The 144,179-nt window shown below is 33.8% G+C and overlaps 1 protein-coding gene and 1 long non-coding RNA gene across 2 annotated transcripts; one reads left to right on the forward strand and one right to left on the reverse strand.

Moving 5' to 3' along the window:
- The first annotated feature begins 37,428 nt into the window (after positions 1–37,428).
- LOC142976079 (uncharacterized) lies at positions 37,429–83,294 on the forward strand. Its single transcript, XR_012959639.1, has 3 exons — positions 37,429–37,503; positions 43,231–43,303; positions 80,247–83,294. It is a non-coding gene; the product is annotated as an uncharacterized LOC142976079 (long non-coding RNA).
- Positions 83,295–85,094: 1,800 nt separating this feature from the next.
- Positions 85,095–89,971, reverse strand: LOC142975941 (toll-like receptor Tollo). Its single transcript, XM_076119105.1, has one exon. It carries the CDS (start codon positions 89,782–89,784, stop codon positions 85,744–85,746), a length of 4,041 nt encoding a protein of 1,346 aa, XP_075975220.1. The 5' UTR covers positions 89,785–89,971; the 3' UTR covers positions 85,095–85,743.
- Between the last annotated feature and the right edge of the window lie 54,208 nt (positions 89,972–144,179).

Here is a 144,179-nt window from a genome sequence, read left to right on the forward strand (position 1 = left end):
AACCTTATCTCAACGTAGTAAAAGCTTTATGAGCTGAATTCAAAACTTTGTACTATTTTGAGGATTTTTGTCATAAACGTGACTAAATATTACGGATTAAGGCATGTGAAAAGATTTATGGTAGAATAATGAATTGGGTAATGTAAATAGGAGTGTGTGAATATTTTTTGCCAAAAATAGTGTTACGAATTTGTTGCCATAATAAGAATACGCAGGATTAAGTTACGAATAAACTATAGGTTTGATAGTCACACGTCTTCTACTGTGGTATTTCACTTTTTATTTAAATATGTTCCCTTACAGATTGTTCAAGTTCATTGTGACACCGGAATCCATGGTTAGAGCGAGAGATTTCTATTAAAAATGTCTGTGTAACAATCAAAACCTACGACATCCGGTGCAGGGACAGTAACATGGCAACCACCTGCGCGCTTCAAGCACCGTTGTCTAAAATAATAACAAATACATGATCATTTTGATTTCATTTAGAAAACAATGCTCCCGTTTTCCATCGTACTAGAAATTTACACAAAAATAACCCGACTGTTAAAATTTAAAAATACTTTTCCATGCGTTTACTGTAGTCCAATTCGCCTGAAACAGAATAATATATTCCTCCCCAAGTAATTGCAAGATTACGTTCGTATCAGTAAACACACGTATCATATCCAGACACATTACATCATTACATTTGTATGAAAGCCAATGACAATATCAAATTAAGTAATCCTCAAAGAACGAGAGGGTCCAATTAAAGCCTCGCCTTTTGATTTCGGTGCTTATTTATTTTTCGCAGCACGGCCTCTGATGTCCGGGACAGGGGTTCGCCCCACAAGACGGGAAGCACCATCCGTGGAGCAATTCGATTAGGGTGCACTGCTAGGGAGCAAGCTGACAGTGCAAGTAACCTGAACAATCATACCTTTGCACCCATCCAATAAGAATAAGCGCCCTTATTCCAATTGAATAAGGTTCTTGTTAGATTCGAGAATTCGTAGCTTCAGCGTGCAGTCGATATGTCATTTCATTTCATACACAACACTCACAAAATAGATCGGTGACGAGGGCCCGCACGTACCATTTCGGAAAAATAAAATTGCTATTAGGGCGAGATTGCGATGAGTATTTCCCTTTTTAAAAGGCCCTTTCTTCGTGATGTTACGACTCCTCAAAATAGTGGCTGACTAACATCGTGAGAACGGCCATTGTACTAAAAACAGAACTATGTCGCTTACACTAAAAACAAACGTTTTGATGGCGCCAAATGAACTATAATACGTACTTACATAGCTATTGTGATGATGGAAGAATAGAAAACAATTTCACTCTCCCAAACAATTTGTGTTTCTTTTATGTTATGTTTATTAATCGGTGTTTTGTGTTGTATTTCATTGGTAATTGCTGCTTTCGATTAAGGAAATTGCTAAGTTTGAACATCGAAGGTTAACGTAGATTTGGTGATAATATAAAGCGCTGGTTTTTACATTGCAACAGATATTTGTATGATGTATGATCGGATGGCAACACAAGATTAATTTCAGTACTTTTTAAAGCAACAAAATCAGATTGTCATTTTCAAAATCACGTACGCTGGTCTGCATTATACGAAACAACTGTTGGTCTCATTATTAAAATGCAATTTTATAAATCATCATAAACTGATTTATGACTTTGTCCAAGTCAAATCATCCAACACGTATAATTTAGAGGGGGATAAATCATTTCTTACGAATTAAGCTAATTTATCCTTTACATTGCTTGGAGTACAAAAGAAAGCAACACTGTAATATAATTGCCTGGTGATAAAGGAGATTAACAGAAACTGCAGGCCTACTATGTTTCTTTAATCCGAAGTCTCATAATAATTTTAATGATTGTTAAGTACCATATGTCAACCAATTTTTGGTTTCGTAGGAACTTGCGTGAGTTAAAGTAAGTTTAAACATTTAGCTATCAAATAAGAATCGTCCAAACGATGCCTGGAAATTAATAAAATCATGAAACATTGGAAATATTTTGCGAAATCGTTTCGTTTTCGTTAAATTATTGTAGGCCTCCAAGTTAATAGAGCCAATTTGTGGTTGCAATCTTGCAACCACGTGGGTGCTGGTCTTGGATTTGACAAACGGTCGTGAGATGGCGCCACGGATAACCCTGTGTGGGTCACGATTTTGATACCAAACGTGAACAAGTGTGTAATACTTACAAACTTACTAACCAACAGACACGATGTATTGTGGGCCGATTACGAACTTTCTTTATTTTCGTGTGTCATTTTATTTAAGGGCACAAAAGTTGATACGTAGTAGGCCTATTTGCACAGATTTTTTCATCCACTGATTGTTATTGTTCATAAAACATGTTAACAATTTTATGTTGCAGAATGTAATTTTTTAAGCCACGTTATATAATTAGGATGTAATACTTGATTGGGAATTTTCAATTTCCGAAAATCAAAGCCAAAAATTCGTGATCGGCAGTCATTACAGTTTTAATAGTCTAGACATTTTTGATTTATTTAAGCAGCTACAGCGGGGTACTGAGCATCTACGCATACAACTATTGAGTTTTCGGGGTGCATAAAATTAAATCAGAAATAAATATTGCATGTAAGCACGATTTCAATATTGAAACCCTTTTGAGACTAATTCATCAAAATTCTGAAACAAAGATTTTAAAGAATCTTTATTCACCGTGCCACAATTTCTTGTAAGTAACTATGTAAAGCAAGTACACAACTGTATCTTAATACATTACATAACATTATGTACGAACAATGGTTCATAAAATTCACATGCACCCACCTTCCTATCTAAACCCTACTATTATATCCATGAATAGAATTCACAATACACATCCCGCAGTCACAAACAACAGATTAACCTTTTATCGCAAAACTTCATCTCGTGCTACTAAAAAATGATTTCGTTTCGATTGAATCGAAATTAAATGAACGACCCCTAGAGAACCCCTAAAGATGGGAGCCCTTATCTAGATGTAGAAATAGAGAATTGTGGATTGTAATGAGGGGAAGGGTGATGTGAAAAGGATACGGTACGCACCGACTCACTTCAAAATAATTGAAGTTAAATTCGTTCATTTAAATTAGGCACGGCTTAATGATACAGGAAAGGGCAAATGTATATAGTAACAGATTGAAATGATACAATCTGTATATGAATAATGTTAGGTTTTATTGCGTTGTTTTGGGGTGAAATTGGGGTTGGGGTATATGAGAACATACCGCTATGAACTTGATATCAAAACTATTACTATTCGAATAAACTTTTACAATGTTATGTTTACCATTTATTTACGTCGATAGTTCGTCGTTTCGAAGTATAGACTTTATTTCTTGTCGTTTTCTTTAGGCTTCGAACTAACAAAGAATTCATGGCATAGCAGAGTTTTTCTCGAGGCTTATCTAATAACTGGCACAAAGTACAATTATGTAAATTTGACAATTTTGTCAAAAAATAAATAATAGATTCATTAATTTTCATTTCAAATTACGAAAGTCCACTTAAAACATTTGCGGTTAATAAATTGAGTTGTAACATTCTGATTGATTGATAATAACTTCACCGCAATCGACTAGTTTAAATTGTACCACACAAACTACACAATATAGGGGAGAGTTGAAATTTGCCAATTTCAGCTTCACGTGAGAACAATTTATAATGTACGCTAACACAGTATGTTCGATGCAATTGGATGACCATAATTGTCTGCATTGAGTGTTAACCCGCACTTAGTCAGTGTAACAATTGTATGGCACGTTTTGTCCCAAATTAATAGCAACCAGGGTTAGGGTTTAGAGGGTTAAGTACTTCGCTAATCACCTCTTCAGTAACGCTCGTTTGACCAATTAATTTCTGATTCAAGTGTATATCGTTAGTAGAAATTTTATGCAAATTAATGATGTGTAAATTACTGTTTTCGCCTACTTATGATATGTCGTTTTATATGTACGAAATTAGATCAAGCTTTTGTTGAACTAAATTTTATAACCAGAAAAAGTAACTTAGTCAGTGTGTATTGAACCCGAACCGGCGTAATCAATTGTAGCATAGTTTACGGCTGCACAAACAAGGCAGTCGTATTTATCAAAGGGGTTAAATGGCCGAATTAAACATTTAATTTTATGATAAACCTTAACGAAACTTTATAATCCTACGTGACCATTACAAAACATATCGACGCTTGAAAGGCAATCTTTACTAAGCGACATAAATCCGTAAAATGACTTAAATATACCATTCGAACCGCAAGATTTTTCTGCGTCGTTTAGTCTAGGCGTTATAGCTCTACGACGCTTTTTACTGTCGCTTCGATATGCCATGATTTTGTTGAAATCTACATTTTGCGTTTACTAAGCGACCAAAAAAAAGTCATTTTAAGAATATCCGTCAGTTACGACATTCGAACTATTAGGGATATGAATTTAGTTGATTTTCCATGTATTGATTATTACATTTATTTGTATTTACGTATTTTTACTTGTTATGATTTTTTCCTTTAAAACTACTTAGTAGATTTTACTTATAATAGTCAATTGTAATCTAAGCGGTAATGTATTTTCTCTTGTTAATATATTTTATGCCAGTGTCAGTTGTATCAATTCACCTGTAATAGAGTGGAAATATATTAGAGCTTATACATTTTTATTTAAAAACGTTTATTATTTATGTTGTCGATTAGATAGTATTACTTGATTTTTGTAATGGAAAAATATGTCGGTTATTGAGTATTACTTGTTTTGCATAATAGATAAAAATGGTGGTTAGATAGATTTACCTGTACGCAAAATTATATTTCTCGCCGCTAAGGAACTACATGAGTTTAAAAACCGTCGCGTAGGCATGCGCGATACTTGAAATGAGTCGCCTATACGGGCTCTCAGCCAGGCGCCGGCCGTCGCTAAGAGAGAACTTACACATTTTGGCGCGCATTTAGCGAAGTCGTGGTAAGTACCTATTCAACCAGTATACGCAAAGGTAGTAACTATTTTAAAACAATTATTTCGATCTTTGTGATTCTAAATTATTTTTACCAATGAAACATGATAGGTACATTACCTAGTTATTGTTTTGGTTCGCGGGAAGAGATACGATAATGACCGTTACCTATTGACTTGTTCAAAGTGCTAATTTTAAATCGGTTTTATGTTCATTTTAGTTACAATGAGTTGCGAGCGGAAACGACGTAGTTCATCCATAGTCGAGATGGCGTTGGTGAATGCAGGCATAACAAGAAAAGTTCCACAGTGTCGAAGACGATTGAGTTATGATCTAAACACACTTATTACCCATTTTTTATCTGGGGGCAAGGCAGTGCCCCCGCAAGTCGAGCAAAAAAAAACGGCACGGCCGAACCATCTTTTCTCGAAGCAATTCAGGCCATTTTCGACCCCCCTGTAATTTCGTTGTGGATAAAACAAGAAGCCAGAATTTTTAGCAACTTATCAGTCATTATATAGACACAGTATATTTAAAATTTCAGTCAATTTGAACCAGTAGTTTAAGAATGACAACTTGTTAAAGTTTTGAATTTTGTCACTTACTGACTCACCGATCATCAAAAGTCTAAGGTACTTCTATCAGACATAGAAGCCTCTAATTTAGAATACAAAAAGGGTTTTGTGTTTTAATCATGGGAAAACTTCAATATTTTCTAATTTCAGTCCAGTTTTCCAAATACATTAACTGCAGGAATAACTTTGTAATCCCATATAAATGTATAGGATTACAAGGTTACATTTGCAGTTAATGAATTAATAATTATGTATTGTATTGTAGTATAATAGAAAATAATAGGTGTATGTATATAGGTCCCTACTATAGGAGGCATAACTTAATAAGGGTGTTTAGCCCATGAAACTGAACAACATTCCCATTGGAAAATATGTTGAATTATGAAAAAAAAACGTCTTTCCATACTTATGTTCGCTTTACAAAAAGAAGTGAGATGCCATCAAAAACATCCTGTAAAAATCCTCAAGTCTCGCTGCCGTAAAAAGTTGTGAGATCTATGTAATACCAAGTCGATTAATCTATTTAGCATCTACTTAAAGGACTTTCTGTCTTAAGTTATTAAGTGATTATCATGCCAATATTAAAAATATTTGACGATTAAAACAAATAAATCGACTTGGTCATCTTTATTGGTTAATATTATTGTTTCTTTTTTAAGGATGTTAATTGATTTGTTGTCTATGAATAGTTTATAGGTACATAATTGCTATACTAACAATTGTGATTTTTGTGTTTTTATAAAGTGACTGATGAAGAATCAGATGGTGGTGCAATTTATAATTTAAAAAAAATTGATCTCAATATTGATCTCAGACTGAATGTTGTCATATTCAAGATTCTCTTTAGTTTTGTATGGTCGGCACTACGGAGCCTATTATTTTTTTTAATTTTCAATAAAGACTTTGATTCAATAATAATTAATTTCATTTATTTTCGTGCATAATACAATGCATAACTATACCTGTTTTTATTATTTTATGTCAGTTACGAAAAGAGGTTTGGGGTAATCTTAATAACTAAGATACAATTTCCATAATCACAAATGTAATTAAATAATGCTTAGGTAAATTTACTTGGTTTATTTTCAACTACCAGATCTGTTTAGATCAATTTTCTTGTTTCAAATATCTAAATCAATTAACTTTATCTATTTTTACAAGTTATAGATGTTCTTCAGTTATTATTTAGATAATTTTACTTGTTTTTTAAATCAGGTAAATTGTATCTAACCGACATAAACCGGTGTTTATAAAAGAGTCTGGTGTCTGATTTTGACATATGAAATAGCTATGAAAAAATGAATTCTTCGAGTGTTAACATCATTTTAATCGAATGAGTAAGAGAATTTTAATGAATTTTTTAAAAAAATAATTAACTTTATATCACTCTCCTGTAAAGTTTACTCAGTGTCGCTTAGTAAGGATTGCCTTACAAGCGTCGATATGTATGTTTATTTTCAGTAACCATAAATCATAAAGTTAAGTACTTCACGCTAGGCACCAAAGCGGATAATCTCTGTCAGGTTTCTAACTGTCTCTTGTAATTAACAATGTCTACAAAGTTTCTTCACATAAACATTTGTCTGGAACACCAGCAACGCTTAACAACAAAAGCCGTACTTGCTAAAACATAAACTTTCTCATTGTTTCTTTGATGACACCACAGATTGTCATAACCATTATTTATATTCCCACGAATGACAACTTAAGTGCACCCCCAACGTTATTATAGTAGAAAGTCTAACGAAGTCACGTTCAACCTTAGTTTGCATCTCATACTTTCCCACTATCTGGCTTCGTACATCTGTCGCAAGTTACCTGATACGGGCTTGTGCAAAACAAGTCATTAGGTCACCGAATTCCACCACAATGAATTCGTCTCACTACAATATTGGCTATTCATACATCAATTGTCAGATTCCGCCATTGTGTAAGGATTTTGCACACGTGTAGGCGTGTGACCTTGCAAAAAAATAACCCAAAAGAGCATTCAGTTGAACCCAGTTGCGTCACACTACAATACCCATTCAAATTTTAAAATTTCATATGAAATCGACATGAGTGAAAGTGTATTTATTTCAAAATACAAAGCATCGTACGAACTGCTTAAAACATTCTCATGTCAATCATTACCGTGGGAACTACCGAAGTTAGTCTATTAGCAACTTAATTCAACTTCTCACATAAAACTAATTGGGTTAACAGTGTCCTTGGCGGGTCTCACGCAATGTGTGCCACAGGTGACAATGCTCGGATTTTTATTCATCGACCAGATGATATGCAAAGGGCAGTAAAAACAAACATTCACCTGTTTCAAAAAATGGTGATACTCGATACAGCTACAGATGTGTTACGAAGTATTTGGACGTTGTTGGACGAGGTTGCTTTAACGTAATCTGTTGTTGTTATACAAACAATTCAAGTGTGATGTTCATATATTTTTTCAAAATACTGCAACAAAGTCAAATGAAATTTAGGTTATCATGACAGTTGAAATTCAGCGACATTTGTTCCAAAGCAATGTAACACAATATTGTATTTTTCAACAGTCAGTTTCAAAACAAGTAATGCTCTAACTTTCCAAGCCTACAACCATCGGGAACGAGTTGGTAAAACAATTCAAAAACGGAAGCGTAATATATTGTTCGGTGTTTGTTTTTTCATAGCAATAAAATGTAATAAAACGTTGAGGTGGCCATACATTTTCATTGAAAAGGTGCGTTAACTCGAATTTCCCTTCCTAATTTATGGACAGTGGAGATTTTTTTTAAATATGTTACAAACAAAATGACCCGAAGCGACAATCCCTTAATGGTTTTGCTCATACATAAATTTGTAGGCCGTGACCGAGCTAAAACAAACTGCGGGCCCGTAATAATTAATGATCATCTACATCTATTTTACGGTCGGTAACTAAAAAACGCGTTATTAACAAATCAGAAAAAAACTTTACTGTCCAGCGCACCTGCTTTGAAACCTTTTGTTAACTTTTTATTAAAAATATTTGATAAACTCATCTGTCATTTAAAAGTTACTCTGCTTGGAATTTGGAACTATAAAATTGAAAGTCCAATGTAAACGCTATAAAAACCAGTTGTTACTGATTAATCGAGTTCTCTCCGTATTATTCAATTAAAATACCTTTAATGCTCAGCAGACAACACTTATTTCAAATTGTCTAACTGGAACCCTTTCTATAAAGTCATTGTAGTAGGCGTGACGGCCTCCAATGATTTAAACAAAGCTCTTAGTTGCGATGACACGGCGTTCTTCGTGATAAATTCACTTCTGCGGTATATTTACTCAGGGCAAACATTCATTTTATAAACAATAAGCAGAAAATATTTTTCTTTTAAAAAAAGCATTTTCAGATATTTATTAATTCTTTCTTTGAGTCAAACTTTTCATTACAGTTGTTTGCAAAGTTCTTTTACTTAAAACTACCCATAAAAATTAAAGATTCTCTTATCGACCCTTCCCAGTAGAATGGGTTTTCGTAACTTTTCTTATCACAAACTGCTTTGAAACTAAATAAAAGTATGACTTTGACGTTATAAACTAAGGGAAAAGTAATTCTAGACCATTTAAGCTTTGTAGACTTTATTTGTTTACTTCAAAAGGCCTAACCTTCACTCTGTCTGGATGATACGACGAAAATGTGTTGACCTTTTCATAAGTCGTGTTAAATTGAATGATCGATGCGTACCAACACGATAAAACCATCCCTTAAGGAAACATGATATCCGTAAATATAATAATAATGAAGTGGATATGGGAATCGAGTAAAATTATGAACCCGAGCCTCCCTAGAAGATGAATGATGAGCTTGTTGCAATACCACTAGAATTGACCGATGGGTCTCTATGCAGTTTATTCGTATTGTACTTTTCTATTCTATTGGGAAATACGACAGCTAATCATATTATTAAAACAAGTTGATGAGTTGGGACTAAGGCTGACGGTTGATTTATTAGTCAACGTATATATGACCAAAATATGAGACGGTGCCTGTTAAAAATATTACTAATTTTTGTGAAAAAAAACTAAAATTTTAAAGATTTTTTTAATTTGATTTAGGTTAGGTTATATTTAGTTGTTAATTTGGTTGTAATAATAGACATTTGATGAAACATTACCCGGAATCTTAAGTATTTAAACACCAAAACTTTTTTAATCACGATAAGAGTAACGCGATTCCCATCCACTGAAAAATCAAAGCGAAAATCACTCAAAGATAACTTCGTAAGTTCAGTATCTACCTGTACTCTTCAATTACCGACCGCGCTATTAGCGTACTTATGAAAAGGACGCGCTCTTAAACTGCGCAGTCTTTTTAATTCAAATGTTTGATCTTCTCTGCTACTGATATCAAAGCAACCCCGAGGGCGATGTTAAGCTAATCTTGTAAAACCTGTGTATTTTTAAGATGCAATTTACAACCCCTGTTTTGAAGTCCTTTAAAATGTAAATTTTTAAGTATCCGCCCTTTATCTTTGTGAATTTATTTTTTGCTTCCATAAGCTTCTTCGTTATTATTATTTGGTTGTTGAGTATCTCTTAGTTTGAGTATTTCATAAATGTACAGTGAATTTTTGTGTCGCTTTATTCTGCGTGATATATTTTTTGAAAGCTGGTTTTTATTTTTGATTTAACGTAACGGTGATACAAATATTTGTGAGCACGAAAAGTTTATGCCACCAAAAACATTCTGTAAAAACCTCAAGTCTCGCAGCTCAGTCTTTCTGGCGTAAAAAGTGGTGAGATCTATATAATACCAAGTCGATTAATCTATTTCGTCTCTACTTAAAGGACCTTCTGTCTTAAGTTATTACATAAGTTATTATCATGCCAATATTAAAAATATTTTACGTTTAAAACAAATAGACCGACATGGCCATCGCATGATTTGTATGTATTACACTACAAAGCACGACGAGAAGTTAATGCTCCTGAAATTTTAATGGCGAATTTGTGTTTTCATGCGATGTCCAAGTCGATCTATTTGCTTTAAACGTAAAATATTTTTAATATTGGCATGATAATAACTTATGTAATAACTTAAGACAGAAGGTCCTTTAAGTAGAGACGAAATAGATTAATCGACTTGGTATTATATAGATCTCACCACTTTTTACGCCAGAAAGACTGAGCTGCGAGACTTGAGGTTTTTACAGAATGTTTTTGGTGGCATCTCACTTCTTTTTGTAGAACGAACATAAGTTCAATTTGTATGGAAAGACGTTTTTTGTTATAATTCAACATATTTTCCTATAGGAATGTTTTTCAGTTTCATGGGCTAAGCACCCTTACTCACCTTATATCCCCTCCCGTTATGCCTCATATAGTATGTACCTATCTACACCTATTATTTATTATTTTTACAGTAATAATGATTCTTAACTGCAAATGTAATCTTGTAATCTTATACATTTATATGGGATTACAAAGTTAATGTTGCAGTTAGTGTATTTAGAAAACTGGACCGAAATTAGAAAATATTGAATTTTTCCCATGATTAAGACACTAAACCCTATTTGTATTCTAAATTTTAAGCTTCTAAGTCTGCTAGAAGTACCTTATACTTTTGATGATCGGTGAGTCAGTGAGTCAGTGAGTCAGTGAATCAGTGAGTGACAAAATTCAAAACTTTAACAAGTTGTCATTTTTAAACTACTCGTTCAAATTGACTGAAATTTTAAATACACTGTGTTTATACAATGAATAATTAGTAGCTGAAAATTCAGGCTTCTTGTTTTATCCACAACGACATTATAGGGGGGTCGAAAATAGCCCGAATTGCTTCGAGAAAAGGATGGTACGGCTGTGCCGCTTTTTTTTGCTCGACTTGCGGGGGCACTTCCGTGCCCCCAGATTTGGCTACAAAATGTGTTTTGGTTTTAATATTTTGTTTTAACAATATTTTATGTAAGTTATAGTATTTTTCATACAGTTATCGTGTTATTTTTTTTAATTAAAAGCAAAACATAGCTTTATAGCCATTCCGCGCTATACTTACATTTTTGAAGTTAACCTAAAATAAATTGAATTATGATAAAATAATTTCTCTTACGAGTAATTCGTTGATTTTTAAGTTTTACTGCCTCTTTACTTCTATCTAGTAATTCCTATTTATTGAAATCTATTAAATCCCAAATGCACCACATCCGAGAGCTCCTATAGAATTTATTGACTTTTTAAAGTGTCGCTAATAAAATCATCCCGCGACTTTTATTGGTCGTATACGATGAAGTAACTTACGGTATTAAATGCTTACTTCTAATCCGAAATATTGAATGAGCTCTCATGGGCTTGGGTAATCTCTATAAATTATGGGACTCAAGTTAACCGACCATTTATTCGACAAAGTCGAGTAATTACTCACGGTAATCAATTTATAAAGAAATGTGTGAACGTTTTATCAAAAGAATCTCTCGCTTGTAAAAAGCTGTAATTTAGATCTATTGTAGTATAATAGAATGAAAAAACTATTTTAGAGGCTTTTTGTAGAACTATTGTGGACTGTGTCCAACTAGATTTTTAACGTAAAAGTTTTTTAGATGATGCTTTGTTAAACCTTGTTTGTGATTGCGAATTCACCGACTTTTTATTTTCAGGCTTGAGAAACGTTGCGTGAAAAGTTGGCTTTGAGAAAAACGCGACAATAAAAAAGAGGGTTGAAAAGTAAATAGAAGATTAAAATAACAATACCAACAAAGTCACTAGTAAATTAAATCAAACAATAACAAATGAATAATATTACCCAAATTGACAAATATAACCCCAAAAATGGGAAAACTAACACCGTCCCTTGATTACATAATACAGTATTAATGCTTAAACAAAATGAATGGGTCTCATGAGTCTTCTCCACCTATGACTATAATATGTACGGGCGCGATTTTATTACTATCCTATCTTGAAGGATAGGGCCTTACAGAGGTGTTGTAGGAAATTTATGAAAAGCCTTTTTGGGGAGCCGATAATATGTCCCCTTGTAAATATTACATACACTCTCATCTTCAGGATAAAGACGGCTTATAGAGGTTAGTTTAGTACTATAACGAATATTTGAGGTGGTAATTTTCAGTCTGTGCTTGAGTTTTCGATTTTATTACAGCGGGGTATCTAGGAGTCTGCACTTTTACTTAACACATAATTTTTTAAAGCATATTCTTTCTGTCTTTCATTCCTAATTTTCTTATGAATTCAATTATTAAATTAGTTATTAAACATTTTCTATATAGACATCGATGATTTACAAAGAGTTTACTAAACAAAATAGACAGTGCCAATAAATTTCACATGTGTGTGGTTTATGTAGTGTACTCAATTAAAATCTTTCATTGCAAAGTACATAGTCACAAAATCCTTTCTCTAAACCAACACATCACCAATATTTGATCCAATTTCGAAAAGCTATCATAATAGAATCGTCTACCCGCCTAAGTACACAAAAGTCTGTAAAGTGAAACATCTCGAGCGTATATTTGTAAGTCAAACTGCATAACGGTATAGGGAAGTGGTAAGTGGTATAACTAACAACATCAATACACTCTTAGTGCGATGCTGTGGGGTAATACCACCTAGCGCGTTCTGCCCTGCATGTAAAGATATAGCTAGGGACGATGAATTATTGAAGATTGTGATTTATTTTTTGTTGTGGTGGGATCTTGGACTATGAAGAGTTTTTAATGCACGTTGACAAACTGTTTCATATGTAAGTGCGTATGTTTAAGTAGGTAAAGAGACCATGGCCAAATTAATTATTTGTGGTGTTTTATGTGCAAAAGATAAAACAGGTAGGTTCGTTTTGCTGTAGGGTCTGGTCACGCCCTAGCAATTATAAATGAGAAGATTTAATAAAAGTTACGTGTCTTCTGAAGAATGTTAATTTGTATTCATCTTTTTACAGAAACATAACGTAGTTTTGCCTGTGAATAAGACAGGAAAATATTCTCACAAACCAAAAACAACTACGAATTAATTGTTGAACATGAATTATTTGCACCTTAGTCATTCATATATCGGTCATAATTACTTTGGAGTACGTCGGTCCCTTACATAACGGTCAAAATTCTATATCACATTAATTTTAAATAGGCTATACATTCACATACATGTTCCTACATATTTAGTCAACCACAAGCAAAAATTGCACATGTTTAAAACAAAATAGGTATCGCTAATACAAAACAGTTCCTAGTCTTTGTCAATTGTTTAATTTAAAATCGTATTGTTGTATTCTAATTGCGCATATTACCATAAGAATAGCCTTTGTGGAACGGATAATTTATAAACATTACTGTTCCAAACATGAAACTGACCTGTGGATAGCGATATTATGTACATTCTTGCGTTATAAGGTCTAAGGAATACATGAAGTTATGTGAGAAGGAAAGCGATTTCTATGCTGATATCGGGGTTCAAGAAAGACTACATAGATGGCTACGATTACATAGGCTGTTTCCTAGTAAGGAAGGCGAATTGTTCCATGAGCAAACTGGCAGTATTGGTTTATTCAACGAGCATTGCGTTAGAAACTAAAGTACTCAACCGTAAGGAAAAATTTCTTCTGTGCAATCGTTTAAAAATATCAGTGAGTCGAAACGACGCGTACAGCATTAATGTGGCCACTCCATTACTGCATTTATACCAGGTGTCGCGTCGATTCCAACATGGAATAAATTTTCTGTGATCCGCAGATTAATGTATTTTGTTGCACTTAGTGTCTGTCTCTGTGTCACAATAGAACATAAATGTATATTATAATAAGCAGAGGAATGGTGTCAACAGTTCTCTTTGAAACTATACAATAATCCTCATTTGCATTCGCGCTGTAAGTCCATTGCATGAAACTCATCATACTCAACATAAGATTGTCTGTTGTAAAACAGACTCTGTGAATAAGAATCACGACAAAAGTGATTTTGAAAATAGTCACCTCTTTACGACACTCCTTTAATATAACGGCAGTACTTGCAAATTTCACACGGGATTTCCTTCTTATGTAAATTCGAGTCAGTTCACGTAGAACGAAATTTTTGTCGAGTTAGCACTTTCGCACTTCGTTGTAGCGATCCAACTGCATTTGCAAACTTATTAAAAGTAACTCCACTTTGGTATACTTTAGACTCTTATTATAACCCGGCGAAATATTCTATTGGAGAACTTAAGTTTGTAAGTTTAGTTGACACCGTTCCTTACCGGGATATTTTCAATCGGTTTTCGATTTGCTTGCTGGCAATTCGAATTTATTTTATGCTGTGTTGCAAAGTCGATGTGACTGCTTATCGTGGTTTACTGAAAGAGCATATAAAGAGCATATTTTAGACGCCTAGAAAAGTGAATTCTCTGGGCACTTTGCATTATTAGGTGGCTTTTATGTATCATTGTAAAATGGATGCTATTGAATATCGATACCGTGTAATATTATTGTAATTGAGAAATATATATTTTCTTCTTTTATATCGTTGTAATCATTGGTCGAAGACATAACATTTAAAGAAGAAAGGATCTTAAAGTAAACTTTAATCTGTTGAGGCGCCCTCAGTTCAATACTTGTTTGGAGTTTTATTAAACACTATAAACGTGAATAGAAAACAAAGAAATCATTCGCATAGATTATCAACCATTTCTGAGGTTCCGTATCATTATATGTCATTTAGATGTTGACAACATTGTCTCTTTGATACGTAATACGACACCGATACCATTGAATTTCAAGAATTAATAGCGATAGCAATTGCATAGTCATGGCATCATGGCTGTATTCTTCAGGTACTGTAATACTGGAAGGGTTACTATTTATTGAGATAGTCCAGGACAAATACTCTATAATATAATAGTCGTTATTTCAAATGCAGTTTTTTCATCTCATAGCTGGATATACCTCCTGGAGCTTGCTCTGAATCCGATGATCTTCGGGTGTATTACAGATTTTCCAATTCTCTTTAAGATTCGTCTGTCTAGCGGAGAGTACGGTTATCGTTGAAGGGTTGCCATTCATCAATTTTACCTGTAAAATATAGAAAATCTGTTAAGCCACGTCTATTTTACTTTGTTAATTTTCTATACTATATTCATTGCATAGATCTGTTTGAGCGGTTGCATTTATTTATTTAGAGAAACAAATAAATTGTCAACCACAATCTCGAATTCAACTAAACCAACTTCATTTTATTTCGAAACTGACTAATCAAAGAAAACTTTCCCTCAATTTCTTGCAAAAGAAATCGAAATGTCTCTGTCGAATAAAACAAATGGTGTTCGCATCGATGGTTCTCATTTCTAATTCAGTTCGCAGGTTGTGTACGTGTGTCATTCAGTGCTAATATGAACCGGCAATATTACAGACCGAGAGCCGCCTGCGCCGGTCGTTGTCTTCATACAAATGAACGAAACACATTCTTAGCGTGAGGTGCAATTATGCAGCCGTGATGTCATCGCGCTGCAATATGGTTGCGGTATGTCCGACAATATGTGTGGTCACCCTCTAAATATAAATCTTATATTGTCGGTATAAAACTATTATTTTCTTAGTTTTTTTGTAGCAGAATAATGTCGTTAATGTTTTCAAAATGGGTTATCAGCTCGTTTGGTAAACTAACTAAGACTTAAGATGAAAGTACTTAACCGTTTATTTTTAATGTCGTAATCTTTTCTAAGTTTGAAGTTGAATGGACAATTATTACATAACTTATATGATGACATTGAAGATTTCAGATAAAATGCAACTTTCTACTTAAGCAAACAATTTTTTCTTCAATTAATTATAATGTATGAAGATTCGAGTGAATAAAGTAATAAAACACACGACACGTGTATAATGTGTTCTCAATAAAAAAGAGATTTTCTCTTTGTCAACATAAAGAATAAGTGATTCCATTGCGACTTGTAGCAGTCCATCCCTAGAGTGTTGACTGAAGCATTGACAGAAACTTTAAAGTCAACATTTGTTTAGGTTTCAACAATATACGATCCAATTTTAGGCTTGTGTAAACCTTTATTTAACCGCTATACAAAGAATAAATGTGATGAAAACTTTCCCTCCCGCTTGACCGCTCAAAAAGGATAGATTTTATGAAGAAAATTAAAAAAGTTAGTTCAAACAAGGGAGGATAATGTCCTGCAGATTCGCTTTGAGGTTTATTCGTTGGAAATTTTATGCATTATGCAAGAATTTTGAGTATACGCTATTCATTGCTGTTAAACTTAGGAGGAAAATAATGTTGCTGTAAACTAAGTGAGCAAGGGTATGTGAAATAATGTAACTATTTCCGTGGTGTGATATGGGACAATATTGACGCAGTGTCACCCCGCATACATTACTGGATGTAGATAAAATATAAAAAATGTTTTGGTGAACCATGATTGATAGATTGTTGGGAAACAGTTTTCATACATACATATACAACCGCGAATGGAGCAAACTTTGCCAAAGAGAATTGCTAATGTACTACACAACAGTGGCTGTTTCTGTGAAAAAAATCACATGGGAATTTGACTAGTATGACTGTATCACACTACTATGTTAGAAAACTATGACACATAGTACAAATTAGAGCATTTACTTTGTTCTTATCATTAGCAAGTATAAGTATAACTGAACGGTATATTTTCAGGTTTCACTTTGCAATATGATGTCGTAAATTGACACTGATGGGTGGTCAAACTCGAATTCTGTTTTTGTTTAGCGTTTTATTTGTAACAAATTGTTTTAAAAAGTGCAATATTCATCGCAGTTTTAGTTTGCTGTTTTAAGAGAAAGGTTTTAAGAAACGATAACTACGATGAATATTAAAAATATATTACATGATCAAGTAGGTAGTATTTATAAGTGTTTCCCCGATACAGGCTGCGCCTAGTGGGGTGGGTTATCGTAGTTATAAGCATAATTTTGTAAATCTGGGACTGGTAAAATTGTAATTATATATTACTATAAAGTTTTTCTTTCACACACTCCGCACGTTTATACATCTTTAATATCTTTATATTACTAGGACTTGTAACACGTTTCATAACAATACTTGCCTGACTAAACAAATTACCATACATTTCTTTACAATAATAACATGTGCACTGAGAATATTGTGCTTGATACCAGTTTCGCCCCTCCAAGCTATCCAGCTAGTTATTAGTTCCTCTCGCAAATAAATACTTAGCTACAAACAGCGGACTTGTAACTTACTTAGTGCAAGTTTGAGGATGTAATTAAACGATTTGATAGTGTTGGTGTTGATTATAGCTTGTTCTCTAGCCAATAAGTTTACAACTAATAGGTGTAAGATAGTTCGATTGGATTTTCGGTGGTTTGTGGAATTGAAACACTTGAGGTTGAGGTTGACATTGAGGTTGAGTCTCGGTTTTTTAAGTTCTGAATAAGTATCAGTTAAGTTATCAGGTGAATTTTAAGAGTTGTTTTCATATATTTTAATCTTCATTTCATTACGATAACAGCAAACACTTTATTATAGCATAGATATAAAGAGATTAGATGAGATTTTAGTGCAAATGTAGTTTAAGTAAGCATTGCTGCTATATTAAAATAAAATAATTTTATTTCCAAACACAGAATATAATCGTTTCCAATAGTATCGAATCACAAAAACAAATAACTACACAGTCGTTAGTTTAACCTCAAAGTAAACGTTAACACACATATCATAACTTTTAATAGAAATTACCTATTTAGATGCGTTATCGAAACATTTTGAAACTTAAATAAAACATGTAGTCACGCACCATAATGTTAATAAAATTCGAATTAATGACGTGCTCACAACTAGAGAAAACATTTTATTTTGACATTACACCATAAACTTAATAACAACACGATTGTTTCTTCACAACGAATTTAAGAGAGTAGAAAAAAACAATCGAATTTAAGACGTATATCTTTATAATAAGGGTGATCGTGATAGCAGAATCAAAATTATAAATTATGAGACTAAAATTGTTGAAATAGTCGAATAAGCATAGAGGGAGCAATAATATGTCATTATACTATTAACTTATCTTCTCACCCTTGACAACAACAAAGGCTGTTGAAATGTTTTGATATCGTTATTTTGGATGCTACAGATTTTACTGCCGTTAGACATGCAAAGGTCTAATTCAATTGTAGAGATAGGGTCAAAGGTATAAAGGAGTTACCGTTATTCGTTTCACGTGAGATAGATTATCCTCTCAAGCGCCCGGCCACCGTGTCACGGTTGAATGTGCTACCCCCGTCAAGCGCCCCGCCACCGTGGTACGGCAAAACGATCTTACATTTAAAAAACGTAAAAACGAAATGCTAAAACTATGTTTATCCCTTTTAAACATATTTGACATTGAAGCTGATGAAACGAGACGACGATCTAATGCACACACTTGAATAAGTGGTTGATATAGGCCAGAGAGCACCTTAAACAACATCTGACCCAACGATATGTTCCTTTATGACCAATATTGTAAATCCTTTTTCTAACTAATTTTAAAGATTTGAGTATATTTTACAGGTGGATTTTAATGTCATTATTCATTAACTACACGATAAGACCTTTCGTCATATTATTTTTTTTGCCTAAAAATATTTTTTAGACTTTCTTCAAACACATGCCTAAAGCACACAATATTCAGATTAAACCGACTATTGTACTACCACTATCAAATAGTATTTGTGGTTTATTTTTTTAATCTATAGCAAATTTTATGTAGATTTCAAATATATAAGGTATGACTAGGGTGTTAGTATTAAAATATGACGGAATCGGCGCTTAAACGCCAACCGCCAATTCAATTTCGCGCGCCATTTTTGGCCCGGACGCTTAACGGTATATTTGAATTTTGACGTTGGGCGCTCGAGAGGTTATCTTTAAAGATTAGTGTATGTTTTTATATTAGTCATTTCGCGAAGTATGCAATGTTGATGCATCTGATGTGAATTTTAGTGTCACGAGTTTCTTGTGTGATTCTTCATGTTCTGTTATTATGCTAATGGTAGATTTTTGGAATCGTGAGTGTTAGGAAAAGACAAGCAAGAAATTTATATACCAAGAATTTAGGACACGCAGAAAAAATACTGCATAGCGTATGAAATAGAGTCAATGCTTCATATACAGTTTTTTATTTATTAAACCCGTGCCTACCTTTAAAAATAAAACTGGAATGTACTTTTTCAATTTAAATCGCTTTCCTAAGCATTAATTGAAAGCTGCTGACAAGATACGTTGATAACCAAAAGCGTGCGTGTTTTTCTTGTAATACGGCCAATTTCGAAGACACGTAACCATATTCTTTCAGGCGCACCTTTAAACATTTGAAACTAAAAATTCTGTGAGAATTAAACAGTTTATTTGAAATAAATCGTATAAACCTTTTTTGGCTCAAAATGTTATTCGTATAAACTAATAACAAAGCAGAAATTCGCATACATTTACACAAAAATCGTTTAAGCTTTATACCACCAGCATTTCGAGCAGCGACAACTTATCCGTGCGGAAATTTAAAATATCGAATAACGAGCTTCGAATGCGGAAAGTATAATAAACGCACTCCGAGTGTAGTGGCCAGTTATGAAAAATTTAATACACTCACTTTGAAGAGTTTCAAAGTACGTTGCCAAATAAACCTCTTAGTGAATAGTCGGAGATATGGCGAGATTTGCATAAGAAGGCCGGACGGCCGACTCTAGGGGGCAGGGGATCGTGTCTTGCATCTAAATAACGTCTTATATTTGCAAATATTGACTCTTGCCCGCACCCTTCCAAAGGGTTTCGATACTTATTATCTTAAGACAGTTTAGTGAGTGCCAAGTTGGTTAATGCTGGTTGAAGAGGCTCTTTTTGGTAAACTTAGAGATAATGTTTTAAATGTCAACAATGCTGTTCAGTGGTTTGGCGATGAAGAGTAGTGAAGACTTTGGGTTCAAGTATCTTTGTAAGGGTTGTAATCTAACCAATAGCATGTGACTTAATAACGAGACATGGTTCGCAGAACTGTCTAATAGGTAGTTCATATATATTTATAGATACTTTTTGCATAAAAGCGAGTCATAACAACTTACCTAAAAATATATTACGCATACAACTCAAAATGTAAGTCAGGTACACGCGGTAGATTTTATCGGCAATATCGAGTTCATACGATGACTAAAACCTGCGCAACTGAATCATCATTGGCAATAAGCCTACTTGGTATGCAGACCCTGAAAGCGATAAAGCAAATCATGGCTAATGATTCACAACCACTGTGTTCCCAGCGGTTCATTTGTGAGCCACTCCTCTTCAGCGAAAAGGGTTTCAACGTGACGGCTCATAAGATATTATCGATGTAAGATTATCATTTCGCAAAATTACTTTAATACTACTTTTTGTTTGAGGAAAAGGCGGCAAGTAGGCTTAACAAATAAAAAATCTGTGACTAGCTCTTTTAATAATATTCCAAGTGAAACTACCGCACACAAAAGATTGATATTAAACCAGTCCATAATACGAATAAAAGAAAATTGAATTATTCAGTTACGAAGCGTATGACGTCAGTTAGCCAAAAAATGTGACATTTTCCGGTCCATTATATTCAGATCTAATGCGTTGTCATGGATGACATGATTGAAGCGATGAATCAAGGTCGAAAAAGGAAAACAAGGCAGCGAATAATGATAATACATTCTTAATAAAACCGCACAAATATCGTGGCTTTACATGACAGAGTATCTAACACGAATCGTGATCGCCTCACCTAACTTTCGCCCATTCATTCGTTCTAGTGCCGCGGAATATCTGTCATTTATATACTACAATGTAGCACAGTTTAAATTCATTTCAGAGCTGCAGTTCACACATATCATCGCGTGACAGTTATTGCACGAGTTTTTAAAAAACTTCTCACGTTCTAAGCGGTTTTATCACACTCGTTTACATCGCTATTACTTTTTAAGCACGATTTTCTTTGTTATTTCAACTAGTTATTATCACAACTAAGAATTAAGTAGCAAGATTAGATAATGTCCAAAATAATTGGCATTGATTTAAAGCTTGTTTTGGGACGGAAACATCAAATCATAATAATTAAAATTATGGTTAGGCGGAGGTAATAATACGTTATTGTTGTCATTCATGGAAGAATGACCAGCAGACATGTATGAGTGGACAGGGAGAAAAGGGAAAACATAGATGCGTTGTTTTGATTGTTAAAGAACAGAGGTAACATTGTGTGAGTCGTATAGTTCGTGGGTAAAGTGGTCACAAATGTAGGCGTCGGCTAGTTTATGACCGTGTATGGACACGTACTTTGGAGTGAATGATGAGTGACACACCCACTTCATATAAAACATTTTGAAGCTTGTTCGTAACTTGTTTGGACGTCTAAAACTGTTTGAAAATATTTCAATGACTGCATTGTTTGTTATGAACCTACACGCAACTTTCACGACGTATTCAAGGTGAATTTTATATTGTTTTGAAAACGTGTTAAGCACTTCACACGTGCATTTTTATACGCTTAAATCGTTGAAGAATGAACCAGTATAACTCGTACGGTAAAGCTAAAACCGTATCGTTATTTTGATAATGAATTTAACACTCACCAAAATGCCATAAAGGATGTAAACATTATCACAAATAGATAATGGTGACGAGCTCAAATCCGGTGTAAACCGCATCGAAGACAAAAAAACTTTGGGCCCGTCTATTGACACGCGTCTCTGTGGCCAAGACCGGACGAACGAGCGATTTGATAGCTAAAAAACATACGGAACTTATAACTGACGAATAGATTAGTAAGTGTCAATAACTATGAGGAAGTGAATAAAATTATAATAACAATATCATAACGATAATTGAATTAAATGGTTGTTACGAGACTTGATTGCTGTTACGATTCAAGCAAACGGAAATTGCACTTTTATAAAGTGCATTCCATTCCTTTTTAAATATCAATTTGTAAGAAAAACTACCACTATTGATGAAGTATTTATAGGTCTACAAAAATTTGCAAATTCCTGCGTGAGTAAATAAGTTCAAGGACCACAAGTAGTCAAGAACGAGTTGCCAATCACCTATAATTTCCTATATGGCTGTTACGTCCCACAAAAAGTTAGCATTTGTAACCATCTTTCGCCGTGGAGCCGGTGTACATTGTATACTTTTTGTCTTTAAGACTGGTTTATGAGTGCAGGTCTGTTATGGCAAGTGGTGGGTCTACAATATTCGCATCGCCATATGTTCTGTTCATAGCCTTTGCCTTATAAACAAATCTTGTTTTTATAGCTTCTTCGTTTAAAATAACTTTGTAGTTTGTGAATGTTGGCTTTTAAATATGCAGATTGGTTGCTCTGCATTATTTGCACACAAGAAACAGAGAAATAATTATTGTAGTTTTATCTGCAGTAGGTTTATAAATATAAACTACTCAAAGTTTCGAGTCAATAATATTTTTTTGTAGCGGGAACTTTTACTATAAAAGTATCCGAACCGGGCCGAAAAAAACTACTTATATGTGGTCTATGTGGACCATATAATCATATTTTTCGTAGGACTCGAATCCAGGATCGCCTAGTACAAGGCTCATGTCCTGTCGCGCCGTCTTTTAATTTTGCATAGTAGAGTTGCCATAGCCAAAAAGCAGTTAATATGAAAAATTTCATTTTTTACACATCATCTTCAATTTCAATCATTTTCCTTATAAAAACTGACCAATCACGTGACAAAATTGTCTTCGTTTCTCTGGACTAGCGGTTTTCGTTCCCCGTCATTGGCCATCCAGTTTGCGGTTAGAAAGACCACCGTGTTTGAAAAGCGGTTCAAAATTACTTTACCATCGATTTGTTGCATAGTTTAAGAGATATCGGTAAGTGTAAAATCTAACAGTTTATTCATTTCCAATAACTTTATGTCATTTTGATCTAAATTCGAGAATAAAGTACATTTATTGCTTTCAATATTTTCTATCCTCATGAATAACCAATAAGATATCAATGTCTTTATAAGTAGAGCTTATTATCCCTTGTATTAATAGGAGCGTGTTTATGCTCTGTGGTAGGTAATACAGATAACCAGAAGAACTACTCAATAAATCTGTATTTAAGACTATTGAGATAGAACATTAACACAATCTCGCTCTCTTAATCATTACACCATGAACGGTAATAATGAAACATGACCATCCTTATATTTGTTTGTCAAAATGATCTTTTAAGTTCTCACTCAAGTTCGACAAATATTTGTGTTTCATCTCTTTTCTTTCGAGTAAAAAAGACAAGGACGAACACAGGAACCCACGTTGTAATACATCAAACAAATTCAACGGAAGTTTGTTCACGAATCTCGTTGGACTGGTTGGTTCTAATTAACATAAAAACAAAGCGAGAAATTCATTGAACGATTTCTCTAAAACATTCCTTGGTGTCCAACCACCCATCTATTCGATATCTGTCTCATCTAGCCCTAATCCTATAAATGACATCAGATAAGATAGAGAATATGTTACCGCTGCGTATTTTATGTACTGAGTAAAATCGTGAATAAATGTATCGTGCGTTCGATTTAGATATAAAATTAACATCTGTTAATATTGATTCGATTATAGAGTCACCAGTTGGCTTTCATTTTTATAGGTATTTGTGGTCAGTTAAATAAAGATTTCGGAAAAGCTGTTTATTACATATTTAAATATTTTTTTTCTTTTATTACTATTTCCACTGTTAAGTCTAATTGATACATAGATTATTCTAAACTTCACTATCAAAAACTGATGTAGTTTAATACAAAATTAATTATCATAAATACACTTTTACGTAGTAGTTAGTTCGTGTATTAACTCAACCATTGCCCGTCGTGTTCTTATATAAATTGCATATTCTCTTACATAACACTCATTGTAATTCAATTATCTGAATCAATTGACCTTATCTTTGTGTTTGGTTATACAATTCGTCTGATATCTATAATTGGTTTTCAATTACTAACTTTAGTTTATTGTCTTCCGCTGAGATAGTGATAGTAATATTGTCTAGTTATTTAGGTTGATTAGTGCTATTGAATTTTATGGACGGTCTAGTATCAAAGCCATACTAATTATTATAATAATTTCCTGGTAGAGCTGGTTATAGTGTACAATTGGTTATTTTTGCAGCGCTGACGTATGTTATTACAAAAAGGGAATATATACTTTTTATTATTAAATATTATAATAGCATTTTTATTATTATAAATTTGGTCTTTGACTCGTACGTTGTTAATGACTAAAATTAAATAAATTAAACAGTTAGCACTTTCAAAAAGGCAATTCTTTCAAGCATTTTCCCAGCATTTTATGTATTCCTGTATCTGTAAACAGTAGTTTTAAAATTCTTATTACTTTCTATAAAACGTTAGTATTTTAGAACTTGAACTAAAATTAAAGCACCATTTTTTTCAACATTTAAATTAGTTATTTAAATTTGAAAGTTCAAAGAAGTATACAGAATGCAACTCGCTCTCCGCGTCTCTTACTAACAAAACAGTAACCCAACATTATCATACGCTATCGGAGTCATCTCGGGCGACAATATACGATCAGTGACATCGAACCAAATCTCCTTTAGAGATCGCTTTGACTCGCACCGAATGATGGCATTAGATGTTCTTATATTTATAGGCAAGGGTCCGGCCAGGTCGTATTAAAGGAATTTCTCTGTTACAACCGAGTACTTAGCGGCTTAGAGATGTTTTCTTAGGGATTGTGTTGTACTATGTAGATTTTTGAAATGCCTTTCGTGTGTTAGATGTTGTTAGGCTTGTTGATTAAGCTTAACTTTTGTATACTTTTTTGTATGTTAACGTAAGAATTTTTTTGGAAAATAAGCAGAGTTAGTGTTTCTTCAAGTATATATTATGGTTATTATTGCAGTGTTCAGTTTATCATATACAGTGGCTGCGTACGTAATTGTAAAAGCTATTACAGGTAAATAATAAACTAGTTTGAGGTTATTTTTTCATTTTAAAAATAATAGATACTATTCGATTAGATAAAAGTTCTCTTTTATCTTACAATTTCGAACTCCAATAACATAAAACATAATGGTAATCTATGATTATAAAGAATTCAAGTTATGAATATTACGAAAATATTCAGCCTATGCAACTGTTTTAATAAAATTACCATTTTTATACGACTTAGTTATCTGAATGATAAAAGCCTAAAGATTACTTCTAAAGTTAGGTGCCCATTGAAACTGGTTTGCGATATCATACTTATGATAACTATTGATTAGATAAGTATAACTGGCCACTTAATGTGTGCAAATAAAATATAAATATAATACAATGACGTGAACTGAATAAAATAAAAGTTATTTAGTGTCAATAATAAATGAAACTGTTGTAAAGCGAGAATAACGTATCCCCCTTTGGGGTCTCTTAAAGGAAAAAATAATAAGATAATCGTCATCTAGAATCGTCCAAAAGTCATAACTGGAATAAAAAGACTAGACTTCAAAAGTTCAAAACCTAACACAACATTATTGGAGATGTTTTCCGCATTGGGATTGCGTAGAATAAAATCTATTTTGATATTTTTCAAACAACCTATGTGAGCACATGTCGCAGAGAACTTCAATTTAAGTTTTCATTTCCTTTAAAACAAAATTACAGCACTAATCTAGTTTGCAAACAATTATTCATAATATCACTACTATTGAATGATAGAATAAATATTTCATATAAAGTGTAAACAATACGTGTTCTATTTTTTATAGTGTCAACCATTCCATTACAAAGTAACATAATAGCAAAACTGAGTTATTTTGTCTGAATCGATTATGACCTCCAGGAGGCGATCGGTGCCACAAAAACTTGTATCTGCAATACTTCATAGACGAAATACGCAATAAATCAGACGCGAAACATGTTAGAACGATCGTTAATCAATTTTGGATATTAGCTGCCCAAATAGTGTTTGTTGAAATAACTTTTTTGAACGAGATTCGACGGCGATATATCATTTTTATTGAGTTTTAAAGATTTCTCAGAGGTGTTGTAGACTTTTGAGTCTTTTTTACCTATAAAACTACTAATAGAATTTTGTGTTCATTTAATTGAATTCGTGAATAAGATATCTTGTTTTTAAGATATAACAAAATAGATTTGTGATTTAATTAATATACTTAGAGGAAATCGGCGTACAAAAATGGATCTTGGAGTCTATCTATGTATATCTACTAATAACGCTAAAGAATTTGTTGGAACATGCTAATCCATTATTAAGGAGGGATTTAGGTTTATACAACATGCTATGACTACTATGGGAAGAGCATCGACAAAAACGTTGTGAAAACTAAAGAAATGCGGACCAAGTCGCAAGCGGCAGCTATGTCTTACACATGTACATAGAAGTCTGACTTCGTACATACTTGGAAGCTTAGCGTCGAATAAATATTGCTCTTTTATTACTAAAGACATACAATCACGTACTAAAAGGCTGAAATGAAGCCGGAGCCTATAACGTATCTACAATATTTACGCAATTCTTCTTTGTCGGCTACCCTCGTCGGAACAGCTGGCGCCAGGCATCGGCAAATAAACTGTTTGCTCACAGATATTAAATTAGTTTTACGACAGCTTATTGTTACACTTTTTGTTAATTAATTGATATGTCATTGCTGATATTGTGTTGGCTTATTAATGTTGATGTAGGTCTAGACTAAATGCTTTATTAGAGATCATTAATCAATTAGGCTATAGGCCAATGTGTGGGCACTTTATACCAGATGACATCTTATCTCGTTTATACGAAATTAAAAAATATTGAGCAAAAATATGTATAGTCCGATGTTGTAAGTGCAGCGAAGTGGAGGAAAAAAAAACAAAACATTGTCGCCATTTATTAACCTATTTGTAAGTTTTATCACAAAATATCAGTCCAAAAACATACATTCTACGTGACATTAACGACATTTTTTTCCACTACAACCGAAAAATTCTTAAACAATTACACTACAAGTTCCGACCCAGTTTTCCTGGGAACATCCACACACACAGGGGTCACGCGTCCGCGTCCGTTAAACAGACGTCATTGTCTAAGTTGACGCGTTACTTAACCGCTCTATTTGCAAACCTTTTAGCGCCCTACGGCCTAAAAGAGTAAACATCCAACCCTATGTTGTATAGAAAACTGTTGTTCGCGAATTTTTGTATTGTTTTCGGATAAGTGAAGTAAGTTGCTGACTTGTTTTTGCTATTTTGATACACTGGCATTTGTAATATACCTAAGTATTTAAGAAATAACTTAGACGATGGGCTAAAAGAAACGCATCTTGATATGGAATATTCCATCAATTTGCCGCATTATGATAACCTCTTACGAAAAAATAAAATCCTATAATTTCTAAATGCTCATAGTTAGCCCACAATACATGATTATAAAATAGATAAATTAAAAATGAAGTCACAAAAAAAATATTCTCATTTGTATGAAATGTAACTGATCCTTATTCTTTTTCGCGTCTTATGCTGTTAAAAGTCAACCTTATAAATATTCAAACGAATGCACATAATCCATTACCATATTACAATATTTATTTTACACCAAGTGGCACTCGAATCGAAGTAATGCGATCACCCATTATTATCAAAGTCAACACAATCACGCGGTTTAACGCCAAATAGAACTTGACATACTTTTGTAAAGCTATCAGTGAAAGCAGAGGCTGATCAAATTGTACTTATCTTAGGTTAAGATCTCGTTTTAACTTGGCTGATAATTTGTAGCTAACTATAGGCCTACCACGCAAGTTACAACTGAATGTTCAAGTAATAAATAATTCGACATCAAAATTAAAGCACGCAGATCGAATTTGCGTTGACACATGCATTGCTACAAACTTCTATTAAAATGAAGGGGCTGGAATATATATCTCTCTGCACCCAAAAAAATGTAGAGATATAAATGAAAATTACTCTGTGGTAAGAACAAGAACAACACCATTTTTGCTAAGAAGTCTGTAAAAGTTAACTGCATTAGTTTAACAAAAAGACAGTATTTTCCTTGCAAACAGTAAGCTCATTAAGACTTGACCCTTAGATCCCAATACCTAAACTGTACACACAAGATACCGTTCAATCTTCACGTAAACAAACGACTGGCATTTCGAATACGACGACGTTTTTTTCTCGACGTGATAGGTCAAACATCAGTTAAGATTGGAGCAAACAGTTTAGGCAAACGTTGGCCATCTAGTTGCTAAGTTCTTTCGAAAGTTTATTGAACTGGTAATGGTAGTAGCTTGGACAAATGTTTGCATTACGAATGCTCAATAGCACCTGGACATTTAACACAAATATTTTCAAATTGCAGAGTAATTTTGCACCCGAAGTGAAATGAAAACCTCTACTAGACATTTTTTCTAAATGCGCGAGATATAATTGATTAGATTGAGAATCCTAGAGCAGTTCAAATTAAATGAGAGCTTACCTAATTAAAAAACGAATAGCATACGCTATTCTTTTTCATTTTCATGATATTGATCAGAAACACCATGTTTCTGCCAATGTGGTACTTTGCTTTATATTGTGGAGTAAATATTGTCGGCAAAAGTATGTTTTGCGAAGTGCTCTTTCATACTGCAATAAATAATAATAAAATACATCTACCCCTGCATTCCTGCACGCAACATAAGATAAATAAGCGTAAAAACATTTCATACACAATGATAATCGTGCCAAAACGAATAACAAATCATACTATTGTCTACGACGGAATAATAGACATGCTTGAAAAGAAAGTTCATTGAAACTCCACCCCTTTTTATAATAAAAAAATCTCTATACTTACATTAAATTTATAATAATTGACAATAATAGATGTAAAAAGTGTGACGAATGGACGTGAGAGTTATTTATGATCTGTCTATGGGCCCCTTATGATGACGCGACTTATTGATAAAAAATATTAAAAAATGCATATAGTACTATTATTGAAATAAAGTACCCACATGCTGTAAAGTTATGGTTAAAAGAGAGGTGTTATTGATGATATTGAATAAGTATCTAATAATATTCTATAAATTACCGTTTAAACTTTTATTAATCCTGTTCGTTAAACTGAAATATTTTATTGTTATGTTATTATATTTAGCCGTTAACGTTGGTTTTTACTATACTATTTCCAAAGAACTCCAGCCAATTTAACTAAGTACGGCAAATGTTTCCACAAGTGTGTTATCGCTTTATCTATCAGATATCAGATACTATTGAAAATGGCACTTGAGATCATACTCAACCAAATCTCAATGCAGCCTCGCGTGTACTTATTACAGTATAACTTCAAAATATAATTAATATTCAAATTATTTCATAAAGAGTATCTACTCGTATTTATTCTTCACATTTCTAAGCCGTTTATATAATCCTCAACATAAATCTTTATAAAGGTGAGACAGTGTCAAGTTCTCATGTCAAACGTCAATACAATTAAGTCGGTACGCTAATCCGATTCCCATCACTAGGCTTCCAGCCATTAGCGACTGCCCATCCCTATTCCAATCGTACAATCTAATTAATTAATACCGGTTTTTGTACCAACAACTCGTAAGTCGTAACTCCTGTCATTCGTAGATTGGCGTTCGTCTATCCGAATAGTCGCCCACGTACAATAATTAAACTTGAAGCGAGTTAAACCGAATATAAAGCAATCGTTTTCTCGATAAACAGCTGTTTGGATTTGCATTTTAAATCGATATACTGCACCCGTTCACGTGTTGAGGTAAACCTTGATTGACTTGACGTTTTTGTTTTTATCTTTGCTTTAAATAGTAGCTGGCCATTAATATTCTTCGTTATCTATGTCGTTCAGTTAATCTATGGATTGGTGAGCCCCTTTTTCAAGTCTCGTGTTGTTTGCCAACGTGACATATTATAGTGTGTGTGGTAAACAAATATCAATTTAATTATATATTAAGTATATTACTTAGAAATTATGAACACTTGCTCTAACGGTGAAGGAAAATATCGAGATGAAACTTGGCATGCCTAAAAAATGTTTAAACACATTTCTTGATGGCATAAAAAGTTCCCAACCCGCACTTGGTCAACGTGGTGAAACACGTAACATAATAATTACAAATAATTATATTATATAAATATTACTCTACAATGTTTTTATACTACGAAAATAAAATAAAACATAATTAGGGGATGAATTAATTACGTTTATTTGCAGTGTCCATTAGTGGCCATAATATTTTATGCGCAGTATCATTCAACCACTCTAATTGGACATTAGGTTATAATTAAACAAGAACCTTTAATCACAGAATTGGTTGTTATTTAAATAGCAATAAAGGTTTAACTAAAAACTATTTCTAGGAATATTTTAGAATTACAATGTCACAGTCAAATCGTGCCATCTTAATTACGAAGCATCATTTACATTCCCTAAAATTAAAGTATTGTTACTACAACCTAGTAATTTTCTAATTAACAAAAGCTTGTTTAGTAAATATTAATTATATTATATTAAAAATATTCTATTCTAGTAAATAAATAACAAAATCTTTTTTTATTGGAGTTCGATCACTAAATCCATTTTAACCCAAAAATAATCCTTTATAACGGTTCCAAAACTTAAAGAACAATATAACCATACGAAAGTGGTCAATCTATTTCAATTATGAATAAAAATCACACCATCATCCACACACGGCCGTATTCGGGTGCGATTAGTTCCGGAGCGTGGCGAATGCCGGCGTTCGTCGCAAGCGCTTGCGCAATGACGCTGCCTCATTAGGCCGGAACAAACTTATGGAGACTAGTGTGACTGTGGACTTTGGATAGAGTTTGATTTGTTGTTTGTCATATTTGTACACTTATATCTATTTATACCTATATTGGATTTATATATTTTTTTACGAGCACTAGAAGATTTACTTTCAATCTTTTTAAAACGGCTATTGCATTATTTTTGTGTTGGGAATTTTGCGATGATAAAATCAACGAATATAGTACAATATTGTCCTGAAATAAATATAACGTCATAGCATAAGTATTGTCAGCGCCATGAGTCACGAAAGCAATTGTAAAAACGAATTAGTTATAAAAATTTTAGGCAACACCAAAATCATTAACTTATGTGATACAAAACCATCAAAACAAAGTAAAATACTAAACTTTTAAGCTAAACGTCTATGAAAACTTTGGCTCAATCCCTATTCGTAATAGTCTCTAGTTTACGCAGTCACCCTATTTTTACTGCAATGACCCGATTCAGTATAGTCTGAGATAATGCAGCTCGCACTAACAGGATATGAGTGTGTCAGTATGAAATTTGTGAAAAAACGACAATGGAACTCTATTGTTCGCACATTTGACAGACGTGGGCCAGGAAGGAAGCGAGTCGTCGGTAATAATGTACGCCAATTTGTTTTATTCTAAAAGCCAATGCATGAGCAAAGAAAATTTGACATATAGGAGCTTTTACTGCTCTTAAGATTTGAGAGGACAATTTCGTACGACATAAGTGTAGTACTTTTCCAAATTTTGTACATTTTCTTAACTAAACGTCTTTGCTAAAGTATTTTTTGTTTTTACCAAAAGTGATCTTTCTTTTGTCTTTAAGTACTTTGATTGGTGCTAATATTCGTACAGTTGCTTCACAAAGTGATTTTAATAAATGGCCTCCACTCAATTTAAATGCAATTCAGCTTCATTGGTCTCGTAGTTGTTTGCGTAATGCGAGGCCTCCTTCGTTGATAAGTTTTAATCAATTGTGTCATCTGTGGGCTATTGGAATAGGTACGATGAAATACTACGCATAATTTTAGTTATAGCAACTATGTTCAGGACTTTGGTACACAACACACTATTATTTATATTTACTTTTAGCACCTACGGTTTCAGCACCTTATTTTCTAAAGATACACGTGCTAAATGCTGAGAAAATAAATAGGTGGTGAAAGAGGATTAATCCACGTTAATGAAATTATTTCATATTATTATTTTCTGGAATTGTGTTCTTAACATGAGTTGTTTTACATTTTTATAAATAAAAAGGGATCTAAAACAACATTGTTCTTATTTATTTACCAGATAATGAATAAATCTGAAGCAATTTTCTGCCCTTTGCAGTCCAAGAACATTTTTTTTGTTAAAGTCAGTTAGAGACGCCTTCTAATTGAATAGGACGGAACAAGAATCAAAGGGAATGATTGTGTTCCCCTAAAATTTCAAGGGGATGTATAGCAGAGGGTAGGATGCGATGCGTGGATAGATTCTTTTAGGGAGACACGCCAAGGAACTAAGAAAGGCTGGGAACATTTGGATTTGATACTGAAGAAAAATATACGCCATTAAATTATATTATTGTAGGAAAGTCAAACTTGCTTGATGATTGGTATCAAAATGAGTATCAAGGTGCCCAGTTTGACTTGATTTGTCTCTATGTACGTGTTTTACGATAGCAAAATATGTTGAAATAATTTAAAGTTTAGAACCTACACGATCCTCAGTGAGATCTTCATTAACATAGTTTCAAATAGTGCAATGGTTAATGAAAGATGTTTCATCATTAAACAAATATAAAGCTAATATTCTTACACTTTACATTGTTGCTCAAATATTTTATTAGAAATTACGTCAAGAATTTGGTTTCGGTTGAACTTTAGTTTGTTACAAGCCTATAAAATGTAGTGCTATTAAACATGTTGAAACTTGGCTTCGTTGCATAGTTTTACATTAGAACTAATATGTTTTGTTATGCTTAATTAGTCTACAGCTGAATACAATTTGAACATGAATGCTAATTGAGAATAATTTTACGATTAATGTTTAATATAGCTACTTAAAGTTGGTCAACTTTTATAAATTAATGTGTTTTCATAATTATTAGATGGCCATAAACAAGCTGCTTGCATGTACAGTTACGACCAAAAATATTTTCCCCTTTACTATGAATGATATTTTTATTATCAAAAAGTATTATTGAAAAAATCAGGTCAGATAGAAAATAATAAGGGTGTCCAAAAGTAAATCTTTCGTAGCTCCACAATAGTTTACATCCAAACATCGTGGGTGAGATTCCGTTGCAGTAATGTCATAGCTAAGATTGTGGCTAAAATTGCTTCATGTAATTTGTACTATGTGGGCAAGAGATCCATCTTCCGATGTCAGGGTGCAAGGTGCAGGGGCTGTTGCCGTTAATAAGTTAGGTCCTAAAGATGTACGAGGTAATTGGTTGGAACCCAGCAGTGTTTAGAGGTCACAAAATAAAAGTGGAATAAAAAGAATGTAAGGCTGGATACGTGGCAATAAGCTTGATTTTGTCGTAGTTGATGTAATGTTATCGTGGTAAAGGAGGGTTTTACTTTTAAAATAACCGTTTTAATATCGATCAGTTATTGTATAATTTTAAAACGTAGGCTAAGATTAGTTACGAGATATATTTGCGTTCTTGCAAGCAGAATCATAAATATTGAACTCTAAAAAAAGGACTTTATTTACATGCCTCGCTATTAGGCATAGCACATAATAATTAAAACTATCTCAAAGTTCACAGACAGTTGATTCTAAGTCATAACGATAAAATATTCGATTAAAATCTTAAAAGGGGAGTGTGTGTGAGTTACATTTCGTCTTTATCTCCCACATGTGTAGAAGGGTTGCTATGAACAGAAATGGAAGCCACTTCAAAAGCGCCGACCGACAGAGTAAACACTTATTTTATACATCGCCGTTTTTATGAGAACATGCCTTTGTGATCTTTGTGTAGTTTTACTACTGAAATGCCGATGGTCAGATGCGCGGATGTGTTTGGTTTAATATTTAAGATGTGGTCTGCCGAAAAGTACTATCTAATTAAAGGTGCTATTTCGAAATAGGTTCGTTTGTGTATATACTTAAGAGATTTTTGTTACCATTAAAAACTGAATAAATAAACTAACTTAACAGCTAACAAAAGTTTATTAAGCGAAACAATATGGCGACTGTAAATCTGTAATATTGTCGTTTCAATGAATTAATATAACAAACGATTTTTGCAATCGACAAAATATAAAGTCAAATAAGTTTCCGATCGAACATTTCACACCATAAAATCAAACACTATCAAATAAAAGTAAATACCGTTTTGGAAGGTCATAATACAGTGTCCATGAGAACCAGCTTTGTCCATAAAAAGAGACGTTAACACAAATAAAGACTTGTAAAGTCGTATACCAATAACTTGCAATATTAAAACCAGAATACAATACTATTATGTCGCGTATAAGATATTTAATAGACCAAAAGCACCCATAAAATAGTGTATCGAATGCTTCACTGGATTTTTTGCAGCAATCGACGGGCCCACGCGTGTATTAAACTCCCCTTAAATATTCTGACCCATTGTAACTCGCGTATGGACATTTCAACTTTTTATTCTGATGCCAAACAAAGCTTATTTTCGAGTGTTATAAGAAAACGGACGGTTTATTTAGCCATTGTTGGTGAACCATTTATCTCTTTAATTTATGGGGTAGCGTCGCGAATCGCGGACATATTTGTGTCGAGCTGCGGACGGCTCACGCAGTTGCATTGTCGTGCGTAGGTAGCTGTTTAACTTTGAACGAAAAAGGTTCTAACTCATATTCCTTTTTTACCTTTAAAAGCCTTTCAACCTGCTCGTGAAGCAGAAATTTAATACGGTCTTAATTAGTTTTGTTTTTTGATTAATTAGAATCTAAAGGTCATACTTGAAGTTTAATTGATATGCCTGCGTAATTTAAAATATGAATACCAAAGCAAAATTAATTAACATCACTGTGGATTTTAAACAAATTTCAGAAGCAGTAAAATAAAATTTTATTTCACAAATATTTATGTTGGTACAATAAAGCATGCGACTGATGTAGAATCTGCACGTGTAAATGATAAATGAATTTGCGAAGAAAGCAAAAAAATATTTCTCTTCAGTATTGATTCATAAAAGCTCTTTCATTTGCAAAATGATAGTCAGTAGTCGGACACCCAAAGTTGTAACTGAGTTCTGCGAAAATACGCATTTTTGTAGTTGCTACCTTGTACACAGTGGGCATCGTTTTGTAGATGTTTTATGCCAATACCAACGTCAGCCAACCTCCGGGATTCGTCACAGGGCGTAACGTTATTAACCATTGTTTGAGCTTCGTTATGCACAAAGTAATTTTCTCTGGTTGAATTGTTGCACTTGTGGTGCTCTGCAATAAAAACATTTATCAAGCTCATTCGTTAAGAGTAGGTGTTAACTTGTTGAACAAAGACCACACCGAACTGCTACTGTGTTGACAATTAACCGGACGTGAGTCACTCGAATCGTCTCATTTTCTTACTTGTGAGGTATTTTGAGATTCAACGGTAGACGTTATTGGACAAAGTTATACATTACGCCTACGTGAGCTAATTGAAATTGTACTTACGTAAAGGGCAAGTTTATATGGAACAAACAGTTCGGCTCAACGCCAGTTATACGAGACATTTAAATGGCTAAAAACGTTGTGTACCTATTGAGTTATTGGATAATTTTGGACTTAGATGCTTGTTTCGATGTTCATTTTTCATATTCAAACATGATATATCAAGTTTCCAGAAAGTAAAGTGTGTTATTGTTAATGTCTGTTTGACACTTTTGCCTTTATAACATCTTTAATCATAATTGCTAAGTGTGAACAAGCCGTTCCTGTCTGTGTGCTCTATTCCTGAATAATTTCTGTTAGTCTCCGTTAAAATTAGAATTTTAATAACCTGTCTGGCTTTTATGTTCTTCAGACGGTGTACTAATGTTGCAAAGTTTATTATTTTTCCTACTTCTTAAACAATTTATAGGATTTCCTCTTATGACTACATTGTTACAAACCGGACAGAATTACTTTATTTGCAATTCCTGACACATTTCTAGACTTTAGTGCTCCTATTTTATAATGCTTCAGCTAGTTCTATTTTACTATGCGAGAATGTGCTATCATAAATTAAGGGTACTTCATAATAGCTGGGACTATGTTAGCAGTAAAATGTAGAATATGCTTGTTTCGTGTTAAATCATTTTTAATTAAGGGCCATATTACTAAACAAGTTTTAACTTAGAAGCACGGATTTAGGAATCCATTTGACATAAAAACAGGTTCTAAAAACCGATTTTTCAGTTGATACCAAACTACAAGTACAAACCTCAAGATCGTTAAGTCTTTTAATAATTTAACTACCTTTTCATATTAATTTATTAATAAAATGTTAGCTTACGTTATCACACTAATTCACTTATATCTATACTAATTATACAAAATGTTTGAAGTCGGTTCATTCAGTCATAAGAAATATTTTAGACAAATAGTTTTGAACGTTCTAGCATTTGAATATTTAGGGCATGTCAGTTAATGCATCGGAGTATTTGCTTGATTTAGCGATATTGATGGTTATCTCAATAATTGGGCAAGTACGCATGAAGTCGAAACAGAATGATCATGTATTTTAAGTGTGTCTTTTTAAATACTATTAAATAAAATGTTTCTGTGGGGAGGCTTCACAATTCATTAAAAAAAACGAGTATCTTTTTTTTGAACGGATTTTTTCCGATAAAATTACTGTATTATCGTTTTGTCATGCATTGTACAAATCTAAGTACAAATTTTGAAATCCAATGAATGCAATGAACGCAATGCGGAATCGATTTTTTTTATTCGGATTTGATTAGGAGACAATATTCGACCACGAACACAATAACAAGAAAACTGTATCACATTCTTACACTAAAATCAAATGTTTATTTTCCTGTTTGCAATTATATAGCAACTTTATCGACCAGCGCAATAAAATCGCTTACTTTACATGCCTAAGCATGCCGTAGGGTCAATAAAACTTGAAGTACTAAACGTAACACAAATCTCGAAGTAATTACAGCGGTCATGCCTGTATAAGTTTTAATTAATCGGTGAATTACACTCGTACTTGAGTAGTACTTTATGTATCGGTCAGTTGACGTCCGAGCTTGTCGCGTACTGGTTTATAACTGTGAGTGTCCACTGTGATTTACGATACGATATCACCGGGAGCATAGCTGTGTGCGAACTTCAATATTCTTAAATTTGTGGTATTTCAGGACTGAAGCATAGATTATTACTTTTCTGTTATATTTTTATTGGCCTAGTAAGTCTTAGAATGCGTGCTCACCAAGATTAAAGATTCCGTATTTTCCAATAATTTGTAAATGTTAGACGTTACATTAAATGTGAAGCTTTGTTATCTAGAATCAAATCCTTGTATGTTTAGTTTTATGAGAAACGTTCCAGAACAAGAGTTAAAATATGTTTATACGTAACGTTTTCTTATTTGCGCCTGATAAAGGCTATATAAATTAAATGCAAATGTTTTATAGATTCGTCACGTATCCAACAGTGGAAACAGTACCCAATAACTTCCAGTGTGCAGTCCACAGTGTCGATAATAGTTACAGACGATGTCAATGACAGCTTCATTCAAACACAACTCTTATTTCCGCTTGTTTAACACGAATTTTAATGTGCCCGTACATTTAACCGGACTACACTTACGCAATAGATATGTGCATTGATAATGGATTTTTTATGTCTTTTTTACTCGAATTTGTATTGATACTACGATGCGATTGGAATGTCCTTTGTATTTTGTTGAAGCAAATGATTTGTTAAGTGTATTTCTATTGTAGGTTTGTCTGTTTTGAACGTTACACCCTGAAGTTTTGCGTTTGAGTTAAGCTTTAAATCGTATGAGCGCATTTCGCCTTTATGAAGATCCTATGAATGTGCTTACCAATGCTTGCTTTATTATCAAGTCATCAATCATGAACTTTTAAAACAAATAGCAGTCATGTAACTTGTGAATTTTAAATAAGGATATTTCTTTTTTTTTTATTAAAAAAAGAAAAAAAAGTTTATTTTGTCATTTATTATTGGTTGATTGTTCGATTTATCTTTACAGAAACCTAACTAGTCGTACTCTCGTTAGTAGACTTCAGAAAACAAAATCCTATATTTCGAACATCAGACCAATTTAGTTCCAAACTAATTCTATATAGTTCGAAGCCCAATCAAGAGAACTCAAAAGTACTGTTACAATTTTAGGATAGTTATTGTAAACCGTTATTGTAATTGATTCGTTCGGACCTATTACGTAGGAATGTCTATTATCAGTAATAACTGATGTTTTGGTTGGATTTAAGTAAAAGTAAAGATGATGATTTTGAGCTTGTTTACCTGTTTTATCAGTCTTGAGTGGATATTGAAAGAGTTCTATGGTATTTATGATCTAAGTCGGAGGAAAATAGTATGTTTGATTCGTAGAACCTGACAATAATGTTGACAGATCAACGTTTGTGACAGAAGTAGTGCGGTCAATGGGGAATGTTTTCCCTTTCTGAACGAAAGTCACTGATATATACTCGATAACAAAGTCACAGCGATCCATGACATGCCATATAATAGATAGCTACGTTATACCTACTTTTACAATACCAAAAGACTGGGCGATTATCGTTAGAGTACTTTATCACTCCATGTCATGCCATCCCAGTCTATGAGTGTGGGTGAAAACCCCATTATGTGTGTACGTGCCTACTGTATGAAAACTGTGAGTATACACGGACCTACAGCAAAGATAATTCTCAACAAAAATGTAAAAACGCCATGTCAAACCATAACGGGAATATAAAGTTAGATTAAGGTAATTCACATTCAGTATTTTGTGCTCCGATGCAAACCACAGTTCTATGACTGTTGTCAGTTGTGAGCGCGGTCATTATAATATTCAAATTTTATAATGTTTAACTTTTCTCAGTGCCAGTTTGTGGGCGTCAGTTTTACCAACTCGATGGCCAGAATACCCGAAGGAGAGACGAAGTTTATTGTTATGTGGTTAATGTTCGTTGGTGACGTAAATGTGGTCAAATGTCATTTAATTTAAAATCTCATAGCACTTTTAACTGTATGGATACATTGGAATTTAATCATATTAAAATCAATTGTATGTTAGATCGATTTTATAATCGTTACGTACACTTTATGACTTCTAAACAACATAAACTTAAGTTGAGGAGGTCCGTGATAGGTATGTAACCGCAGGCATCTATACTTTAAACACTTGGTTTAATCGCAATCTATCTTCTACAACTTTTATTGCCTCCGCTGCTGCACCGGGAAATATATGGTTAGAGAGATAAATAAACCAACGTTTTACTTATTAGGTTCTATACATATTTTAGTTATGCGGCCGAATATACTGACGTAGTGTATTCGTCTTCCGGCCACGGCACCATTCAGCCGGCAATTCATTTATTCCTAATGTAAATGTTATAGAAAATTTATGTAAATTTATATTATTACATTACGCCTGATAGCAATTTACTGACGGCATAAATATGAATACCGCATACCGAGTGGATATTTACGCGTCTAATATGAAGTAAACTCTTTTGTACAATGAAAGTTTTGTAATACACAAATGAATTTTGTATTTGTATGCCGTTTATCATTCGTAATTTGTTTCTTTTGTGATGTTTTATTGAGACCGGACTTTATAAATTTGTCATGCGCTGTGTTGGGATAATGTAAATGTACTTTGATTCTGATTCAAATCAGCTTTGCCTTCAGTCGAGTGGAATAAACGGGTTAATGTCGGGTATGACTACTGAGTAACAAGTTGCTGCTCTGTTATGAATGCCGGAGTTTGTCAAACTTCAATAAATGTTTAATGTAACTGTTGAGGTAAGTATAATGGGGTGAATTACGTCTCAGAGAGGATAATATGTGGCGCCTGTCGACTGCAAATGAGGTTAGGTGTTAATGGTAATAATATGCTGAAAATACCGTTGCAATCGCTTTTCTTGTGTTGCAAATTAGTTGACAGTGCGTTTCTAGCCTGTTTTTCTTTCATTCGTATCGTATTTTGAAGTCGAATTCATAACATCCCACAGCGTAATTAATGTGGATTCGTGTTAGAGATCTCTTCCTTCGGCGTCGAAGTCTGAAACATAATCGAAGATACAATTTATATACTTATACAGAAACATCACGTGTTCTTTACTGATTTGATCATACATATTTGTATTTATTGATAAATAATTTACACTTACACAATTCATATTTAAAGATCATTAGCAACTTGTTTGTTTATCTCATAGTTAAGTAGGACATAACAGATTATATTCATAGACTGTTTCTAAACAAGAGATAATACAGAGACTTTGTATTGACCTCGACAATTTAGTAAACAATCATAGATCACGTACAAGTGTATCACAATATTTGTTACCAGATAATTCATTAATAGAAACTTTGAGAATAAATTTTATTAGTTTTCCTTATAATGTCCTACTTGACGACACTCGGCTGCAGCGCGCAGCGGCCAGTTTTATTGAAATAACCTAGTAAAATATTAGGTCGGGGAAAAAGTCTTTTCGCATTATAGTATGTATGTAATTGTAATAAAATCTTTTCTACACAAAAAACCTCGATATTTGGGTACCTCACGAGCTCGCTAAAAGCAACCTAATGAACAGTGTGCTCATTTGTGATTCTTGAAGCCAAAGAGATTTTATTTCAAGTTCATACATACTGGAATGCGAAAAGACTTTTTCCCCGACCTAATATATTGTGTTCAAGTGTGTGCACAATAGGCAGGTACCTACAGTCTTTATTTTATCTATATAGGACGGATAACCGACACGTCCAGAAAGAAGTCAGGACCAGAGTTCTACGACGTAATTGTTTTGATTAGATACAATGTGTTCATACATGTAGAGATCATTGAATGCTACCTGTTATTTAAGAACCTAATTTGATTTGATCTTTGCATTTCTGATTACTTTCATTGAGGGAAAGACTTGAATCTTTAAAAAAATGCTACTGACATAATAAGTATAACAACAAAAAACTGAGTATAACAACAAACTTTTTTATAATGTTGAGTTTTATAGGATTAGGCTTAAATAAAGCTTAGTAAATAAAAAAATAATAACTTAGTTTTTTGTTCACTTGTTCAATACAATAGATCATGTTCAATCAACGTCAACACTCGTACGTCAATAAAAAAACATAAAAAATACTAGGCTGGACTAAGGAAAATGAAATTCCTACAGATTTTATTATTTTTTCCTATTAGCTGACAGAAACAATCTCTTTTTCTGGCGAATATCTGACATAATGTAGACGTAAACAGACTTGATTGATGATATTTTGATAAAGGTCATGACATCCTTTCAGGGCCAAGTTTTTATAACGCAAAGCTAACTTAGGAACTTGTAAATAGGTAATGATTTCTGCGAATCATGTTTTTCGGCAGTTTTATCTTGCAGACTTTGCTCTCGAGTATTTTTCTTTTACTAGTCTGTGGGTATTAAGTCGTCTTCTGGTCATGTCTATTTCAATTGGGCAAATACCGCGAACATTTAGAAACTTATATATACAGTCTTGAACATGTTTTAATCTCGACGTCATTACTTGTCTACTGGGTGGGTACATTCGACATGTAAGTAACGTTAAAAAGTTTCTTCTTCAGCTTCTTTTTCCACATCAATATTTTCATATAAATACTTATAATCACCAATATTTTAGGTACTGCCTTAGAACGAATCTATAAAAAACGAGAATTTTTATTTTGCTTTATTGTCCGAACATTAAAATTTGGTATTCCTAGGATAAATCGCCAATCCGCCAAAGTTATTTTATAAAATTAAGTGGCTACATTTTTCCGAATTATTATTTATATAATTACAACACGAATTCTGCCAACGTAATCTGAATTAAATCAACACGTCTCAACACACAATGGTCGAGAAACATTGCGTATTACTGCTTCGAGGAAAAATCGTGAGTGAGATAAAAATTACTGAGTGTAATAAACTGTCTACAACGCCCAATTTTTTAAAGCAAAAATTAATCTATATTGCACGGTTTCTTTATAAATATAATTCATAATTATAAATTCACTAAAAAAGTTATTCCATTCGAAATTGTTCATTTTGCGTATCAGATGGGCGCCTTCCTACTACCGTCGACCATCAATACCTATCGATAAGATTAGCACCTCAAACGTATTTGTCAAGTACATTATTTTTCTTTCAGTCATTTAAAATATCAAATTCGGTAGATACTCGATGATACCGACTGTAGAAAATCACACTACTGAAGTTGTCCGTACGTTTCAATATACGTCACACATATGTCACTCATAAAACTCAAACAATATTTATAGAAAGTTGGTAGAACTAGCAATAAGTGGAATAGTTACCTTAATTTTTCATGAACACCATTTCGATTTACTTCAAATGTAATCCTATAATAATCCAAAATATACCTAGCTATAGGTGGAATAAAACTTATTTATATCACTTACGTACTTTATACATTTAATTTTCTATAACTCCATTACTGATTTACATAAACGCTCTCCGTTCTCACATTATTTAGTGTGACTTCAAAACCCGCTGTGCATTCTTGTATCATCATAATAAGTAAATTAGTAAATATTAGAATACCTTATAAGAGTTTTCTCACGCTACCGTACTTATGAATAAGTGGAGCACCTGATGGGTACCAAAGGCGGCACGTTTGAAGCCATGTGTTGAATGGTTTAAATTAAAACGAAAACAATAACCTAGTTTGTTAAAGTTGAATGAAACAAAAAAGCAAAAGTACGCCTTGATTTGTGAATATGTTTGGTTTGGAATAATTGTATTTTTTACGTACTACTATCCGTTCTTTGCAGGATGACTGAGAGCCAGTTTCTGAAGAACTGATGCATCGTCCTCATCCTAGCTATTAACCTATCGCTGTGTCAGGTAAGCCACCTTTAAGGACAAGATAAGGTCCATAATTTCAGTAAGTCAAAAGTACTCAGAAAACAAAAATGAATGGTGCCTAGTGTTTAGTGTGTCTAACAAAACTTGGTTCAGCATTTCGAGTATACACCCAAAATATCCTATAATCTAAACCTTAACTTAAATAGACAAGGCTCAGCATATTTACATTGCTTAAGAAAACATCGTTGACTACTCTATATTTATACTTTCTTTCATTGATATAATGAAGCGTAAAGGTCACTCGATTTATACACGTGTAAGAACAAAGGTTTACATTACAAGTTCCTTTATTCTTAACGTCGTAATTGGCGTCGAACTTCTTTATTCAAACAGACCAATAAATATTTAAAAAGTTTAAAAAATAAATGAACTATCAGCTATGTTGTGACTAGGGAATGCAATCCCGACTCGAGATCGTCAACTCGAGATCCCTCGCGATCAGAAATATCAATCCCGCGGGATCCCGAGATTTTCGGGATCCCGTCTAGTTAGTAAAAATAATACAATTCGAACGGCTTGTTTAATGTAATATGTGTGTGATAGTGTGGTGAATGCAATAAATTATTATTTGAAAGAAAATAAAAGCCTTTATTTTTCAATATTACTAATAACGTAACATAATTAACAGGTGTAATAACATGAACATAATCAAAAAAGTAGGTGTAGCTCCAGGAGATTAAAATAAAAAGTAATCACATGGCATTTTGAAAGTAGCCTCTTAAAATACAAAGTGTATTAATAGTACGAGCTTTTAATCGGCATCTTAAGTCTATTGCAATGTAGCCAGCTGCTGAAAATGCCCTCTCCGACAATCCCGAACGGGATCTCGTCATATTATGCTTCGGGATTGATCCCGAAAAAATACACGGGATCTCGCGAGATCGGGATCCCGCGAGATCGGGATTGCATTCACTAGTTGTGACTCTATTTTATATATTTGGAAAATTACCCCATGAACGTTCCGGAGGCCAAGTTACACGGTACTAATTGATCAATCCACGTTGTCCAGTCAATTGCACCAAAATATAACTAAAATGCATTGAAAATCATGTTACAAAAATCTACTACAATACGAGTACAACAAATATTAACAAGCGCATCCCTAACAAAGCCAGCACACAGATAAAATATCTACACACAAAATATATTTACTCCAATTACGAAAAGGGCGTACCCTTTGTTCTATAATCTAATATAGAGCATAAGATTAAAATCAAGCAAATCAATTCTATTTGTTAAGTAAATGAGTAGCACCCGTATGACGTCGATACGCATCGTGTTAATTCCCCCATACTATTGTCTCGGGATAAAGCAATTTATTTAATTAAAACACCCACAAACTATGCCACGTACATTGAGATAAAGTACTGCGTTATTAAGTCATTACTGAAACTGTTTTGGAGTTTAAAGTTGTGTGTTCAATGAAGAAGAGATTAGAACATTTGATGAAGCCAAGTCTTGCTTAAGTATGGAAGAAAAACAACAACTATTTTGCCTCTATACAACAAGATAGTAAAATAACACAATAATAATCTTAATTAAAAATACGCAACGTTTTAATGTGTAAAAGAATATTCTGGAACTGAATAGCGTTACTTAAAGAATCATTGTGAAAATATTTACTTAGATCTTAATATGAATAAAAAAATAGCTAAATATGCATTGTTTATTAGATACTAGAGCAATTGACTTCGTCAGAATGTAATTTTTTACGTATCAATATCATTCATAAGCCTGAGTTATGCACATAAAAAAAAATCGAAGTAATTTCTGATTTCCAGGTATTAGAGCAAAATAAATAGATATCTATTTTGGTGGTTGTAAGTACTTATTTAATTTTACTTCTTATTTGAAGAAAAGGATTCATTATTAAAAACAATTCTGCGTCTATTGGAAAAGAAAACAAAATTGCCACTTGCAGCAGTTACGGGTAACGACCAAACCGATACCAATTAGTTACTTCTAAAGCCTTGGCATTCAATCAACCTTACAGTCTAATCACTGGGTACGCAATCACCCGTCTAATCAGAACCGTTCGTGAATTAACATTTCCGTTATACACTCAGCGGCAGAAAAAGTGGCCCAAGCTCTTATCGTGAATTCGTAAACAAATTAAGAAATATATGAAAGATATATTGTTGTAAATAGTTGCGAAGTGATCTGTTAAGTGTTATGAAGTGTTGAATTTCAGATTAATTTAAGTGACGGATGACTTTTTCTAACAATGTGTGTTAGAACTGAATTCAGTGTTGATTCGAGAGGTCAGTTGAATTCTGTATTTTGAAATATTGCTGCACGGAAACGATTTTTTTTATGATTTTTATTGATTATTGGTCTATTTAGATTTCAGAAAAGATTTGAAGATGCCACTTACTGCTGAACAAGTGGCTTAGGTGGTCTTGTTGTCCGATCAGGGCCATTACCATTGAGAGGTGGCTGCATTTTTCAATGTATCGCGTACCACTTTAAGGTCTGCGATTAGGAGGTATCGTGAGACTGTTCTCTACACGCGGCGACGAGGAAGTGGACGAACACGATGTACATCCGCAAGAGATGACCGATTTGTTAACCTCGAGGTGCTGAGAAACAGCTTTCCGACAGCGTTTGAGATTCACTAGAGGCTTCAAGCGGAACGCGGAGTCATTCTTAGTGAACGGAAGATAAGGCAAAGGATAAGAGAACGTAATTTACGGGCAGGAAGACCAGCCCGAGTACCAGAACTCGAGAGACACCATCAAGTTGCGCGATTACGATTTGCTCGTAAACATGTGAATTGGTCCATCGACCAATGGAGCAAGGTCTTGTTAACTGATGAGGGCTGAGTAGCATTAAGAGCACCAAATGGTCGTGAGAGAGTGTTCAGACGCATTTAAGAACGGTTTCTTTCCAACACAACACGTCAGACGGTGAGTTACAAAGGTGGGTCTGTTATGGTGTCGAGAGGTGTATGTTTGGAGGCACGCACGGAGCTTGTCATCGTAGATCAGCGCCTAACAGCAGCCGGGTACATTGAAAAAATCTTCCAAGACCATGTTGTACCACTTATGGATTCCATTGGTCAGGAGGATTAACTCTAGTGCAGTTTAATGCGCGCGCTCATAGCGCCCGCGTTGTGGAATCGCACCTTGCTGATATCGGGATTCAAAAACTCGTTTAGCCTGCTCGCAGTCCAGACATCAGCCCCGTAGAACATGTCTGGCACATGCTAAAAAACAGTGTACGTGCACTGCTCAACCCACCAGAATCACTTGGTGAGGTAAGAACCGCTCTAGTCAGAGTATGGGATAAAATTCTTTAAGAAGTAATTAAAACATCCTCCAAAGCATGCCAGAACGCATGCAGGTCACCATAAATGGTAGAGGAGTTAACACGCGGTATAAACTTGATTTTTTGTTTGGTGCAGAATTAGTTTTTTGCGAAAACTTACAATAAGCGATTTCGAAAAAAGCTGTATTTTTCCCATTTTTGATAAAAAAATACGACTATTTAGTGTCAAATGTAATTAAACTTGTGTATAAGCTGTTTAACTAATAGTTACAGCCAAAATAATAACCATGTATTGATATTATAAAAAGTTTCGTAGTAGTTTTACTTTGGGCCACTTTTTCTGCCGCTGAGTGTATTAACATTCTGAATCTATAATTGTTGTTTCTAGAGATGCAACCAACTGATTCAGGAATACAATCGATGTTGTTACTGCGGTATAACAACATTCGGTTGCTAATCAAATGAAGTCGAGAATGAATTACAATACATTTTAGAATGTTCTAGCAACTAAACTCTACTTTTAGCAGAATAAATTCGCAAATAGTAGTTCGAAACGTCAGGCGATAAAAAGGTATCGTAGCTTTTAAATTTCCATTGAAATTGAGACTAATTTACATTCCCGGATGATTTTATTTTAAACAGTATTTTTTATGAAGTATAAAATACTATGAAACTTTTATTATTATTGACAGATGTGTATATTATAATGATCCACCTGCTAAGCAAGCATATAATCACTTTTGTAATAATATACTGAGTAGACTATTACATTTTTAACAAGGCATATGGGACGATATGCATAAAGGCTGCAATTTGAGCAGGTTTCAAGTTTCATCTAAAAAAATATTGAAAATGTTGCTTTAAATGCGTATCTTAGTAAATAAACTGGTAATAATAGATTCTGCATTGAAAATTTAAATTCATTCAATTCTAAATGAATAGTTACGATAATACAAATATCTTTTCAAATAAAGTCGATATTTTGTTCGGCGTAAACGTGTTTTTGATATGCCAATTTCAATTGCATGATAACGAGGGGAACGAGGTTTGCGTGGATACCGCCGATTAGTGGTTTTCATTTTCGCTTTGTTTCTAACTTGAAAGTTTTATGTTGAATTTTAGTGGTTTGTCCGAATTTTCAACAAAAAATTCTATAATAAAGAAAGAAAATGGAATTTGGCATTTTTTACTGAAGCATTTAATGAATTGATTGACTTATTATACTTACTCGCTAATAAATTAAATAGTTTATTCGTTTTATCCCTTTAGAGAAGTCTAAGCAACGACTAGTTAAGGTTAAAAAGCAAGAGACTCTATTTACTCATGTTTGAATTATTGATTTCCAATTAAACCTAAAGCGACATTTTACTATAAATAATAATACCTACTGTATTTATAAAACGATTCGATATCAAAAACATCGTTTCACATCCCTAAACACCAAACCACCGGCGTCGATAATTATAGACTATAAGTAGTTAAACAAACACAGCACTAAACGAAATTTTAATAGACCGCTGTCTAACTTCTTAAATATACATTAAAATAAATTATATGTTTCAGAAATAAACCGCTAATATTTATCTGACCATTGATGTCATAACCGAATATGGTATTTTTGACTTTACGCTTTCATAGAAATACAGAAAGAAATTTAATGTTTAATGTTTTTTGTTTGTTTTAATTAATAAATATATTTTTTTAAATTTGGAATACATTTTTGTCAGCTTTTCTTTTGTTCTGTTGATTTAAAAAATGTCTGTGGTATATTATTGTTAGTCAATAATTTCATTATTTTATACATCAGAAAAAGTCAAACGCAAAAGTAAATTGAAGCGTAAAATCTTACGGTTCAGTGAAAATGTACTTATTAGTACAGATATAATGCTGTATATGAGTATATTCTCAAATACCTTGCAGTCGAGAGTTACCTACATCGTTTTCGAAAGAGTATCAACAGCTTGCCCTCATATAAAAAGGCTGGCCTTTAATAAAATAAATGCAAACACTTTCCTGCCGTTTCCTGTATTCGAATTGTTTAAATATTTCATTTTATTGCATAAAAAAATAAAACAAAATTTCTTTATACGCCGACTTTTTCACGATCCCGAGCAATCTTTCTCATAGTAACCGACTATGAGTCACTAATTTATTTTTTATTGTTTCAAGTTCGAGGAATAAACGCATACATTAGTGTAGCTAACAATTATGTGTCCGAATGTCAGACAGTATGTAATTTGTTGACCCAAAATAAAGAATGGAACTATGGAAGTCCTAAGATACTTTGCCGACGACTGGTTTATACGTTCTTAATGTAGAATTATCGAAATTAAATAATATTATAGGACAGATGACGCGTGATTTTCAAGTTTCTGCGAATCGAATTGCAATTTGGCAATGATGACAGTGTTGGATATTGATATCCGAAACAATAAAATTGTGGATGCAACATTTACCATTTGAGGCCAACAGAATTTTCTTTTTTTAATGGCGAGACTTGACAGACTCGAATCACAACAGAAGGGAAACAATACTACGTGGATCATACAAAACCTTGTTTCATGGAAAATTGTTTGGAAAACGCTTACAGGTACACTGAGCCGTATAGATTGGTTGCCACGTTATACCATATTATCTTTTAAATACCCGGAATTTGACTGAAACTGTTTCCCGTTAATAGAAATTCGATTTGTCCAAATTTTAGGGTGAGTATGCACGTTATTGGATTTCCTATACGCACCCTTTACGATGTGAGGTTTGAAAAATCAATGCCTTCAGCTGCCCTCCGCACTGGAGTTAGTCATCCGTAGACATGATTCAAATTCAAGAATCCACTTACGCATTGCTTAACCGAAGGATTTTAACCGTTTAGTCGCAAACTTTGAAGTCGAGTTCGCAGTTTAAAGTGTAAAATTACGTTTTACCCGCAATTTTGGGTTAAAGTGTGATGGTTGTCACTGATATTGGTGTTCCGAATAGGAATGGGAGTAATTGTGTTTTTATTGTTCGTTTGTTAGTCCTGGTAGTTCGATAGTAAAGGTATTAGGGTTAGTTAACACGAGATATTGGGCGCTAGTGATAGCCTAAGCGTTCACGAATTGTATTTGAAACTAAAAACTGATTTTACAGTACTTTTTTACTCAAACTTAAATTTTATATTCAAGCCGGAGTTTTTAACGTTAGCCGATGCAAACAAGTTTGAGGACTTGGCTGAAGTACGGTACTAAAAAAGTAGGCAGAAAAGTACGATTTTACGCCTCTGCCTAAATCTATAGGGAAATACATGCGTGTTATATTACACCTGACTAATCCCTTGAGCAAATTCCCAATTTTAACATGATTGATACATAGAAACATGATTGAGTAACAAAAAGAAATAATATTTCATCGAAATACTTCAGGGAGCTCTTGGCTCTGAAAAAAGTAGCCTGCGTTTTTGTGACGTAAACGACTATTGAAACGTTTCTCATAGTCCACAGAGGCGTCTACTAAGAGCTATTTAATCATAGATCTCTCTAACTAGAACATTTTTTGTTTAATGTAGCGTGTAATTTTAAAGTATAAAATATAATCACTACATCCTTTTTTGTAACTGTACTGTATGAGAAGATAACACAATTTATTTTTTTACTTTAATCATTGATCTCCTTTCTTAAGCCAAAGTACCCATTGTTAGTCTTCCATACTTGATTACAGACATCAAAATATTATCTAAAGATTAAATTAAACATCGCGATATCATGAACTCGAAACAAAAACCAATAAACGTTGCGATAAAAAACGGTTCCGTTACTTTTTATGCAAACACTTTGTTTTATACAATGTTCAAATGGGTGCTTTAGAGGCGGCTTTTTAAAGGTTCTGATACATTTGTTCAGTTTCCAATGGCCAGAACGAATTTAATCACATCATAATTTTGACAATTACTGTTTTTTTTGTGCATTTGGTGTACCCACTTACAAATACTTAGGTGACTTGTGATTAGTTCTCCATATTTTGTATTAATTTTATCTTTTTGTATTTGTTTGGATGTCATTCTGTTTAGATGATAATCACTGGATCAGTATAATTATTTTTAGTGTCCTAAGTACCAATAAAGATAATAAGTTCGGCCGTTGGGGCAGAAAGGTTCTGGAGTGGCGACCACGAACCGGGAAACGTAGTGTTGGTAGGCCCCCCACAAGATGGACCGACGACCTGGTAAGGGTTGCCGGAGTCCGATGGATGAGGGCTGCCCAGGACCGGTCCTATTGGCGCTCGATGGGGGAGGCCTTTGTCCAGCAGTGGACGATTCCCGGCTGAGATGATGAAGTACTAATAATAAAACATTCCTCTAAATTATTTATTTTGTTATAAATAAACTAAAACTAAACATTAAATTAATACTAATAATTAATTTGTCTATATAAATAAATAGACAAGGTTACCCTTCGTAAAACTTCGAGTTCATTTACACAATTCATGAATATTTACTAAAACGTTCGTCTTAACATTACAGCCGATCAAACTCCAATCAATGTGTCGAAGCCTTAAGCCTCAATGATGCCTTATTTGTATGTTAACGTTCAAAGTGTACTATTATAAGTCGTAACCGTAAGTAGAATTGCACCATCATGGCCTAAACGTTGTCCAAGCATATAATTTTAGCGAATAAAAACAAACAAGTTGTTATGTTTAGAGCTGACTAACTTTTAATGAATATAATGATGTGAGGAAATCGTTTATAATGGATGAAAAAAATATGTATAAAGATTTTTGAAAGGCTATAGAAAGTTGTTTGTTTTGTTATTTACTAGACTTTTCGGAGAAGATTCTGGAAGTTTCGGTACCTTAAAGTCTGTTTGATCTTGTAAGATAAATTAACTATAAAAACTTAGTGCCGTACTTTTTGTTCGTAGTTTTAAGTTCAAAGAAGAAACTTTACTAATTTTAGTTTTTTTTAGTATTAAGTCATAACAACTTTTTTGTTTTGTTTTACTACCCAGATTGCGAAGTTGTTCATTACTTTAATAATAAATTATTTATTATAACTATACTATAACAGTTACCCAACTGTCATACTAGTGATTTTATCAACATCATGCCTATTTCGGGCGTTGTGTGAATAACAATTATAAAGTACTCAACATACTACATAACTAATTAATTACCTAATTTCCTAACTATCAAAGTGCAGTCCTGATACAAAATTCAATATGACTTATTCATTATCATAATACGTATCGTATCGTATATGCGTGAGTGTTGCCTGTCATCACTGTCCCACTCATTAACTAAGTGCTATATTAATCGTCAATTTTATAATCAAAATTATTGTTTCTCACACCAATAAAAAGCATTCAGTGCTCACTCACAATACCATGTGGCACTCGATTGAATTTAATTGCATCCATTTATATAATTGCTTCATTCGCTGTTACTTTCACGTCGAAAGTCTGTCGATTCTAATGTGACCAATAAAGATTATGTGTACCTTCTAATTTCATTTAACAATTATTGAACAAGCTTCCAAAAGTTAATGAGTTTATATTTTTTATTTCTAATTCGGCAATTAAATAACAAGCCTTTTACGGGCCTTTTTAATACTGGTTTTATTTATAAATGATTAGATGTGTTGACGTGGTCTGACTGAGCAAACAGTTTGCTGCTAACTATAAGCTTGCGACAACTGAAAATAATAATGATCACCGTTGTGAGAAGGATAGATGCAGCTCACATGACGTGAAAAATGATTATAGGCATTATTAACTTTTTATTTGCTCCACTATCATTTTGTATCTTCAATCAGCCATGATTGAAGATACAAAATGATAGTAGAACACAAAATAGTCTTAGTCCCAAAATACGAGTATATATCTGTACTATATTACTAAAATAGCATAGTGCGAACTAAACAAAAATCTGCCACAAACCGTTTGCGCAATTTATTAGGGTCTTTATATCAGGCAGTTCCGTTGGTTCAAACAAAAACCCGGTGTAATTACGCTGTTTCATTTTATTGTACATAATAAGGCATTGTTTACAATGTTGTGTAGATGTTCAGATAGCCGGTCAATAAAATCCTTTCGGCATTATGTTAATGTAAATTATGTAGTTTCAAGTTCATTTCGGTACGTTAGTTTGTTTTACTATAATCATTGTTGTTTTTTTTTCTCTCGTTAAAATTCGTATGAGAAAACCAGTAACGGATTAGTTTGTAATAAACTGGCTAACATTTCAGTGCTTTAGTACAAGTATTTATTTTTATTTTCTACACTTAACACTAAGTTCCAAGCGTTTAACTCTTATTATTGCTTAAAAGATAGTTCCTACACGACACGTTACAGGCGTTGGTGAGTAATTTATACAAAATTGCTGCAGTATAATTTGATAGTAGTAAAAAATAGTCATTTCTTGAATCTCGTTGACAATTTATATACTCGAGCCCATCCTGTTATTTGTCTTAGAACTGAAAAAGTAGTGTGCGGTTTTGATAGTAGCGAGATGCATGCCTGCTGCTATAATTAACCATCCCGTCAAAACTCAACTCATCATATTCCCTACCGTATATAATACAAAATTAGCTAACGTAACTAAGTTTCCCAGTATCGCTAGTACAATAACACCTGCAGTTAGAAATTGGAGACATTGACACGGCATCTCGTGTCGGCGTCCACTTCACAAGAACTAGCGCAGTAGTAGTTACACTGAAATTAATGCGACACTTACGTGTGACTGATAGTAGGTACCTAAAGTACCTAGTAATACATACACGTAATTTATATAATAATGTAGGTGCGAGATTCCACGAGGTAATTTTTCTGTACTTTAATTTTTACATACATATGTAATAATAATATAATTTGCCTGTTATACCCTAAATTCTAGGCAGAGGTGGAAGTTATATACTTCTGTCGCGTCTCGCTATTGATGATACGATGATATAATACCATGAAATAGCGGGCACACTTATTGCCACAACCACCATCCGTGCTTTATTTCATTTAAATTATAATCTCGTTCCGACCAATATTTTGCAACGTCTAATCTAAGTCCAATGTGGGAAAAATGGATAATTTGAAAATGCTTCTAATTCTACTGCCATACAGTTTAAAGCAAGCCAATGATAATACTTTAAATCCTATAAAAAAATGGTAAGTTTATATTTCCATGAATATTTCAATCGCGAATGCGCATCGAATTTCAAACAGCTTCATCGAACATTGTCACTTTATTCTAATTCCGTAAAAATTGCTTCTAAATGTAACTGACTTTACATAAATTAGAGACGGTGTGTGGCAGTATAACAACACACTATAGTTTAGAACAAGCTTTCTATATTTAAACAATAACCCAATTCTTCAGCGGTCATGGGACCATAAATTAGAATGCACTCAAACAGAAACAGTCCATATGTCAATGCTAAAAGCCCTTTCATCTGTAAAATAAACAATATTTTGCTACCGTCTTTTATAATTGAAGGTAAGCAACAGATGGGAACAATAGATCCTTAGGTTTTGTAACCCTATTATGTTGAAGAGAAAACAAATGGTCGGGTAAAAACATGAGTCCAACAATGAATTTTGGTAGCTGTTGTCCGGTTTCCGTAGAATAAAATAATAAGGGGCTACCGGTTGTATTGACAATGTCTTTGAGCCCCGCAGAGCTTTACTTCAAGTGATTACCCACTGAGATGCAGATTCTTGGAAAGACTGTTGTGCTCTGGATTTAAGGTACTTTGTTTCTGTCTTGTGTTGCGTGCCGTTTTCTTTTACAAGCCTACACTGTTTAGTTCAATGTTACAGTAGCTACATTGCCTGTTTTCATTAAACAAATACTTTATTTTTTTATAACAAGCAATCAATTCCATACATATTGAATTTCATGTTCTCCATTACACTCTACTACCTTTACCTAGGACTATTATGTTCGATTTATTCATCCCATCAAAGTATCGTTATTTATTATGGATTTAAAGTTTGCATCGAAGGCAAGCTCGTTACTGCAGCGACCAGCCAAAGTAACGACATTCACAATCAGACCTCTTACAATTTGCATAGCAAGGGAAGCAGCTGATACTTTCTTGCAAGAAACCGACAGAACTGACATTTTATATTTATTGACTGTCACAAATCTACAGAACCTAATTATAAACTCGATAACGTTCAGTGAATAGAACAGCTAATCACGAAACTGAATCTTTTGTATCCAAACACAATACAAAGGAATAACAACATAGAAAAACATCAGGTATATCGGGTATCAATGCGCAATTTATCTTTTGTGGGGACGGAATGCGACATAGTATCTATTACTGAGAGGACAAAATTGCGCCTAAAACGCAATCGAATATTTTCATATACAATAGTAGGGAACAAAAAATTCCGGACAATTGGCTCTGTAACTGGAATACTGATCATTATCGGACTTTGAACAGCTTATCTGTGTCGCAGAGAGACCGATCGCATACTAATCTGTGATAATACAACTACCTAATAAGTTTCCCCTCAATTACACTGCAGCAAAATTGAATATTCAATAGAGAAATCGTTTAGGTTATTTATACCTATTAATTAGAAGAACACATTATATGAAACGACGGACGCTAGCGCTTTGTTTAAAACAATATGCGTCCATATACCGACTAGCCATATGTAGAGTTTGTTAGAATACCAAATAGTGCAACATATTGTTGTAACAATATAGGCTTTGGCACAGCATACTGGCACGTAGATCAATAACTCTCTAGTTCAAAGCAGAAATCATGTAGATTTCCAGACATAATAAAATTAGTAGTCCGAAGAGCCTAGCAAAGTAGTTCGTTTACCTCAATTGTTATTCCTTCTCAAAGTTATAAAATGGACCTCATCTGACAATGTTTTTACTATTATACAATGCGTCTAAAATATATTTAAAATACACAAGGAGCGGATATTTTCTTGTCATACTTATCAAGGATATTTTTTTGTTATAATAATGTCTCGTAAGGCCTCGACATTGACAGATAGGTAGATCACAGTCACAGATGGTTGCACAATAGTATCATAATAATAGCTACGTGATCCTAAGAAAATATTCACATACCTTGGTACCTTATTATAAAGTGTGGCCTTATATCAAATATTATAAGTCACTTTGGGATATCTCAAACTATTCTGGTGCTTACTAAGTCTCTATACTGTGTCTCTCAATAAAGCTAGACTGTTAAATATTATTTGTTTGAAGACTATAAAATAGTTTATAAATATTAAACCGATGAAAGCCAATCTGAAATTGTAATTCAAACCATTTGAAAGTATGCACATAAAATGTAAATGTTGTCGTTCTTGTTGCGGCTCGTGTCTACCATCAACTACCAACAAATAACACAAGATGGAATTAAAAATGTATGAGACCGGTGCATCGTAAAATGTTCAAGGCCATTCATGCGCATAAACTACAAATTGATTATAAAGTGTCCGACTATACCGCCAATTTAAAATTGGAACCATGTCCGCAAAACTTATTGAACCTATGGGTGTGATCGATGAAGCGTGACCACATAAATCGCAGGAGACTATTAAAAACCTCTTGAGGCTACAGAAACACTGGCATTCAAATAAATTCAATAACCAAAATGTAAAAGAAATCAATGACGCTTCCCATTCATTTTAACGGTAGGTGTGGCATCACGGGCATCAACATGCACCGTCAAGAAACTACGATTTAAATGAAAATCGAATTGTTAAATTTCTAACGGACTCTTTGTTGGTTCGCGTGCAAGTTTCACGGTAGGTTACGAGCGCTCGCTCGAAAATTCTGCAGCTGTCGACCATATCTCGGACCGCGACAGCCAACTATTGTCCTCGCACAGATACGACTTCATATAAATGTAGTTTATGTGAAATTCACAAAAAAGAATGAGCCTCTCAAGAACTTAGTCTCACGGAAAAAAATATTCGTCTATTGTCAAATGCGCTATACAATAAGTGTTGGTCGTATCGTTGGCGCATTAAAAAGTATTCATGCGGTATCATAAAGGTCCACCCGTGTTATTGTGTCGAATCGCAAGGATCTTGACACTTCTATATTTGTCATTTTTCTAAAATCGATTTTAAATTCACGTTATTTAGTTTCGGTCATTCCTGCCTTTATGTTTGTGCGTTTACGTTAGCATTGTAAAGCGTCGCACGGAACAGGTTTGACCATTGGTCACAATTAAAGAAGCGTAAAAACAATTGCGAAAGTGTTAATGAACTACGGGTAATCATTCGAACGCTTTCACGGTTCGAATCGGTGAGCATTCTTGTTATGGTCGATAGTGCCGAGGAAATGGAATGATGCTTTTCCATCATAGAGCGTAACGGACCGATGCATTGTCTCAATCAAACGGCAATGAGCATCGAGTACAATGACCGCACTTGCTAAATGATGGGGAACTGTCCAGCTATGATACTTATTGGTATGCGTCGCGTGGAGAATTGACATTGTCTATAGCTGAGAACGATTTGTACAAGATTGATTTTATTTGGAAATTTTCTAAGCTATTCTTGATCACGCAAAATAGTCATCGCTATTTTAAAACGCTTTGATCGTTTGGCATTGCAACAAATATGCAAATATTGCAATGAAATTCCGATAACATAAAACTTTATTTGCAGTATTTGTTTATTTGAAACATGTTTGGTTCATTGACCACGTCGAGTTTATTCTAGTGGACGTTTTTACATCCTGTATAAAACTCGGATGTCTATTATTTCAAAAACAATGTTCTAAAAAGTGAGTTTCTTTAATCATTTCCTTAAAAAATATTGTAGGAGTAAAGCATTCTTGGTAAACGCGATAAATCTGTCATAGACCTTGTCAGCTGTGAGCTTTGATTTTACAGCGATCAAAGGACTCTTGGTAGTGAGGAATCTCTGTGTCAACTAATTGGTTTACTTACTGGAGTGAAAGTAAGCTAAATATGGTACTGCATCTGTTTCTATGTTCCTAGTATTCGTATTATGAGATTGTGGTTATTTTTAGAACATTGCTAATTTGACAAGTTTTGGATTACTTAAACTTGTAGTTTTTGATTACGTAAACTATAGTTTTTGTACCAAATACGAAAAATCTTGTTAGCTATTTTATTAACCTTAATTATTATAGGAAATCCGTGTATTTCATAACTCTATGTTAATCCGACTTTATCGAAACAGTAAACAGCGAAGCCAATTCGCTAAATTTAAAATATTGTGTTGCCGGAGGGCAACAAACATAGATTTTATGTGTGCAGTCTAACAACGACCGTTTTGTAACTCAGCACGCGTTATGGTAATATACGTACACTGTTTAAAACAAACTGACTTGGACACATTTAATCGCTTCACCCATTAATTGAACCTCAATTTCGTATTCAACACGGATATAAATACATTTTGCGCTTACCCGTGTAATATTCCTTTTAAAATGTCGCGTCACGTACCTCCAAGTACATTCCTGACGCTTGCTTCGTGTGAAATTAATAAAGTGTGTGAAAAACATTTTTGGGCACGCCTGTATGTGTGACGCTTACAAAGTGTTTGCGTTTATGAATTATGAACTGGTATGTCAGCTGATTTCTTATTTATTAAAAGTATCATCGCGGTCAAGCAACGTGTAATTGTGTCGTGTGCCCTCGCTATTTGATGAATTCGTGTCAGCAATGAAACGGTCCTTGTTGTAATTTTTATGAGCGTTTATTTATATACGCCAGTTATTTGGCCTTTAACTTTATTATAAAGAATCGTGTCTAAATGAAGGAAACAATTATAAAATACACGCAATAGTGTATTTTTAGCACGACAAGTATATTTTTAGCAGCATTTTCTTAAATTACTATAAAATATATATATTCAAATTCAAATTCAAATTCAAATTCTTTTATTTCGGAAAATGAACCTAATATAAAGGAGGGAGAAAACCTTACTCTATATTTACACAATATACTTATATGCTATTTACCTTATAATTATAATTATACCTTATATTATATAATTACTTATATGCTTATAATAAATACTTTTATAGGGAAACTTTTGCACAAAAGTCATATTACTGATAGAAATTATTATTTATTATAGTATTGAAAATATAGCCCTATTTAAAAACCATTTCAGATCAAATTATTATTAAGGGACTACAACACATTTACCAAACGTATCTTAAAGCCTAAGTGTCGAATCGAGGAACAGTATATTAAAAGTCAGGTGCAGAAACATCGTTTAAAGCAAACAAACTCCTTATTAAAATAAATCTAGCTTCTGTCGTGACATAAGGCGGTTTCATTCAGTTGTTCAAAACTAAAAGAGCCGCTATTTTATAAGGCAGTTTTGAAGTAATAACCATTAAAATGAGGCGTGGTGAGGGTCGCTATGTAGGTGGGTAAATCTTCACTTGTCCATCTCACTGCGTGCATCAGTTCACATGACTGGGCGAGATGGGGTCAGGCCTTAGTGGGAAACGTGTATTTTTAATTAATGAGATACTTTTTGGGTGTTGATGGGATTATTTCTTTATGTTGATGGTGAATATGTTAATGTTAGGTCAGAAAATTAAGGTCAGTTAGAATGTAGAGCAAAGTAAGGTTATAATAAATAAACGAAATTAATACCAATTAAATGCTACCTTTGAGGAAGTTTTCAAAGAATCACGGGATCAGAATAATGTTCTAATTACTAGATTCCTTCAATTTCTTGGTCATAAATTTACGTTAAGTGATTTTGCCGACACGTAAACTTCAAATTAATAGCGTTTCTCTACCAAAAATCATACATGCTGCGACAATCTGTGTAAGACTCTATCAACAAACCTAGGTGTGAACACACCATATACAACTAAGTCGGAAACTTACACACTTCAAAGCTTACAAGATGTTCAACCCGCTCTCCCAATCGCTTCCTCCTGTTTTCCATAGTCCCAGTCTGCCGTGAACACGCGATCCGCCAGCAGAAGCGACGTCAGGTCAATCCACTTTGTTTTTGCACCGCCCATAAAAACAAATTACCGACGCTTCATTTATCGATCGGAATAACCGCGTGCGACTAAGCTAATAAAGGATGCACGCGAACTTCAATAGATATCGGTACCTTGTATGAAGTTTATGACCTCATTAAATTCAACTCTATTTATGCTAAGAGCACGATTTTCTTAAGTGGCTGAATCGATTTTCAATGCGAGTTTAGGAGTTGTTGATTTAGAAATGGTTATAGAAGCCAACAAGCTTAGAACTAACAGGCTTGAACATATTTATGTAAGTACTTAATATTATGTTCAGATTTATGTCTGACATACATTTTATTAGTACATCTTTATTGTCATAATTTCAAACTGATAGAAGTTCTAAAGTGGACAATACAAAAATAATATACTAAGCTGTGGCCGTTCAAACCTGCCGAAAGATAAAAGGACATAGAACCGCCCACTCACAAAAAAGACGCCTACGAGTACACAAGCAAGCATCTATAACGAACCAGGAAATGTAGCACTTAAAATAATCCCGAAAAGGAATTAGATGGGTTAGGAACATTATTTTTATTCATAACATTGTAATGGACATCTAGAGGACAAACGAAAACAAAAATGCTTTTGGACACCCATATAAGTGTAGATGGAATGAAAGAATAACACAACACTGAGGCAGATGTTCGTTCCCCTTGAATTTTAGACATGTGGGTTAGTTTGGCGAATATAGTTCTAATGGCCACTCTCGTCAGTAGAATGTAGCCAGCTCTATATTTAGTGAATTGGTACTCTATTTTCCCGTATTTTTTTACTTGTATCTATCCGATCATTGCTTATTCTTTACTAATGATGAAGTATCTCTTACTGATGAGAAATTATTGAAATCGATTGAAAATCAAATGATTAATGTAATGGTTTTGAAAATTTTGAGGATTTCAACACTGCAGCCATCGTCTATTGGTTATTTTAGTGCAAGATTTAGACTGATCGTTTAGGATTCTAAAAGCTGTTGTTTAATTGTTATCCATTTTGTTCTGAAATTACTTACTAGCAATTCAACTCACAGGTAGTATGGAATCTCTGCAAGTACCGTTCTGTACCATTTTTGGAAAATAGTATCTTACTTATTTTTGCATTACATACGTTCATTGAAATATCCTACGAATGCGTTGTTTTCTATACTTGGAATAACATGGTAATCCGTACATTTTAACACGGAGTCCGGACAAAACAATGGGTCAACGTAAAACCATTGAAAATTTTCCGATTCGCGAGATTTCAGTTGCGTATTAACATGTCGGGGTCCAGCGCGAACACGGACATAGATGACCGCATTTAAATGTGCATACAAAATATCGATGCGGCACAATGCGAATACCGGCCTATACAAACAAACTTAACTTTACTGCTGCCAACAACATCTGCTGAGCAAAATCTGACTTTATTAACATAGCCATAAGGTGTTCATAAATTAAAAATTGCATTTTACGACAGCATGCCTATTATGGTAAAAGTGTACAATGCTGGACAATAACAGTGACATGTACTTGAATGCAAAACAGTTTACATGTCATGCCACTTTAACATGGACACTTTATAGGAAGTACCGCATGCAAATGTGCTATTATCCTGACTTATCTTTGTTTACAAATCCCATCGCTGTTTGTGTTTAATTAAGTAAGGGAGCAAAACTGTCCAACGCTTTGTATAAATATTTAACACTTTTCGCAAACCCTGCAATATGTATTTTGTTATAATTTTACTAGATATCTGCCATTTAAATCCTAAAAGTCAAAGTTAAACCGGGATTTATTAGATAAACAAACATATAATTTCGCCTCTTTAAATAAATATCTCTTTGCGACAAAAATCTTTTAAAAAACCTCGTCGTTCTAGTAATTAAATTGTGTTATGAATAACAATTCCATTATTCCTTTCAACGATAACTGTGTAAACTGTTGAAGAATGTACAAGATGTTAAAATTACTTTCAAGATCCCAGGAAAGGGGCATTAAAATATCCCGTTGTGACCTTTTTATCAACATTGTTTGCAGCACAAACAAGAAAATCCTTATTCGGAATTAAATTTCACAAACGAAACAATTAATTCTACAAAAGAACCGATGTCTAAAGCAGATAGCGCTTAATTTATGCATTATATTCTTACGAACAGACTTCCATTAAAGTAGCTATTAGAGAAACAAACAAGGAACACCCCCACGATAAAATAATTATCGCTTTTATCCGCACCGTCCCGACTTTGACCGAACAAATATAGCAGACGTCTTTCATAGACCGACCACTAAAAAAACTAATCTAAAAGTTGCTCTATAATGACGTCAGCAGAATCGCCGAAGGCTAAAAATATTTAACGTTATTTACACAACAATAGCGTGACGGACTTAAAACAAACTTTTGGCTTAATGACGATACCTTTGCCCTATTTTACAAAAGTAACTTCTTTAAAAAATCGTCTTATACACCTGTTTTACCACCTGCCTGGCTGACCGACTATTAAAAAGTAAAAAATATTCGTATCGCATCGTTGCTAACAATAGAGAGCATCTTTTTCTTTTTTTTTGTATCATAAATATGTAATACCGTGTTCGTAGATAGTAATATTGAACTAATTCTTGCAAAGTGAGTTATACATCGTGGAGATATAAACAGGTAGTAATAATGTTTTATATATTATATATGTATTCAGCTTGTAAACTAAGTCTAGTAACAAGGTAAGGTGAAAGATACACTAAGCGAATAACTAAATGTTATTAGGTATAAGATTGAAAACATTAAACAAGACGTTTATTCCATTACAGTATTAATTATTAAATTAATCTCAGTTATTAAAGTACAGATTTCAAAGGCCAGATGTTACAGCTAAGATTTACCGCTCTTATTAAAACGTACTTACTATTTTTACTACAACTTAATATCGAAGATACTCTTTGCAATATTAAACCTTTGAGTTATTTACGGTCTCTTAAATGAAAAGGCAGAAATACTTCGAAATTAATAACTATAAAGTTGCTATGCATTTAAATTGTCGGATTTTCTTCGGCACATATTAGTTATAAAATAAACAAGGGATCATTATTCGTATAATAAGCAGTTGAGGGTTAATTAAGGCGCATTCAGGCGGTTTCGGCCCGAAGGTATCATTTGCTATTGTGATGAGCTCATTGGCTCCTTCGGGGTTCATATTGTTGTTCCATTTAATAGCAAAAATGATAAATGTGTCTATCGGGAGGAACCCGCTTTATTTATATAGATACTTAAAAAAATACCCTTTCGGTTTCGTCGAACAGTTGTTGGATGATATTCGTTAATCAATTCATTTTATAACGATCGAATTGTGATTCTGTTACGCACATGCCGTTTTAAGGATGGTATTAATAATACATTAATATATTATTTATGACATTTTTAGCCCTTTGGAATATTGTAATAAATGATGCAATATTTATACATTTCCTTTTACCATAAAGTTGACCAGTTGTACGGTAATACACATTTTGCAAACAAAATGTTCAAACATGCTCAAACAAAACTTTTTGCTCTGAATTTTATTAGTAAGTATCTCAGCAGTATTTGTTCCATGAATACGCATTATTAAACTAATGATGCGGTATAGAGCTCCAATATTTCGCAGCGACCAAGGTATTAATTAGACACCTACGTTTGGTCCGACTGTATAATAGCGTAGAGGCAAGGACTAGCGTAGCGTTCTACTAAAACAATATGGCAGAAACCCACTAATTAAACTGTAGAACAAAGAAACAAAACAAAGTCCTTCATAAAACCTTTTAGAACCCCCACGACGCGGTGTTTTAAGCCGGTCCGAATAGGCAACGTAAAAAAAACTTTACCCAAGTATCATTGAGCGTGCGATCGACTATGGGCACTGCTTAACGTGATCTTACAAAAAGCGCAACCCTTTAATGGTAACTCATGGTTTAAACGTCTTAAGGCCGACACACTTTCCATAAACTTAAGTAAGCTCTTACCGTGGATGATACGGCTACCTCCTTGTTTAATCCTCTTTTGTAGCACCGCAACACTCTTTTGTTATCCACCGAGGCGTAGTAATCCCCCTTCGGACTTTTATAAACAATTGCCGCAAAGAAAATTTGTTTGGATATAAGTTGCTGAAGACGTAATTTGCTTGTAACAAAAGAAAGCGGCCACTGTTTGCGGTTTTAATCCTTTCTGAGCAGTATTTAGTTCAATAATTATTTTTTCTCTTTTTTATACTAAAGACTTCTCCAATTAATATGAATCTTTAAAAATATGGTTGGTTGGAACATGTGCTGCTTCAGGGTAGTGGTCCTTTAATATGATATGCAATGCCTTACGTGTAGCCTTAATGGTAGAGACTAGCCACTACTTTGTTAAATATTGCAAACAAATGTTTAGAGTCCACATTTGATTAAAATTTATTGCTGTTATTCATTCTTGACATTTTTAATCATAAAAAATTATTACCTTATATCTTAAAATCTGGTATTCTGATCGGTCTTTTAAGCTCCTTGTCTTAACCTGAATAGATTGATAGACATATCAGTATCAAATCTCACAAGTACGTTTGTAATGAAATTATTATGTCTAATGACATTCTCTTCCTGGCAAGGTGAACATCTTATTCATTTGGTAATTAGTCGAACACACTACAATGCGAAGGAAATGAAAGGGTTCTATAATCTCTAATCAGTTATGTCAATCTTAATGAAATATATTAAAATGCGTTATTGTTCAAGCAGAAACCTCCTCACATCTGACCTTATTTTAAAATTACACAATGGCCCGAATCCACATGTCCGTTTTTTATCCCCGTCAAGTGTATAAAGATTGAAACCGGCCGACATCGAAAGGGTTGGATCTAGTTTTTTAGAAGCGAACCAAACTATCGTTTCATCGCTTTTTACTATTCTTGTTTTGTTTACTTATCTATGACATCGAAATGATATTTACATAACCCGTTCTCCCATACGATTTTTTCTGAGATAAACGCATGCATTGACTGGAAGAAATCCAATGTTCAGGAATTTACTTCGGTAAGCAGATAATAGTAAGATTCGATATGAACAAAAGGTATTGTTCAAGTAAAATACAAACTTGATATCAAGATAGCCTTCGTTTAAATATGTGTATTTTGTCTTTGTATACTTTTGTTATTAAGATAAAAGATTATAATATCTTAACAAGCAATAAAATGAATTCCCATACACGAGTTTCATATTATGTCGGTGCCGCGAAACTCTTTAGAACACAACACCGAGCCATATCGCTTTACAGCCTTTTTTTCGTATCAAGCAAAACGTTCGCGATCGTTGTCCGCTCGAATTATATACCAAAGAGCAATCGTTCATTCAAGAGTGTATTGAATAGTCGTTAAGAGAGCAATGGGCGTGGGCCACAATGCGGCCGTCGCGATATTCACTACTCATGTCGGGGACCGCGGTCGACAATTTCAGATCACTCGCATACGAAAATGCATGTAATATAAATCTTTCCGGTGAAGCACGAACAACCCGACCACTCCCACTCGGCCTGCGGACTCGAATACGAATATTAAATTCCACTCGTACGAAGTCTTTATTTAAAAATTGAACTGACAATTTTAGCCTGTATTCGCATGCATAGTAAGCATATTTTAGATCGCTTTGACCTCCGAGAATTTCGTCTGAATGGGTATTAATAATTTTAATGCAGGTTCTCTCATTGTACCTTTAAAACTTTTTTCGCGACGTCCATCAATAATATTCGGACATTTGAATGTCTGTTTTAAAGACTATATTGATCAGTCTTTGAAATTATCTCGAATCGCATCTGCATTAAAGTGTTTTGCGAATAAATTAGTCACGGTTTTTATTAATGGAGCTTTTTGTTTATTGGCTTTTAATGTGTGTTATAAGATAAGAGGTTTCCTTATAAAACATTTAATTGGGGCCATTAGTGTCAAATAAGTTGAATGAAGTAAGATGACATGGGTTTTATAATATTATATTGCAGTTTAATGTACATAATTTAGTTTTATATTCATATTTTACGCGGTACCGGTATTTCTTAAGAAGTTACAAGGATTTATAAATCGATTATTTCTATTCTAGAGCAATAATATCCCGGGAAATTATTCGCTACGCTGACAGACAATTCTGTTAGCTCCGTAAAACAGATTTACTATCACAATCAAACAAAACAATATCCTATGTTCGTACAAACAAAACGAGTATTGTTGGACGGAGCGTACGTTATTAGATAATTTAATAACGGCAACAAAGGAAGCGGGCCGTCAGAGTGACGCGTCGTATCAAATCGCGCTGACATTCAAGTTCAGGAGATATCGCTGCACCCGTGACCTCCGTACTACGGGTACTCGATACTTTCTCGCTTTAACATTTATCGAGAGATAAAAGCGACTTGGTAAACAATGTATGGCTTACAATATGGATAGTTTAAACATTTTTTTCTAGGTAAATCTGTTTTTTAAGATTAGAGTATGATTAACGGTCATTATTTAAAAAGTAGTCTTTAGTACAAAGGCTTGACATTATAGTTGCCTGATTATTTCTTTGGACATCTGTTATTTTATAATAACTTATTTACGAATACAATCGCCCGCCGTAAGCTACAAAGTGTAGTAAATAATTCATCTTCAAGTGTTTTGCTAGAACGTAGAGACGATCTCATTATAAACACAAAAAGAAATGATTACTCTGTTTTGTATGTTATCAGCAAATCGAAGGTATAAAAAAAAATTCTAGGATGGAATATCTAGTAAACAGTTCTGTAACCAAAATATCGGGAACGTTTACAATACAATGATAGTACGGCCTACACTCCAAGTTATAATAGTGACTGTCACTTGCCGCCTACGTATAAAAGAATTAATCAATGAACTTGTCGCTTCTCTTAGATATTATTGTTTGAGAGAAGTCAAACGAATAATACGATTAATGGGTGCTTTGTCTTTATCTAAAACTATACGTAGGAAGGAGAAACAATTATAGGAATTAAAAGTGTGATAGTTTTTGGTAAGATTATGCTTGCATTACTATAAAATGTATTACAAATGGACTATTAGATGTTGCGGTACTCTCTCGAAGCCGAACAATATGACTGAATCTTTAAGTAAACCAAACGGAATTATAAAATATAGACAAGACGGAAGAAGTCATCGTTTTCACTAAACATTGTATTTAAATTTAATATAAGATGTTTAAAATTAGAACTAAAACTGACTAAAAGCACCTCAAAAACATTTCTTAAAGGCATACACAGTCTCCAACCCGCATTTGACCAGCATAGTGGATTATGGTCCAGTCCCTCTCTCGTTCGAGGAAGAAACCCTTTCCCAGCAGTGGGACGGAAAAAGATAGAAGGTAACTTTATATAATTCATACAAAAACGAAATCTTAAGCCAAGATTCAGGTTAAAGTAAAACATTATTTACGTAAACAAACTTTGCGTGATGTGTCTATGACTAATTGTATTTGTAATGTCAATTGATTTGACATTTTAATTGTTACTACATACTATTTACTTTCTCTTCCCACTTCTTAAATGTCACATTGTTAGAAATCTTTACACAATTAAGTTTATACGCAATCTTACAGCTCAGAAGTTAGTACTACGTTTATGATAAATTAATTCTTCAAGGACAGTCAGTCAGGCAGTCAAACTAATGTTTTCATATATGCTCATTCTGGTCACTGAATTTACCTTATGAACCGAGCTTATATATTTGCCCTGATTAAATAAACAATAACATTTTTACCTTTTATCCTAGATGTATTATATAATTTCTAGATTTTTCAATAAAATGATATTTATAAAATAAAACGAAAAAAATTTAATATCATAGTGTAGGTGCGATTTTGTTAACTTAGAGTATTTTTTGTCGTCCTACTCGTCGTCTTTTTTTAATGCTCGAAAATGAGATTATCACCTTTATTATTTATCTGTGTGCTTTTGGTACAATGTGATACTTTGTATAAAGAAATACAGATTTTATTCATACCTTAGTAATACTCGTATCTATTCTCAGGTTAATCTCTAAAAAAGAAAGTGAATACAAGAGAAAATGTTCGTCAGTTTTGATCATAAAATTGACAAAAAACTTCTGAAAGCCTAGATTTAAGATATCGTGAGTCCTAAATAGAATAGAGAGAGTTCTTACTGAAATAATTGTGATGAAAAAGTTATAGTAAAAGGTTAAATTTTAACAAAATTTTACACTTCTATTTTACTTTCACAAATGCTTGTATTATTATATTAATGCAGCTGTCTAAATTTCTATCAAAGTCGCAAATATGAAATACATTTTTGGGTCATTACAGATTAAACATTGTGCTGAGGCGACTTTGCAAAAGTAAGCTTGATAATCCATATAACGTACACAAATAAATGATCTTTTAAGCTGAAAATTCCACTATTTCTTTTATAACTTGTACACAATAGGAAGATAGAACGAAAGTATAGCACATTGAACGAATCTCGTTAAATACTAAAACATAATAAAGCAAACTTAGTCCAAGTTGAATAGGCCGAGCTTCACTTCCCAGTTCTATAATTGGATCACACATTACACTCATTCCATGTACGTGCACATCTAAACCCTTTAGTTGTATAGAGCTCTGGTTTATTTCTGGCTTCCTTTCTTCAAACAATTACACTATAACAATATCATTCATAACTGCGGCACGAGAATGGGAAGTGAACTCGCAGGATCCCTAGTTGCGACGTGTATAGATTCTACTTGAGACAAAACGACATCGTGACGCTACTCTTACTCTATTTGCTGAAAGCATCCTATAGTTTAGGTGCATTAGTTTGAAGTGGGCGCATACTGTTCTCACGAACGCAACTCGATTGTTCCACAACCTCTTAACTATCGGGCTATCGGGCCACGACCCTCGGTTATACAATAAAAACCGATGCTCTTGGGCTAAACATGGGGGTTCTTGACGTGAGTTCGGATTCAAGATGAGCAACATTAATCATAAAATCGGTAAACTATAATTATGTTACGATGACTTTATGAAAATAAATTAAATGAGTCCGAATTTAAAAGCTTTTGATGTAAACAGTGCCAACGACCGATTTGACCGACTAATAGGAATTCCGTAATATAAAAACCATTTGTTGTGGTGAGCTATACGCGCACCGGATGTTGTTAGAGATACGAGCTGAAATGATGACAATGAGTATCATCAATCAAAAGTAAAACTGTGAATCAGATTTTATTTTCTGATAGCAACAAAGGTGTTTATAAAACATGTCAACTAAAAATCAATTACAGCCCACCTGCTCTAGGTTGAGATAAGATTATTAAATTACCGGTAAGTAAAAACTAGTAACAATCAATATACACGATAAAAAGCAAGTAGCTAAAGAACTATAGTCTATTATGAAGATTGCAATGTATGAGGTGGAAGGCTATGATGATTGACAAGTGTAGTCCACCCACAATGCTGGTGGCCGGTCAGACGAAACGTGTTTTTTACCCTTTTTCTTACGTTTGCTTTATACACAACCCTTCATTTTTAGTCGATTAAAACTCACTGATTGCTTTGTATTTTTCTTTTTATGAGAAATGTTTAATTACATATGAATAGTAAACTCTTTACATAATTCATATTAGCATGTATTTTTATAATCTTTTATAGCTTTCCTGATTATTATTGCTATGCCGTTAGTATTTTTATTATAGTTATTTTATGCTAGTACAGGTCATTAGCAAATCGGCAGTAAAAGTTTATTGAACTTACGCGTAATTTGAAGTCATAACACATTTTGACCTCAACCATTATTAGCTTATAGCAGCTTATCTTGATGATAGACATAGCCTACATTTGATCGTTTTTATCGTTACGTGATAATGTACTAGATTATTTTCAGACAATTTACATCCCGTTAGCAAAACTCACAGTTCGCGATCATACTTTTAGCAAAGTAATCTTAGATTTGTCATGTTTCAAACATTCAGTTTTTTGTCCTCTAAGAAGTTTTTACTCGTAATTGAATTTGATACAAAAAGTAATTGTAGCATTAGTTTTTGCGGAATGAAACTTTAGTCCTAAATTTTACAGTGATTTAACAGATTTAGAAGGAAAAGGATAATATAACAGATAAAATTGATTAGAGAAATCTAGGTGGAAGCCATTTTATAATTGATCATAGAAAATGTAATAGAAAAAAACATGGCTAAATATGTACTTTTAATCAAGAAGTTTTCCCAAAAGTTGTTATATCGTTAGATTACGCAACAACGTCCGAGTAAGTAGACAAGAGTCGTGTTCGTTCCGTGACTAGTGAAATAAATTACATGTTGCGTTCCTAAAAATTGGACACAAACTATGTGATTCTATATTACGAAACAGTTACATCATTTGTCAGTTATAACATCAATGCAATCATTAGGCGACGAGAAGATGCTCTTTATTTCATGATTTGTTCTGGCCATTTGTGGGAATTCGAGATTTGTACTTCTTGATTACCTATTCTGATATACCTATCAAGATTTTGTATTTTTTTTTATCTTCAATTGATTTAATTTAAGTCTTTGCTTATTGAATGTTTTAAAAATACTTAGTTTAGTAAATGTTTTCTCCAGTAATTTTAATATTGGCAATATGGCAATCTACATTTTGAATATCACAAGTCTATATTACTGTAGACATGACCTTAGACCTTAAAAATCGAAAGATATAGCATTTCGATAAAGTCCCTCGCGGGAAATTCGCGGGCTATTTTAGTTCCAAGACCTCAATTTACACAGGCATCTGGCTTTAAAATGTTGCCAATATTGTTGTATGGTTAAAGAAATTGAAAACACAATGTTTTAGTCGTAAGACTAAATATTTATTGGTCTAGACTGAACGTCACTTGGGTGAGCTTTGTTCTAACTTTTTTTATTGTTACAACATAGTTTAAAATTGAAACTGGTTCGTTATGATAGAATTTAGCCGGCGGCTTTAGTTCAATGTTAACTTATTAGTCGGTTGTTTCAAAATTTCGATATATGGCTGCAGTCTCGTTGTTAGCGGAGTAAAATATTAGTAAAATAAAAAAGAAAAAATACTTATATTAAAACTTGATTAAAATTTAAAACTAAACTTTGTTATTTTATATAGCTTAAATATATTTGATAAAGTTAAGTTATTAACTTACATACAAGATAACGGAAAAAATGTTTGCGATCATCGCGAACATTTCTGTGATTTCTTACTATTGTTATTGCCAAAAAACATTTAAAACGTCGAGTTCGGTGTTATTATCATCTTAAAATGACGTCTTCCTAAAGCGGACTTGGAGAGTCTTTACAAAATGTTTAAGGTGTATAATGTATAACAAATAAAAATCGCTTACACTCCATTTCTCTTATATTCTCCTGGGTCTAACTTGCTAGCACTGAGACAAGTACTTTATAAAACACAACAAATATTACTTTTATGTTGATTTTATGACATGATACAATTTTAAATATCAGCTCGTAATGTCTGACGGTCGTTTCCTGGGGTTTCGGTGTTATAAATCAATAAACTGGCCCATATAGTTTGTTATGCATTTAGTTTATTAACGTGTTATGCATACTAATATATTATTTCAAGGAAAACAACTTGGGAACTATATAACACCCATCTTGTTGCTAGATGTTTTGAAATGTTGGATGTTGAAGATACGCATGTGAATGACTAATAACTGGTTTAACTCGCTCTTTCCCTTTCAAAAATAAATTTGAAGTCAAGTAATTAGAAATTTAGACATATGCTTTATGACCTCTTCCTTCTAATCAGTAGTGGCTTACTTCTATAATACTAGTCAAAAATACAGGAGCTTTTCGTCAATTTCGTGTCAATAATTCGTTTATCAGCAAAAGACTACAATTTGGCCCGAGTAGAGCATTTGACTACGATGAATATTATGGTCTCAAATGCCGCAAATTTGATGCTTCTTACGAAGAGCATAATTTTGTTTCTTCTACTCGTTAAATTTCAACTACTTACTCATCCAATTCGATTAAATCACAGGTAGCTAAGCTCTGGTCATATATGGAGACGCCTTAGGCTACTATTGGTTAATAATGTAAGCATTGTCGATAGTAATTTCCTTAATTTATTGATTCTTGTTAGTGCGTGGGATTTTAAAACCTGTCGATAATATTACAAGATGAAAAGTTTTTTGTATGTATGTAAGTTAAATTAATCAAAAGGAAAATATAGGCTGTTTTAGCGTTAAGAAAGTATTATTGTTTTAAAAATACATATATTTATAAAATGCTCTGTAACATAATTTACATAACAGTAAGTATTTTCTTTCAAAATATTCATGTTCAAATGCGAAACTTGCAATAAATTAGTTATAAAATATTTTATATGAGTTTACGATGATGTTTCTCAAATCAGAGGGTCAAGTTGCAAGGCGGTTCATTTACTTGTTCTATCAACTTATAATGAAGTCACTTGACACCAAATAGGCAATTATCTAATACTAATTGCGTATCTCACTCATTTATCTAAACCACTGACCGCATTTTTATTTCACAACTAACAAGATATTCGGAGGTTATTTGAGATGTATAAAGATTGCTTTGTGAGACATAATATGGGCTAAAGTGACAAAAATTTTAAAGAGAATAACGGGCTTTTTGATTAATATCAAAAGTCAAACTGTTTTACTTATAACGGAATACATCGAAAGATTTCCCAGAATTTAAAAATAAACAATATTAAGCAGCGAATAATTTACGGGAACATCGAGTTTTTATCTATAAATAGTAATTGAATATATTTTGCTGAAACTTTCTAAATTCAGCTTTTATAAAGCCAGCTATGATCGGCTTGCTTAGATCTACACTAGAATAGCAGAGCACGAAAGGAGCGAGCCTTAAGAGGCAACACCGAGCTAAAATGTAAACTAAAAATATACTGTAAAATTTTGACAGACAGACACATGACTGATCCTTGAACGCTTTGATTTTTTCCACGAATTCCGAAGATCAACAAAAAACACACTAAATGATCTTGAGTATTATTTGCCGGCCGAACCATCTCTATAATTTTATTTATTTCATATAATTCTTATTACACTGCAAATAATGACAATAAAGAACTCTGAATTGCAATAGTCAGTATTCACATAAGAGTTGACAGTGTTGACACCGTGTAGCGATGACAATAATTTTTAAGATAAAACAAGCATATTTCTTCGTCAACAACAGTTTACGCAACACTTAATTTGAATTAAATTACACATTAATAATGTTAAAATAGTCTTTGATTAAAACATTGACGTTCATTGGCTGTTACCCGTTAGTTGACACAACTCGCATTTTAAACTGCTATAAAAGTAAAAGTTTAATATTTGAAGATGCGATAGTTAAGATAAAGTCGATACGATGCCATCGGATGCCACCTGCACTCATTTCTACTGCAAGACCACCAATAAGTAAATTGAACTCTAGTATATAAGGTGTAAGGTTGGATTTTGTACGTGGAAGTTTTGTCAAAAAGAATATTTGATGTGGTAATCTGGTATGCCGAAGGTATACTATCGTGCTGCCTGCATTACACAGTTTGTGATGTGACTATTAAATATCAATATTTTATAAAAGGGGCGAGTTATTTTAGATAGTGATCGTCAGTATTAACACCTTGTTTGTTTATAGAACTCGTGGTATTTTATGATAAAAACTCATCTTTGATGCCTGCATCTGCTCCGGATGCGATTGTGTGAGATTAATGGTACATTCTTTGAATATTGATAGTATCTTTCCATTCTTCCTTGATTTTTTACAAAGCAACTGGCATCTCCCCGGTAACTCCTGAGGATAACGATATTCTAATGATTTAAATCAGTGGGATAATTTGAGGTCTCCACGAACTAAAATGGAACTCTACTCTTATAAAAATAACTTGGCACCATTGAGCTTTATTTGCAGAAAATTATGTGCCTAAATGACACAAAAGTGCATTAAATTACATAATAAAAGTCAAAATTACCCATTGTTTAGTTTTTATAGCATTAAATCTTTCGAAAACAGGACTACTTCTTTCGAAATTTACTCAATTGAGTCCGCGTTAAGTGTCAGTTAAGCTGTTACTAACAACCTTCTTAAGTTCCCTCTATTGCGTTACACAAATACTTTTTTATTTTACTCCCGAATACTCCCGTATTAAAAAATAGAAAACAATACAGTTTTTAACCGCGGATTAAAACCAAACGTACAGTTTCGAAATAAAAAGAATAGTTTAAAAAATGGAACAGTTTTATAAAAAACAAAAGCCTGTTGCGTCTCGTTCTTTTTGGCGACACTAACAATAGAAATCGAAAAGTGTGTCCACTGTATTACATGTATTGTTGTCAAGCCACTGAAACTGATTTTAGTCAAAGAATTACTTGCGTCAATTTTTGCTTTAAATCGTCACACGACATACCTATATGTGCCTGTATATGGAGTTACAAAAAAAAAAGTATTTGTAAAAAATCACATGATAAAACAAATACAAACAGGTTATTAGTAGAGGTGGTAAAACAACCCATTCAACATAACTCACAGAGCAACAAACTTACAAGCAAGGAAACATAATTATGAAATATTTCAAAGCAAAATGCGATTCAATATGAACACTAGATCTAAATTGCTGTTTATTCGTAACATCGATAGACATGATCGGGCCGCGATCAGATCTGCGGCCGACCTCTACCCGCGAGCGGAGGTCACAACGAGTCATGAAATAAGAATTAACTGAATACTTTCCAAACAATACGTTGGGAATTGTGATTGTTTTATTGAATGTATGTATCGAGCGCGAGTGAATCAGACCAAGGTATTGGGATATGAGTTTAAGGATGTCTTTCCTGGTTTGTGGTTTCTTATTTTTGAATTAAATGTACTTATAAATACGTATTACCAGGAATAGAAGGATACAATTAATGTATTTGTATTTGATTTTTCAATTATGACGACCCGTAATTGACAATCCTATATAACCGTTTTCCTCAGTTATGTTCTTTTTAACATATGAGCACTGGGCTGACAGTTTATTAGTAGGTTTTATAAAATGATACTACCCGAAAAAACATCGTATTCTTATTAAATTTTGATCAAACTAACTTTTTACAAGACCACAAAAACAAACACATTTATTATACGAATATTTTTCCCTCGGCTGGTATCCATATTCCCGCCTAATTACTGTCAGCTTTTGACAAAGTAGCGTACTGTGATGGAGTTTCGTAATAAAAACAAAACTTCAACTTTTTATACGTATCAAAACTGCTCGAGTGACTATGCACCTCTGCCCGCTACGGTCATCTTCATCTGTCATTTCGGAATTATTAAAAATAAAATATCTGGGCGCGCGTCTCAAACATTCTTCCAATATTGGACCAAACGTTGGCCTAGACACTGAGGGAGCAAGTTGGTTAAAAAATGCCCAATGATAGAAGGTTTTTAATAAAGAAAAAAGTTCCGAGCACCCGCCAGGACGATCGTCGCATTATCCCTTTTCTGACACAAACGTTAGATCGGATCACATCCACCAAAGGATTTTTTCAAATAAAATATGCCGTAAAAATTGTAAAAGCGAACACTTTTTCTAATGGCCGTTTAACTAATAAAATATTTCTGTTATTAAGGACAATTTATCGTAGGGGCTCCATTAAAAGGATATTTTATTGTGTAGGTTTTGTATCGGTTAGTTAAGCCGACTTTATACTTAACGAGTTCTCAGGACGAATATATTAAAATAGAGGTGGTTTTTCATAGAATCATTATGAGTTATTAGTTCGAGGGTATCACTCTATTAAAACGAAATTAGTATCTGTGACATTTTAGTTCAAGGTGACTGATTGTTGAATAGTGATTAGAAAACTGTATTCCATACAATAAATTACTTTGTAGGAGTAGTTTGACCTAGTTATTGCGATAGTTTCGTACAGTAGATAACAATAGTTTAGTAAATAAATACACAAGTAAACTCAAATAAAAAAGAGAAACACGAATTGATATTCATATTCGTGTATAAAATCGTTCGCAAGTACAATTCAATTTAAATTCTAAGAGCTCTCAACTTCTCTTCCTAGTTCTAATATTCCTACACAATTAATACGTTGTTGTTTTACACAGCCCATAAAATCGACAGTGCCATGTTACAATTAGTACTAAACTCAGAACTGCCCATTGGAAAATTATTTTGCATACACACTTCTATTGGAAGAAAGACGTAAGACACTGTCCACATAAGAACACTTAGGTCTTTTTGTCACTGAAATTGTTATACTCATTCAGTGAAGGAAAATGGCACTACTTTAGAAGAAGAAAGACATAAGACGGAATTGAGTAAGGATTCTTAAGCTCTTGTTGCCCTGAAGTTGCTACATGAAAACACTAAAGCCGCAGAATGCATTCACACTCGGTTTTAAAATCAGCGATGGCTATAAAATTGTTCGGTTTCTTTTAGCACCTCACATTACACTTTATTATTGAAAGCTAACAATGAATGTAGAATTGTGACGTCATTAGAGGCCTTTCAGCTCGCCGCCTTTGCCTCGGTAATTGTTTGTGTTTGTTAGTACGTTGGAAAGTATTCTTGGTTTCTTTGCCATTTGTATTTTGTTGAGGTTTTAATGAGCTCCTTTTTGTTCGAAGACTGGCAACAAAATTAAATACATTTGACAAAATAACTACCAGATAAAAATAAAGATACTATTTTCGATGGATATTGAATTATTTTACTATGGTCACCACATCATTATATGCTACTAAAGAAGAAAATATTTTCTTTATTTCTTTATCGTTCATACGCGATTTACAATACACACAACTGCCTCAAATCCTACATTACCTAATTTGACATGAAAAAAGTAGGTTTTATAGTTAGAAGGCGATTGATTCCATACTTCGAAACTTTTTCTTTCCATACAAACTTACGTCTAACTTCCCGCCATGTAAGCAAGGCTCGGTGCGTTTTTTTTCTTCAAGGCGAGAGCGCCGTTCGTTCCCACTTCCGTAAAAGTTCCTCAAACTTTTATTAGATGGCGCTCTTCAAAAATGTCTTCATACGAACAAAAGTAAGAGAAATATTTCGAAAAAACTAACTTTGGTATTACTTTATAGTCATTATTTTGTGTTTCGTATTAATTAATGTAGCTATTTCTTACGAATAAAAATTAGATAAATATGTGTTTAAGAAATATTTATGTTTGAAACATTATGAAAGTATTTTATAAATAGGATTAAATCTTCATTACATTAGTCCTCTGTTCTCATTTTAATCACATTCTGGTTCTTCTTAGAATAACTAAATCCGCAAATTAATAAATACATTATCGACTTTACCACTCTCACATAAGACTTATTTTGCAATGCACTAGTATTTTGAGGTTATCAAAGAATATAGAGCAACTATGTAGCTTCCAGCTTTGAAAGGAGCGCTGCCAATTTTTAAACAGTTTAGATATAAAAGTTACATGCACTCTTCCTCACCCGTTTGTTTTACGAGAAACTTTTTAATTTTTGAACGGGCGCTTCAATTATCTTAGCCATTCATCTCAGTCAGTCTTCATAAGCTTCGGCGGACGAAAAAAATTGTTTGATACTTTTACAAGAAAATTACATTTTCATTTAGCCTAGTTTGACCTTTGCAGGGAAATACATAAATCTTGTTTAGCTGAACTTTGTTTTTTATATACTTTTTGGAAGTATTGTTTAATTTTTAATTATGATCTAGACTTTAAAGGCTACCAGCTGGGCCATAAATTATTAATTGCCTATTTTTTGGGTATGGTAAAACATTTATACATTTTTTAACTAACTTCTTTGAAATTAACGCCCACTTCAAAATTCTGAGGTAGAGATGTACGATATTAAATTCTAAAGCCACATTACTTTTACTCTAAGAAAGCCGATGAAAGATGATGTAATATTAAGCAAGTATATTATTTAGCAAAATGCAATAATCCTACTTTTGCAAAAAATAATTACACCACAGGCGGCTGTTTACTAAATATTTTGATTATATTAATAAACACTTTTAGCGTAGCCAATGTCCCTTACAAATGGGTAATTGACCTCACAACACCAATACTAGAGGCTTCCTTATATTGGCATTTAATTTGCCAATAAATTAATTATTATTACACTGGTATACAAATAGCATTGCTTTCTAAATTACACAATTAAACACTTCTTGTTCAGACTTTGCTTTGGCGAGAAGAAAGCGGTTGTAGAACTAATGCTTAATGGGGATTATTGCCAAACAAAGGCTTACTGCCATGCGAGGTATAATAATACATGCATAAAATCACGCCTTTTTTTCATATGTATAATAATATTATGACATAATATTATTACATTCGAATCTACGTTGGAAAAGAGGAGGACTAGTTTCCCATTTCTATAAAAAAATCCGGTAGAAATTGTATTTTTCTAAACTAAAAGACATATTTTTTAACAGATTTCTTCACTACTATATCGTAATCTTCATTAAATATAAACAAACACGAAAATTATTTAACGAATTTAATATTAATCCACAAACCTAAAATAAATGTAAACAGATAACATCAAAGTGATTCACAGAAATTCTTAAATTCAAATGAAGCTGTTTTTTCAGTCTCTAGAGAATTGAAATATGATTGATGCTTAAACAAACAGAATATCAAAACTAGCCGGTCATTGTATATGCAAGGAACCGAAGATAGAGCACCCAAAGAACAACTGAGGGTAGGTGTGAGTCAGCGAAATTACAGCCTTTTTAAAGTACCATTGATTCAAAGGAACTTGCTAATGGCACCTCGTTTTGTTTGGAATGATGACTAAGTATGTATATCGGCATTCTTTTTTGAAACCGCAGAAATTGATTTTGACGATGATATGAATCAATTCGTGGTATGAATTTTGAAATTGGTTTTGTAAAGACACAGACAGACCTTTACGACATTGTTTGCGTAAGTTGCCGTCCAAGACTATGACAAAAGAATCATAAGCAAAATATGTTGATCAAATAGCTTGAAAATATCGGTAAAACATTTAGAGATTTAAAAGCTGGCTATAAACATTACTCTTCTTTGCGTCGCGTTTACAGTCGGGTAAAAAAATGGAAACATTTATTCAAATATTTCTTCTTACGGGAAGCATACAGTATCTACAGGATTTTAAATTATTAAGCACTTATTTATGTAACACAAACATTTAGTCAGTAACATTATAAATGCTATTTATAGCGCGGATTGCTTTAAAAGCGATTGATTTATAGTTTCAAATCACTCTCCATCAGTTGCATTCATTCTAAAAAATCTATTTAAAACACACGACGGACTAATAAGTGAGTGGCGTTAGTTTCGTCACTCGTCTCATACATTCAATAGCGATGAACTGTTAACAGCACGTGTTCATGGAAGTTAACTGTCAGAGATATGTTCCTTTTAGAACCTATACTTGCAACATCTGGGCAGATAAGATTTTTATCTCGGCTAAAAGTGGGTTGCGATATATTGACACCGTTCCAAATTATGTTGTTAGTATGTGGATTTTTTGTGTTTTAACCTAGTTAAAAACGGAGAAATTACTTAATTTTTCGCGATTTTTAAGTACCTACTACCAAGTTAAAAAAAAATATCTACCGGCTTAAGCAGGTATTCTCTAGTGGTTTTTAATAGGGAAAAATCTTGTGAATTGCGCTAACTAATAGACAGGTACCTCTACCCAAGACCATAAAACTCAATAAATAACGTTTGAAAAGGATGAGACGAGGCAATCATAAACTATGGCACTAAAATCATTACAACCTATACAATTTTAGAATCTACTCAAAAATGTACTGATATTTTCCAACGTTCAAATTGAAAGGTCTTAAGTGGAATTGAGTATTACGTCTATACGCTATGAGGCAGTCTACAACGACCGATGTCAAACTTTGAACTCGTTAAAAATTTACGTTCATAGCTCTAGTTGGTTAGAACTCATCACTTTGCATGCCATTTGTATTGTATTTTATTGCAAGTAATAACGTTAACCCACGTACCTATAACGAAGTTTTTATGCTTAAAGGCTTTTTGATGATGTATCAGCCAGGATGTTAAAACTTTGTTACGTGTGTACAAGGTCATAAAATGTTTGTTAGAAATATACGTGATCCTAAAGTCGCTTTTGGCACTTGGTCCCCAGAAGATGTTTGTTTTTCCCGTTAGTGTCCCACTGCTGGACAAGGGTCTCTTAGGACTTAGGGAAGAGTTATGTTAAATAATGTTTTTTTAAATACTTTATTTTTGGGGTAAAGCAGTGGTAATTGCAAAAACACAGTTACATAATAAGTTAAATTTTAAAAGACTTGACTAAAATGAGTACGAATTTGAAATCAAAAATCAATTCGTACATCAAAACCTAAAGCTTTACCAACTTGGTATAGGAAATAACATCAAAACCGTATCGAGATCTCAAACTCCGACACATAAATTGAAATGGACAGTAATCCATATGGAATAACTGTGATGTACGATGTTACGGTTACGGAAGATCATCCAGGCATCTGTCCTACTTAAACTAGGGCACGATGTAATAGCATTATTGCGAAGTTTGGAACTAAGATTCTAGGATCGATTCCTACGAAATTACCTAACTATGCTTCTGAGCGCTTAATCTGTTGGATTTGAGTGGTAATGCAATATGCATGATTGATATTGAATATCATTTCCTTGTTGTTTGCAGAGTTCGAGTTTGGCGTTCCAGATTCAGTGATGAACGATTTGAAGAAGATCAGCTTGCAACAGCTATATTGCACTATACGCTACTGTTTAATTGCTGCTGCAGACTCAAAAGATTTTGCATGAGAGCTGTTTGAAGAGGGATTAAGCGAAATCAAGAATCTAAAAGTCTGCCAAAATTGTTGATGATAAAAAAGAATACTTACGCACTCTTTTATCAAAGAAGTTACAATATTTTTTGCCATTTCTGTGATCCAATATAATTTAACCTAAGTGCTCCTTAGATCTTAAGCACTGAGATCATCGTTGAATGAAAGGAATTTGTTAAAAAAGCGGACCAGAACTAAGCTACTTTGTAAGATTTGTAACTCTCATTCAGTGAAGAGTCAGTCATGCTCACTAGCCGGGACATTGGGATAATGAAATCGTTCCGTAGTTTTCCAATGCCAACATTTTTTTACTCCCGTCGTGACAGTATTTTCGATGTGATTTATCCGAGCTCAGATTCCCATAACCCAATTTATTTTTCCTCTATTGACGCGTTTTATTGGCGTTGAGGATTCGGTGTAAAGTAATAATTTTCTTGTTTTTTCTTGGTTGTTCCAAACTTTCTCTTTAGGCAGGGAATGACCCTTCAAATCTGGAGTGATTCGTAAGCATTAAGTACAACCTTCTCAGGGTCACTTGATTTTGAATAAGCGTTGCTGCATTTTCACTAGATTTATTTTGTTAGTATTTCGTACGTGTACATATTTTATTATAGGTTATTGTTTTGAAACCAAACTAATTGGCATTCTGTGTGAAAAATTGAAGGAATTTATTCATTACTGTGTTGTTTTTGAACTATTCAATATTTTGCATGCATATTGTTATGTTGCATGTACGGATGTCTGATACTCATTTCAATTGTTGTGCTCATTGTATGCACTATTTACTTTATCAAAATTAAATGTGTGTCACTGTTCCTTTATGTATATTTTGTGTACTAAATACTAAAATATTTAGTTCTGTGATGTAGTCTTATCAGTCCCTAGCAAGCGAGTCACGATGTTCAACGATTTTAGAAATCAAAGAAATGTCTGTTTCTGTTCTCATAATGAACATAGAGCTATCTTTGTTTAAGAATTATTCATAAAAGGAAAAAAATAATTCAGTATTGTTGAGCAATGAGTAACTCTTATCAGCAATATGTTCAGCATTTAACGTTAATTAAACAGTAGTTTTTTTATAAACCTTATCAAATGTGTTTACGGAATGATTCGCTTCATTGTGTATTTCTTACGTCCCATTTACTACACTTTCCTCTATATTTCTGTAAAATATTTCAGGTTCCCGCTGAATTTATTCATTATTCTGAGTAAATCATGACAAGGATATAAGGTCAGAATAATTAATAAGAACTCAAAGTTAGCGAGACGTGGCTTCATAATGTTTGGATGTTTAACCCTTCTTTACATAAGACGTTAGCCGGGTTCAACGTCAATCATGTGACAAAATTTAATAGACAAACACAGCAACCCGACGCAACCCCAATCATCGTTCCACAAACACATCGCCTTATTTGACTTACAATAATTTAGTTAGTACCTCACTCCGTGTTCCCATGCTCCCATTACCCATCCTAACAACGGAGCGATGCATCGGAATTGGCCAGAAAATCACGATAAGTATCTCTCGGTTGTCACGATCCAATTCCGACCGAAACGCTCCCGGTCGAGATTTGAGTGAGAAGACGTGACCTTTGTACCGAGTCGAACCAACTTCAAGTGTGAAACGTCATGTCTAACCAGCGGGTGGCGTGAGTTGACCAACCGAACAACAAATTTCGTTAATGTAAAGTACAAAACAGAAAAATCTTTACATACCGCGTTCGGATATCAGACGTCGATCAATGTCACACTGAAAATACGAATCTATCTGATTTGATGTGACCCTGAGAACTGGGATTAGTCATTGCTTTTATTGTGAACCGTGTTCCTTGAGTGCTTGTAAAAAACTTATTGGAGGTTTTGATATTGAAAGGACGGCGAGTTGATGCAGGTGAAACGCGCTCAGTATGATTGATGGATATACAACATTGTTTAGCATTAATTGTGAATCATTGATAAAATAATTCGGCATCTATTTTGCTGAGTTTATATGCATTCAATCTACAAATTACGTTGTAATTGGATATGAATTTATATTCGGTAACCGATATTGTTGAATCCATATCGGTATTTACGTTTGAGTTGTATTTAATACAGTATAAAGCGGGGTTTACGATAAAGTAATAAGCCGTTAAGCAAGAAAGGCAATACTAAAAGGACTTCGGGTTGATATCTGGTCAATTTCTTATCTGCTCTTGGGGAGGCATCGGTTATGATAGAGAGAATCAATGGTGCGTTTAACCGTGAAATCCAAAGATAGGGCCGATATCCCCGGATATTGATAGCAGGTATCTTGAACCAGAAATAGTTTTGGTAACGTATCGGGGACAATAATAGAATAGATTCTGCTACTGACATGTTCGATTGTTGGATACGAAAGAGCAAATAATATAAATACGTAGCGAGTAGATTATTCTGTTGTGTGATAAGGAAAGTTTTGGAGGACATTTCGTGTACAGATGTTATGAAATATGTTCGGAGGGATACATTGTTTTGCTGAACATTATTAAATGTATTACGGTGGAATGTTTTATACGTTGGTATAATTAATTCAGAGGTTAATAAAAAGTATATAAATGAGACATAGAGGCGTTTTTATTTATCTTACTTACCGTCCCTTATGAGTATCAATTTAAGCGATATTGCAGTAATAGAAATTACCAATAACTCACAGTAAAACTGACTAAATTGTAATTGATCATTAAAATAGTTGCTACATCATACAAAATATTTTCGTTGCTCAATATGCGAGTCAGTTAGTATGTGATTTACGTATAAAATACAGGAAATAAATAACATCAACACACGTGCCTTAAAGAATTTAATTTCAAAATACGTTGATAGCCTCTACCAATGAAATATAATACTAACCAATAAAGTCAATTACTATACGAATAACGATCTTCGGTCATTATCAACGATTCTCACTTTCACTCGATTTATCTTCGAGTGCCGATGGTACCGGCGTTTCAAACACGAAGTCGATTATCGATATATAAACAACGACGGAACATCCATTTCGTTTTTAAATTATCAATATATTGTAAGTAATTGTTTATGAATTTCACTTAATAGAAATCTCTATTTTGTGTTGTGAATTAATGCTGACTGTATTTACACAATTCATTTTATTTTATAGAGGTATTTTGTTTGAGTAATTTCATTTTATATAATGTTTTTTTCTAAATTTGCAGGAGTTGTATAAGTATAAGTTTAATATAAAAATAAAATACCAGTAGCTTCGCATCAATAGTCAGTGCCGCGTATTTTTCTAGTCATTAGATTTTAAGTTAGATCAAATGTAAGAGAATAAGTTCAAAATGACTACGTGCATGTTCCTGCTTTGTATAACTTTACCTTTAAAACTTAGGTTCTATACAATCTTTAGATGGTACGACGCTTATAGCATGAAGTAGCTCTTCCTATGTTGAATAATATGTTCTGCGAATAGACTGTTAATACTCCAATTGCAATAACATGTTCGGTAGTTTATTGTTCGTATTCCGATAATAATAATTATGGTCAAATGTATAATGTTTATTATCATCCACTGTTTGTAATTACTCTATTATTAGTGCTTTATGATCAATTATTGCACTCTATTCTCTTAGTCATTTGGTTATTATAAATGCATTTAAAATGATTATGTAGTTTTATTTGAAAATACTATTTTTTGTGGCTCTACAATACTAAATATTGATTACTTAAACTGCAACCGCCGACGGCTTGATCCGTCTTGACTTTATAAAACTAAATCCAGTAATCATCATCGCCAACTAAAATTTCTATATCCAAGTTCAGGTTTTCGTCAAAAGTAACTTTTTTTTTAAATGACTGGGATACTTACAGTTCAACTGAACTATACCACTGTACATCATATTATAATATGACTGCTACTCCAAGCTGCAGCATTATTTATTACTACTCGTCAAATTAGGGTTACTGCACTTCTGTGTAACTCATCAGAGAAACTTACTCATAAGAAATATTATAGTGTCAGTACAATTCATACGAAACTTAAGTAATTTATTATACGACTTGCTAGTTCCAAGAGCTATATAAATAATCCAGCTAACCCTAATGTCTATTAAACAAACAGTGTCAGTTGCAACAATTCCCCTCAAACGATTCTCATTAAGAAAAAATTAAACCAGCCGGGCAGCGGTCATTCAAAGTATGTCACACCATATGTCGTTATCGAAACTCACACTTTAGAAAAACTATTACGAAAAAATCAATAAGCTCTTCGGACCGTGTCCGACAGAAGGTCACATAAGTACAGACGAATACAGAATGTATTGTAAATCTCTTTTATGGCTACCATGCTATCCGTGACGGTTGATATATGACTTGGGTGTGTTTTTCTACCTGAAAAGGGACCATCATTATGCCCAAGATGATTGTCGGCAAGCCAAAATTATTTCTCATCTTTTTTTACTTAATATTTCGATTTCGAAACAACGGAGTAACAGTTATGCCGACATTCGTTTTTCAAAAGATTCTCAGTTTTTATGACATCGGCTTCACAAAAAGGTTGTCTAGTTTCTTAAACAAACCACAAAGCGGTAATGTATGGGTAACTTTAAAAATTAATGATTTAATGACAGCAAATTACTGCGCTAATGCTTTGAGCAAACTTTGGTAAATGTTAATAATAGGCATTGACTATGTTCTAGGAGGATGTGTGTAAAAAAACGAGTAAATTATTTGATGATATTGTTTTATTTTTAATTTAATATTATGTAACAGTCGAAGATATTACAATTACATACATATAAACAGTCATTTACATATTCAGTAGCAGTGATACACACATGATATTTATACAAATACATAAATTGATAACAGTTATAATTTTGTGTTACTACTGAATATGCAATTGAGTCTCTACAAACTTTCAACACTATTCAATTTACCTAATGACTAGTAATACTATACAATATTTTCATACAATGATTAGTTATGTCTATCTACAAAATATTTGGTAACAATGAGATATACTATATCAAAATACTCTTACATAATTTCACTCCTGATACTGGCATCCTTTATACATAAGTATCAGTCTTAATGGACAACAATATTAGCTTTATACAATGAAATACAATAAGGCTTTCTTCTACTAGATACGTTTAGAATACATTTTCAACAATACAGTCTTTAATCATGACATTGTCCAAACAAGTAAGGAACGAAGTCATTGGCCAAATTATCTAACCCAACATTTTTCAACTATCACGTTTCAATAAGGCAAGGCCAACTAAAAAGCAGTCTAGCCTACACATGCGCTTGGAATGTGAACTTCCATTAAGAAGTATCTGTTTTCAGATAAGAGGAGTTACAACAATCTTATCATCTGTGCGCGGCTGAATGAGTTTGTGGCAAGCAGTCGTGCACAGACGACCGGGGTTGTAAGTAACCTTGCTCGTCGAGCATCGACGGGGAGTGGTGGCCGCTGTGGCCAGGATGTTTACGCAACGTATTAGGAGGCCTGGGCCTTCCACCATACGGTTGCTCATAATTTTGAGTATCAATAGATATGTAACTGTGATGTAAATTTTCCCCATCTTGAATCTGACTAGTCAATGTTGTGTTTGTCAACATGGAGGTGTCGTCCTCGATGGTTATGCCTACATTAGCGGTAGTGGGCGTCTGTGGCGGTATCGCGTCGTATTTATACCAGTGTTCCGGCGCAGTAGGCGAGGCCGTATATCTAGAGGGATGCCGTCTACCATTTGGACAAACGCCATGATTGTAATTCATTGTATCTTTGTTCCAATGCAAATTAGAAATGTCTGGCATTACAAACCTAATTTTCTCCCAAAACTTCTTTTCGCCCCACAGTAAGACGTTACAAGTTTTCAAATAGTTTTGGAAATCCAGATCTAAGTTTAGAGCGCTAACATCTGTTGTTAAAATAAAAACTACTCTGTGTCGTCTTATTGAGGGGTGAATAGAAGTTATTACATGTTTCATTGCTGCCTTGAAAGTAACTTTAGACCATTCGTTTTGTAAGAAATTAAATGAAACAAAAACTAAAATTCTCTTTGAAGATTCAGCAGCATTTGTGATTTGCTCAGACAAGTAATTTTCTGGTGCATGTTGAAGATCTCTGTAATGAAAGCACATCGTGTAACCGGAGTGTTCCATTTCTGGAGCAACAACTTTAGATACAAAATCATCGTCCAATAAACTATACACAGCATATCCGTCATACAATCTATCCCTATCAAGTTCACTCTCTTGAATTGATGCACTTTTAAATAACCTCACTCCATATTTAGAGTGCGCCCATAAACGAACATTTTGTCTAAACGAGAAAGCTAAGGCACCGAATAATAGAATGAGAATAACACTTATCAAAACTACCGCTAAAAGTGGCACAAAGTTTAGTTTTATGGGGCTCACTTCATCATACTGGTACGGTTGGTTTTCAGTTGGAATAGTATTGTCCGTTACACTAGAATCACGACACTTATCGATAGCATCAAACACAGTTAGGTTCGATATGAGTCCATTTTCACCCGCACAATACATTTCGACTGGATCCTCGTAGTATTTCTTGAACCAGTTCTGAAGAGATACGATGTTGTCACAAGTACATGTGAATAAGTTGCCATGGACGTTGACGGCTTCCAAATGTAAGACATTCGCCAACTTTTTGTCAAGGTCGACGATCTTATTTCCTTGGAAGTGCGCAACTCTCAAAGATGACAGGTTTTCAAAAGTCTTGTTTGCGACACTTGTTAAGAGGTTATCATTCAAGTATAACTCCCTCAAGTGTTTTGTTTGTGAGAACTCGCCGCCAGACAGTTCTGTCAGATGATTGTTTTCAAGGTGAAGAACGTTCAAAGAGTGCAACCCGTTTAAGGTGTCATTGTCAAGAGTTGCAATGTTGCTATTGTTTAGATATAGCTTGTGTAACTTCTTTTTACCGATGAATAGGTGACTGCTCAAAACGCGGAAGTCATTGCCATCAAGATAAAGCTCCGTAGCGTCCATTGGTATCTTTTCAGGTATTTCAGTGTAACCAACATTAGAGCAGTCGATTACATTTGAATTCCAGTTGCTGTCGTGGAAGCAGGAACATCCTTCCGGGCAGGTCATCTTACAATCACAAGCTTCAAAATCACAGCAGAAACAACTAGACGAACAGTGTGTTTCATAAGAACAAAGGAACTGTGTTTCAGGAACATCCATTAGGTTAGCCTTTCCGCCATATTTGTTATTCACAACCTCACATGTCACCAACTCCAAATCCATAAATCTGGGGTATTGTCTCATATGGTTCCATAGATTTATCTTTTGCAGCCAAATCATATGACAATTGCAGACAAATGGATTATTTCCAATGAAGAATTTTGGCAACGTTCTGTGTTTCGGTATATGGGGCAGTGTAAACGCAGATAGCTCAACGGTCCGTAATTTATTATCCGTCACGACAACTTTTTCTAAGTTTCTTTTTTGTAAGAACGTACCTGGCTGGATCGTGTGAATTTTGTTGTTATTTAAGAAAAGGACTTCAATAGAATCAGGTATCGACCTTTCATCGACGATTTCTAATGCATTGTAGCTGACGTCGAGCATTCGGATGTTTTGTTGCGCGTTGTGTTCGTTTTCTAGTTTCGTAATATTATTGTTATGAATATCCAACCATTCAAGACTCTCTGGCATGTAACTGTAGTCAAAGTAAATAAGCTTATTGTCAGAAATATTGAGCCAGCCGAGGGTATTAAGTTTGCTAAAGACGCCTCGGATGTCGGTCAGTTTGTTCCCGTCTAAGCGGATAGCTTTTAACGTCGGATTAGATAAAAACGCGTCTTGTTCAATAGTTTCTATTTTGTTAGAGGCCAAATTCAATACTTGCAAAGAGGGCAAGGTACTGAATGTGTCTTTAGGTATGCTTGTAATCTGATTGTCAACAAGCCGCAAGCCATAAAGTTCTTCCAATCCTTCAAAAGAGGTGTTCGTTACTTTTGATATGTTGTTCTTGCCGATATCAAGCGATTTCAAAAACCTCAGTTTCTTTATACCGTCGGGAATGACCTTTAGGTTGTTTCCATTCAACCCCAAATCTTGTAAGTATGTAATGTTTTCAAAACAGCGTTCATGAATTGTAGAAATCTGATTATTGTCCAAATACAATTGACTAAGAACGAACAAGTTTGAAAAAATGTGCTCATTCAAAGTCTTTATCCTGTTTTCTGATACGGACAGTTGATGCAAGTTCTTAAGCTCAGCAAAAGCTCCGTTACTGATAGTTTCAATAGCGTTGTTGTCTAGATTCAAAACTTGTAAGTTGTTCAAGTCGTGGAAAGACTTAGGATCCAAACGTGCGAGTGAGTTGTGAGACAAATTCAATATAACTAGGCGGATAAGTCCAGCAAAAGTATCTCTGTTAACCCAATCGTTTGTTAGACGGTTTCTAGATAAATCCAATTTCTCAAGCTGATCAAGTCCTTCAAGTAATCCCGGAGCCAACACGGAGAGCGAATTATTCGCTAATGAGATTTCTTTGATAACTCGTGATGATTGAAATAGTTCGGGAGGGACAGCGACTAACTTATTTCCCGACAAGTTCAGAATTTTTAATGAATTCAATCCGACGAAGGCTCTGTCGCCTATTTCATTAATTAAGTTGTTCTGAATATTCAACACTTCTAAAGATCTCAGGCTAGAAAGACCGTTGTCGGGAAGTCGTAAAATGTTGTTGTGAGATAAATCAAGCATTTTAAGTCCAGTGTTGCATGATTTACCTGGAGCGATAGGGCCCTTACCCCAATCCGAGAATCCGATTTCAGATATGTCTTGTATTCTGTTATTGGTAAGGTTCAATGTTTCCAAACTAAAAAGCGGGCAAAATACTTCAGAAGGCAGCATGTAAATATTGTTGTCTCCTAAATCTAAGGTTCGAAGTTCCATTAGTCCACGAAAACTTTCAGCATGAAATTCCATAGTCATTGCAGGCCAATCCGTATTGTAGGAACGTAGAGTTAAACTTGTTAAATCACGAAGCGGAGACAGGACAGTCGCGGGCACGTAACGGATCTTGCAGTACTCAATGCGCAAGTCCTCAAGTTTCCTCAGCTGGCCCAAAAAACTGCCGGTATTCATGTGCAATGAACTCTCGAAGAACAACAAATCGGTACAAGTAAGTTTCAACTTGTTGATGTTGTACGCCTGCGCGGTGGTAATGTTTTTAAACAAGAAGTCTACTGAGCCGATCGTTTTGATGTTACACGTGAGAAAGTTTGATTCACTCAACTTTGCGTCCGAATAGTCCCAATGACAGCCGGTGGGGGCGGGCGGCGCGGAACGTGCGCGCGCACCGGCCACGACAACCAAACACATCCAAACTTTTAACGAAACCATTCCGTAAAAGTTCTTCGTCATTTTGTCACTTTAATATAGTTCATTTGTCACAGATATATCACTAAAATACTTGTTAAAACTTTATGTCACCAAACAGTCAATGTTTATAAAGTCTATGTTGTTGTGTACACTTCGTTTTATAGCGCATGTAAACAGTGAGTGCGAGATCGCGGTAAAACTTTTGACGCAGCCATGCTCCCCTGCGGTCGGGCGGTAACTGACCTACGAAGTTTGAACGAACGAAAGCCGCATGGGTATTGAGGGAGGGGGAAGGCGCGGGGGGCGTGGAGGGCCACAATGACGACGGGTGGGACCCGGCACTGCATCAGCTTACAACAGATGGCACGCGTGTTTTTTAAGTACTCAAAAATATTGGTTATACATCGAAGACTTAGGCCTGCGTGATTCGTTGGTTGCACCTCCTCGAGTTTCATCTCAAAGGAGGTCGTGACGACATCTGAAACAGTAGCATTGGCTTGGGAAAAGTTTATTCTAACTTTTAAACTTTGTTTTGGTCGCTTTTAAATAAATGCATTATTAGTTTTTTTGTTTTCTCATTTGTAGGGTTATTCTTTTTTGAAGTAGATTACAGTATATACCTATAAATTGTGTTTAAAATTATAAAAATAAATTACAATGCGTCAAAATTAAATAAGATCGTGCAGTATAAACCTAATGAATTTACAATTAAATTTTATAAAAGCTATTATTCTGTGAAAACTTTTTACATAATACAGTTATGACGAGATGGGCGGACATTTTTACGTCAATGCAAAATAAATGATTGACAGTTTAAAATCGGAAGAGAATACAACACAAAAGATAATATTGTGGTGTTTCAATTTCCTTTAGCCTTATTTAAGTGATTTAAGAACAGATGTTCAATAATAGGGATATTGAACAATGGTACGATGACTGTCTGAATTATAGTTTCTTAATAATATTTTTGTATAATTTAAAATTCAAAAAATATACACAGATTGATTGATTGATAAGTAACGAACGAAATTTTAACTAATACAATAAACTAAATTATCTTCGAGCAAACTTCTAAATCGATAGAAATCAACAGTAAAGTTTTTACGAAATCCACAAAGCGAAAGCTGAATCCGCAACACAAAGTTCGTGAAGAATTTTTAAATAAAAAAGTAAAGAGTTGAAAATACAAGTTTGTGCTAGTTAGGTAGAAAAACACGTCCATTCAAGGTCCCGTGCGTCACCGTGGTCTAATCGCGGGCCATCGGATGCCATAACACGTGCGTGTCGAATTGCGTCTACCGTGGGAGACGAGGAGACCTCTGAATATCTTCAATGTCACTACAAATCACGTACCTATAGATTTCGTAACAGACTTTAGTAAGCTTGGTGTAAACAACTTGAAGCTGTTGTTTAGCTAAGTTTAGTTAAGCGTCTTGTGTCAGATTCTTGGTCCAGAATTAAAAATCTCAGGGGCATTTTTGAGTATTTCAAATTGAATGTGACGAAGTCAATGATATTTTTGTTTGATTGTGTAAAAATATAAAACAACGTTCGAAATTAATTATCATCTACAAAACTAAATAATTAATATAAACGCGAGTGAATCTGAAAGTTTATTCAGTTCTAAATAAAAGTTTAAAGTACGAAAGCAAACTTTAATTTTGACAATTGCAATATTGGACGGGATATCTTTCAATCTGATTTAAATTCCTACAATACTTTGTATAGTTACGGAGCAGCACTCGCGGTAAAACTCTGGCGATAGTTGTCAAGTAGTCTGTTTTGCCAATTACCAGTTACGTCCTTAAGATAAAGTTATAATGTTGAAAGTATAGCTAAGTATTGCATTATCTCGTAAAACTTTAAGTTATGAGTCACGTTAATTGTGGTATTCCATTATCTTCGCCGGATGTGGTAAAAACTGTCTCGAAAACCAGATATCGTTAAAGTATTTACAATTGCTTAACTTGTACAAGAATACAAAATTCTCGTGATTCAAATATAGATCAATAAAGAGTCGAAATAGAGTATCGGGCGGAACTTTCGTAGAAAGAGGTCTGTCGGGCAAGGTCGTATCAGGGCAGGACTATTGATATTCTCTGTCAATATTGAGAGTAAATATCTCACGTGCCTATGTGATGGCTCAATATTTACAAGAGGACATCAAACACAATATTACCACTTATCTCGTAACAACTGACTCCGAAAACATCTTATATAGCGATCTTCCCGAACGAACGTTATATAACACAACGAGTGTGTTGACATTGCCAGATATCGATAGAAGTTCAACACGACTTTTATGTGAAAGAATGGCTTCGTTTATCTACTAATATTTATGAGTTTTTCAATCTATTACAGATTGCCTCTAAATGGGTGCTCCAAAGCATAAGCCATGTGTGGGTTTCATTATAAATTGTCGAACAAATAGATACTATCTCATCGATTAATGAACTGAGAACAAATGGTACTAAAGAACTTAATGTGAAAGTCCCATAAAAAGTACATGGGCATTATGCGACAAATCGATATTGCAGAGACAACGCCCTTGCTAATAGTCCTATTATAATTTATCAGTCTATTGACGATCGGTCACTCGATTATAGAACTAGACTGTAATAACAAAGATAATATAATGGACGACGGAAATGAGTCAATTACGATTCGTTCCATTGATAACTCCAATTTAACTTTGTTACGTGGAATCGTATGCAATGCCATCGATTGTGAATTTGTACAATATAAAATAAACAAACTTTGGTTAACGGAAGCGTGTATACTGCAATTGAAATGTTTCTAAGTAAAGCCAAAAACAATAACAACGAAGAATTGGGAGCTAAAACTGAGGCCAAAATAGCTTCTGCACACTATTGGGAACAATTACATTAAGCGTGACCAGAACATTTTACATCCCATTCAGGGTACCATCCGTCCTCTCGGAGCATTGAAAAAGGACTGGCAAAAAACAAAGGAGCGTCCGTAGAGAGAAATTAACAATATGGCTAGTTTCTCGGATCCGAAGCAAAAAAGCCTTTGAAAGTTATGACCCGCAATAAAAGTAGTGCCAGGGTCCGTCTCGGCTAGACAAAAGGATTCCACCGCAATTATGTTATTGCCTCTATAAATTCGTTGAAACAATAGTTTTCAAATGTAAGACGATACTGGTTACTTTATGGTTGTCAACAGAGCCGCAAATAAAACATCTCGGTTGAGGATTGTAAATCTTAGAAAGCAATGTTTGGTCTTGTTTGCCACAAGTTTCTGCAATACTTGCTTGTGGTGTCGTAAATTATCATTTAGCCTGCAATAAAATTATATTCTCGGTGGTTGTATGAAATAAACATTGCTACTATTACAAGTCACTGTAATGGGGTATTATGTACATTTTAAGAGCAGTTTTGTCCAAGAACATTTAATTTAAGGTGTCGTATATTTTTGTCTCGTATCAATTTTATATTTCCTCTTTATCTTTCAAATTTGTGTTTGGACGCAGCAACTTAAAAGCGTGATTGTTATTTGTTAAGTGAGACATCGCATCTGTTAGAGTCGTTCGTTGAACGTTAAAGGCGTTTTAAGAGATAATCTCGACAAAATATTGCTTGCGTCTCGATAAAGGTGGCCTCAGTAAACAGGTACTCCCCAGGCACGTTTCGAGTCAAATAACCTGCAAGAAAGGGTCCGAAACAGAAAACGCTTTGTGCTAAAAACGTCGACCCCTTATCTCTCTCGGATGGGTCGCGGCCATAGACATAGGAAGATAAAGAGCATCATCAACAATAAATGTCACTAATATTAAACCGCGTATTTTGGTTTTAGTGGCCATAAAATAGTGAGCTCATAGCCGTAAAAAGCTGCTTAGGATTCATAAGCTCTTTTCTAATATATAATTAGTAGCAATTTTGATGTCTTTAACAGGAATTTTAACGAATTATTAAAAAATCGTCAGTGTGATAAAACGTTCTCAAGACACACCTTTCTCGACATCAACTTACAGCTCTAAGTCGTGTCGTACGTGAGTAATATTTCAAAATACAATAAAGGTACAATTTTGAATATTCAATCTAGGGAATTGAATTGCAATTCTCATTTGGAATTCATTTTAGAAAAGTGAGTGTACAAAGTGCGGTCAAATCTCCATATTCGTGCCGTGTCTCTCGGCTTCATGTCTATCTGTGGAGACTGCTTCCAGAGGCTTAGCACGAAGTCATCATTCATACGAGGAGATATCATCGTCGCTCGCCGTAGCCACGGCTTTCTGCTTGTTAACAATAAAAATGTTATCCGGCGCTTACACAAAATGTATCTCGGGAAAACGTCCAGCCTTGCTCTTACTCATTTTAGTCTTTTTAACTTCACAAACATTATTTACATTTATGGACCGTACTTTCTTTGTGTTTAGCTTATCGAGCTTTAAAGTCTAAGACCAATTGATTCGTAAATAATTTTGCAGTGGTTTATTATTTTCTTATATAAAATTGAAGATCCTTAAGCGCCAGCTTTGTATAGGCATACCCAAGCAAGAGTACAATATTTATTTCATTTAGTTTTATAATTCAACAAAGGAATATTTAGCAGATTAGGTATCAAGAGAAAATTGCAGGCGTTGTCACGCAAATATTTTCAAACATCACAATTAAATTCCAGAAAAGGGTTCTGCCGCCGAGGGCACATTGCACCCTCGCTTAACGTTCATTCCAGCAGTGATTTGAGATCAAAAGATATCGCTGGATAATCCTGAATGTGAATAACCATGTTTGATTTCACACTTAACGACTGTGGAGCATCAATAGTCCAATTAAAATTAGCTAAACGTTTGTAATTATGTAAATGTTTGTAAGCGAAATACGCATCGCAGATAACAGGGTCTGCCAGAGATTCAACGTCATGCATAATGCAACCTACTAATGCAGCCGTTAATTACACGCCCTTAGGGTCATTATTGATTGGCAATTTGCGCTCGGTGCCATTTCGTCTATATTGGATTGCTTAATCGCATTACCCGTAACTGTTCTGCCTTAAGACTATTAGGTAATTTAATTAGAGGATTACGAAGGACTTACGGTTTTAAATAACTTGAACGATAGCTTAGTTGAGGTTTATTTAATTGACGATTAGTGACACTGATACTCAAGGCGTTTATGAACAGTTGCACTAAATGGTAATCGGTAAGCAAGGTTAAGTCGACTTAGATGCGGTCAACTTTTGGATGGGTAATCTTTTTGTTATGTTAATGTAAACTAAGTTCATAGTGTTGATAGCATGTCAAAATCGTTATTAGACAAATATTAAATTTAATCAACTGCATAACATAAACAACACTTGCAACGAATATAGTCACAATGTCAAACTTATCTAATAAAAATAAAATATGCTATGAAATAAAAACTTACTATTCCAATAAGAGAACATCTAATAACGATAGCAATGGGTATTTATACCTCTATAATCGTGTTATTTTAAATACAAAACTTTGTTAAAGATAGCAAAATGTACAGCGCAAAAAGCCTAAACTCGTGGCAAGGGTGATTAACAATGTACCAGTACACAGGTAGCATTGATTACAATAATGGGTACATTAAGCCGTTGGATTAGAGTACAGTTGATACAAAGTTATTAGCCCGCAGCGTGAAGCTAGCCACCATGTTTTGACGCCCACGGGATTCATGGGGTGGTCTGGAATAAAGAGATCAAATTGTATTGTTACTTTGTGTGTTATAAAATGATATAAAAATTTGATACTGAGAATTGTGGTGATTGATACTTTACGTACTACAGGAATGTATGGACGAAAATCTTGCTGAATAAATATTAGATTTATAGACAGAGTCATTGGTTCTGTCTCTGCCTAAAAACCTGCCTACCTTCCGGTATAAAGGGCGTGATATTTTTTTTTTCTTAAACTTACTAGTATGTACTTACTCTTTTTAGTAAAACTATTCCTTCCAAGTATTTGTTATTTCAACTATCCTAGGTAAAATAAACAGAAACTAATTTATATTAGTCCATTATATTTAATTACAATTATACTACGTATTAAGGACTTTAAAACATAGCGTTTAATTGTTTTGTCCCGTCGTTATTCATTGTAAAAATAATTCATCATTTCTGAGAAAAATTACGTCATTGTTCCTTCAATCCAATCAGAAGACGCAAAAACTTCATTAGTGTGTGGTAATGAAGTTCCAATATTATAATTAATATCTACATTGATTTAAAAAACTGAATAGAACCTTGATCATTCGTATTTATATAAATTATTATGCATTAGGCAACACTGTTTAGTATTATTATTTGAATTTAAATGTAAACTTTGATTTTTACCTCCAATCAATTTCTAGGTTCAATCTCAATCCAAATTATCATAAAAATCGATTAAAACATTAATTGATATCTTAATCATTTCTTTGGTTTTAATCAGTTTATAGTCAAACAACTTAAAATAGAGCCTTGTATGCAAGGTTTACGGCTGACGAAGGTAGTAAGTATACAAAATTCACAATTTAGAAAATCAGTTACCCGCAAACTTATCTGTTTGATACAGTCACTTTATGTTGGAAATATACTTAATTATTAATTAAAATCTAGAAAAATTATACTTGACAAGGCACTCTACGAAATTATTGTACTATAGCAAATGAGTTCCTTATTTCTTCTAGCGGTAAAAAATAATGTTGCGTTATCAAGAACATGTCTCACGTCCGAAACAAAAAGGATCTAATAAGAAACGTGGGCAAGAGTTTTTGTCCATCACTTGAGCCTAGTCAATCTCACAGGACGCGTACAATTATTTTAATCTTATTAAAATCATGTTTGAACTGACGTTTAACATACTATGGATAAGATTTTAACGAGAAGAAGAATTGAGAAAAGATGCATTATTGGTACTCTTACATATTATCATTGAAATAAAAAATCGACAAAGGAACTAATTCCACACATTGTCACCCAAATATACGTAGAGCAATTCTCTACAACTATCGACAACCAGCTATAGCAATCGAAAAATGTTGTCTACAAATTTGATCAGCGCCTCTAGCGGATACCGTAGATACTATTCTTGAAGCACATTTTAAATGTCAAACTCTTGATACTTGATACTACCGACTAAAGAGATTCCAGATAATGCTGTATATATTTCGATTCTTGCTAATGTATCCCATAACATGGCTGTAATATTCGTCTCACATACATATTACTCAAAATAATCTAGATCAAGCTTAGCGTTATTGTTACAGCCTGGTTTATGTAACTTTCCCAAAGTTACACACAAATATTATCTGTTACGAAAGTTCAGTAACTCACGAAAATAGCTACAACAAACTGCTAACATTTTACTAAACATTACCCAGAGGAGAATACCAGTTTGAAACTTGAAGAAAACACATGATAACCCAGTAGACAATCTAGTCTGTTAGTACCTATTACTTTTATGGTCCATAATTTCGTTGGTAGTAATTTATATGTGAAAAAAATAAGCTTAAGTGTTCAACGAAATAATTAAACTGTCAGAACTAATGTGATTTAAAACGCACGGTAAACGATTCGATGCAAAAGGTATCTAATTATTTGGACAATTTATGATGACAGACTAATTAATATACAGTATTCAAATATTGATTTTATTGCTCAGTTTTAATTAGTTAATCACCTTTGGCATAAGAATAATGGTATATACGGAATAGGTTTCGGAAACGAGTAATTTGTTGAATTATTTCCAAAAAAGGTCCCGATCATTAGCCGGTCCGATGATTTCCACCTTAATTTGGCATAGGGTAGTATTAGCTTATCTATAGAATAAATTGTTTGAACCAATATTGGTCACGAAAATAGAAAGCACCCTATTATTGAGGGAAATTAATATTATTGGGGTGCATAATGTAATTTTGCTTTTATGCAATTTTGTTCATTGTATGACCTGATTTGATTTTATTCAAACAACTTAATAACAAAATGCATTCGAATGTAGTAATGACATGTGAGTAATGTTATGATTAGTATTGATTTATTCGGGGATAATAACTTTGAACCCGGAAGCTCATTTCCGGGAATATAATATAATTTTGATACTGATATTATCAATGCATAATATTTAAATTACTACTACTTAATACAAAACAAATAGAGCATTAACGGAGCAACTTATGTCATTGTAATACAAATAAAATGCAGCAACGTATATCATAATAATTGTTAAGCAAGAATTTATATACACGTCGCATCAAAGCAGAGTATCCGTCTTATTCCAACAGTCAAAAACCAACTACAGATAAAACAGTAATAATAATCGGACACGTCGCTTGTTAGACAAACATGAAGAGATTCTCCTCTGATACCGCAGAACAATGTAAATGTGTGGGTGAGTACGAAGCACCCCGCTCTAAAAACCCATACGAGTTTTAAGTCGGCCACACAAAGAACGTGACTAATGCACTCCAACGTCCTGCAAGACAAATTACTGGCCAGATGAATCCTTCGAGATTTGAATTTCAACTGTCAAAATGTTTATTATTTAACAAAAGACGATATTACTCTCCATTCATTAGATTTTGTTAAAAACTTCTCTTAGTTTATTTTTGTCGTTATACCGTCACACAAGATCAATTAAAAGAAAAATAAATATGAAACCCCATATATTTAATGTAATGTAGTGTAACAGTCACAGGAATATGAACGTAATTGAGTTAATCTATTAGAAAAATTCCCACTTATAATACCGTATCAAGAGTAAGCTCGATTAATAGCTACATGCGTGGGGTCCATAATATCAGACCAATCTAATATTCCTCTTTGTAAACACAAAGGCAAAATAACATTTGTACTTCGAAGATCATCTTATATTCAAGCAAGAAAAAATCTCTGTAACGTGTCTTTAATAAAATAAACAAAAGATTTGCAATTCTACTCTCAATTCCCTCCAATAAGGAAAGTATACCTGAGAAAAACATGCCAGACAAATTTTGTTAAGAAGGCATAGTAGTATTGGGAAAGGATGATCTTATTACTCACTTTTACTTAGTGGGTCACAGTAATGATATTACTAAACTTGGACTAAGCCTTTCCACCCTTACTTAGGCTAATGTTATGGTATTGGATACACCGAACGAAATAAGTGTCGCCAAATAGATTGTATTAAGAAGATTTTCTCGTGTTAAAGGTAGAGTAAGTTCTATAGATGCTACTAAAGACGAACTAGAAAGCAATGACCAAATTAACAGAAGATATAATTTTCCTGGAAACAAACATAAACATAATGTTACTTAAGCGATTAATAAAAATCTAGAAGATATAAAAAATTCTTATCAGTATAATTTCAATCAAATAACACCGCCCAAAACAAATCGTCAAATGATGAAGAGGCGTTACCAAGATTACACTAACATGGTATTATGAAATGTTGACAAGGTAAGAATTAATCATAAACAAATCATTGGGTGCCAGCGGACGTTATGCTAATATACAAGGCATACACAGATTTTTTATACAGTACCTCATTTATTTATGTTTAGTCATCATCGTTTAATATTCAACATACTTTGAAGAGATATCGTCTACAATCAATCAAACTTGAGTTACTTCTATTATGAATCTTGATTCATTTTATGTTCTATTATCTTCGTTGTAAAGAACACATTTGTCAGTCAAGTTCAAGTTTATAATATGTAATAGGTTCTTTATAGAACCAAATACAACTTAACCCTTAGCAACATTATAGTAAAACAAATCTTATGTTATTGTAGCAAGGTCTATAATTTTGTATACCTTAGATGTTACTTATAATGTTTATGCTTTAGCGCAATTTTTGTGATGAGGTACAACATTTACTGTGGGAGAGATTTCATTCATTAACCTTATTGTATATATATTCAAATTGTGTTTATAAGTGCATTTGTCAAACAGTTATCTAGAATATCAGCCGTGATCATTGAGTAATCAATCAAATGCTTTCCTAATACAATAGAAGTACGCTTAGTAGATATCATATTCATTCACAATTACTTTATATAATATAATATTCGTTTAATAACTAATTTTGTGTCTATTTAATGACGGAAATATTTGTTCTTGCTCATAATAATTAAAACTAGAGATGTAGTACAACAGTACAATATACAGAACTATGTTCTTAAGATAATTACGTACATACGATGTTTAAAATATACATTTTCAAAGACTTAAAAGAGAATGAATGATTTTAAAAGAAAGGCTATCAAACACAACACACAAATAAAAGAACCAAATTAATTATTCAAAAGCTCTCAAACATCGAAGTTCAGAAAGCAATATAGATACTATCTTGCATAATACATATTGATCTGTAGATTCTAGAGAACGTCGTGTAAAGGTGACAGTCAAAGCAATTATTGGAGGTGTAAACGTTGTAATTACAAGTGGAACGAATGAAATTAACACTTTATTACATGTAACAATGAAAGTGACGAGAGTGGTAGAACAAGTTTGTGATAAAATAACTATTGGAGAAGAAATAGAAAGTTTATACGATTGTTAAATTGCATTTGTGTACATGACATGCGTGACAATGATTTGATTGAAGCGGCCATTATAGCTTATTTGAGGGTGATTGGTGTTGCGTAATAGAAGAAAGGTACACGATAATGTATGTACATGGTGAACAAAGTGTCAAAGGAGACCAAGCTAGGGTTACGTATTATTATTAAGATGATTTTAACTAATAAGATGGATAATTTTCTATTATTATGTGAACTTAAGGTTTATTGAAGATTTTTTACGTGGTGACAGAAAACAAAATATATAATACTAGCTGACCCGCGCAACTTCGCTTGCGTCACCTAAGAGAATGGGTCAAAATTTTCCCCGTTTTTGTAACTTTTTTCGTTGCTACTTCGCTCCTAATGACCGTAGCGTGATGTTATATAGCCTATAGCCTTCCTTGATATATCGGCTATCTAACACTGAAAGAATTTTTCAAATCGGACCAGTAGTTCCTGAGATTAGCGCGTTCAAACAAACAAACAAACAAACAAACAAACAAACTCTTCATCTTTATTATATTAGTATAGATTGTTAATTGAGTGCGTACATATTTTTTAAAATTTTGCGATTACAAGATTTACAAACTTATTTGTAATAATTTCATAAAACATATTCTTCATTAGAAAAAAGTTTAACAAATAATTAATTTACGCAATAACACGCTTGTCATACCCAAAGATGTTTTAAGCAGAGGTGGTATAAAATACACCCGCATTTCGCAATTAACAATATAAGTCCTATGTTACAGGGGGGCGAAAAACAAATAATTAATTAACTCACATTTCCATCTATTTTGGCACCTACCCTGACGAATGGTCGCGCCACCGAAATAATTGATGGACACACCACAAACTAAAACGTAGGCATCAATAGATTAATGACCCACAGATAGCTAGGTCGAAACTCCAGATAATGTATCTGGTCACTCAGCCATTAATTCACTGTGGTTACTTAACTTGATCAATACCAATTTGTGTTAAGTTTAGCAGTTTATGTAAGCCCACATTGAACCCAATAAAGTCTCAAATAATTAAGGTGACGAAGATGGAAACGATGTGTGTGCGGCAGGGCTGGTTTGTTTTAATTGTCAATGCATTTTAGAGTTTGGTTTGGAAAATAACAGATTTGGTCCTTTAAGATTAAACAACGGGAAAACTGAAAAAAAACGATATGCAAAACTTTTCACCTACTTTCAATAAAAAAAGAACAATTGCACTTATGCATAATTTTGTAAAGATGTACACGTTTTGAATATGTACGTAGTAATCTTAAGATATTAAAAGCCAGTCAGACACGAATTAACGACTACCTGTGGATAACTTGCTCTGCTCGAGAATCGAAGCCACTACACCCGGTGTAGCAGCACGACTGGTCGATAGCTGTCAAATCGCTTCATCCCCTTGCACCACGCGCCGATTACTGGAAATCCAAAATAAAAATCTTTCTATATGAACAATGTAACAATAAAGTATGTATCAAATGACACAATAAACCGTTGTCAACATGTCCTGTAATGGTCTAGTATATACATGTTCCTGTTGAAGCAGATAGCGGTATTTACGATCGGCCCGTCCCGATGCATATACACAGATGCCACACATGTTCTGCCTTAATTCGAATAGATGACGAGTAGGGTTGGCTGTTATGTGTTTGAAAATTTCAAATATTGATATCGTGGGTATGGATTTCGGATTGTTTGAATTCAAATTTTAAAGAGAATTAGAAAAGTGCGTGCGGTTTCGGTTGTTAATTTTTTTGCTGTTGTCTTTATAAGTTGCTTGTTTTTCTTTCCAAAAAACTTTTACATATAATAATAATATGATAAAAGATTTAGTCGAATTGATCGAGTTTTTTTTTTCAATTTTATTTATATCTACAAAGAATCATCCGAATATTTTAATATATAATAACCCCAAATTTTCTAATTAACTTGTATCACACATAGCAGAATGAGCCAATAATAAATGAGTGTTTCAAATAAACTACAACAGATTTTTACCATTACAAAACCTTCTCTCTCCCTAGCAATTATAGTAAGAAATAATGACTTTATTATTAAAAATAATATTAGTGTCAATTCTTAGCGTAACATTACGAATTCCTTTTCAACCAAAGCAACCTTTAAATTCAATGGTCACGAATGAATAAAAAAATCCGATTATACTACTTGCTATAGAAATAGATAATGATATTTACCTTTTATTATTTAAGTTGCAACGACATTGACTTTCTAATGTCATTTATCATAACAATTTAATAGATACAAGCAGATGAAGCGGGCCAGATTATTATTGATAGATATTTTTATAATATTTTATCTTTGCGATCAACTAACTGGTTAGTTAAGGTTACTTTTTGTCGTACTGCTTGTGCACTTTAATTAGCCGTATTTGTTGATGCTTAAATACCGAAAACTAATTAATTGTCGTTTTAATATTTGCTTTGTTAAGAGAGTTGAATTCAAACCACAAAAGCCAGTTTATTTCTAAATTACTAAATTGGCATGAAAGTTAGATATTATGTCGACATTTATAATATTCAATTTAAGGACCTGTCGATATCGATCTACAATTGTGAGAAAAGTCTCGATCGAAATTACTTGTAATATTGTGTTAAACTTTGCGTCTATGCATTTAATTAACTAGCATTTTAACCATAATAAATGGAGAAAATAAGGACAAATAATTTTAGTTTAATGTTTAAATCAATCTGGGTTACCTAACGCGCGCAGCAGCCCTGTTGTTAAAATTCATATTAATGCCGACTAACAAGCACAGAGCGGCCCATTGGCGATATTGATATAAATTGATTACGAGTTGTCGCGACATTCATTAATATATGCTCAGACGCAAATATCTTATCTAGTACTTTCATTACTGCTATTAATACTGACCGATGTTGATGAAGGATCGATTGATTTATGAGAGAACAAGGAAGTTTTGTTTGAGAATACTGATTTATGTCAATGTTGCAATGTAAAGTATGAGAAGATACTATATGTACAGTGTATATTGTTTTATATCGTCGACATACGGTTAGTGGACGCAAGGTATACTAACATCTAAATATGAAGCTACCTTTCTTTTACTACGTGTGATCGACAAAAACAATTATTTTGCATGGAAATTGAACGCAACGACCCTTGCCCACAGTAGATGAATAGAGTATCATAGCACATTGTCCGGTACGAGAATCAAACCCGAGACCTCGTTTAGACCGCAGAGGCAGACGAAATAATACATACATGTAATAGAAATTTAATGATATTTGATTACAGAAATTGTCAAGTGTCATAATGTAATTTGTGTACTTTTTAATATTTAATCGAGAATAGTTTCGAGGATATTATGTAACTTAGCAAAGGTTAAACAACAAGGTCGAATGCCAAAATTGTCTACCATTGATTGTGTTTCATTACTTCGAGTTAATGACCTAAATGTAAACGCAAGTTTTAATTACGATTACGATTCAATATTTATTTGACAACATAATTATAATGCAAGCCAAGTATGGCTGATTGGAATTAAATATGACAAGAGTGTGTATGATCAAAATATAAGACTGCATAAAACTCAACTTGAAGCAATTTTTGATACCAACTAATATTATAGACTTAAATAAACATTTTACGCACCGCTAAGTCTTCACCAAAGTCATGACTTAAATTTTTACGTGAGTTAAGGATGAGATACACACGACACATAAAACTTTATAAAAAAGGGCTACGTTTGGTCAACATTAGGAAACCAATAAAACTATACACGATTTTGATCCAAGGCCCTTACAAGCTAAGCAATCTGTATACGGCTTGATAACCACTTTCTCAAACCGTCTAACATCACTTCAACAAATAAATCTAAACTCCACCACTTTTAAATCAACTCCTAGCAATCTAAAGCTCTCGAGTCATCTTCTACAATATGCAACTGCTAAGGCAATTTAAAACCAATACTGCAAAGCAAAAAGCAAACGAATGAAAGCAATCACCCTATTTGTATTTGTTGCACTAACAGAGCCCAGACAAATAAGGTATTCAAGATTGACGTACGTAATTTTTTCGCTCACTACAGTCGGTATTACTTTCACAATAAGTAAGGTTAAGGTCAGACGGTGTTAGCCTTTGGATGCTCATCAATTCAATGTAAATAATCTTCTGGTATCCGCTGAGCACAATAAAACATGCCAACATGATGGATTGTTATATTTTCACGGCCATTTTCCGTCGGCTATCGGTTTATGAGCGTCTTTTGTGGCTCTCCGATCTTTCGGTATTTGCTTTTGATCTGTTCGAATAAACTCGAATGTTAGTTGTTACTATCTTTCTTCGATTTTATAGATAAACTTCTGAAGTGACGTCTCAATATGCATGTTGTCTTATCAACCTTTTACACAGATTAAATAAACGTTAAGCTTACTTCAGTACTCATTTGAAATCATAGCATTATTTATAAGTTCTTTAACACTCTTGCACATATAAAGTAGCTCTTAATAATTAATTAGCTGTAATATAAGTACGTAATCCAGGTACATCGAGCTCTTAAGTCATCAAGTGTGAAGCTTAACCAGCTTTCTTTACGAATAATAAATTCCACCACACCCACCGAACAACCTGCGCATTACAAAACCAATTCCACTTTATGTATCCATCTCGATAAAAGCAACAAGTATTACATAAGGCCGTAATGAAAGTTAATTACTCGCCCCAACTCAGAATAGAGGACTGATAAATCAGTCGATGACCTCGATTTGTATCAATCAAACCGAAACGCTCAAACTCCAATTTGACTTGTGTCAAACGATGATTGGTTGCAACACTGCCTACGCCTAATTGGCTGAATGAGTTTTGCTCGCGTGCCAGTGCGGTTTACTTGAAACTATGAGTTCGGTCGGATGTGGTATTGACGGGAAGGAGTCCCTGTTCCTTTTGTCTTGTTATATTTTTTTATGTTTTGTAAGGGTTATGGATGATTTGTCGGTAAGTAGCCGTTACTAACTTCGAATCGCTGGACTATTGAATAAAGAAAAAGGAGGTATTATAGTAGGTAGTATAGTAATAATAAGGTAAACTAGCAAAAAAAAAAAAGAAAGAAAGCGACTATACGGTTTTAAGGGTCTGCACTGGTAATTCTCTAATCTGAAAAAAAAAAGAAAATGATAAATTATATCTTGACCTTTCTATGAAAGAGACATTTATGAATCTCTAACACAGATACACAAAATCTATTAGGACAAAGACATAAAAAATATTTCATCAATCATCACATGCATAAATAAAACGTTCAGTTTATGACTTGTCGTAATAAAGTACATATATTGAGTTCTTCAAACAAGTTTATTTCTGTCATCAGAATCTACCAGTACTTTTCACTACTACAGTTTTCCTTGTAAACATCGTGAAGGGTCACTGGGTCGCGATTTATTTCAAATCTCTTCTTTTTAACCCAAAACTGAACTTTCTGCAATGTATTTTTTTTATAGAAAGTTACGAATTTCAATGACTTGGTAAAATTAACTGGAGGTATTGCTTATAAAAGCACAAAAGAACATCTTCTTTTTTTAGAAATTGACAAGAGAAATGATTTTTCTATGAGAGTAAATTTTGAAAAAAAAAATTAAGTTAAAGTCCATTCTAACAACAAGAGAAATTAGTAGTTTTTTTATGTAATTTTTATTTTTTTATAAACTCATCGATCTAATACAATTAACACCGTAACCACTTCACACTAAAAACCATTTCATACAAATTTAAAGTAGACGGTACAAATCTATCATCAAATTTAAGAACCGTTTCAAAAGCGTCATCCATAATCCGCTTCCTAGCTCCCTGACTTGTTGAATAGGCTATGTGATTGCAACCAACACTTTGGCCTTTGTTTCGAACGCACGTCGCGGGCCCATCTATCACTGCTCAGGACTCGCGTGCCAATTTGTTAGTCCACGTCATTATACTGCAGCTATAGTGTGTTCCGACCATTAGTCGTGTGGCGAGGCTCTTTTGTAAAATTGTGTTCGAGTGGGACGTTTTTTTTGGACGGTTACATTGTAAAGGGTTGTGGTTAAAAGAAATTGCTACTAGTTTTGTGTCACGATGTTTGAAATTATAATAGGATTTTCTGTTTAGTACTGTCACATGTGGTACAATATTACCATTGTATTTTTTTAGGGACTGTGAACATTGCTTAGAAAAGGATTATTCAATTTATACTTTAAAACGAAAATTATGATAGAAATACAGTTACAACTTTGTTTCAGAAGTATAATTATTAAACATGTCAGTGTTGATCAAGAAGAGTTACTTCTTAGTAATTTATTAAAATTATTTCTTCCTATCATAAAAACTGGAAACATGCATTTCGTAAACTAAAACAACAAGTCTTTCAGAAAAGTTGTTTTAAATCTGCGGTTGTTTATTTGTAATTACCACGTGCTACTTACATTTATTTTCAGCACTTTAAACCGAATAAAGCATCAGTTCAAACACTCACCAATAAATTACATAAAAAGAGTTCATTTCTTAAGATATCAAAAGAGCATCTACTGAATGCTTCCTGCCTCACGCCTATAACTCCTTTCTCTGATCACACAATTTTATTTCCATGAAAGCCATAATCATAAACTTTTTATTGCTATTCATCCGAAGCAAACACTTACGATACGGGAAAAAAGTTGGTTCGTTACATCTCAAGAGGTTACGTGTATGAGAGCTTCATGTCAGTCTTGATCGGGCGTTTGAAAATGATTTATGGATCCGAGATATAAATTGTAAGGTCATGTTCAACATTCGTCAAATGGACAGCTAGTAAAACTTGCTATTCGTCATAACTCCGATATACCTATTGACAGACACAAATTTGTACATGAGTGTATTTATTTAAGTTTATGAATGAGTGTATGTTACCTTTCACTGCGTTTCCCTTTCGGAGAAAGGGCCGGTGTTCGTGTAATGACTAATAAATCTTTGAAAGTTTAATCGGTAATTAAAGTTCCTAGTATATGCTTACAATTTTCTATGTATAAGATATTATTTTCTCTGTAATGATTATGTACAATTGAATAAACATTTTCATAAAGCTATACAGTTTGTTATCGAAACTGCATCTGTTATAAGGTAATGTACACTAAATTCCCTTTAAGTATTAAATTATATGGGTAAGTACTCAGTCATCATTCCAAATTAAAATACATAAAATAAGTGTTAACATAATTAACCTTAGCGTTATTTCACAATTTTCGTGTTATCATCATACATGGAACATTATTATTTAAATGTTTTCAGACACAAACAAAAGGCAACATTTAGAAACTGTGACAGAATGCCTGTATACATTGTAATTATATCTTTCGATTGTACATAGATCCATCTATAGTGATTATAAGAGGCGGATAATCTCAAGGGAGAGTTAATGGCTCTCGCAATACTATAGAACCGTGAGTATATGATACAATACTCAAGTAATCAGTGGGCTTGTTCCATCTAGGAACACTAGAACGACCTAGTAGCCTCAATCGATGCCGCTATTTGTTTTCTATGTCATGATCATGACGAAGATATTATTAAAGATGGGCTTCTATGTGATTAGTTTATGGATTCACAGTTGTAGGTAAATGATGGGAAGTAGTAAAGTAATCATTTATAAAAAAAAAAACTGAAATATGAATCCCTCTTTGGTGAAACATTGAGAATATTTCGATGTGACCAAATTGGATAATGTTAACGTGCTTTGAATATCGTAGATAGCGTTTCTAACAATGGTTAATTGTTAGCGTTCGTAGTCGGAAGTTTTAGGACGGAATGTCACACATATATCCTAATTTAGCATGGTTAATGACCCGTTTTCGGCCGGACGTAGCCTCTCCATAGTGCTCCTCTAATCAACTAAGATCTCATTACTGATAACACTGTTTTTTGTCCTACAGAGGAAGTACAAGCTCATGCATATCGGTTTAAAACAAATATGATACAGTTCCGAGCCAATTATGGCTTCCACTAATTGGTTTAAAAATCATGATAGTATGTAAATAGCTACAAATTGCCGGACTATATTCGAACAGAACAGCAGCTCGTTATGCATTACAAGAAGGATTAGATCCGATATCGTGTCTCACTACTAAATTATCATACTCGAATGTAATGAGTTCTGTAAAGGAATGAGTCGGTCGTATAAACCGCATCGGTAATTTATTACGAACTTTGTCGCTACCAACTTATTAAGGCGCAGCTTCCTTTCGTGGGCGATCTAATTACCGACAAGCCGAGAACAATAATATGTAATCTGAATATTTATGAGTGCTACGATGCATCTGTGAATTTGATATACTTATACAAGGATTGTTTATCTTCAACGAAAATTGACTGTGTGCAATGAATAATTTATTGTGAGCAACCGGCACTGACGTTGGCCATATTTTAATATAAATCCATCTACCATATTGTATGCAAAATGCCATTGAATGCAGTGCAAGGCAGGATCATTATTCCAATACACTGCTGCGATATTCATCACAGGGTCTGTGGTTGCAGCATTTTAAACAAATCATCTTTAAATGTGGATGCGGCATACTCATTCGATGCGAACGCACTGCGAGCTGCGGAATCGATTTTAATAATGTTGCTTACTTAGGCGCTTTAATGCGTTTTTTGTTTGGATACTTGCATGTTACTGAAACATGATATTGCTTCGAGTATTTATGGAAAGTAGGACATGTTGCGAATCGATCTTTTGCGATGGGAATATTACTATACGCTCGTAACAATAGTTTCTCGTAGTTTGACTCGAGGGTAACTAGCATTAATGATTGTAGTCGTTGTTCTTTACAACATTTATTTTGATATGTACCTGATATTATAATTATACTAATTTCAAATGAAAGTGAGTGCAACAATCAACATATCTGGGCTAATGTATGAACTAAAATAGCATCATAAAACTTTGTAAATGACCATTGTTTCGCCAGCTATCAACGCTATTTTTTACAGCACCATTTGTATAATTCTTTTCCTAATGATAATAGTCAGCATATACCATAGTTAAAATAAGAAAAACCATCGTAACTACCATATATTAGATTTGTTTTTAGAGATTGAAGGTTCGTATTAGCGATCGTTAGTGTAATGGCCGCCCTAGATAGAGCTATTACAATAAATTTCTTAATTGCCCTCTGTTGTTGGATAGCACAGATTCTTGGCCGGTGATGCAAAAGTGATCTCACTACTTAAGTAGGAATGTCAAACGTTGTGTCAAATGTTTGACGTAATTGTTTTGTTGTGTGATAATCGCTTTTAGAGGCCTCTGTTTTTTATTGGGCTTTTAGAGCTGCAGTGCAATTATTGTTTACTAGCTGACCCGCGCAACTTCGCTTGCGTCACCTAAGAGAATGGGTCAAAATTTTCCCCGTTTTTGTAACATTTTTCGTTGCTACTCCGCTCCTAATGACCGTAGCGTGATGTTATATAGCCTATAGCCTTCCTCGATAAATGGGCTATCTAACACTGAAATAATTTTTCAAATCGGACCAGTAGTTCCTGAGATTAGCGCGTTCAAACAAACAAACAAACAAACAAACTCTTCAGCTTTTTTATATTAGTATAGATGTATCTTTGGCTCTTCGCCCAGTTTATCGTAGTTTAAAATGAGTCCTGAATATTTTTGTTTATAAAGGCATATTTTTTAAGATAAAACGGTATCCGCTGGATAAGAACTTTTGGTTAAATTAAGGCACATGAACATTGATACTTCTGGAACAAAATAAATAGGATTTATATTTTTGTTTCATCCTAAAAATATATTTTGAAGAGCACTGCTTTTGTTTCAAAGTTGGCAAAATGATTTATACTTTTGCCAAAAAGTACTTTTTCAGGATAAAGTTTTGGATCAAACCGATTCTAAGTAAATATTATTTTTGAAGAAAACGTATTTTCGAAAGCCTACGAGTGTGCAAGGACTACATAATTTTGATTTATTTAGAAAATACAAAACACTGACGACGGCAAAAGAAACGGAACTTTTCCGAGCGCAGATGTTACAACAGCAATCCAAAATCCTTAATACGGTAAGTTCATCAAGGGACTACAAAATTTAAATAGCCGGAGTCTTCCTGGGAGTTATATAACAAAAGTAAAGCCTACGGCGCCGGGTGGGCAAACAACCGTGATGGAATAAAAAATCTGTGTTTGTGTTGCAATCAATCAAACAAAGCTCGCACCAAGCTCCCAGCTTCCAAAGCTAACTTTTCGAAACGGGTCTGCTATTATTTAGTATTGATTTTCGACGTCTATTTTCATTGGTTTTCCAAACGCTCCAATGTTTATAGAGATTTGCGACGGCTGTAAGGGTATGATTTCGTTTGATTGGATTTTCATTCAAAATAAAATGTATTTTTTTAACTGGACATACAGTTAGCGATAAATTTAGCTTTTACCGAATAAGTGCAGATATAAAAGTCCCTTCACGGGTTTATCGTGTTTTTTATTTCGCTACCCACATGAAGTCTGACCAATCTAATCTAATACGTACATTTTCTTTATAAAGCTTCCGTGCAAAAATATTATTGGATTTTATGACTATTTTTATGTATCGAATAGAAATATTTTTAGGCTAAGTACTATTACATAAGAAACGCTGTATCTTTTATGAGAACTCTCAGTGGATAGTCTCGCCATCTAGGTTGATTCATCGGTAACACTTATGTTTACTGCCTGTAAAACATATCGGCACTTATATAAATACGTTTTGAAAGCTCACAATAATATTATTGGTTGTTACTGAAACATTTTATATATCTTACTTAGTAAATTATAATTTTATTTTTATTACATTACCTATTTTCCTACTATTGCGTACAATCAAAGATAAGCAACTAACAGCTGTTATTTTTTTTATAATTGATCTTGTACGCTATGATACTATACTCGCTATACTAAAGATTGTCCTATCTTAATCCCACGGAAGCAATAAGATGAAACCAAGAGATTAAATCGATGGATAGCTAACATGCACCTGTTCTCCAACCATCGATCTAGTTAAAAACTACATAAGTTTTTAGCGATATATCCACTAATATTTTTGACGTGAATATGAAAATAAGGAGTAATTTTTTAACGTTGAAGCGTATTTAATGTTTAGACAATTTAGAGAGTACAGACTCTATAATTAATTCATTGTAAAGAGATAGTAATTCATATTAACACGAATTGACTGTTTCTGCTCGTGCTGTTATAATTTGGAAAAGCATTAGTAACTGTTCTACTTACGAGTGATAAAATGATATTGTCTACTCAGCTGCATACACTACCTCAGCACCGCAAAAATATACCTACCACTATCAAGGATTAAACGCAGCAATACGCTCCCATACTTAGTAAACAATTATCTTATTGTGATTGATTAGCTAATTGCCGGTCAAGAACCAGCTTCTTACTGTCACTGTGTATTACTGACAATTGACATGAACACAATTTGCAATCGAACATTTTTTTACACCCGACTCTTGTAAAAAGTTGATTTATCGACACGCTTATTACATCCACTTATGTTTGTGACTCACGGAGCGAAGTGTTGACGAACAGAATATTTTTTTTGAAGTTTTTAAGTATTTTGTTCTGAGTGTCTCTTGTTTGTATACCTTTTGGTTTAGTTTTATGTAGTAAATATCTATTAGATTAACTTTTGGATTGTTTTTCAATGTATCATGATTTGTATAAAATATAATATATTTTCAATCATATCCCTGCGATTACTTTTATTAAACTTCCAATACTTAATTAAGTAAGGGAATATTGAAATAACTCTACAATATTTATTAAATCCAAAAATTAAGAAGAGATTTCATAAAACCATGCAACTAAACAATTTTAATTTGTAAAACTGTGAAAGTGGATATTGATTTTTTAAAGCTGTTTATATTTGATAATCAAAAATAATAATCACGATACTCATCATTTATCGCAGCAGTATGTCATTATCTATAGACATGGCTCACACAATGGGGTCTTGTTTAAGAATTAACGTTGAAGGCGGCCAATCAGGCAGACCATCGGTTAACTGATCAAATATAACAAAAAGCCCACACTCAATCAAGACGAATCCAACGAGGTGTTAAGCTAACACTATCAATCATTTAAGAAGTATTTATGAAGTAACGGGACGGAACCGAGACGCGGACGATAGCACTCGAAAAATCATAGGTAGAACTTGCTTGTAAAAGTCAGTTCCGACTTTAAAGAAAACTTTATTCGATATTCTCACAGTCTTTAGGATTAACTGAACGATTATACAAATATAAAAAGAATCCTTTAGAGTGAGCATTTCTTTCGGCTATGAATTATTATTGAATAATGCGATTGTATTTAGTTTGGTGTTTCCGTCATTCTCGTCTCGATCTCAACTCGGACCCGTCATGTAATAAAATAAATAATCATTTAAACGAATAGGGACGTGCTTCGTTATCTAAAGTTGGAATGAAGCCAAAATTGTAATAAAGATGGTCTCGTTAAACATTTGATGGTTTGCGGTATAGAAATTAAAGAAAGTTATTATATCGTTGACAGGCTTTTTGAATTAAGACGTGTTATTTTTTATTACCGCGACACAGTTTGGACGTTCTGTTTTAAAACGAATAGTGTTATGTGTAAACATGCCGTTGTTATGAATGTTAATTCTGTCGTTAAAGGCTGCCTGAAATATTTTAGTGTACATACAATTTATTGCCAGTGTTGATGAAAAGTTGACGCTTAATTTTTTATTATAGATAATAACTTTTTATAATGGTTGGTGTATTTTTGTCATGAAATATTGAATGGTAATTGTGACATTAGATTACGGAACTCATCTTTGATAATAACTCAACGCTTAATTTCAAACGCGCATAACTGTTTGTTAGATTAATTGAGTTACTCTAGCTCTTTATAGAATTATGATTTCGTCAACTAAGTATTTTCCTTAAATTTTAACTAGACTTTTGGAATTATATAAATAAAAGCCAATCATAAAAGCATTATATTTCAGTAATAGAAAGTCATCTTAATTTTGTTCAGATCAAACACTAAATAAAATTTGAAAGTAGCAAAACTCGCTGAACGCAAATGGTTGCGAAACTTTCCATTATACAGAATATTGTAAGTAACAAAAAAGCAAAATAACTTACATAATTAAGGAGTTCTAATAAACGTAAAGAGCCGCAGACTGTGGCAAAAAGTTAGTGTAAAGTGAACGTAAAATCCTTTGCCTCATGTTATCGCACTTCCTCAGATGGGAAAAATGTGTTCCGATAATGCGTCTCGGAATTCCCTTGTTTTTTCTTCGTTTTGCGGAAAAATAAAATGAACGTGTACATATTTACTTAAGTACTTTCTTCTGTATGTACTTATAGGTACGCAGGCCTAAGTTGCGTAAGCTTTTTAGGGTTATTTGTTGCTGATTAAGGATATACGTTAGTAGATCCAGCTTTACTTGCCGAATACTCAGCTCCGTAAAGGTTTGTTACACTGTATTGCAATTTATAATTGTGTACTTAATTTGTAAGAATTGTAATTTTTAAGTACACATACTCAAAAGTATTAAACCGTTTTTTTTTGAGAATCTATAATATACACCTATGGATATGTTTCTACCGTACATCAATAATATCGAAAAAGTTATAAAAGATCTTACACGATCATTACTATGGAAAATCAAACACAACCACGCCGAACATACAAAATAAAATCGCTTAAACTTCATCGTGCTACTTGACACAAATATTACGTTAAACCCACTACACTAATAAAACGTTAACCGACCTATAAATTTACACAAACCACTCACTTACTTTATAAATCTTCATTCATAGTCAAATACGCGAAACGCAATTAATTACCACTAAAATAACTACGTTGAAGTACGCAGCGTACTGTCTAAACAATACGCCGGAGATTGCATCCACGATGACATCAGATTAAACATTGCCAGCGTTTTTCCACGTCTCATTAAGGATGTTGAGTAGAGGTTTATCATATCGCAGATTTAAGACCAGGTTTACGAGTTTCGGTTTATGTTCAGTGATAATTCGTCGATTTACTTTCGGAATTAAATTTTGGAGTAAAATAAATGATAAAATTGTTGGTTTAGTAGCTTTTTAGTTTCCTTTTAGATAATTGATTTCAAGTTGATTGTTTTTTTTTCGAATGACTATAAAAATAATACCTAAACACGTTTGCCATTTATATAATCTTAGAGCTATAAGAATGTGGTTCATTTATTACAATTGTATCCGCCATTGACAGATTTTGTAATAACATTACATTAGCGCCCATCTAGTGGTTGCAGTACGAACTAATTTTGAAAACATTTCATAAAAGTCTCAGTATAGATTAATGTAACTAAACATTATTACAGACGAAAAGAACAAAAACCCTAACAACATATTTGAATAAAACGCACCGCAGCATCTTCTCCCCTCAAAAAACGTAACCATGAAAAACTGCAATTAAAACTCAGTTGAACTTGTCTACAGTTTTTTCGTTCTTGACGGTCGGTGCCTGTCTGTGCCAATATTTGCGTCCGTGCATTATTGCTGAGCGCGACTGTACAATGGGGAGGCATTACCTCCGTAGGTTTGTTCAGGACAGTCGGAATCAGGCGTACGTTGCAACAAATTGGTGATTTGAATGGGTAATGGCGGTTTGATTTGTATTAAAATATTTAGCAAGTTTTAGTTTAAATAATTTTATTTCTACTCATAAGAAATATACTTATTGTTGTTTTTTTGGTGAATTATTGTAAATCTAAAGCCTTAGTGTGGTGGATACTTTATACGGTCTAAGCATTACTAATTGCATCGTTATAAATTTATGATCATGTAACTTTTAATCGATAACAAACTTGCTAATATGATTTGTAAATTACCGTATTTTTCGACTATTATGTAATTACATAGTAATTTTATGTTTCTATTAAACAAAAAACAATTATTCTAGCCATAGGTATTTCTCGTCACAATTTCCTTCGCCCTCTTAATATTCGTGCCCAATTCACTCTATCAGAATCCAAATCACACTTCGTATGTGTTTACTTGTTATGCACATGTCTGTTTGACTCACACGACTCACGTTTTCCTTATTTATGCATTTAATCATAGAAGTATGATTAAACGCATAATATTTACGAGAGGAGAAAATAACACACTTGTTTACTTTCTCATACATTTTTTCCTTGAAGAAGCAAATATGTTCATGTCATATGCATATTCTGCCGCTTAAGGGATGTTGGTTTTCTGTCATTAAAATAATAGTTTTTACTGTCCATACATAAGCTTGAAACACACTGCTTACTTAGAGTTGACACTCAATAAAATTTAAAACAATTGGCCATTGATGTCCCACAGCTGGGCAAGGAGTAAGGAGGAAAGGTTAAGGTTGAGTCCACCACGCTGGTCAAATGCGGGCCGGAGATAATTTGTACAATTAAAGAAAGATTATATAAAGTACCTTGGTAAAGATTTAATGAAGCTTTAATATTAAGTCTCACACATTGCACCCCAAAAAAAAACATTGGCTACTTTCTTTTTCCTTATAATGCAAACCTAAATTAACCATACACGATCAAAAGGAGGAAAACATAGTAATCACGGTACCATAGGTGTACACTGTATAAGCCAAGTCAACAGTCATCTCATAACCAGATAGCGACACGCATGCATTCTTCATGAGGCTTGCCAAGCCCATCTCAGTTGAAAACACCGTGCTTAGCATTCGTTGTAGGCTTCTCGTCAACTCTCGTGAATTTATGTGAAATAGCAAGATTTAGCTTTGCGGGGAAAGCTCACTGTTGGTTCGGTTAAATGTCTGCTGGAGTAGACGTGACACTCGAGTTTTGTCTGCTGAATTCTACCTACGGTTGAAGATTTTTGCCTTTGTTTACGGTAGCTTAATTGATGACTGTTTCCTATTTCTACTTGGGATACCGATATACTTTTATGTACGAATATCGAAACATTTTTAGTTCTATGTCTAATATTTGGTAAAATGATCCTTGGGTTATTAAAATAAAACTACGATGGTATGCCAGTTGAAGTAGTTTCTTAGGTAAATAAACTGATTATAAATGAACTGTAAACGATATAGATCGAGACCGTTACATTAAATATCGGTACCGTGAAATCTGCACTAGCTTCATTTGGCCCCTCTTAACCGTACAATGTTTATCTCTCCCTGTTTCAGCTACAGTTTTATAGTACCTATAAACTCTGTTTTCCAATCCCGGAACAACATCAACATTCATCTTGCATTACCCTGCAAAGTAGGTTGCACTATTTACTGTATAATTAACCGGTGTGTAGTGAACAAGCACTTCACCTTGTTAGGGCATCGGTAACGACATCGTTACACCGATTTGAACATTTAGCATACGTTGCTTTTTACAATTTTAATTGGACGAATTCAATGCGAACGTACTTCGTTAAAATTTCCGTTAAATTCTACCATTTAGTACGCATTAAATGGAAATAAAAACATAACCTTTCGGTTAATTGCTTTAGTGTTTGTTACACGTAATGCGTTTGATTGCGATCGTTCAGAAGTGTGCCAATGTCGTGCCCGTTAGATCATTATTATTTTTGGTTCATTTCGTCGGAGATTCTTTACAACTTCCGCTCATAAACAAAATCATGGTAATGGGTATTATAAGAAAGCATAAAACAACGTCGTTGAATTGTTCATAAAATCCTTGAAAGTATTTAATTAAAACGATATTAATTACTTTCCAATTAGCGAGTCGCAGGTTGCAGCGGCGTAATGTCACCTAATACAAGTCAGTTCACACGTATGTGCATAATAACGGCTGGAATGTAGGTCGAATGCTGATTGCAGACACTCGCCTCATATCGAATTCTCTTTTTTCCAACCAACGATCTCGGTTGCGCGAAAAATTTCATATCGCCACGCGTTTTGCAAGTAAAATCAGATAACTTTTGACACTTCAATTACGTAGTGATGGCCGCCTCTAATTTTTTTTCGTCACGAAAAAAACGGGAAACATGTCACGTCATGAGCATACAAGACCAAGTTTTCAGAACAAAATAGAAGTTCCTTAAACTTTAACGGGAGGAAGGTAATAAGAGGAAAATTAAAAAGTTTTTCGCTTTTAATATTAAATTAAGTGGATCTGTTATCGCAGGTGCACTATCGAGTGGCCGGCGGAGTTCGCTATCCGCGCCCCGCGGCCGTTCCTATTGTTTTATGTGTTTTAGTTTACGCTTGTTAGTTTCCCATTAAGTTTTAGCGCTGAGGGGCAAGCCTTTTATTAATTCGTCAGTGTTGCCTGTCTAGCCAAGATGAACGTTTTCATTGCTTACATCTTCATAAAATTAAATCCCTTTGTAGCGATATTGCGAACTCGTGTTTATTATTTTGAAAATAGTTCGAACCCGGTACGTCACGTCGGCGCGAAATCAGTTCAAAGCGAGCTATAAATTATACGATTTGTATTCTCTTTTTAGTGCGAGGATAAAGAAGTTAGCGTTTGTGAGACCACACTAAAGCCAACGGACAGTTACAAATCTTCATTAACAGCTTGACAAAAAGTCGCCAGCTGTTCGCTCGTGTAAATCTAACCAAACCTGCTTTCTATGTTCTGCTAGCGACACATTAAAAAGAAAGCTATAATCACAACACTTTAAATGATAGAAAGAGTGTCGTAATGCCTATTTTATTTCGATAACTGGTGCTTCAAGAATTCCTTGAAGTTTAATCTCAAAGAAAATATTCTGAGAGAGGCCCTCGACAAGTCACCGTTCTATTTATACTAATCTAAATGTAAATACGTCGTGTTTACTTGATATTCAGATGTAGGTAAGTACAAAGTGGCATCTTAATGACGCGCATTAAGCTTCTCGCTGACAACCACAAGTGTTGGTATATCGATACTTAATGACTGTGTCACTTGACAAGGTGGGATGCGAACACCATCATTATATCGTCAAGAATGAAATAAAATTATGCAACGTATGTCGCATGTCGGCCAAGTCCACCGAGACTTAAAAGTTTACTTTCATTAATACGTCGCAAAGTTGAATATACCCGCGCGGCTAGCATAAAAGAAATCCACTGGAATTCACATGAAAATAAAAATTATAAAAATCCAGATTTATCGCTGGTACGACGATTTAAAGTCCATTTTTGAGTAAATAAAATACCATTCGGTCCCGCTGGCTAAGTTTTAATGAACTTTAATTTATGGAGTCGCGCACACAAATTTGTCGCTTTTACGGCCGTTCCGAGTGATTTTCGGTAGTCAGGATATGTGCGGTATGGCAGGAGCCGTTCGTGTTTTGGTTTATGTAATCCAGTCTATTAATTTTGACTTTATACCTTATGTCGACGCGTGCGGTGATTTTTATTGAAAATAACATTTTTAGGACCGAATAATGGCTTTGTTTATATTTGGAACTGTACACAATAGGCGTCATAGTCATGTGTTTACAATTACCAACAAAATACAGCGAGTTTGTAAATCTTTTCACTTGATTTATATGCATCGAACACAAGGTAAATCGTATTCTTAAATCAATGTCTCCAAAATTACTTTATTGAAGTAAGAAACGATGAAGACACACGCGTTTGAAAGAATTCGACGAGTTGTCGGAGAGAAGTGCCATCATGTTTATTGTAAATAAAACAACATAATTCACGTCTTTCACTTAATCTGGTAAAGTGAAATATTAATATTAACTGTTAGGCGATTTATCACGTAATCTCGGATAGGTTGATTCATTACCGTGATTCATCCTTTGGCTTGTTGAATTTATAACTGTTGAACATTGGATATTTGACAAAATGAACCATTAGTTGTTACGAAACATTGTAAACATGTTCGTACGTCAGTTGGCCGCTCCGCGATGTTATTCTTTGATTTTCAGTTTATTTTGTAAAGAATAACACAAACTAACGAGAAGCAGTAAGCAGCGGCATAGATAAATCATGATTTTGTTGCGATAGTCAAAATATCTTCATAATTTAGTGCTACGAATACCAGCTGGAAATATTTCGAGGTTCGTCATAACATCCGAGTTTTGTTTCCTTTGGCATTCTAATTTCGTGTCGTTTTAGGCTACTAACAAACTTTTGGGATTATTCTATTCTAGTTTTCGTCACACTATCTATCTCTTTTGCTGTAAATAGGTAAGCATTACACTACCTTATACATTAGATAAAAATTAATAATATAACCTTTATACTGCATTTTGAATGATTTTTTGTTAGTCAGTTCCAGATTGAATAGGTTCTTGGTTCTAAATATAAAGTGACATAGTAAAACTTTTAACATTCAGTTAAGTTAAAATAATAAAATTCAATTCGTCAAAAGGAATAAAAAATTAAAGCATCCACTTGTTCCCGTCATTTTCATTTTCCGCTGGGATGGACATTGCACAGTAAAGACAGTACAGCAACACTATAAAATGTCGCCGGTATCTCAACTGGAATGGCTGTTGAAATATAAAAGAGTGTGTAAAACAAGGAACAGTGCTTCCATAGTTTTATGAATACTGCTCTCTGGCAACAATCGAGGCGAGAATAAATAAAAAAATAAAATAAAAAGACGGACATGCACCGTTTAAAGTCACCGGAGCCAACGGCATGATGAATATTACAACTGGCTAGCTGTACGCCAAATAAGATAGTTGTTTCGCAACGAATAAAACAATCTTTGGATGGTGTTGTTGGCTTTGGTCTCGAATACTTCAGTTTTTATGATGCGTTACCATACTAGGGGCTTGTTTCGTTATAATGGTTGCGAATTACAAGCTACTTATCAACTCGAAGTACAATGTAGTTATGCATATTATTATTATTTTATGGTCAATACCTTTTTTGTAAAACTATAAATGAGACCTCACAGCCGTTTATAGTAGGACGAGGTATGACTGATCAGTTGTGCTATTTTTTATTTGATTATAGGGTTTTTATGAATTCGTTACATTGGGCTTTTAGCTTATCAATTTAGGGCAAAGGCGTCTTTGTAAAAGAAGCACTAATGTGACGCTCTCACTGCCTAGTTTGACAAAGTTGAAACTTGTGTGTAAGTTATAAAGGTAAGCGAGACATAAGTTAAGAAGCATTATGAGTAATTAAAAACATTTCTTAATCAAGTTTTAAAAAAATACTAATAAAATAATATTCCATTGTGCTCCGTAAGTGCCTTGTTCTTTTCATTAAGAAACTCGATTGCACTAAGTAAATATTTACGAGCTACGTAAGGCATTCTGAAGACGATAGGATATTAAAAAGTCATAGCATCAAGTAAGAACATTGTTTGTGTAATCTACTGGCACCGTCTAATTGGAAAGCTTCGTTACACGGTGCGCGGAGCAAATTACTAATGTTAACAAATGCTCCTTGCTCCCTAATTATCGTGTGTTTTGAGATGATCATTATTTTGGTTGAAAAGTCGTGTTGTTGTCTCTAATAATTTTACTTTTTAATGCAATATTGTTACATGTATGATGGTACGGATATTAAACGTCTAGGAATTTACAACTGTATCAGGTTCGGGGCTCAGTTTGTGCAATTTTTAATAAATAAGTAAGGATATAAGCATATTGCCATTTCACTGAAACTAACTCAAGCAAATTACACGGAAGTGACAAATATTCTATGAATAACATAAGAATCGCAATAATATTAAATAATATTTTCACTAACTGGTAGCTCATTAAGCGAGAAGTCGCAAGTGGTAAGCCGCGGATATTTGTCATCTTTAATACTTATTTGACCAATCCGATTACATACCAATAAATTACAATAAAAACTTCACATCCGGATATTCAAGAACTTACTTCCTTCTTGACTGTAAGAATTTAAAACTTTAACTTATACATAATACAATTCTACGTTTATTGTTGATTGTAGGTACATGTCTTCGATATTATTTTATATGCAGATAGTTTGATAAATACCTTAATGACTATTCCGCATTATATTAAAATGCAAAAAATATAAAGTAAAGTTTTCCTAAAGTAATAAAAAGTATAATCTCAAGCGAAAAGCTACATTCAAAGCTCTATTTCTACGTAACTGTTTATGCCAACGTAACATTGCACTAAAACATCCAGATTACAGCACAACCAACAGGACTCCTACTAAGCTAATATAGTTTGCAAATCGCTAGCAACTGTAGTTTTATGTTAGTCTTAGATTTAGTACAACGTCCTCTATCGGGTAATAAGGGAACTAATTAATAAACTATGCACTAAAGGTAAAAAAAGTCAAATTATTATTATTTTCTTATTTTATTTTGAAGAATAACCTCAAATACGATGACTATGTGTATTTCAGTTTTGATAGCATTTCTTAGATACTCTAATTGCAGCAGTTTTTCAGTATTTTAAACGTTAACTACTGTAGAAAAAAACGTAGTAAACATGCATGCATGTTAAAAGCAATATGCGCCGTCTGTGAATGACTAGTTTACGTTTGCAATATCGTTTGCTATACTTTAGCACTGAACGCTATAAAAAGTATATAAAGGAGATGTTCAAGCGAAATCAAGTATGCGGATTACTTGCTTCCCGGTAGTTTAGAGAGACTCGGAACTGTTGTTGCAATGAATTTAGGAATTGTAGAGTGCAAATTTGTTTTGTTATTGTGACGAAGAATGTTGCTGTTGAGAGTGCAGTAAATTATTTTTTTAAGGGTAGGTAATTGTAACAAAAAAAATAAAATAAAAAAAAATGTTCTTTTGACTTTCTAAGCGCTATCATAATATCAACAGACTAAGTAATTAATTACAGTAGGCAACTTGCCTCATATTTTTTCGTAGAAAACCTGACACGACGTTGTTTTTCTTACAGTGCGTCATGTATTTACGGACTAGACGAGAAACGAGCTCGTGTAAACTAAAAGGGACTTCGCAAAACTGTTCGGACTAGTTAGCTAGAAAATCTCCTTGATAAACAAAACAAACAAATGATTATTCACACGTAATTGTGCTCAAAGATTCTCCAAACATGCATCAACTAGGCTAAAGGAAAACAAACCGATCCGATACAATTGTTGCTTCAAACGATAGCCCACAAACTGAAACAACAAATTCGATATTTGTTACTAATAATAAAACACAAGTAATATCACTTACAGAAATTACTGTACAATGAGATCACACCCATAGGAGTTATATTAGTATAACGCATTTCACAGCGGGCGTCGTAATTCCATCAAACACAACACTGAACGTTATTGGTAGGAAATGTTAGTTCCATCATAATAATAAAGAAAATATCGATGTTGTTGATTGATATGGAGTGAGTGAATTTGAAACGAATGCATCTATTTATATAATAGATGAAAGCGCAGAAAGGAAGTGTGAACGTTCCGATGATATGTCAAAATCTGAATTTGTAGTAGCTGAAATCGCGGCTTTAGGTTGCAACGATGAAGAAATAGCTACGATGATGGAGAGACATCAAAACATTTGAGATGATCAAACGGTTTCATTTGCGATACTAAAATCGGGTCGATAATTTGATGACCTCAAATATTTTGACTGAAATAGATGCAGGATTGTGTCCTCGGCTAAAATAGATGCCAGTTTGAAGTATTCAAAGGATTTACCGTCCGTGTCTGCGTTGTATCATTATGATGTCAGCTTTAATCTCAGACAATATTTACCTGTGCTGATAGTCTGATTATATTAGCCTGTCTGAGCTATGAGTTCATGGCAGATTAAGACTGTTTATAATTTTCAGTTTGTAGCTAATAGATTGCAAAATTAAAGATTTCTTACGTGTTACCTAGTAGTGTTTTTCCGATTTTATTTTCTGGACGTAGTTCATTCATCGTTTCTCTGTATATGACTTACTCTTTTATTACAATTTTCCTCGAACTACGCATTACACAAACATGTGTGCTATAAAAAATATAAAACAAAACAAAGTTAATCCTTGTAATAAAAACGTCAAGCGTTACCTCCTCTCGTTACAGACTAAAAATATGGATTTTAAGACATTTGTAGTGTGACCAAGAGCTCCTATTCTGCAGGACATCCTTATAAAGGTGAATCGTCAATTATCAATTTACGTATTCAGTCATTGTCCGAGTTGAGACGGTCGGGTTTTTGCAAATGTGCGTTTACTGTAATGGAATGCAAAATCAGGGTTATCTTTATACTTCTTTGTGTAAACTTAGTAATATGTTTTGTATACTTCCAGTATCAGTTGGGTAAAAAGTAAAATAAAAAATACGAAAAGTCTAAAAAACGGTCTTTCCTTTCTTACGCGTAAACGAATTGAGGAATTAAGATGAAAGTAATACAGCTTAGACATTTGAAAAATCAAAAAGGCTACCTACTTTTTTCCAATTAAACGCGAGTGCAGTCGCGCGGGTGAGCTAGTTTTACTTACATTTTATTTAGACAGTTTGCTACCCACTGTTTTCCCGGTCCCGATTTTTACATCCCACAGGTGGAACCCCTACTAATGACGCACGACTGATTTTATTTATACGCTAACACATTTATGTATCTCTATGAAAGAGATACTTCAGTTTATGGCCGCAGTTTAGTTGTTACCGATCTTAGTTTTGTTTTATCTATGTGATAACATTATTCTTACGTGATTATTTAGATCGAATTATATGTAAGAGGTAATCGGCACTCCCAGTGCAACAAATGCGCAAGTAGGAATACGTAATTTTAGATAGAGCAGTTTTGAGTAATACATGTCACGAAGAATACGATATTTTTTTTCGTTAAATTCTAAGTTAAAATGGAGGTTTCATACCAAATACGTCGTAGCGTCATAAAAGTTCAGTATTTTGACAAATAAAAGAGTTTATGAAAGCTACATAAACACTAAAAAAATTATAACAATGAGTGAATACCACTTATGCCTTTAGTTCCCTTAAGGGATTCGAATTAATGCTTCAAAAATCATCACGGTTATGTTTTAAGAATTAGTTTTATGGGATGTTGCTTAATAGCGTACATTATATTTCGTTTATCGTATTATCGTAGTAGCAAAGAGAGATTTAAAACAGAGTTTACAGGTTCTTTTGATGGCTAGGGTAGACTTGGTACGAATAAAACATGGTAAGCAATTGTCTACTATCATCATTGGGTTAGCCTTTCGTCTATAGTTTACGACCGATAATCATAACAACAATAACATGCTTAGCACAATAAAGTAGTGGCTTAGCCGTATCAGACTGAAATTTTATTTCAATTGAAGTTTTATGACAAAACATAAGTCTGATCAATTTATTCTCACTGAATGTCTTCTGGAGCCTACATAAGACGATAGTGCTCAAAGCTTTTATTTATTATCTTAGTACTAGTAACTATTACTTTTTTTCCATTATTACAGGCAGTTACCACGTGCGTACACCACAAGGCGGTAACACTTGTTGCCGACAATGCCGACATGTTTATTACGCTGTTGCGAGCTGAAAGCGACTCGTAAAACGTTCCCAAGGTTAGGTTTGATTGTTCCAAACGTACAAGCAACCTCTCTTCCAATTATTACAAAGAACTACACATGCATCCAGGATACTCAACTCTAGATAAAATACATAAAGTCCAAAGTCTTGTAACAGGAATAGTCACTAGTGTAACAATTTATGTTGCCCATTGTACGTAAGATTGCAACGCTTACTCTAAATGCGGTTTTGAGGTTAAACTCCTATTTGCTTTTAACGTGATTTAAATAGGTCAAAGTACAAAAGGATTAAAGAATATATGTACTCTTTGAAGTTAAAGCTAGTAATAAAAATATATAAAAGACCGAGAGCTTAGAAAATAAAACTATTGTTCTAGATACGCACATGCATAAAGGTATAATCCAAGGAGAAAATTATAGGGAGAGAGAACAATTGCGATCAAATGATAGCATTAACAGTGACATTGGACAAAATAGTACACAAGACATCGATTTATGTGCAATTATGGGTTCAACAATCTCTCGCCATTGTGAACTAGGTGAGTCATTGTCAAGAATGGAATGAGACAGATTTTGTAGCCGAGATTGTTTAGAACCTTAGACCTAGCCTCAATTTAGACGTACGCAGAACAATGTGAGCGATTATCTAAATTAGCATGGTGAAAAGTTTGACATGATGATCTTTACCGTTACGTACGTCAAGCATATAGCACTGAACTTGAGTCTTACATTTTAATTAACTCCAGAATAATTTTGTCTTTCAACAGTCCGAGATGAAAAGTTTGAATTAACATGTGCAACACATTTCTTTAACTTGCGCACATAAACACTACATAATTATAATGTTATTCATTTGTCACACCAAGTGAACTATAAAAGGACGCTACCAACAAATATCAATTTGTTAAATTAAAACTAAAAGTTACCAGATGCTGGCAAGGTTGACATCTGCGTTCCCGAATTTAATGATCCCCATGGCGCGCAACACTAAACAGCGAACATATTCTAAATATAAGAAGCAAATCGTTCAGTCGATACATTGAAACGGAAATAGAAGACACACGATCCCGCGGGAAGTCGAACAAAAAACGTAAAGGAGAAACACATGACCTCATTTGTCGTGAAGCGAGGGAATTATTTATTACGTTTGATACCTCTCGCGTCGGCTCCCTCTTTGTCTTTGTGAGAACCGTTGTGATTTTAATATCGCTACTGTTTCTAAAGGAATTTGTAAATGTGATCTTGTTCTTAAAAATGAAGAAGGATTGTGTAGGATTTTTATCTCGTCCCTTTGATGTTACGATTAATTTTACACGTTTTGGAAGAAGAAGGCTCAAGACAGAATCAAAGGTTTAGCTTTGTAAATCACAGAATGTTTCTTGGGATCTACCAAAATATTCGTACGACGTACTTAAGTCCACAGACGTGCAATAAAATTAATAATGTACTAAGTATTACATTTGAAATAACGAAACACGTAACGTGTCAAGTTAAGACAACACGTGAAGTATTTTGTTATGATTTTGTAATTCAATAACCAAATTTTTCGACTTTAAGTTTACAAAACCCAATCAAAATTAAACTGTAAGTTCATCAACTCAGAACCTAAACTTACTTGGAAGAAAGCAAGATTTTTTCAAATACAAATAACGTATTTACCAGATGGGTGTGAGACTAAAGTGACAACTAATGAGTTGCCGGCGACGATGTAAACATTCGACGGGAGACACTGTCAAAATCATCACGAGGGCTTTGGAAAAAAAGTGAAGGGAAATTTGTATATTTCATGTCTAAGTTTACAGCCGTCTGAAAAATTATTTGTAAGGGCGATATACTTTAATAAAAATAATACATTTCAAGTACCTACAATGCGATTTGTCACATTATACCTACTAATTATGAATGAAATTATGTTGTGTCGTACCTATGGTGGTCTCGCCAATAGTTGTTTATAATGAAGAGTCAGAATATTTTGTTATTGTTTATCATAATATCCTTTGATTAAAGAACACTAAACTCCAGTCTAAGCTGTGCTCCTAACCAACTGGCCCCATCTTGTTCAATGATGATTTATTATTTACGGCTAATAATAAATATTTATAAATCAGCAGTAGCACACGACCTGATTCTCGAATCATAAACGTTACGTCCAGTACAGGCTCATTAAAAACACCATCAATCATTTTCAAAACGCTGAATCACAACCAATTGATATCGTAAAAATATTTCGTTGTAGAAACAGAAACGGTACGAACAAAAGGAAACGTGTAACCCGATACAAGTCTGTTAAATGTTTACAAATGCTTTATGTTTGGCGAAATCAAACACGATTTGAGTGGCGTTCCACAAAAATACAAGCGAAGGGTAGGGAAGGCAGTAGCGAAATTCAGTGTAAACAATAGTACAAAGACGAGGTAAGATTATTGGAGAATTTGTTTTAAGCCACTTGAGGCACTTGTAAATATTTGGTAAGCTTTCGTACGTCTTACGTCTGCCATTCCACCTGCCTTCGTGATGTTAACGTTTAATGTTATTTGTTTTACGATACAAAATCGAGCACCAACAACATTATTTTGACATCTTTTTTTATAAATGTTTAATTCTTTTGTATTTTCCTTACGAGGATCCTGTTCCGTACATTTGTTTTATGTATTTGGGTTTATATGTATTTGTTGTTAGCTAGAAGAGGTTTCGTGAAATGTTTCTTCGGAAATTATTGCTATTTAATATAGTGTGGTGGACTATAACTTATTTTAACATTATACTCGCTTAGTAGAACTAGAATTTCTAACTATAATCTTTAAAACTATCTTAGAACATTATCTTTACAAGTAACGAGATCAAGACAGCAATCTGCGAACATTCAAATGTAATCGAAGCCAAATTATCAATGGAAGCTGTTATGACTTACAAATCGGTGTTCTTAGACCGACATGTGTTATCAATCAGCAAGTTGCTTTAACGTTCTTTATGAATACAGACAGTCGTAAAACTTTTCATGCGCTTTGATTGGAAACACGTTCAGACGTTCAACCGTGAATGCTCGCTTGCTTTTAATTAGTAGAGATATTATGCACCGGTAAAGGAAATAGGTGCATTGCCGTGACGAATAGGCGGCATCTCTGTTTTAGATGATATAGATGATTTGGTTTATTGGAATCAGATTTTTGGTGTTTGTTATTTGTGCGGTGTTATTTTAAAACTTGTATAATGACTTGTAATGTTCGTATTCTTGTTGTAATTTAAAAAAATAACATCAGGTGGTCTGTAAGTTTTTATAAAATTATTCTGTGGGATTTATAAAACAAGTTAATAAATCTTAAAAATGCTATGGGTGCAAGCATTAACCTCAATTGCAAAAATGTATTGCGTAGTACATAAACATTCACATTTGCTTCAATGAAATATTAATCAAACACGCAAAAAGGCAATGCCTGAAGGAACAATTTCTCTGTAAAGGCTGGGCTTTAAATTCAAGTGCATAAATCCGTCAGTTAAAGTTAAAAGACGATTACAAAACAGTTTTGAAATTTAAATTCGATTATACATTTTTACTCGATACGGTGGATAAGTGGAGGGTTTCATACGATGTATCAGGCACCGGAATTATACTGTCGGTAGTAAGTTATCTTTAGCCGGGCGCGGTACAGCCATATTATTAACGTCACAACATTGATATAACACGGGACTGCTTTCCGCGGACATGTCTTCCAAACCGCACGTACCAATCATCATTACGAATCAATCGTCGAAAGGCAGATGTGTAACAGTTACACTTCATCAGTTGTCCGCCTATTCTTATTTCTAAACCGTCACAAAACGTTCACAACTGCTGAGCAACTTTCAACCCTCACACGTGGTACTAAAAGTGACAATGTAAGAGCAAGAGGTATGGATATCAGTTGGAACACGAAAAGGGTTGAGTGTGACTGGCTATCTCGACGTCATCCTGTGGATCCCTATATTTAGAATGTCACTTAATAGCGTACAATTTTGCAGGCAATACCGTCGATTGTGTAGGTGCATTCAGAGGAAAATGCTCGACGGAACGGAAAATTTGTCGCCGCCATTATTCGCACTGGCGCTTCGGACGATTAAATTCGGTTCACCCACGAGTTTAGTCGTGTGATGTTCACGAAACTAGTGTCAATTGACGCATAGGAGGCATTTATCTCGAACACAATTGTGTTCAATGCGTTTCGTAATGATCCTAAAGAGTGTATAAAGTAGTGACATTTCATTGATTTTAGTCTTAGAGAAAAAAGTCTTAATATTCAAATGTAGTGATATAAGTGTAAATATATCCAAGACCCAAAAACAATTATAATAATTCAAACAATTCAAAAGTGGTCCAATAAAGCAATTTGTCATCCGCGATAACGCTGTTTGAAAACATTAAGTCAGTGAGTAAAATAATCTCTTGCTCTCAGAACAAGATTTCTGAATCTCAATTCGATTGTCCCCTTACTGAATTGTAACTTAATACTTTGGCGCCGTGTTGCCACATTTTGGTAGCTTCATGATACCGAGCAGCTGACATTATGACAAAGTGTTTACAAATTTTATTTTTATCTCTAACCTCGTGTTTTATTCTTTGTTTAGGACGATAAATAAAGATAACTGAGCATACATTATGTCATTGATTTCTTGAGCCGAAATAAATATTATATTCTTAATATTTACGTATATACCGGAATTTATATTTTGACTGCATATTCAATGCATGATTTGTAAGATCTAGTATTTTTATTCATCGATAAAACAACAAACAAAAAATCAAGTTGTTCCCGTTTCTTCTGAGAGTAAAACAGATCAGACTAAATACTCCACTATCATTCGAATGTTTGATACTATCTTTAATATCTCTTACGAAATAATGAGGTCAGTTAAAGATTCTGTAGTAAATAAAGAGATTAGGGAAGGTGGTTGGACGGGGCCTACTTTCTCTCATGTACCTTTTTTATCCTAACAGACAATAGCAGACTTAAGTTCGGTACCGTCTTCATTGCAGTAAGACTCCCGGTATTTATTCCCAAAACGACGTAAAGTAGATAAGCCCCTCCCGTGTAGAAAAATTCCCTTTTAGATTTATCGGTAATCTCGTTTGTTGCCGCTTTTATTGTTTCTGCGAACAATAATGAATTAGACTTACTTGCTCACATTATTTGCTTAGGCCGGCGTCATTTTGTTTACTTTGGAGCCAACTGCATATACGAGGGAAGAGTAGGGTTAACTAAATCAATGCGGTGGGCGTTCTGCAAGGGGATTTCTAGATTTATTGTTTCTTGTTTTGTTCCGTCATTTTCATTTTAGTTCGCTGAATCTATGAATTTCCTTTGTTCGATTCTCTGAAACAAAATTTCATCGGGTGAATCTCGTTATGAGAGACTTTGATGTAATAAAAGAAAAGTTTTTGAGAGAGAGAAAAAGCAATGTTAACATTCCACACGACGTTCGCGGCCATTTGATCACTAACGAGACGATTCCAGGAAGCTATAATACTTTGTTACGTTTGTGGAATTAGCTTGTTATTTTTCACATAAATTGTTAGAAGTGTTTTAATTAGGATGTCGACTCTTCAACGGATTATGAAAAGTATTATCTTTTCCTAATTTTATGTGAAAATTGATTATTAATTATTGTGACAGGACATTTTTCACATCAAATGATCTCAATCCGATTAATGTTTTGGGGTTTAAACTTATAATTTTATAGTTTGTGTGCTTTTAAATAGCCTTGCTCGTATAAATGTTTTTCCTTATGGCCGTTACAGATTCTTTTATTGAGAGCATTATAAGAATAGTCTTCATTTGTGGGTGATATAAATTAACCTTTACATTTAAATATTTCCCACGACTTTACATTCATGGTACAACATTATCGTACGTTCAAAATATGCGCGGATTTCTGTGTCATTAGCTGGTTGATTCCACAAAATTCGTCCGACGCCTCTAATGACGCGCATATATTTTGAAGGCGTGTTATGGAATGCAATGTTACGACATTTGGGGCCAAGCAAACCAAATTAAGCGGGCTCATTAGCTGAGTACTGGCTGACATCTAGAACTAAATATATGAGATAAATTCACACGGAATCAGATAATATACCATATTCGGGTATTAAAACGGTTTAAGTTACGACTTTAGTTGTTGTCTAGTGTGGGTGGCGTGCGGTTTAAAATCTTTTATCGCGTCATTATAACTGTTTCTATAGTCGTTTTATGAACCTGTCCCATTTAGTACATAAACTATGATTATTATTCTGAGACGTTATGGCTGTCAAAGTGTTGTTTAACTATGTTTTAATATGTAATGTTGTATACGGCTTTATTTTATTTTTGCTTTGACTTTGCTCGGGCATTAAAGCAAATAAGATTTTATTAAACATGGGAAACAGACAATGTGGTTTAAAGCCTATCGAGTAGATAAAAGATTGTAACCAATAATATATAAATTGAATTTTTGTATGATTGTACATAAATTGCTTTTGGTAACCCACAAAATTAGTAATAATCTTTTGTATGACAAACTGTCAGGTAAGATAATGCCCAAAACGATTTTTCTCATGATGTATTCCATAAAATGTAATTAAACATAAAAAATACTTAAACCTAAAAAAATTAAACAGCCTAACGACCTTATTGTTATTCATCTAAACAAAACAACAATAACCAACATCAAAAGCCAAGAAATTAACAGAATTCTAAGTTACAAATCAATTAGTAGACACCTCAGGACATTGTATTTATAAGGCGACACTTCCAAAATATTCGAAACATAAATAAACAGTGGCGTTGTTTCACAAAACCGTATCTACAAACGCCTGTGGGGTTCCAGCGAATTAATTCACTTAACTGTTTTCCACTACAGTACAAGCAGTTTCCATGCTTTTGTGTACAGTACGAATTAATTTTAAGAAGATTGGTGTCCACTCGTGCGCATTAGATGCAGTACGGTGGACAGCTAAACACGTTTCCTTTGTTATCACTAATGCTATAAAGGATTTGTACAGCTTAGTTACTCCAAAATAAATAATTTATGCTACGATTTTAGATGCTGAAATATTTTATTTGGTAAACGATATTTAGTTGAGTTTTGATTTCATGAATGAAGAGAAAATTTACTATGCAGTCGGAAAAGAAAACGTGAGGAGACGTCCTAGAAACATATACAAGGTTCTTGCATATAGATCAGATGCGTATTCATGTCAAAAAGGACAAATGTTTCGACAATATAATTATTAAAATAATCATTGTCTCTTTTTATTAATAACATATTTTGGATATTAATCGGTATATTATTTTTTTTCACTTAATTTACAACGAAGACAGTTTTAGATAATTAATCTAAGAGTATAATAGAAGAATCCATTTTAACATTTTACAGCGATACTCGAAAATACATTACAAACCATTTAAATCCATCTTCAAAGGCACCAAATGTTCAAATTGTCTCACAATTTGTTTCGTAAAACATTCCAATAAACAAAAACAGTATTGAATTAATTTAAGACAAGACCGCTACGATAAATTCACGAAGATTCGATATAAATTTCGGCGTACTTCTGTCTGTACTTTGTCATGACAATAATTAGGACGTGAAAGTGTCTCAAGAGTAATTTCTCTTTTTGTCCGAACAATTTTGTCATGTTTAATTTCATGCCTCCAACCACATCTTCGCTAATTATGTCTTTGTGACATCCTTTTGTTTTTAGGGTTGAAATTGTGAAATTTTACCTTGTTTATTGTTACGGTATTTATCTTCTATTGCGCTGTTTTGTGTATAATCTTCCGTATTCTTATTCTTATTTACCGTCAATCCCTTTTATCTACAGCGAGGAAAGACATTGCGCTGACTTAACTTTTGCACTTGAAGTTGAAAATATAAATGCAATAGCGTAGACCACCTTGTTTCGAGAAAATCGTCATTAAAACCCACAAAACTAAACAGCGGCATTGTTCATACTCCCATAAGAAAAAATAGGAGATATGTTTGCATATGCATTCGTGTAGCCTTCAATAATAATGTCCGCATGGCCAATATTGAGCTAGGATGATAAATTTTATTGAAACTATCCGACTTATGATCAAAAGACAGCGTTCCTTTATGAAAATATTCACGTAAAACATGAAAAGAAGTGATGACTAAAAAGAACTATCTCATTAGAATCAGAATCTGATCATACTAGATTACAAGATATATACACAGTTTATTATCCCTTTAATTGTGCTATGTATCAAACAGATTGCTCTCAAAGATTTACGTCTTCTTTTACTGCTGATTTATTCCGAAAATGTGCTCACAATTAATTGACTAATGTCAACTAATAATGGTTATATCTAAAATGGAGTATATTCTGAGCTATATTTTATTTTTACTTTATTCGGCAGTTTCAGTCAAAAGTTTTGGATTCCAGAGTCAAGCTCATCAATAAATTTAGACAGCATTGAAAGAGGAAACAAAAGTTTAAGTATATTGTTATTAATTGATGCTGCCAGCCCTTAGGTTAGCTACAATAAAAAATCGTATACAAATTAGTTCAGAAAATTGCAGAAATCTTAAGTCGAAGTAATATTCAGTAAATTTATGTGTAAAACTAATTAACTACTGCAAGTCTACGACTATCAATCATTCACGCAAAGCATAAACAATAGAGTTTTTGCAAGATCAACAATTGCATCAATCAAATCTGTGTGACGTACAACCAAAACAAAACACTTTCAATATAACATAGATGTACATACGTAAAATCACGCCATGTTCCCATAAGGGTAGGCAGAAACCAAGGAATGATATGAAGAACATTTGGAATATTTTTTTCTCAATATCTCATAATTTTATACCTAATCAACTAATTTATCTGATAAGGTATCGTCTACAATAACAAAATCGTATTGCGTTTCACATCCGCGCATGCAAATTGCAGAACGATTGCGAACTATAATTTGCTTGCAAAGTTAAATAGCTTTTGCCGGTCTTTCTCTAGAAAAACCAGGAAGAGTTTAATCCCAAATCGAACTGGAAACTGACTGGACTTTCAACGAGCCGTTGTTATCGCGAATGCGTTTTTTCAGCGATGTCAATGAACTCAAACTTTTGATTAAATAAAAAAGGAAGATTTTGTTTTACTTTTGTTATGAACCGACAATTAAATTGCATTTGTTATGGTTTCAGGTAAAGGTGGCATTGCAGCCTTTAACGTGCACGTTGCACTTTTTAGCAATAACAATATCGGTTAAGTAAATGTGCTTTAAAATATTTTTTTTAGAATTAACTGCGTATTTACGTTAGCACAGCAGTAAAGAAAAGAAAGAAGAAAACAATGTAGAGTATAGTAGCTTTCAAATAGTAATTGTCAACTGAGATACATAATAATCAGTACAGTTTTTACCTTCACCAAGAAACAATTCCTTAGCAAAATCTTACCCCGTTACGTTAGTATAATCATCCTACTTTTACAGCACAATCTCAATATCTCATAAAACGGTCAATGACCCTTGCGTAAAAACTAAGAGCTTTTTCACATCAATCGCCTTTCAGCTCGCTAATAAAGGCGTTTCATAGCAGTGATGTCACTAATGCACATAAATGTAAGTGCAACGGATGTGATAAAAAAAGTAGAGCGTTACGTCATCGATAAGACTGATAACGTTTATCTTTATCTAGGGTTTTCTTTATGACGCTGAGATGGATTTGTTTGTTTGCTTGTGAATCATAGTAAAGCTGAATATGGTTAAGACTGGTGGTACGAAAATTTATAGTTAAGCCAAATATCTTGAAGAATTAATTGTACGATGACTACAGTTACAATATCAATGAAATACTCAGTAATACAATTTTATTATGTGAGATTAATTATGTGATTTTCTTAAAGTGTGTCTGAGAGGTAATTTTGTATACAATTTTTTTGAAAATTACTTAATTGTCAATTCACATTATCTACATCTCTACACTTACATTATAACTGTTAACATAAAAATCATCAAAACCTACATAGTTAATTCTATTTCATTTCTATTTTTGCTACATATTATTTTCCATTGTTATTTTGTATTCCTTAAACTTGTTAAAGACTTCCGCCAATTGCAGGTCCTACACCTGACTTATAGCAGAACATAATGTGACAATTATCTCCATGTCACAAACGCTAATGTGCACTAAAATACCCAAACTTGGAACAGATACCAATAACTTAAGTAAATAGATTGAACCCATGACCCTTGCCATTGAAGGCGAGCTCGTTAACCGTAGACTTACAACGAATCGTAACGACACATAATTTTCAGTACAATATTGCCCATATCAGAACAAGTCAATAATGGTTCATTAATAACGATATAAAAATTAATAAAATATTCAAAATAAATAACTGTATGTCTAATAAAAAAATTGAGATATAGCTATTGCATACGATCCAATTCAGTTCCGCCGACACAAAAATACGGAGCTTATTAAAATTCTTTAATTACCGTGAACATCTATAGGGACCATTATTTTCTTGGCCTTTGATCAATCAGACAGCTGACTAACCAAATTATGTCGATATTGAATCAACCCAAACAAATTACACCGTCTTTGATAAGGTAATTATTAAATATAATTATTGTTTCGTCACGATCCCCCAACCTTTGTTGGTCGCCGCCGATATATTTTATAATCTGTATTGTGGACCCACGGTGGGTTTAGCTTCTATAATTTGTTGACTGTTACGTCTTGGTATGGGTGTTGCATTTTGATGAATTGTTGTGAGAAATAATAAATTATAATTAACTGTTTCAGAATACACTTGTCTTTTGTAATAAGAAGTAACAATACCAAACTTTTGTATCACACAAATACATTTTTGGTACTGATTATATTTTAGTCATCTGCACTATAAACCAAATAAACACATTTAAAATTACTAGTACCTAATCTAGATATTGTTTTTCCTAAATCATATTCTAGTTTCCCGGTTCAATTTTCATAATCCTAACCTCAATATAGTTTAAAAGCACTTATTTTTCCACTGAAATAATTATAGGCGAATGAAAGCATAAAAGTTGTGCTAATTCAGAGTGTACCACTTAGTGAGGGAATGTTTTTGCAATTGAAAGTTCCTGTTTCGATTCACTTCAGGCGCGACGCTTTGAATACTAAGTGACGAATGACCCGAATGCAAATTAAAAACCGCTACAATTTTACACTAACTCATTTGTGGGATTTTCTTTGCAGACGCTTTTATGAACGTACTTGGACAGAACTTCAAATAGTTCAATGGATATTGTGACTTTATTAGCAACAAGAAGATTGAAAGAATAACTGTTTTTCTTGTGCAATATGAAGATGAAGATGCTTTATATTTTTAACAGAGATTCAACAAGAAATATCTGTAATAATTCGCACAACAGCATTTGTCTTGTATAGCTTAAAGTTTTGTTTAGGAAGAATTAACATTACTCCTGAACTACATCAACATAAATATTAATTCTAATTTGACAATAAGTATGTACAATATTGAACTGAAAAAAATACACCAGATGCATCGCAACGGTCAACCGTTTTTAAATTCCCCAGACCGTTAATAACGACGCTTATATTATAAACAGAACCACCTTTACACACTGAGCAATAAATCCACACCATTCCGATATTAAACCCGTGTCCACTCAAACAGAAAACAATCGAGTAGAAAATCAAATAATTGATATAAACCACTCGGACAATCATTAATCACGTTAACAATCTACACGTCCATAAAGTATCATATTTTGACGTATCAAAATCGAATAAAGGGTACCAACTAAAATGTATAATACTGGGGTATTTATTATCACCGTGACGCAGCGGGTTGGGCCTGGATAATATATCTCTCGGGTGGTCAATGCGGAGGATTCTGTTTTCCTTCATTTCACTGACAGCGCGAAAATCGTCAAGGGCCATTTGTTGCCAAATTTACGGCTCATGAAGCTTGAATGTGTGAAGGGTTCTGTGAATAAATCCATTCAAAATGTTCTAGGAATACGTTTGCTGTTTAAAATAAATTTATTACACAAAACAATTGTTTTGAAGATCGCTGGTCGTTGGACGATTATACGTGGAATCGTTGCTATTTTTGCAACACGTTTTTGGCAATAATATTTATTTAAAAAAGCGGTAATTTCAACGCCGTATTGACTATGTGAGTTGTTGTCATTTTTAATTAAACACTATGTAAAAATAAACAGTATACAAAAGCAGCGTTCCTATTAATGAATAATAAATTACCAATCAAGCTCCTACCGTTTACCCTATTGTCGAAATGTATGCACCAAAAATTTCCCGTCGATTTCATATCGGTAGCGGGCTAATCATCGACATTACACAGATGACTGATTAAGCAATTTATCGCTCCACTAATCGGGCATCGGTAGTCGCATTTCATTACAATATTACAAAATAGTAATTTAACGTATTGTTATGTAATTTAACACACTTCCTCCTTTTTTTACTAAATTTAATTTAACTATACTGTCCAAATAGTCAACTAAAATTGTAAATAGGTAATATGTAGGCTCTATTTTATTTTTATCACTTACGTGCTTGTTATTCTTTTGCATAGTTAATTCGCCAAAGTATTTTGTCCTAAATTGTATGATACTCAAAGTAAACAATAGGCACCTACAAAGTACAAAATAATGTATAACCAATGAAATTACACAATTTTATTATGCTACAATGGTTTGTTCTATATTATAAGACACTTCTATTTTAACAACTGTACGTTTACTTAACTGTGGAGTGGTCAACTGTAGTTATCAATAGACACGTTCAATTGAAATGCAATAAATATCTCTGTTGAATATTTCATTAATACTACTACGGTACGGCGATAGGTGGCGCTGTCAACATAATCGAGGTATTTGTTTTGCTTGCTTTGTTTATTTGGATTGGAACCATACAAGTTAGGCCCAGCGCAGACCAAGAGGAGCGCAGCGGAGAGGATTTTTTTAACGCACTTGAAAATCAACTTAAAAATTATTTAAATAAAGTGCATAATTGCTTGAACCTGACAAAAAATGCTCGCGCGTCCTCGAGGATGCGCGGGTATCCCCGCGCATACTCGAGGACGCGCGAGCATCGTACGAAAAATTTCAATGTTGTTACTGAGGTTAAAGAGAGAGAACGTCATTTTTATTCTTCTTCAGTCAAAAGAGCAATTATAATCATGGCCCAGTCTACCATCGTTGACGAATTTTCACGAAAACTGGCCTGTTTAATGAAGAATGGTAACCTAGAAAGTTTTCCTCGCGCAGGCTCGAGCAGTCGCGAGCATGCTCGAGCATCCGCGAGCCGTAAAGAAAATGCTCGAGACCGCGCGAGGATTATTCCGGTCTGTCTGCGCTGGGCCTTAGAATTTAGATACTGATATTATTGGTATACTTAAACTATCAAATTATTAACCAGAATACATTTAATAGGTACAGATAGATAATTGTTTCAAAAGTTTTGTTGTCTTCAAATTACAAGATCAAAATTTTTCATAAAACGATTTTTTTTTGTGTTGGTATTATAAAACCGATTTTCGGGTTATAAAGATATTTCAAAACTCAACATTGTTGTCGGGTCGCTGCCCGGGGCAGTGAACAAAACTAAGCCGTGAACGCAGAAAGAAAATTAATTAAAAAACTTAATTTTACAAAATTGGATTTTTAAGATTACCTACCTACTTTGTTTCGGGAATATTCTCTCCTTATGTTTCTGTGTGCTTTATTAAAAATTGATAACAGGAAATTAATAAGTACCTCTCATGTTTAATTAATGATCAAGGAAGGAATTTCCGAAGTCCAATTTCGCCTTTTTTCATCTAAGGGTATTCGGATGAATATAAAATAGAAAAGTAACGCCAGACTTGATTATTTTGTCAAAATGTGTCCCTTTGATTTTAATATTGAATAAATTGTATTAATTTACGAATAAGAACAGAAAATAGGCTTTTCTTTCCGTCTTATTATGCTTATATATTATATTTTGATTATATGTTATAGTAGATAATGAACACGTGCCACGATAAGTAAGCCCACCGAAACTGATATTATAATTAATCATATTTTCTCTCACATAGCTATTATGATTAACATTAATTAATTCTGTAATAATATTCAAATAAAGACGAATGAAGTCCCTCAAGGTACTAAAATCTACAAAAACAGTTGAACATGAAATAATCAGTGGATTACAGAATGCAGCTTCATTCCACCAACATAATCCCTTAGCACTAGTTTATTGTTATATTCTTAGCCAGACATAGCATAATAACATTGCAAATTACCTACCAACGGAGATATTTCGCGGCGGAATGAGCTCCTTGCTTTATTTCAATCCGGGATGCAGTACGGATACGTTTTCCATTTTTCTCACATAATAAAGGATACCTTATTTAGCTTAAGTAAAGGAAGACCGGCCAAGTTCGCGCACGTAGCGCATTGTGATCAAAATAGGGAAAACGGGTAAACAGGAATAGTACCGTTTGCAAAATAATTGTTGCAAGGATCGCGGAACTTAAACGGGGAACGCTACGCCATTAAACTTTCCGCACAGAAATGCTCTTTGCTGTTGGGTTAATTTGCATGTGCATTGTCAAACCGTATCGGGAGTTCGAAACGAACCTGGCCACTGGCTAGCTGACTGCGAAACAAACTTTTGTCATCCCAGCATTTTGCATATTCCGATTTATAGCGAAGAAACGAGTTTCCGCTCCACTCATTCCGGTTGTATTTGAAATAATTTTAAATCGGTTCACAAATTTTATGCGAGCGGAAGTAATTTTGCTGTACGATTTACTGCGGAAATTGGAAATACTTAGTTCGATAACTTAGGAAATACCAAATTTACTAAACTGAAATCAAACTTAAGTTATTTAGCTACAAACAGGCGGCTTAATTCATAAATATGTTGGTTTAGTTTAATATTAAGTAATCAACAAAGTTTGAATCTTAGTATTTTGAGTATATTTGAACTCTTTTTAATTAACTAGCATTTTCAAGCGCCTCATATTCAAGATCAACAAATTAACGTTCTTATTTTCAGCGCTAAACTTTTTTACGATCTAATCATCCACCATGGTGACTTTGTCGTAAACAAACTCGAACAAACTACATGACACTAAAATAAGTTTACACTGTGCGGAAACCTTATTCTTTGAGAGAATTTGTTATAAAATATACCCACAGCGGGCGTTAAATTATAAAAACAAAAATGGACGCGTGTTCTAGAAAATTCCAAGCAGGAAAGTTGTCGATAATTGAAATAACAAACTGCTACCAAGCTGCCAGTGACATAAGGATTGACGTTTAATTTTAGTGTGCAAGAGAACAAAAGTAGTAGCCGCGGACAATGGCAACTGTTTAGACGCTATTTTCAGAGAGTAATGAAAAAGTCGACCTTATTTTTTTATCAAAGAATATTTATTGAGTAACTTCTTAGTGAGGTCGCCTTGAGGTTCCTAGCGTGATTCTTGCGTTTGATATATTTATGGATATCATAAAGTCGTATTTTCTCTAAAGCACTATCTCATAAGCAGTGCTTCCAGCAGTATTTACCAATTTTGCGGTTCAGCAACCTATTTTAAGATCCTGTAAATTTAAAATCTTTCCGGACTTCTTTAAATAACTAAAAACCAAGGAAACATAGGCAAACTTACGAAATACCTCTTAATTTGTCTAAAAGCATGCATGGTGCATTTACGTTTCTGAAAAGAATCATTGAAGAAATAGAAACCCCTATTCAACATATAAACAGTTTTAAAGTACTCAAGACGAAGAAAATGTTTTCCTAATCAAAGCACCGTTCCTTTTCATAGCCCGTTTGAATTGAAGAAATGAATGGCACTGAATGCTAATTCACGTGAAAGCTGTAATTTGTATCTAATTACGTTATACAGCCTTCTACAAGTTACTTACTTGTGAATTACAGTTAATCTAATTTATGCTTTTAACCTACTGTTAGCTGTGGAGTAATGGAAAGATAAATTAGGTTTATTTTATTGATGATACCATTGCTATTAACTTGGCCTTTATATCTAGTCATTCAAAATGAAATTTGTTTCAAGCGTATCAGCTTTCAGTTTGTATGTAAGGGCTCAATATCTTCTGGTGGATATCAAAAACCACAACCAAACAAGTTAAAAAGCTGTAAATTTTTTAGCTATAGCTTTACTGGGCTGACAATTTTAATAAATAAATATATGAAATTATTTGATCGGACTTCAAAGCGCAGTGGTTAAGATCGTGAATATGTTCACCACTGCTTCGGGTCATGAGTTCGATTGCACGCGAAATAGGAAATTGTGGGGTTTACAAATAATTATTTTAAGTCTAGTAAGTTATATTTTGCGTAAACGTAATAGGTGAGATCTATAAACATCTATTTGAAAATTACAAACGAATGCAAAAGTTTTTACACCCCCTGTCCTAAAAGAAAATCCTATGTCAAGCCTATATTTCTGACTGTAGAACGCATCAATCATAGTATTGTTCATACCTGAGCCATTAGGTTCTGTCTATAGAGGGTTCATTCCCAGTAATGGACATTTATGGTCAACGCATAGATCGGGATTAGTACGCTGCACTTCGATCTAACACTGACCATAACCATTCTGTATCACTCTCACTCAGATACATCATAGAGTAGTCCGAGAATGTTAAGCCTCTGTGCCGCAATTCTCTACCACTATCGACTACCGACAACCGGCTAGCTATAGAAAAAAATCGAGGTAGTCCATCTAGAGCACTCGATCGAATAATACCTTTGCGAAAAGCATCTAGCCTAGTCCACGAAGGGCACCGGGAACTCTAGATGAACTACCTCAAAAATTTGAATGATAATCACTTTAGCGCCTCTAGCGGGCGTGTTAGGAACTATTTTTGCAGCACATTTTAATTGTCAAACTCTCGATCTCTACTCAAAAGTACCGGCTTTGACGTTAAGTGCTTATCACCAATATTACAGGAACAACCATTTGATTCCATTTGATACAAGTCATACCTACAATACGCTGGAGGTAAAGAAAATCATGTATTGCATTGTTTATAAAATTCAATCTTGATCGTTTTATCCTTACACGATTACAACAATAGGTTTATCAAAATTGAACTTTTCCCGATTTGGCTTAAACCAATTATTACGAACGGTTAAACTCTTTACCATTTATAAACAAAGTCGTTAAAAACATAAGCTGCACAATATTTTAAACGGTGTAGCAATTTTATAAGCAATAATAGAAAAAAACAAGAAGGAAAGTCCAATATCGCAGCCTTTTAATATTAAAACTTCAGAAAACAATTCGTTTCAATAATGGAGCGATGCCCGCGGGCGGCGTTCTACAAAATAAAGTATTTAGACTAGAGCGCACCAGTTTATTACGAAATTTATCGTTACTCAAACTTCGAGAATCGATTATTAATTTTTTGTTCAACTAGTTCCGATTATTTAACGGATAATTGGAAAATTTTTGAACAACTTTATAAAATTGTTTCAAGATTGTTCGGTTTTGTTTAACCCCGCTTAGTTTTAAAACAAAAGAAGTCTTACCATACGCTAATCAGTTATACGAAGTTTATTAAAAGCTACTGCATATTCAGCACAAAGGAAAATATACAATATTAGCATTTTATAAAATACACTTATAAATATTCCGATATCACGTACAAAATCCAAAACAGAAATAACAAAAACATCGACTGCAGGCAGCGATGAAACTGAACAAAAACACAAACTCCGATACAACAAAACTTCATCAAAACAATCACGCCAATGGACGTTAAATATTCAGTTCCCATAACCCACCACAGAACATGGACATTTTATTATACCCTAACACGACCTCCCTTCTTCAATATAAGGGTATACCGTAAAATTTTATTTTATACCAGTTACTTTGTCCATTGAATACACCTCGTGTTATGTTAATACCGTGCCATCACAAAGGCGAGACTGCATTGTGAACTCGCCTACAAATTTGAATAAATATAAACAGTAAACGGGGTAGAATGCATTAACGTTGGCTTAAATTTTAAAAACGTCTCATAGAGTGTTATGTATGGGCTCTTAAGCGCATCTTGAGATATCATTAGGGCAGTCGCAACGTGCCCGTCGAGATTAAGACTTGTGCTAGCTCGGAGATGCCACGACAATGCAAGCTGCACTTTGTGTTGGGAAAATTAAAATGTGGCTCAAATTGTGAATCCAAACGTGAAATTGTGAGCATTACACACAAATGTGTTATACAAACGCAAAGACGTTATTCTTCTGCGAGAAAGAAGTTGCGGGATTTTTTATCTCAGTATTTATGGAACATTAAAGCTAACAAACATATTGTATTAAAAAAAGTAGAGTGCACGACCAAGTTTGAGTGGATGTTTAATTTCTAAAGAAACTTCGTGAAAGTTTGCTTAGTTTTCAGAACTAGTAATAAACACTCTTCGAATAAGGATCATTTACATCTAAGGTTTTTAATTAGTCATAAAAACATGTACACCAAAACCACAATTAAATTCACTTAAACCTCGACTATTAATTAAGCTGCCAACATACTTGAAGCACGAACTGCACGCCAAGAATCATAATAACTTAAGCGACACACCACAACAGCTTTATAACAAACGCGCATTATTAAGAGCACTGGTTGCTTAAACATTTAGGTTATTCACAAACGGAAATCTTAGTACAAGACGCACCGCCCTCTTAGCACTAATCTCTAGAACGCCTCCACTGTTTATCTTGCCTGGAAATGTCTGGCTGCATCCAGGCATAATCTCATTGCATACAGTAGTACCACCATTAAAAGCATTAAAATGCATACCGGCTGTATTTAAAGTACAGTGGGCGTTTGAAGAATGACCAATTTGTTACTCCCATAGACACTGTTCGGACAGAGAATGATGAAGATTTTATTGTGGCTACATAATACCGTGTCGTAGGTGTGTGGATTTCTGTGGCAATAAGTTGCAAGCCAACAAAAGGTGCCACGGGCGCCCACGCCAGCTCTGATTGTCTACAGAGCAGATAACTCAAGGAGCTTGTGAGTTAAGGAATAAAAGTGTACAGGAAACACGATTGTTACCGTGTTTAGAAATATACATGTAATAAATGTAGATCATTATTGAGATTTGGAATAGAAATGTCTGCCCTAAAAAAGCCGATACACTTAACAATTTCATATGAGAAACACCTAACCCAATAAGCTATAGGTGGGCTTGTTTTTCGGGGTTCCGTAATCAAAGTAGGGAACCCTATTACTAAGAAAACCCTGTCATCTTTTGAAATAAAAGCTAAATAATCCATAGTGTCAAATACTGGTGAACTAAATAATATTAAAAAAACATATTCTTACTTAGTTCATTATAATTGTGTAGATCTACGTTCGACAAACTCATACTAGTTATAACATAAGAACAATAGTCTAATCTAATGCGTATTGTTCAACAATGCATTATTTGTTGTAACCGGCTTAATCTCGGCACCGCGAGTGGGCAAAGTTAAATCCACTTTATATTTAAAAGGGA

Source organism: Anticarsia gemmatalis, chromosome 10 (genome assembly GCF_050436995.1).
Source record: "Anticarsia gemmatalis isolate Benzon Research Colony breed Stoneville strain chromosome 10, ilAntGemm2 primary, whole genome shotgun sequence".
Classification (NCBI taxonomy): Eukaryota; Metazoa; Arthropoda; class Insecta; order Lepidoptera; family Erebidae; genus Anticarsia; species Anticarsia gemmatalis.

Bases quoted from the DNA above. Each gene is read 5' to 3' on its own strand.
- LOC142975941 (XM_076119105.1), bottom strand. From the start codon at position 89,784: ATGACGAAGAACTTTTACGGAATGGTTTCGTTAAAAGTTTGGATGTGT.